This window comes from Toxotes jaculatrix, chromosome 2 (assembly GCF_017976425.1).
Source record: "Toxotes jaculatrix isolate fToxJac2 chromosome 2, fToxJac2.pri, whole genome shotgun sequence".
In the NCBI taxonomy this organism is placed as follows: domain Eukaryota; kingdom Metazoa; phylum Chordata; class Actinopteri; family Toxotidae; genus Toxotes; species Toxotes jaculatrix.
In genome coordinates this window covers 14,897,522-15,041,700 of record NC_054395.1, presented here as the reverse complement: position 1 = coordinate 15,041,700, position 144,179 = coordinate 14,897,522, and the positions used below count along the sequence as shown (strand labels likewise).

General features: G+C 41.2%; 1 protein-coding gene across 5 annotated transcripts; it reads left to right on the top strand.

The window, feature by feature from the left end:
- Positions 1-65,510: 65,510 nt before the first annotated feature.
- Positions 65,511-142,871, top strand: casz1 (castor zinc finger 1). Of its 5 annotated transcripts, none has more exons than XM_041063858.1 (19): positions 65,511-65,972; positions 109,232-109,792; positions 115,663-116,554; positions 118,281-118,346; positions 121,023-121,119; positions 123,658-123,822; positions 125,464-125,636; positions 126,121-126,986; positions 130,371-130,503; positions 130,932-130,995; positions 131,997-132,160; positions 132,465-132,587; positions 132,696-133,016; positions 133,131-133,329; positions 134,147-134,318; positions 135,897-136,045; positions 137,870-138,107; positions 138,944-139,291; positions 140,077-142,871. In XM_041063858.1, exons 1-19 carry the CDS (start codon positions 65,924-65,926, stop codon positions 141,348-141,350), a joined length of 6,054 nt encoding a protein of 2,017 aa, XP_040919792.1. In that variant the 5' UTR covers positions 65,511-65,923; the 3' UTR covers positions 141,351-142,871. The 5 variants fall into 5 exon arrangements, with proteins under 5 accessions (XP_040919792.1, XP_040919783.1, XP_040919774.1 ...); XM_041063849.1 differs by lacking the exon at positions 65,511-65,972 and adding an exon at positions 94,792-94,909 and having other exon boundaries at positions 121,023-121,113; XM_041063840.1 differs by lacking the exon at positions 65,511-65,972 and adding an exon at positions 94,792-94,909.
- Positions 142,872-144,179: the final 1,308 nt, after the last annotated feature.

Here is a 144,179-nt window from a genome sequence, read left to right as displayed (position 1 = left end):
TTGGCACTTTGGGGGAAGAATCAGTTGGCTGGATGCCCATCATTGCCTCTATGGCCTGGACATGATAAACACACACGCACAAATGCCTGTAAAAGGCCCCCAAAGTGTGCGTCAACATTTTAATGGAGGATGTGTCTTGGCTCTGCATGACTTTGATTCAAGACAGGATCAGAAACTTCACTGTCTTTTCACACTGTCACAGGGCAGTTTTTAATAAAAACTGAGACCATTCTGTGCTATTATCTCTTCAGATTTTTAACCATAATAATATTGTGCTCTCATGATAGGTGAACCTGGAAGAGTTATTTGTAAAAACAGGCCATCATGTAGGTAAATGCAAAAGTTGTAGCCAGAGAAACCAGATGTGAGACACAATTGCGGATGAGCTCCTTACACAGATAATGTCAAAGGATGTTCTGACCTAAACCCTTTGGATCAAATATCTTTTCAAGTAGTGTACCTGATTTTACAGTTAGATTGCCTGGTTTTAAATGGAAGTAGTGAAAAAAGTAAATGATGAAGTCTGAGGACACCTTATGAAAGGCAGAGTCAGGGCTTTAGACCTTGCCTGTGCATGTGCTTAATGTGCGAAGAATCATGCGAGAGGTTTGATGTGGTCCGAACAGTTTTTCTATCACACATGCCATGAAAGAGAACTTAGGGCTGTACTGTATGCTCTGACAGCTGCCGCTCATGGTAGGAACTGCAGAATAGAGAGCAGCGATTCCTCCTTATTACATGTGGAATTTCCTCCCAGCTGATTGAAGTATCAGCATATTGATGCCACATTCCCTCCCACAAGAGCCCAGAGTTTTAATAATTTGCAGAATGAAGGGGGCAGATGAGAGGCTGTAAGTCACTTACATTTATTTGGTCTCTGAAGCACTGCCATTCAAGTTTTCTAAAACAAGAAAGCAGTGAAGCAGTGTTGAAAGCAGACAACTGAAGCCATATTAGACAGTTGGCATTAATGTACACTGTGTATATGTACGGTACAGTAATCAATACATGCCAAGAAATACTATATGTACTACGTTTACAGTATGATCATGTGGAGGAAAAATAACAATAAGTAATCTCATGTCATTTAGTTGTTCTATGCAAAGTTAATGTAATCCTCTAATGTTTAGTGTAACGCATCAATCATGCAAAAATCTATTGTTGCATTAGCCTTGAAAGAACAATAATAATAAAAATGCTATAATGGTTTTAGCTTCCTTTCCATAAATCACACTCCGAGGCTGGGGAGGGGGCATCGTAACTTGCCATTTCAGCTCATCTGAGCAGTCGAGGGGATGCTGAATACTGATATGATATTGAACAGTAACTGGAGCTGCAGTTGGTCACTTTTAACCTGAGGTGGTTTGAAATACTGCACGACACAGTCAGTCGCTGCTACTAACCGAAGTTGACCCAACACCTTCTACAATGACATAAAGCTGTTTTCCGTTCTATAGCCACTCAACAAGGGACTGTAAATCAACTGTAAATGCATAAAAACAGTGCATAGTGGAAGATTTACGGCAACACTGCAAATCCTTTTAAACAAATATTAAAATAAGACCCAAATCAGCCAGAACGTCGTCTAACAGGTCATGCTCACTTCAGTTTTGAGCTGGACCGCAGTATCTGACAGGCTGTCTGAATTATGATCGATAATAACATTTGATTAATAACTCAGCTTTCACTCTCAAGACTGTTCTAAGTGTATAAGTCTGTGATGTATGAACAAAATGCAAAGAATATCAACACGCGATCGGAGCATATTGTTCTTTCCAGTGGTTAAACAGCAGATTAGGACACATATATGAATGTTAACGTAGAGCGGTTAAGCAGATCTCCTGTTCAATAAGGTATTATTATACAAACAGTCATGTAGCCAATCACATGCGTATAGAGAGAATTGCTGAAGAGCGCAGCTTTCAGATTTGATAAGTGGAAGTGCATTTCTACCATGTGGTTTCAACCTGGGACCTTCACAAGTGCTTGTCAGAGTAGCGCTCAGAGTACTGCCTGAAGAGGCTTTTCGATTTCACAGAGAATACACTCTTACCAGAAAGTGGGTGGAGAAGATAATTCTCCAAAAGAGGAGGAAAAAAAAAAAGAAAACTAGAGCATTAATAAACCTTTTTAGTCGGCATAATCATTCATTTTGAACTTAAACTGAACAGAGCAACAAAACAAATCATTTTTGGGGAAAGAATACATGTATTTTAATGCCCTCAAGCAAAACTAATTAAAGACGACACCTCATTTGCATAAATAAGCATTATAATTTGCATGCATGCACAAGGGAATAGAGTCAGAAAAGAAAGCAATATTTTGCAGTCTGCTAATTTCATTTTATTCAGGATTTAAGCTTAATAAAGATTCATTTTGGAGGGGAAAGGAAAATAATCAAAGGGGAAATTTGAACTATCTCCAAAGATGCAGCAGCCTTCTATTCAAAGGGCTCTTTCCGAGTCACCAGATGACTCCTAATCTGGAGTGGCACTTCCTGGCCCAGCTCCAACACCAACTCCTTGAAAGGTAAAAAAATTTTAGAGCCCAATTTATTAGTATGCAGTTCTGGCATCGGGTAGAGAATTAATGGCGGTGACTGATAATGACTGTAATCGTGGCACAAATGGGGTGTTGAAATAGCAAACAACGGGCACAAGGCATGTAATGGGGATTTTATTAATTACCCGAGGTCCCTAGCATGAGCAGTCTCCAGGATTTACTGTGGCCGTGCCAGCCGGTCGAGGAGGGGCTGGCCAGTCTAATCTGACAATGAAAGGGTCACTGTGAGACTGCAGTGTGGGCAAAAGGGAGTAACACGGCATGCTACTGCACTTTCTTTAGAACTGCTTTATGATATCATGACAGTTACCAGTATTGAAGGGATGAGAGGGGTTGTATTCATTTGGCTGTATTTATCAGGGGGTGGGGGGTTGAGGGGGGGTGGGGGGGGGGCATTAGATCATACTGAACATCTGAATCATTGAGTACTTTTCAATGGATAGTTACAGACAGCTGAACTTTAGCAAAAACATTTAGCATAAATTTGCTCATTCGGCAAGTATTTAGTCACATAAGAAAACTGATCAAAAGATCAAAGACAATTCAGATAAATGACCCTCCTACTTCTTCAGAGTATCTGAATAAAGTTAAAATGTAAAAAATGTAGTCGCCTACATTGAAATAATCTCCCACTGTCTCTTTGTTGGCTATTAGAAAAAGAAATCAACATATGGTGGCAGTGCCAGGTAGGATAGCCCATTCACACATCAACTCATCAACAAGAGAGGATTGATTAAAAGTCCTTTTTATTACTCACTGCATCCTTAATGGACGCTAGACTTTCAAAATGGAAGAAACAATTAGAGTTTTACTGCTTTGTGGGCACTACTGATTTATATAAATCACTGCACGGGTGTAAATTTTCCAATAAAAGACTGAACCACTCCTAGCATACATAATCAACATGTCCACACTTAGTACACACTCTAGGCTCACACAATCTCTTTAAATTGGTAACACTCGCACCAATTCAACCTCACTCAATCAACAGATTGGGTGTGCTTGATGGAAACTCTTTCTATGTGCTTTACCACTACTAATCATAGCCAGTGCTCTAGGCCCAAAACGATATGTCCCCAAGGCAAACAAACATGGCTATGACTACTTGTTCTGTATGAAGATAAAATGGCACTTTGCTCTAATTCATTTAGAGCAGTTCATATGAATCCAGGCATGTGAGATCACTGTCATTGCATCGGACGTGGAAAGCGAGTGAGATCTGTTTGAGAAGGAGGTTCATCTGGAGTCATTCTAACGCCAAATGGAATGACTGCTGACATATGATTTTGATGACAAGGATGCTTGAAATGTTGCCTCGTAAAGGCAAACGGCCAAGTCTAAGTCTGGTAAAGGGAAAATAGTTGTCCTGGCTAATGTGGCCACCGCGATACCCTCTGTTAGAACATGGAACAGGTGGAGCTGTGCTGTGCAGTGTAAAATGCCACTCCTTGTATTATGGTCAATACCCTGAGTTTAAAATAGCATTTTAAAATTGCCTCAGTTTTTAGATGCAGTTTAAGTGATACTCCACCCAAAATGAAAACTAATGCTGCAGCATGGACTACTTTTGTGGTGTCCATGCATATTCTCTGTGATGTTGAGAGCCAGTGATCTACCTAAATACGATGAAATGCATTATTTTCTTTTCTTCACATTAAAACAATAAAGATAATGAAAAGTGTTCAGGTGGAAGAAGAACACTTTCACTTTAAAGACTTGTCTCTATTAGAATCCATTGTAATTAACATGGATTCAAGTTTTGTTGCCTATATTGATTCTTTTTTAAAAACAGAAATGAAAACGTTGGCTCTAAATTTGGCGATTGTGACTTAAACAGCCAAAAGTCAACAGGTGACGCCACAGACGGCGCAGTCTGAGAGAAATTTAAACAAACTAATATGTAAATCGAATCAAGTAACATTTTGTCCTGATTTGCAGAAAATGCCCTGAGAGTATAGAAAGCAAAGACTTGTCTGGATTCTGCTTTTACTCTTTCATCTCTCACAGATACATATGAGCACACACAGACACACACACCCTGAAACCAGACAGCTGGATTTTATTTCAGGAAGGTAAACCAACAGTGTTTGGTAGACTCTGAAATCATTAATAAGAGCATGAATGAAAGTGTGAGACCTGGTGTAATTGTACAATCACTGTGGTATCGGCATAGAATATGTCCATACCCACAATGTAATAACCCCGAAAAAAAAAGGCTCTGTGTTTAAATCTAGTGTTCATGAAAGAAACTTACCTGTACATAATATTCTGCTGATGTGAATAGTGATAAATAAGACTCTTTAAAGCTGGTTATTTTTCTGTCAGCAAAGACTGAAGTAAAAAAAAACAAAAAACATAAAAAGTAAGGTGAGGCAGCCGCACAATACATTTAGGGGAAGTGTAATGATGAACCTAAATGCCTTGTTGCTCAAGTCACATTGCGTGACAAAGGTGTGTGTATATTGTACAGTATATTTATCTAATACTTATGCCCAAGGGCAAATGTTGGTAACATAACCTCAGAAAATCTCACCATTCAGGTTCATATTTTCTGTTTTTGTCATGCACTTGCTTTATGGTATGAACAGTTTCACATAGTGCTCAAAACAAAAGTGCTTTTTTTCTTTTCTTTCTTTTGGGCCAGACTTAAGTTTAATTTTCATAAATTATTTTAACCATAACTTGAGAGCCCCTCTTTATAGTCAGAGACCTTCTTTGAAATCATAAATTCCAATCTGCAGACCACCATAAAAGCCGGTGACTGTCGAGGTTATGTATCAAAGAAAAACACGTTGATACTCTTCCTCTCAGCTTATAACATTTGATTTGTAACAAAATAAGCGCCAATTAACAAGGACAGAAAACTTTCAACACTTTTGTAAACGCCTTATGTTGAAGTAAAGTTTCCCTGTGAAAGGAATCCATGTTAATGACACAATTACACCATATAGTGAATGTTTATGAAACATCACCTGATTAAACATCTTCACATGGGCTCAACATCCACAGTCACTGAACAGTTAACACGTTTGAGCTCCCGTGATTACTGTTTTATCACCAAAATCAAAATATGCACTTTTTCAGAACCATCCCTCATTCACATGTTCTGACAAGGTTTTCACTCTGGGTTGTGTTTATAGTATTACTGTATACTTTAGTGTACCTTGTTTTTACTTCAACATTGTTTTCTAAGGGGCTTGCAGAAAAATTTCACCATATGAAAACAACTGTTAAACACACAGGAAAACCGAATGCAATGCAAACGGCTTTCCTTCCACTTCCCTCCTTCCACTACACGATTAGGGCTTGTAAATATTAATGTTGTGCACACATTTAATCACAGTAAGAGGTTTATATATGTATAGAACCAAATTTGTTTCTTTCAGAAATATTGCCATAGTCTTTACATGTAATTTACCCGAACATCCTGACAAAATGTATCCTGTTAAATGATTTGTAGCATTGCCTACTCATTTGGTTTTTACTGTCCCAGAAAGAGGCATCACTGTAATGGAAAATACCAGTTTGAGGCAAATACCAGAAAGTACATACCCCATTTAGTTGTGAAATACCCGTCTTCCTGAAGCTTTTTGTCTGTGTTTTTACCTCAAGTACCTGTTCCATGGGTGTGTACATTTTTTTTTTCAGCTTGTGAGATCATGTGTGAAAAATGTATTGAAAAACAGTCATGCCATAACGTATCAAAACCTGTTTTTACGTAATGAGGGAGATATTTCAAAAATCAGCCCCATCTTAAAACGCACAATGAATGTTCCTTTCTGTTTGTTTTTGTTCCTCCTCTTGTCCTGCCTCTGAGGTGAGAGGGAGAGACTTTGAAACTAAAGTTGGCAGCATTCCTTGGCAGTGACACACACAGAAGTATCACCTTATTGCTCACTTTTTGAACACATGAAAAACACAAAGAGCTGAACCAGATGTTCAAGTTTTGATCTGAAAACAGATTGCACGTATAGAAAAGTGCGAGCACACAGTATATTGCTTAAATATATGTTTAAAATGTTTTTGACTCTGTGCCAAGTAGTCATTTCTCAATGTATGCTTTAACTTAAACATCGGATTTTGTATATTCTGCCTGTCTGTCTTTAGTGTTGAGTCATTGCAGCTATCATTACACACGGTAAACACCCAGCTCTGCTGTTATTACAGATTTCTAAACTTGTTGCTCCTTCTCGTGCTGTAAAACCAATTTTCCTGTCAGAGATTTTTTTTTTTCTGGAGTGATCTTCCCAACAACAGAACACCAAGTGTAATAAAAGCTTTTGTAAAGAATACAGTTATATGAAGCAGAAGCAACATCTCAGAAAACAGACATATCCCACTTACTACTGGAACCCACTGTGAACAAGTTCTTTGCTAGTCGGAAGTATTAAGTCCCGTGGGTGTTGAGGAGGAGATCCCTCTGTGTTCCAGAGGTGCCTCAGACAGGCGTGTTGCCTCACCTGGTTCTGTGTTTACCTCAGATGGTAGGATTAGGAAGCAGCCATGTGGAAGATATGACTCTAATCCACTGTGCCTTTACTTGGCATTCAGACACCGGCTGACGGTGCTCTGCAACACTTCCGCTCTCCTAAAGGTAGAGCAACACCCTTAAGGAATGTGAGAAAAATCAGCATTTTGAGACTCACAGAGTGTGATACAGCAATATTTTGACAGCCACATAGTGCGCAGTGTGCCTTGTGGAGGAGGGTCGCAGGTGGCCTGTTTGGGGATCAGTAAGAAAGTGTGTTATGATGGGGTCTCATAGTGTTTTCTCGTAGTCATCAACCAGTTGATAGATTCAGCTTTGAGATAGATCAGCAGGGAATAGCTGAGCTCTAGATTTATTCATATGGCTTTTTCACTTTAAAGTATAGTGAATATTAAACTCTGTACCAAATGAGGCTAACAGAAAAGTCTATTTTGAATATGTTTCAGATCAGGTAGACCTTTGGGAATTGTGAACATTTTGTGCAGAATGAACTGTCTTGCAAGGCTGTTTCACAGTAGTTATATTAAGTCTCTAGTAATGAAAAGTATATCAGTTAAAATTTCTGGCATTTTCAGCTGAAACCTGTTACCTTTTTAACTGGGCCAAAATTCACTAACCACTGAAATGAATTAAGACTCCAAACTTGTCACATGGAAGACTTTCCTTGGTAACGTTCCTTGTCTTTTTCTCTTTGATTTTGTAAAGTTAAAAGTTAAAAGATTTCAAATAAATTTAATTTTTTTTTTAATGTTGAGAAGGCAGCAAGTAAAAACTGTTATATAAAACAGAGATATTTCATAAAGCAGCTCATTTGTTGAAAAATTACATCACAACTACGACATACTGAATAATAAAGTCAATTCTTTGGCCAAACTACTGTCCTGTGATAACTTTGATAACAGTGTGACACAGAGCTAGGGTCAAATCTATAAATGATTATACATATAATTAACATGATCATTATTTTCTCACCGTTCAGGAGACATCATTTGCTACTGTGAGAGTTTACAGCTCTATTTTGTGTTATTTTTTGGTCTGAGGACTCACCCTTCATGTCGTAACCACATCACCACCTCCATCACAAACAGTAGAAAGCAAAACTCTTATTTATCCAATGTGCTGATAATTAAGCCGTTCTCATTAGTGACATAATTGGAAATGTAATTAGCAATAGTAATAATTATTGCATTTAATACCTTTTCTCTTTTGTTATCAGGCTCATTCAAACTGGTAATTAGCAGTCATGAGAATTTCATACTTTTGTCCTAATTCATTTTGGTCACCAGTTATTTGCGTTGTATTTTACATCAATAAATCATTACCCCATTCATTTAGATTTTTCAATAAACATACAAACACTGTGCCTGCCCACTTTTTAGAGTAGGAAAACTACCACAGTTTCATTTATTTATTTATTTATTAAATAACAGAAGCACTATACTGTCTGCACTGTTTCAGCTTTTCCTTAAATTCACTCCAGCAACAGGAAAAAATGGGGTTTATGGGAGATGTCTTAATTTTGAGAAACACAAATCGTTAGTTATGGCACCTTTAAAGCTGACATGTTTCATTAGCTTGACCTTCATAGAACAAGGTTCTTCTTCTGCATTAACCAGCTGCGGCCAGAATGTGAAATTCTCTCTTGGTTACCCCTGGATGAAAGACAGTGTCAGGATTCTTGGTTTTCCCCTGTCAGACTTTAACCTTCTACATCAATCTGTTTGCACAGAGAAGTTGCTTTTCCACAAAGAAAAATTGTTCTTACAGGATCAAACGTTAGATTGTAAGAGTGATGTTGTCATTATGTAGGTCCAAAAACCCCCCAAATGTATATCACCTTGTAACACTGCCTTTTCAGCATGAAAATAAAACATAGTATTTGTATCATCATTTGAGGGGGTTCAGAGGTTGTGTCTGGATTTGAAGTTTGTGTGACTTTGTGTGACTGCTTTGAAGACTCACACATTTATATCCAAAATATTATTGGTTACATTAACGGAGGCATCTTTGGTGCAATCTGATCAAATACTTGGTGCTTTAAATCTCTCATTTCAAAGAAAATACCTGTGATGGTAAACAGCTGTTTTATGTTTATCTACAGAAATCAGATGGCAGTAGAGTGAGTATCGGCCAGAGGCGATAACTCCGCAGCGGATTCAGCTCCAGCTCAGATTGTTCAACAGGAAGGTGAGTCTTAAACTTCTATTTGTGCCTCATTCTACATGGTACACCAGTATTTGCTGTAAATTTAATAACAAATATGTTGAATAAGTAAGAAAAAAACGGTTCATGTATAAATCTGGGCTGGATTGCTTTGCCATCACTGAGAGATCAAACTAAGTGATTTGTCATTCACCTGCATGAAACAGTATTTCACACAGCTGTCATTAAAATGCTTTTTTTTTTAGTCAGTGGGAAACAAATGATTGAATCATTGACTTTACTTTCAGAAAACACAAAATGTGGCCTGTAATGTGCAATATTGGTGTCTGTGCTCCATGTTGAAGTTGCACCTCTGTTTCGTGGAACAACTTAATTGTCTCAAACATGCGCGCAAGCAGCACGCACGAGTCATGATACCCCAAGGCCTAGATTAATTAAGCTATGAAAACCCATGAGCAGAGAGCATTCAGCAGGTGCCTGTTTGCCTTGGTATGGGACTTGTTTTTGGCAGTGGTGCAGTGGCTCATTATAAATCTATAATTAAGTTACAATTTTATTTGCTTTTTTTTAACATACTGTCATAGGGGATCAACATGGCTTAAACTCTGATTCTGTTAAGTGCACTCTTGGCTATATTGTTATTGTATCCTCTATTCTTCCGCTGGAATTATACTTTGACAAATATATGAATGAGAGGTTGAGAGTGATACTGCGTGTGTCACTCACTGGTTGTTATCCTGTGCCTCCTACAGGTGTTCTTGTTTTCAACCTGCTGTTGAGACACATCTCGTAATTCTTAAAATCTCTTGATTTGTTCTTAATCCAAAACAAGCTGATTTGCACCCCACCCCACCCCTTCCGCCTTCCTCCCGCCCTCTGTAGCTCACAAAAACAAACATGGCGCCCTCCTGCTGGCTGAAGGGATGGACCTCAGAACCCCCACAGTTCAGCTCATCCCGTGTTAGGGTGTGTTGGCAACGCTAAGTGAATGCGATGAAGCGGCTCTCTCAGGGCAACGTCTGTTATTTTGAGTCACCTGCCAGCAAAAATGGAGGGTGAGATGCACAGCAAGGGCCTGAAGGAGGAATGAGCAGGGCTCTGGGAGAGAATCCCCCTGCCTACAGGGTGGTCAGACTGAATGAGAGTCACCACCACGGCGGTAGCGTTTGCCAAGAGCTCACAATGTGGCCTGTGGAGGGGCAGACTGGGCAGGAAATTGAGGTTAACAACATTGTTACATATTAAACAGGGCTCGGCTGTGTGCATAGGATGAGGAATGGTAAATCCTTGGACCGTCAAGCATGTTATTATTAGTAATGAAATCTGTAAAAAGAAATTGTATTGAATCACAATATTTGTGGTTCTTTCTGGATACGCTGTTTTAAGAAACTAAAGATCAAAAAGACATTTAAATTATAATGGGGTTATACTCCATTTGATGTGGAAAACAGATTATGTTGAGTTTGTGGTTTTAATATCTTGGGCTTATTTAATTCTAAGAACTGTTTCTTTAAAACAATCTGCATTTCTTAAAACTAATAAAATTTCAGAATAGTCTAAAACAAACGCTCATATTGAAAGTACAGTTACCTCTCAGTGTTCCCAGTAGAACACTGTTAAAGGTGTTTTATTTAAAACATAGTATAGTTAAATCAGAATCTAACAATACATCCCCCAAAGTCTCTTCAGGTGGAACAACTGGCCAGAAACTGTGAATTTTATGGTCGTTTTCACAGGTGCTAATTGTACATTACAGTACAGGTCTTAGCTCCAGTTTTCACAGCTCAGGACTTACTAGTGAATCTCACCGCTTTCCTTTACTCTTTCCCCCACTGTGCTTTGCCCAGGGGAGAGACGCCTTCTACGTGTTGTAATAAGGGTAGCTGATATAATGAAGGTCATTGTAATCAGAGCTAATGTGCCAAGGAGTCAAGACACTGTAGCTTTATTTGCCAGCAAGGCCCGGCATTTGGTACCCATGGGGATCAGGCTGATAGTGTTATCTTTGCTAACCTGACTCTAATACAGGCCTTGCTCTGCTGTTTGTGTCAGTGTCAGAGCTGAACTTTTCCCAGTGATCCCCTCCATGTGTGGATGGGCATGGATTGGGCTCCACTCCGCTCCATCCTGGTTAAATCCCATCCCTAGGTGTTTGGCTTCTCTCAGTTCACATACTGTATTTAGAGAGCAGTGCTCCCTCTCTCTGACTGCCTGACTCAGAAAACAGACTGGGATCACATAGGCTTCAATTGAATGTACTTGACATAGAAACATTACATTGGCGTCTGCTGAGGACTGGCTCGTAAGAGATGACCTCTAAATCTAATCCTGTCCCTCAGGATATGCAAATGTCCTCAGCTCAAATTTGATTTGTTTTTGTCAGTTCAGGACACAGCAGTTTGTTTACAACTGTTATCCAACACTGTGTAAAAAAAAAAAACGAGTGGTGCACATACACAATTCTACTTTACAAGACATTTTACAGCCTCACTCACCAGACTGTTTTGATATTCAGGCCTTGTGTAAATTTGACTCACATTTTTGCATTAAAATTCTTTTTTTTTTCTTAGCTAATCATCATGCGTGACAAGATAAATTATATAGCAAGGCTTAGCTATCAAACTGAAACAAGTCTGATGACAGTAGCAAATAATTTACTGTAATTACTGTATTTAGCCATTGTTGAGGTTATTTGTTAAACTGGTTAATAAAATAATGAATTACGTGTTAGGTTGTGAACAGAGAACTGTTTCAAAACTTGAAATGTTCCTTCTGCAAGTACAGTTTCACAGCGATCGGTCGTCATTTTTGATTCATGAGAAGTTACATCAGATGTCTGATGACCCAAATGTGACTGGATATTTATCAGGAACCCCAAAGTCCATAAAATCAGAAACAAAACCTAACTCTAGTGGGGATCCTCAGCAGAACTTGAAGGTTGATTACCATTCTCTTATTTTTTTTATACTTGCCTTTTTAATATGCCGCTTTCTGTAAGAAACATCAAAGGCCTTTTTTTCCTATTCATCTGAGCACCTCCAGGAAAAAAAGGGCTACCCATATCTAACCCCATGCAAGTCCCCTGGTCCCATCATTCAAACTTCTTTGTGGCTTCCTAGAGGACCACGGTGAAATGATCTCTTTTGTTTCGCATCATTAGTTCCATCTGTTGTGCGAGCAGGCCTGTCTGTTCCGGAGCATGGCAACGTGATGGTCGCCAGGGGCGATTGGAGACGCTACCGTCCCGGTGGCTTGTGGCTCGACCTCCGCCACCATCATTGCCTCGTCCGTGATCCCCATGACACTCTCGCACTCGCTTGACTGTTTTTACTTATTTATTCATACATCTGGGGAAAATAGAAGCACACATGTGGTTCATATGCATGAAAGGCAGTTCATTTAGTTGCTTTTTGAAGGAAAGAATTTAGCGGAGTGATGTTATTTTTAACCTTATAAATATCATTGATACTCAGATCACAGTTTATAAAGTTGTGATAATGAAGCAATATATATACTTTGTAAATAATTTTCAGTCTCTCTGAACCGGTTGTATGTAATTAAATACAGAATCATCCAACTTGTCGCCGTTTCGCGTCACATGTCCACTCTGTGTCGAAAAAAGGCTTTAATAGGTCAGATTTGTGTACTTATTTTCTTGCAGTTGGGAGTAAATGATGCGCCAAACAGATGTAGCATTTTCTCTCAACAAGGAAATATTTTATTCATGATTTACATGAATGATAAATCTTCAGAAAGTCTTAGCGCTGATGGGCATACACAATTTAACATCTGTCTTCCTCAGAATAATTAATCGTATACCAGAACACTTGGGACTCAGTGTTGGATTTTTCCTCTTACTTTGCTTGATCTAATTACTTCTTTAAAAGCAAAGCATTCTTTGAAGAAGACTGGAATGATAAACATAGCTCCGCTATAGAAAAATCTGGAAAAGATGCAGGAAAATCTTGTTTTTGTTAAGATTTCCCTTTAGCCTTATCACTGTGAAACCATGCAAACCCCACCATACCTAAGACGGGGAAATGTGGCCTTATGTTCTAATTAGAATTCGTAATTCCCAAATGAATATTTCCATAATGTCTCCTGAGAGAATTGCTCTGGCCTTATCACCATAGTGTGAATGTACAGCACAAGGGCATCTGTGTGCATGTCAATGCGGAGATCACCAGATCATTTTCATTGAAGATGGAGCCATCAAAGGTCATAGTCATCCAAATGACCTAACCTTGCAATGTAACACCTGGGTGTAAAAGTGGACTCATCCTATCTACTGGGATGGGTGTAATGTACCTCTAATGTATAAAGTGCGGAAATAAAATAAGAGTTATAGGTTGGTGGAGGAGGTTCAGTGTGGGCTAGAGAATACTGTAACTCTATAGGGTGAAATAGCTGTGTTGGTATCACCCGAGGTGACAGGCTATTGCCAGAGTGCTGTATTTGTTGGAACCATTATGAAATAAAGTCTGTGAAAAAGGCCAATATTCAGTTTGAATTGATTCCTGGAAAACACCAGAAGTGAATATGCTTTCATTTTGATAGTATTACTATGGACAAAGTGTGTTGTGTCAGTTTCACCTCACCATTACTTTGCTCCATTAAGGCAAAACTGACTGATTTTATTTTTGCCCAGTCTATTTTCTGTGATAAAATGAAAATCTGAGAGCTTTATTAAGTCTGAGTGACACCTAAAGCTGAGAGCCAACAGGAAAATAAGTCATGTGGGATCTAGTTTCAGTTCATTTTTGCTCAATTCCCATCTCCTGATCAAATACTGCACTTTCCAGTAGGGGCCTAATGGGAGTGTCAAGTTCACAGAGGCCCTCTCTCTTCCTCTGACTCCATTACCTGATAACAGCGCTGGTTTTGGCACTTATTTGCACAGTGCAGTTGAGCTAGGCTTGTACTGTGCACATTTGTAGCAGGTTGTAATTGAAGCTATATTGAGGCCGTTTTATTAATTTTTACAAATCTTCCCTGCGCGCGTTTCCAAGTTGCTATGGACACTAACCCATCTGATTTTCTTTACTATCTGAACTGCTCTCTTTAGTGAAGCTTTTGAATGCTGCCCCTCTTTAAGCCAAACAAACATGACCACTGATTTCTTGGGTTCAGGGCCTTTCAAACAACCTTTCAATAAAACAAGCTCAGCTGTGAGACATACAGGATCTCTCATGCTGGGCAGCCCCGCTGAAAATACCCTCCCTCCTGTTTCAAAGCCATCAGCTTTTGGTTCCCCCAGGAGAGCCAGCATTATCCTGCAGGGTTTATTTAAACTTGTTGGGAAGGTCTTGCCTTTTTTCATACAGTAGGTTATGTGACATTTAGGAGAACCTCACCACATATGAAACTGATTTTATTTGGCTTATCGATCCAAATATCACGACTATAGGTGTCAATTTCCTGTGACAGGTAAGTGGTGACAGGTTTTTTGATATGGTCGGCGTGGTGCTGGGCAGGCAACACCTGCAGCTCAACTGCCAGTGGCGTAAGTGTATGATGATGGATGCTGAGATGCCCAGAAGGCATGCTGTGTTTGCCAGACTTTTGGCACTTTGCGAGTGACAGTAACCTGAAAGGTGAGAGGAGGAGCAAGAGAGGGAAGGAAGGAGAAAGACAAATGAGGAAAGATGACAAAGGCATCCTTTACAGCTTGATACTGAGGTCCCTGACTTGTTTTTATTGACCTTTTCTCTTTTCTTTCCCATATCAATCTACAGTATAAGATATGCCACTTAAATAAATGTCATTTGACCATCTCTAGTTTCAGTGTCACACATTGACATGTGGTATTTTGATAGAATTCATTCATTTGTGTGGATAGTGTATCCATTCTGGCTGCTATATTGCATCACCTTATATAGAGATGTATTTTACCGAATGTAGGAACTTGCAGCGCATCCTTTTTTTTTTTTTTTTTTTTTTAATCACTCCTCCTTAACTGCCTCTTAAATCGTCCAACTGGTCAGTCTGAGTGTGTTACTTTTTTGTACCATCTTGGGAGGACAACTATGCTTTGCCTGAGACATTATTGGACCATTAAACCGCAGCCCCTCCCACTCTCAAGCACTTTCGGTTCTGTGTAAATGCATCGGAATTACTTCCAGAGGGGGGGTGGTGCAAAAAGACCACTGGAAAGGCTACTTATTCTCTTAATGATGTCTTGTCCTTTTAAAAGTCGTCATCTTCATTCACAAATGGATGAGTAGAGCAGCGGAGCACCCCAGGGACTGAGGTCATCCCAACCTTCTCGTTCCAGAACGGGAAGTTACTTTCTATGAAATAAAGCAGGACAGTTTGTGTTAAAATTTGTTGACAAGGGGGTGGTGGGAGTGCAATGCCACATACCACATAGTAATTATTATGGGGGTGGATCAGTTGGCAGGTATTTATGATTAGTTTGCTGCCCACTAATAACTGTGGCAGGAGAAACACTGTAAACATAATATTTATGCTTTTGAATAAGTGCGTTACATGCGAAAGCTTCTGTCATCTTTAACTGACAGAAGCCAGAGATCCTCTTTATGAATGGCTATCTTGATTGTTTTCATATATCAAAACTTGGCGCTGTTAGCTTCATCAAGTTGTCTTTGAATTTCAGCATGCATTGTGAAAGAAGTTAGGAATTTTTCTCATGGGAGTGTACAAAAAACATAATCCGTCCATTGGCAAGCAAGGGCATTAAACTATCAACACCCATCTATTATGGTTAGTGTCATGGTTGCATGAGTAAATTTGTGTCAAACTGAAAATTTGGACAAACAGTGGAATTTATGAAGTCAAGATTTGAACAGCTAAAGCTGAGGGAGTTACTCAATAGTGAAAAACTCATTGCAGGCAGCTTTTTTTTTTTTGCTTTTGTTTTTGTAAAACAACACAAAAGCTCATTCTGATGAAAAGTCACATTATTGTCCCCAACAACTGCAACAATCTTGTTATCCTTTGTGTTTATCCCAACACCAAGATGTGAAGAAGATGAAATGACTATTCTGTCATGTTTTGTAAATGATACAGTTTCAGACTTTTACAAAAACTCTGTCCTATTGATCAAATGAATATCTGAATTAATTTTATTTTTTTTTTATTTTGCTTTTTGTCTGTATTGAGGAGAAAGTCACATAACACTGGTGTGTATTTGCAGTGACAGAAAATATAAAAGAAATAATAGAAACGTAAGTGGATTCAGTGACTTTTCCACATTACCTTAAGACACTGGAAAGGATCATGTGAGGTTTGAAAGTGTTTGAGGAGTTGAGCTGGCACAGTGGTACAAAATACCGCTGTAGATTTACAATATAACAATATCATTTTTTCTTTCAAACCCAGCACCTTTGGGCTGCACATCAAGCGGGTGAGGTGTAGTCAGTGATATACATAACATGCGTCTCTAAGGACCCTTTGATTTGTATAATATCCTTCAGACAAGGTCATAGCAGTGCCTACGTCTTTGAAGATAGAGGAAAGAGAACATGTTCCCCCTTCATTGTGCCTGTGGAATAGAACAAACGTGAGATCACGGTGTCGAGGGGCTTCCACTCTTCAAAGTTGATATGAATCAGACATGAAACGATTTAGATAAAGTGTTAGTTATCTTGATTCTTGGCGCCGTCCGTTGAATAGACATTGTAACGCGTGGGGAAGCTGAATAGCTGTGTTTTAGTGTGAAATCCTGGGGAAACGTATCCATCTGGTGTATGAATAATTTAGATGGCTCAAGTTGGTTCCTGTTGCTGTTGTGTTTGCGCTCAGCTTTCTCTCTCGGCTCAGCACCCCCACCACCACCTGCCCTCCCTCCTTGACATCACTCCTGAGGCTTGTTTGTGATGCTTTAAGGGAAGTTGGGCCACATGAGGAATCGTGGGGAGGAGAGACTCACTTTCTCTCTCTGCTGTGCGTTCTGTCTCCCTTCTTCTTTCTTTCCTAGACCTACACAAACCTCAGATAAACAGTTTAACACCCACTGAGACACATACTCCATCAGACACACACACACACACCGGCATACTTCATGTGGAGACACTGTAGATGTAGAAAAACTGTAGATGTGCTCTGTTCGAAACATACAGTACACCTTGCACACCTTTGAAGTTTGAAAGCTTGGATTTCAATAATTAAAATCTGATCATTAGTGTGCACTGAGCATTGTGTTAATAAGACTGGGTGTGACTGGTAATAGATTTTTGCACGGCACTTATAAATGCATTATGCAGCACTTAACAGAGATGCATCAGAGTTGGTGAAAGTTCTTCTTACGTAGAACATAAGTGTAGGGAGTTTTAAAATGGATTCAAAATGCTGAACTGCCTTACTTCCATCCCACTTATACTCAGTATACACACAAACAGTTGTATGCCAAATGTGTACATGTGCCTGCAAAAAAACATGTTCTGACAAAAGAATGCAGAAGTGTTTGTGGACACATACATGACGCACAAACATGCAAATCCACTAATGTGCCAAGCCAGCTATACTTGCCCTGCATTGATTAATTTATTGTAAAAATGCAAACATGCTCAGGTTGAGTTGTGTCCCCTGGTGTAATCCAGTCCCTGTCTTTAAAGGAACCAGTCAGGATGAGGGGTGGGGGGGTGGCATTGAGGAATAGGAGGAGGGAAAGATGGAGAGAGAGAGAAAGAATGAGAGAGAGAGAGAGAGAGAGAGAGAGAGAGAGAGAGAGAGAGAGAGAGAGAGAGAGAGCGGGAGGGAGGGAGGGAGGAGGGAGGAGGGGGATGTGACAGGCCCTTGGAATCTCAACCTCTCTCTCCTGGCGCCCGCACTAATCAACCCCTGTAATTTATGCAGAAAATATGATTTATATTTAATTTCACTACACTTGCATTGTTAATTTGAGATGTAATTAACGCGTCGCCACGGCAACTAATTTCTCAATGCCGTAAATTATCACCGCCTTTTCATCAAAATTCAGTTACTTTGGCTCCTGTGTGCAGTGTTGTGATGCAATTAGGTTACCAGGGCAACCCCAAAGTGTTAATTTTCTTTTGTTATATTGCAGCGAGGCAGAAGTTTTTATACCACAAGTCATATTCACTTTTTTGGTGAACAAAGAACTTGGATTTTTTTTTTCTTACTTGAGTTAAAAAAAAAAAAAAAAAGGGAGGATGGGGGGGTGAGCAGGGGTGTTAAACGGTGCCTGTGGAACATGCTGCTGATGAACACAAGTATACAACGCTGCATGCTGCTCTTCCCAACGCTTGTTATACTGTTGTGAAGTGAACTGATTTATTGTTGAGAATTCTCTGCTATTGCAAGTAGAGGTGTTTCAAAGTTGTCCTTTGGGAAAAGGGCATATTTGTCAAAGGGAATCTATATAAATGAGAAATGTGTTCATTGTTCAAATTTAAGAGAGCTCTGTCTTTCTCCTTCTCACAGCCCCCCTTTCCCCCCCTCTCACCCTCTGTCTCATACATACAAACACACACACACACACACAGACACACCACAGCACATTTTCAGTACTCGTACTCCTTTTATTCCCCCAACAGTGACTGTGAAATGACTCGATATTTTAATCAACTGTATCTAATTTGCACTCCAGCAGAAGATAGGACCACATGTGTGCTGTTGTTGCCCTGGCTGGCACTGAGTATGCCCACCGGATGGCTCTGAGCCGCCCTGGATTGCCACGCTTGCCAGTCTCTGCGGCCCACTCGGCCCGTCCGTCTCCAATCCATCCCCCCTTAGCTAGTCTTCAGTGGAAATATCAGGTCATTGGCTGCTAAGCTCTGGTTAACTGCAAAGGTAATTAAATTTGTAAGCAGGCTTTTTGAATCTTTTTAGCCTCTTCGGTAATACCGGCAGGGATTACAGTGTTTTTGAAGCACAGCTCTATTTTGACGCCCTGGCAGAAAGGGGCCAAGTCCCAGTGACCAGACAGGGTTCACAACAGCCAGAGCGGTAACTGCCTGACATATCCATAGCCATGACGTCTTCTTTACTGTGGCGATACACAAGGAGGATTCTCAGGAAAATTGTTGGTTATTACAAAGCCCCGTCAGCCAGATGGAGTAATGCACCGCTACGCTAACATGTATGTGTGTGCACATGTTGGAATTTTTTTTTCTAAAATAACAGAACAAGTTTAGTTATCATTCAGTGCCCACCGGCTTCCTCAAAAATATGTTGCCTAACGTGAACAATACATTTATTTTACTTCTGTCTTTTAGATTTTCATTGGTGCTACAATGGCACAATTTGTCTCATTTGTGATACTGAAGAGAAAGGAGTCTACTGTGCAGTGGAGAATCCCTTTTTCATATCACGATATTGTCCCCGCTGACTTTAAACAACAGTTTGACGTTATTTGCAAAGACAGCATAATATAAGAGGATTCAGCGTACGCTCTCTGTAGAGGGGGGCCATGGGGACAGCCCCACCAGAGGCACTTTTTAAAAAGCCTGTTTCTCACAACAACTCATTTTATTTAAAAAAAACATCTCTCTGATATCATTTTGCCTGTTTTAAAGCATTACCTTGTACAAAAGGAGTGATACTGGTTCCTGTTACATTACATGGCAGTCATTTGATTGTAACTGGAACCTCCATTCCTTTGATCCCTGCCTGTCTGATCTTTTAACTATAGATTAACCCCACCTCAGACTTTAAAACAAGCATGCACTTGTCTTAGTCATCACACCTATGTTAAGTACCAGGCATTATGTAGAAAAAGTTAACAGCTCAAATGTCTTTCTTGGAAAGAAAGCAGCTAACAAAGTCATTTGTCCACTGATGTCAAACTTTGTCTAAATAACAATTAGAAGTCACAATGAGGCTGAACCGCCTAATCAAAAGAAATGTAATAGGACATCTAACCTGTCTGGTATGTCTGGCAAGTCTTGCTTGATTAGAACAACATAGTCAAAATATTCTTGCTATCGTCCTGGTGGATGAAAAGTACAAGTGTGAGGAAAGGTCATCAAGGAAGTTTTTATGTAACTCGCTCTGTAAAAACACTAAGTTGATTAGACTTGTTTATTTATTCAGGTCCAAAAGAGTATTTGCTTTTGTCGCATTTATTCCCATTTTGCCAGCACAAGGGGCCTTGGAAGACGAGTTACCAAGGAACACAAAATTTTAATTAGTGTATTTTAATCATTCAGGCTTTTCAAGCTAATCCACAGACCCCTGAGAATTCCCAAGATGCAGCTCTGTGCTGCTTTACCATTTATTGTTGAGTCTTTTATAATTACTGTTAGCAGGTGGGGGCAGGGAGACGTTTATTATGTTTTTCCATCTTTATTATAATTACTTGAAAAAATGAAAGGATGCTGTTTCATTAAGTTTAGAGATGATGCCATTTTCCCCCTGTTTTTCCCCTCAATCTCCTTCCTGCCTTTGTTCCATAATGCTATTGTACTGGCTTTCATTCCAGGGCTTTCATACGTTGCACAGCTTTATGAGAAAAAAACAACAAAAAGAAACAGATCTCTTATTAAGAACAGAAGAGGGGAAAGATGGTCTTAAAGAACTTAATTTCTGAGACAGTTTTCCTCTTTCTTTTTTTTTTTTTTTCCCAAATCCAAGCAGTGCTCTGAGAATGAAGTTGATGCATCATCTGAAACACAATTGTTTAATAGAGTTGGACTGGGATCAGAACAGAAATGCAGAAAGTAGAATATATGTTTGCCTCTCTTCCACACTCGTCAGTAATGAAAGATAAGAGGACTGTAGTAAATCTTTAAGCCGCATGCTTTTGGTGCTCTGCAGGGATTTTAGCATCTTCCAGAAATATTTTATGTTTGTCTTTTTGTTTAAATACTATTTTGCCACTCCCTCTTCCTCTCGAGTCCCAAATGTGTGGCACTTGTGTGTCTGAAACAATCAGGCCGCTGAAGTTTTAACCAAATAAATGAGTGTTCTCTCCATTAGTTTCCTTCTTTGTATCCTTCTTTGGGATACTGCTTTAAAGTTAGAATATATGGACAGCCAACTTTAAGCACAATAATCCTGCTTTTTAAAAGAAGAGAGACTGCATTTAAAACTGTATGCGTCTTTGTCTTTGTGCATGACAGAGAAAAAGATGGCCGCGGAGTCTGTGGATGCCATATGGGTTGACTAGTTGATCGGAGCTTGTAGCATGGTTATGTTGGAGTCAACTACATCACATAAAACTTAACGCTTGCCATCTTTTCAGTGTCTGTCAAGGGCACAATTTTGGCAATGGATCTCATCAATTTCCTTAAGTGAGCAGATCTGAAACTGTCACTTGGCTAGAAGGCAGTATAGTAGAGAACTTTATTTCAGAATGATGTCATTAGATTTCCAGTTATGCTAATTGATGCTATGCTGTAAGTCTTTTTTCACAAACACCTGAAGGGTAAAATTCATCTGAAAAGAGAATTTGCATTTTGCTGTTGATGGATACAAATATATATGGAAACTACAGATTCTAACGGGTCACGAAGATCACTCAACACATACGTTTTGCAAACCCTCAAACAATAATATTTCAGTTTTTAATTTATTACCCAGCAGCGATGATGTGACATTTCTGTGTTCTTGTCACAAGTCATGGCGTGAGAGCCCATACCGTGAAGAGGCAAACAGACAGATTCACTCTGGAGATAAAAACTTACTTTGTAGTTATGACTGGCAGACTGTGTTTGCATGTGTGCTGTTCCATTTTATGGTTGATTGGTTGTATTTGATCTGATGACTTAAAGAGGATTCACACCTGTTGCACCTGCTTCAGTTAAACAAAATTAACTTTTTATGTGACGCCTCAAACGTTCTTTGCGAGGGTTCTCTGGAATCTACCTTGTTGATCCGGTTCTTTCTGTTTAAAAGAGATAACTGAAAATCAATAATATATGATAAAAAAATAACTGAAACGTGCTACGATATCAAACTATGTAATGCTAAAGTCTCAGAATGAACATCCAGTCTGTACTGGTGGCTGACTACGTAATAAACTGAAACCGCTCTGTTGCTTTTCATATAGAAACTGAAATCAGCATTCTCCTTGAAAGAGAAGCTGTTTTACAAGTCCTATTTGCCTCCTGAAAACAAAAGTTTAGGTTTTCCTGAGAAATAGTCACACAGCCTCTGCCTTGCGTTTTCTAAATGGTGCACTCTGACTGATACTCACCCCCTTGACCTTGACAATATGTAAGAAATCATGAAGTAATCCACAGTGTCCACTGCGCACATGAGCTTTCTGAAATGCAGTTCTGATCAGTAGTGATGCTCCGAGGTGGTGAGAGGACATTTTTGGCCAAGAAAGCCTACATGTATCTGAGCCAATCCCACCATTCATTGGCCAGAATACCTTAGACTACCACAGCTGGCCAGAGTGATACAGAGGTCTTTGGCAAGCACTGTGGGTGAATGTAGACCTGTCACCCTTTAAATAATATATTTTTAAAAGTATAGATTAACATTAAGGACTGTTATCAACGACGGGTGCCCAGTTTTCGTGCCCAGCAAATTTGTTTTCATTTCTACTCATGAGGTTTCATACTACAGTTGAAAGATTTTGTTTTGACCTTTGCTCCCCTTAAATCTGCCTCTTGGACTTAAAACTGTCCTCTCTCAATCCATTTCTGAAATTCTTTGAGCTTCACTGTGTATTTAGCACCACATCATTGCTCTATTCTGGGATGTTTTTGCGGGCAGAAAGGAGAGGAGAGTAAGCAGTGATCTCAAGTGGATATTTTTCATGTTTTCATGAAAAATTCCACATCTTCTCATGAGGTGGCTTTCAGAAAAAAAAGAGAGATATATTTCAGGACAGGTCCTTGGAAAAAATAATTAATAGACCTTTGAAGTGTGAAAGGCCATCCTAATGCAATTATAGAGTCTTTGTGAAGTGTCAGGATTTTGGAATTATAAAATCACTCTGGATTGGCAGCAGTAATTATGGTAGGTGAAAGAGACATTCTCTCATACCTTTGCTGATACAACTGCCCAGTCTTTCCTCTCTGTTTCAGCTTTCCCAGTTTTCTTTGCTGGTACTGAGGGTTTTGTAGTTTAGAACGATTAAAAGTTATGTAATGTCTGTCTTATAAATGTATTAAATGATGTAGCATAATAGAGAGGTACTTAACTCCTCATTATGTAATGGAAATCAGCTTGTTCATACTGTATTTGAAATGATCCAGAACTTATTTTTATGTTTTTTCTTTGCGTTCTGTGTTTATCTTTTATATTTATTCTTCTCTGCAAATTCAGAACTTTTGGGGCTGTGATCTGTAGATTTTAAAATATGTGTAGAGCTGATTTGTTGATTAGGCAGGCAAACAAATTGGTTGGTGGTTGAGCTGCATAGGGTGTAAACTGTTGGTGGTTGAGTTGCATAGGGTGTAATGAAGGCATCACGTTTAAGGAATAAGGATGCATGGAATAAAAAAAGAAAGCCTCTCTGGTTCTGCTGCATCAGTTTTAATGCTATCTATTGAGAGCCCAACAGTGTTACAGGAGAAATACTAAATTGGTGGAGCAGGAGTTTACAGACAAATTCTAATAATTTTACCAAATGCCTAATTCCCTAAGAGGTGTGATGGACAGTGTTGGAGCAGGAAAATTCTTATTTCATTGAGAGCACAGAAAATTGGAAAGGGAAATGCTCAATGGAATCTTAATGCAGTGTCCTTTCTAATAAGCCGCTGTGAAAAGGTGGAATCTAACTGTATCAGAGGTCATGATTAAGTTGCACAGCTCTTATCCAGTTTCATAAAGACAATACTAAGAATAAACATCACAGCGGAGAATAAAATGCTATGTCTGTGGTACAGTAACAGGACAGTTTTTATTGGACCTCTCGGTAGCATGGCCTTGATAAGCTTTGTGGAATAATAATGAGTGCATCTGTTCTTCACACACAGGCAGCCAGGTGATGTTTAGGTTTTTGTATAATAGTAGGGCAAGTGATTCCATTAGCATCCATGATGGGTCTCCTGGGGTTGTTGAGGACAGAAAACCTGTATACTGGTTCTGCCTTTTTCCCTTCTTTTTTTTTTTTTTTTAATGAGCTTGATGTCTGTTTCCCCATGATGCAATACAGAGACTGTTTTCTCTGTCTGATCCAAAGGTCCGTGTGCTTAGTTTGAGTGAGGTAGGCTAGCCAGACCTGATAAAAGTGGCATTAAACCATCAGACTTCTCCCCTCACACTGCACCCACGTCCACATCGTACAAATTACTGCTCAATTTGGCTGCAATCATGCTCTTAACATGGAGCTGGTTTGGAGAGGAGCTTTTCTAATTATGGGCAATCTGTAAAAGATTGTTGTTGTGATTACAGCACAGACATATGCCCTAGTGCAGAGCACATACAAAATCGACACCAGCAGGCTAAAAGCCCCAAAACGACCCTGGTTACTGCTTTAACTCTGAAGGTTTGTTGTTAATATCATGTTGGTGTATAATATTTAATGAAAATGTAAAAAGAGCTAGAATTTATCAGTGAGATTTATATGTCTGGGTTTGGTGTTTTGACATTCAATTTCAACAGAAAAACATAACAACTGTCAAACACTTTTACTGTTTACTGTTTACTAAAATATATATAGATATATAGAATTAGCTTCTCAACACATCATACTAAAAGGTACAGTATAAAGCTATGATGCATTATTTGGGGCTGCAGAGCTTTAACTTGGACACATATCAAGAAGAACATAAAGACAAGATCAAGAAATCCTAATTACAAAATTACACAGGGTACAACATGGGCCTCCAGTCTGATAGTGATAATTACAGACATAAAGGGCAAACAAGGAATATGGCATTGTGAGAAACTTGCTTTTGTCACCCCACAACTTTTCTTTGGACGACTGCTGGCGTGTCTGTTTTCATCTGTGTGTCCATCTGTCTGTCTGTGAATAAGTGTTTTGTTGATCCTTCAGTTTCAGTTTCAGTGCCCTGATCAAGAGAGGTTGAGTGAGCCTCCACTACAGCTTACAAAAAAGACTCCTCATCCACCCAAACCGCCACACGTGCCCTTTTCCTGTCTCCGTTTATTACACAGCCATGATCCTCTTACGAAGGCTTCCTCTCCAGTGGAATACCATATGTTTCTAGTTAAGCCCAATTTCTTTTTCTCATCATTCAAGACAAGCATTTGCCAAGCCAAAAGCATTGAGAAAGCCTCACTTCTGCCATTCTTTTTATTTTTTCTCCCCCTGACATGTCTCAGAATATTTCAAATCGCTGAGGTTTTAAATTAATTTACAGCCACAACAAAAGAGCTCAGCATTTTATTAGCATTGTAAGTAATTTTAAGTTAATTCAGTAACCTTTGAAATAGAGTTCAGGCAGCCACTAAATTGTGGTTGCTGTTGACGAACACAGAGGTCATACAGAGGGTTCCAGCTTATTCATCAAAGGATTAGTGGGATATCATTTTGGAATTGCCATTTTTTATCCAATGGCATTTGAAATGTGTCACTGATACAGTGCGGAGGACTTTAAAAAAAAAACAATTACTAATTTGGTTTAGATTATTTTTATGGCCTCAACTTCTTCGCATTCACTTACGCCATTTCTGAGCAGCAACTCTTGTGATCAGAATCAAGCAAAAAGTATTTTCTATTCTAATTACCAAAGGCGTCTTATTAAAAGTTTTCAGAGGTACATAATGCAGGTATTACTAGTGCACAGTGTTGTGAATTGAAATGCGAATCAACCACAGCAGCAACACAAAAAATATTACAGAAATCCTCTAGCATGTTACATATAATTTTTTTATAGGGAGAACTAACACAGACACACCATTGAGCATTTAAAACAGGAACATAGCTGTCATGAGTAAGTGAGTGAGTAAGTGAGCATTATTTGAATTAAGCTTTTTAACTCAAACAACACCAGCCAGTTCATCTCAGGAAATTTTTATCCCTGTTACTGCTTCATAACCAGAAACAAGAAATGAGTGGTTTTCTTCATAATGTATTCAACAATATGAGAGTATGGCTGAGTGTCACCTCCTTTTTAGTGTGAACCCCCCCCACCACATTAAATGTAAGCTGTTATAGGGCCCAAAGGAGCTCAGTAGTCTATTTTCCAATGATGTTGTCAGCCATGTGGCTTACACCCCTGAGAGGTGAAGGTAATCAGCCTTTTCATCTCCAGAGGAGGGGCAATGTCGAGGTCCTGGCTGACTCCATATTTTCCTCTGCCATCCTCACTGTGTCTGAGCAAAGCTTCACACTTTGTGTGCTGAATCTTTCATACTTATGTGGAGCCACCTCTCCTGTCACGCTTTAGTACATCAGGATGCTTTTTTATGATTTTCCTTTAAATGTGTTGTGATGTAAGTGTGTGTGTGTTAGGACGCTCTCTGAAGTGTGTGTGTGTATTAGGATGCTTACCACTCTGAGACAATATGGTGGACTGTTGTCCCAAGATTAATGGCACAACCAGAGCTGAATAAAAAGAAAAAGCCTCAAGAAGGGTCTTTGAAGTTTGTTATTAAACAAATGTTTGTCTTCTCTTTTTGGATAATGAGCTTGAACTAAATTCAGGGATACACTAAATTCAGTATGACTCCATGGGTCTCTGGGGGCAGTTCTCCTTTTTTACCTTTACAGTCTCATTACATCCTGGGATCTCTGTTAAACATCAGTGGGTTTCAGATGTACCAAACTATTCAAGAATGGAGACTCTAATTTTTATTGCAAATGCTGTGCATGCATGTATTTATGTTGTTGTGAATGAACAGGAATCAGCACTTAGGCAAAAGATCAAAACCTAATTTTGAGAAAAAGATCAAAACCCTAAATTCCCTCATTAAAGAACAAATTTCCTATAAGGCTTTGAATTCACTTCTCTACTGAGAGCACATGCACATCTGCATTTCTTTTGTGTAGGTGTTGAAACAATTGCTCTCCTCTGTGCACCTCCCTAAAATAGCAGACGTACAGGGCTTGTAAGAAAATTAGTCAATTTAATTTCCTTGAGTAATGAAAATGTCATGCACCATTTAATAAAACTGCAAGAAAAAAGTCTGCGTTTCACACGAAGGAGATAGCTAGGCCCACATGGATTTGAAAGTTTGACAGTTGCCCCTTTTGATGTTTTCTCTGAGTTTTGTTTCTTTTTTTTCTTGATGTGATTTCAAATTAATCTCAACAGCTTGGATGTAAATATGAAAATGAGACTTGTTTGGTCTCCCCCTGACAACCCAGAGCACTGCTGGCTGAGGTAACCGATATCTCTTTCCCCTTTAAACTGCAAATTATTTTACGTTTATGAGTTTGTCTCATCTTCAAGGTCAAAAATGTAATTTTTGCTCTTTCAAAGGGTTATAACCTTAAAAGAGAGCCTCCATCCTTGCTGATTAATGAGAGACTCTTGCATTTGATGTTTCAACGGTGACATTTTAAACTTTAAATATTTTATATGCATACCTATGAAAAAAATGAAGATATGCATTCATGTGGAATAAACGGTATTGCAGAGAAGAAAGGCTGGGCTGGGTATCATTTTAATAGAACAGTTAGAGTGCAATGGTTTTTCTTGGTGATTTTTATTTGAGGTTTTTATGTGTGCGCAAGCTGATTTAAAGGCACACTAAATCATTGGGGATGGGGAGTAGTGGATTATGCATTTAATCAAGGAGTAGGCCTTGGGAGAGTGGCTGGCCGAGTCACCAGGACATCAGTGAGGGGTTAGCTCTAACATGGGGCCTATCCTCTTTGTTCCTCGCCATAATGGGGCCATTTTCACATCATTTGCAAGGAAAAAATGAAAGAGCATGTGCTGCTGTCCCAGCTGTGTTCTTGCTGAACACTGGAATTGTGCGACTACTGTACATGTTAAATACAACTACCTCTATCATTAGGTGTCAGTCCTTAAAGTCACCCGGACATGATCTGCGTGAACAAGCTCTTACACCAACATTTTTGCTTTTAGCCCATTATTGTTTATGATTTATTGTGCAGATGTTCCACCTTGGGTATTCACACTTACTTCGACGATGACTTGTATCACAGAAGGATCTAATATACCACAAAAAGGATGGGATTGCAAACATGCATGCAGTTCTGTTTATATTATATTCTGTCTGCACAGGTGAACGAATGGAAATAATGGAAGATTTGGCTGAATTATTAATTACTGCAGCTGATGAACAAAAAAACGTACTTAACATTAACCTAACCAGTTTCTTGGATCTAAAGACTTGTTTATTTATTTATTTTTAAATAAATTTAACCCTTTTGTGTTACTAACCGTTGTATTCTAGCACACGTTAGCATATATGTTAGCATAAATTTTTGTTGTTGAGGATGTTGATCCAACTAATCAAGCAATTGTTTTAGTTTCACTGAGTAAATAATTGGCTTAATCAAATAACTGACAAAAATGAGTAGATTTTTCTGTTAATTGTTAGTTATTGCATTAGTTGCAAAGATTTTAACATTATACATGTGTTATTATGCCTTCTAGCTGTCAGGTCCTCCTCACTGAGAGAACCACTAGTTTGTTAAGGTAACAGTGAATATGATAATGTGACCAAGAGGCTGCTTTGCCTTTTGTAAAGATTTACTCTTTTAATTGCTGAAATATAATTATGAAATTGGAAACAATCCAAATAGCATCAAATAGTTTAGTATCAAAGGGGAAAAATATTAGTGTGTAATTCTAATTTTCTATATTAAAATTTTCTTTTTCTACTTTTCTCTTGTCAAATTGACTATGGAAACTGACTTGCACCGTTGAGTTGCCACAGATCTGCAGTGTTTGTCTTGGTTGTGTCATCGGCCTTATCACAGTTCCCACATTTCTCCCCATGAAATTGAAATACTCTGTCATTAGTTTTGTCTTTAGACATGGATTGGCTCATGACGCTATGTCAAATATTTTCATGCAGAGTTACTGTACATTTTGTATAAAAGGTGTAAGCATGTTTAAAAAATATGTCTAGAACGCAGGATTTTTGGTTTACACAGTTAAAGTGTTGTATTTAAGATGGGTGCCCTGTCAGCTTCAGGCAAGTTAGCATCACTGTCTCCAAGATGTTCCCATTACCACCGGCTCTTTGAAAATTAATATGTGTGTTAAATGCTTGATGACTTGCTTTCTACTGGCCAGCAAAAGCTTAATGTTTAATTTAAAAGTCACAGTGTGCTTTGTATGTCAGAGCTGTCCAACAGTCTTAGGTCTTAATCAGGATGACAGCGCACAAATCAAGGATGGATTCTGAAAGCAAATGGAAAAGCAATGGAAACACTAACATTTAAGCTGTCAACCTTATGATTATTTCAGGTAGAAACCACACATAGGCTTGTATATCCTTCCCAGCTCTGCTTGGGTTGGTATGTATATGAGGGAATTAGGCATTATGTCATAGATTCGCTTGTCATTTAAGCCAAGACTGCAATTGTGTGTATTTTAAACATTAATTTGGTCAATTATGCAGCTTAATTTCTGAATAACCTCCAGTGTTCTTAGCTGTGCAGTTAGATAGGTGAAATATTTACCCAAAGTAGGATTTAAACGGGGATGTGTTTTCTATAAAGGCATGGTTTGTTTTCTCCTCCTATTTGCTCCTGTGGGGGATTAATACTGTCAATCACATTGACTGGCACCTCTCAAATCACACCCTTGCAGCAAAGTGGCTGATTTTGTCAGGGAGAGAATGGCGTTATCGGTAGAACCTTGTTTGGAGACTCACAAAACCGCTAAACCCGCAATTCATGGGAGATCTGTTTACAATCTGCACCGGCCATTGACTGCTAAACAGCCCGCGCAGATCCATCCTGGGCCACTCCGAGGAGGAGAGGAGCAGAGCAATTACATCCTCAAACAGCAATCTGAAGCTAGGTCGGCATGCAAACAGACATCAAGTACACACACAAACACTGACAGATTCAGACACAAGCAATACGTTTGCTCAAGACTTTGCAGAGTCTTGTTAAGCTTTGGGTATGAATATGTTTGGCCTATCTAGTGTTGCATGTGTACTGTGCAGTACAGTCATTTTGCTGACATGTAGGTCTGAGTATCTAATTTTACTTTCCCTGATTCAGAAGCTGCATAAGAAACCTGAATCCTGATACTTAGACACTACTTTATAGTTGAAACTCAACAAAACTTGTCACCAAATTTTTTCATGTTAAGTGCACAAATGTTTTGGGTCATCACGGATTAAAGCACAAAAAACAAGATTTTGCTTAAAAAACAGACTCCATAAATAAGCTTTGTCATTTGATACTAAAGCGCTGGCAACATGACAAGCTTCCCTCTACATTTGACCAGATGTGAGTCAAAGGTTTCATGCTCAAGTTAAATTTGGACATGTCCAAATTTTACTGTAAGGTCACATTAGTCTGTTACATTGATGAACTGTCACATTACAGAACATAATAAAAGAAAAAAAAAGGTCAAATGGGGTCGACCTCCAACATTAGCTGCTTTGAGATCGCCTGTTATCCTCGGCTTTCTGGCTTTTACACTGCAGTAGTTCACAATATTATGAATCTGAAACAGACATAATTACTTCTTTGAAAATTGTTACACACAGTGACATAATATTATCTACATTCAATTTTTCTTTATTTGTATGTGAATTAGATGATTTTCACACCATAACTGGTTTTGAAAGTGAAAGCAAAACATACGTCTTAATATGATTCTGTGGGGAAACTATAACCGCGACTAAAGAAGTAAGATATATCAAATATGCTTTGTTCCTGTTCAAACAAATTGTTAATTGTTAATCAGATCTGTGTACTGAAACAAAACTTTGAATTGAATTTTGGTTAAAAAATTTCCCCTTACACAACAAGATATAGTAAACATATGCAGATGATAACATGAATACTTGGCAAATGTTCTATAGACATTGTATGAATGACTATTGTGAGCCATCATAGCAGAAACGCCAATTACGAACCCCACTGTTTGTTTTACAGTTTTGAGCAAAACAACTTTCTGTTGAGCCAGTGTATCTCAGAAGAACTCTAGATTCATAAAAAATCCATGCCTCAGGGCTGAACTGGCATCGATAAAGATATTGCAGTTACACTTTATTTTATCAGGACCTTGACAGATTCAGATCTATGGCGAAACAGCTTCTCAGGCACTTCCAAATCTGGATCCAAATGCTGTTCTTTGAACTAACATTGAGCCAAGCAGAGAGGTTTTTCTGCTTTACAAAGCAAGGTTAAAAGCTATAAAGATATCACAAGAAGATTAAAAGCATTAGAGGCGATGTCAGTGGATCATTTTATTTTGCCCACCCTACTGCTAGTCAGCATCTTTTTTCTTTTCTTTTTTTTTTTGGTTGTTGTTAAAGGACATATGGCCTTTTAATCCAAAGAGGCTGATTGTTGTTTTTACAGCCCCGGAAGTGTTTCTCAATTGGGGTGCACTAAATCATTGCTATATAAAACAGCTAAAGGTTGTCCAACGGGGAACATGTAGTGTATGTGCTTTCTTGTGCAGACAAAGCAGCTTCTCGAGCCCGGTGGTGTTTACCGACTTTTATGTTCATAGAGGGTTAAAAACAAACATACCTTAAATGTATAGTGTGCGTATTACAAATTATGAAGTGCTGGATCAAGAAACATTATTTTTAAATCTGGCTTAAGACAAATAAGTCAGTTAAAAACCTTCAGTAGCTGTGTGTTAAAGCGATATGTCACAATAGGTGTCAGTCACGCTTTACGGTTCTTGAAATGTAAACACCATCCTGTATAGTGCCTTGGGCATTAAAGCTTGAGGATGATGCAAACAGCTAAGTATATTGCTTCATCCATTAAAGGATTTTAATAGTTGAGTTACATTATTGATTTTATTTTACAGTGATAAATACATCACTGATTGAAGGTTTTTCACGTCAAAGATGAATTGCATTAGTCTGGCTTTTTGAGGAGTTAGAACTGAGACAGGACACGTGAAAGCCATAAAATCTCTATGTGACACTTAATGTGGGCATTACAACTGTGCTAGCGCAGCCTTTCTCACAGTATTATTTTAAAAAGCCATAATGAGTAATCAGAAGAAGGAACTATATGTAGCCTGAGTCTTAACGCATTGTACTATTTTATAGAATGTACAGCAAAGTAAAGCACACCAAAAATATACGATAGACCACTTAAACATACTGTACAAGTTCAGAACTCTTATGTATGTGTACAGTGATGTGACTTACATTATGTTAAACTGAGCTACAGTTAAAGATTTGTTTTGTGTTGATTTTATTTATCCACCTTTTAGACAAACTGTAGGATGAGACTGGTTAAGCATCCTGCCAAAACAAGACGTGATGCATTGTACAGCGACAAAACAGACAAAAATAAATACGTCTAACCGCGTGCGTGTGAGAATTTTTATCTGAATTTGGTATTTAGAAGATTCAGAGTGAATGATGATATGTGACAATCAGTCACAGCAATTAGTGTTACTGTTAAGAAGCCTTTTTGTTTTCTCTCACCCATACAGAATGTCACAAATAAATCCTCACTTGCATTTGCATATTAATTGGATCTGAGACGTCAAGCATCTTTCATTAAGCAAAATGATCTGCATATTTGGAGACATAAAATAGTTTATTTCAATGTGGGAAAAGAAGTCATTGAAAATTGACCGCATATGGGATGTAAACTTTGGCTGATCCATTAACCCTTTACCCCCCTGGTAGCAGATTGAACACAAAGCAACAACAGGCTGATTAACAATGGGATGATGTTTCTCAGGCTAAACAACGCTAAGCCAGATGCAGAAAATAGAGCAGCAAAGAGATCAGATTCTTATTATATGGTATTATTTGTGTTTTAGGCATTTGTCTGTGTAAATCTGTGAAATTCTGTAAAAACAACTCCAGACAACTTAACAATTCAGTCAGTTGCACATCGGCTGTTTCGAATGATCTAACTGTGAATTAAGCTTTTATTTATGGAATGAAATAGGCATTGTGAGCATGCAGCAAGATGGTACTTGTATGAATATACCACAGATTCTTCATTTTACTGATCAGCATTTGCACAATGTAAAAAAACATGCCATATTTTCAAGCTTGGAAATGCTGTTATTGAATAAATCATACTTGTATTTGAATCAGCAGTTTTGTTTATCTTCTTTTCGGATTAGGCCTTGAGGGAACCCAACCCCATGATTATCGAAATCCCTTGTGTCATCTGCAGTTGTCTTTCAAAGTTATTCTCAATAGCTCCAACTCTGCTCTGCTAATTACTACAACAACCAACTTCCCTTGAAAGCATCATTTGAACATAATGTCCTATTGTCTTAAGATTGTGTACTTCCAGTGATAAAATTCTCTTTCTCTTAGTGTGCTCTGTTCTTCAAAAGTAAATAAAATCCCAGGACAATAAGAAATGCCAAACAAAGTGGACAAGGGGGGGAAAGATGTTGTTTGTCTGAAATCTTTGTGCGTCAGACACAACCACGCTTTGTTTGCTGTGTCTGTTGGCCATTCTAAAGGGAAAAGTGACATTGGTTGGTTCGATACGATTAAGGCTCACAGGCTGGTAATGGAAAGGCTGTGTATCGCGGGGTCTACATAGTTAGGGGCTAGACTTGTGAATAATTTGATTAGGTTGCAGGGGAATATATCTGGAGGATTATGTAAATGGCGGTGCCCCCGTGCAGAATTCTTTTGAACTCTTCAGAACTCACATCTGCCGGGGTCGACAGCTAGACAGGACGGCTGCCTTCTTGTAGCCTGATTCCTCTGTGTTGGAGGAAGGTGTTTAAAGGTCATTTTCAGTACAAACAGACTTGTCCTGAAAGACCTCTCTATTCTAAAGAACTTCAATTTATTTTTTGTTGATGCCCATGCAATTATCATTTTCTTTGAGTCAACAATAGCTGAGCTTAGGACAATTATTGTTGTATACTAATTAGCCAGACTGTGTGCGTGTGTGTCGCCAGTAACCTCTTGCAAGCACTGGATATGTACACACTGGAATAGCTTTGACCTGTTTACAATATATTTAAGGTTATATCTGCCTCTCCCTCTGTGCCGTCTGATTATGAGATTTTTCCCCCAAGCCTTATTTGGTGTATTTCTGGGTGGGGATATGTTTGTGTTGAGCACTATGGCAACCAAAGTCAAGGTGACCAAGAGCATGTTGCACACATTAGATTACCAGAATAGAGGCAGTAGACAATGAAGTCAGCACAAAATACCATTTATCTACAGCCTGATTGTAGGGATTTCAGAGACCATCCCTGGGTTGGCTGTGGATATATTGTCTCGGTGAGTCTGACCACTGCACTCTTAGCTGTATGAAAGCAAATGTACCCCTGCTTGTACAGTGGCTTCTGTACTGTGTGCTTAGTCACAAACACCTTAACAGCAGTGGACAAGCATTTTGTCTTTATATGGACAGCAGTTGTTTTAATGTTTTAATACCCTGTGGACTGGTAAATGTTTCTGTGAAGTGCCTTTTTGAACCATATACGTAGCATTTGAGCAGCCTTTTCGAATTTCCTCATGACAAATGTTATCCATATTTGTTTTGTTGAAAGACCAATGGAGTGTAACAATCTTATCACTTCATTTGTACCATAATTCATATCTTATGTGAAAGGTGTTTGAATTCCACTCAATAACTCCATTACTCTGTGCTGGGGGTGTTCCGGGTTTATTTGATCAATCTCCAGAAAAGCTAAAATGCTCTAATATTAGCAGCTGGTTGAAAATCTGGCAGGCTCATAGCAGCACATGTTAAGTAACTCTGGCTGGCAACTTATGCTCACTCGTGCATTGTGGCTGCAAGTGTATGTTCGGGCCTTCAGAGATGAAGTGTTTGGGACTGCTCTGCAGAAACTGAGGCAGTAGTGCCAACACAGTAAAAACTTAATCACTTTGGCAGGCTGTGTAGTTGTGGGATTCAGCCTCATTCAACAAAACATGTAAAAGAAAACAAGCAGATTTTTACAGGACTTAACCTCTTGGTTTATTGAAACTTCCTTCCACATGTGAACCCCCATACTGGGCTGGATATGTGAAATATAGGGGATGTCTGACTTGGTGCTTATGTGCTCTCTCAGTCAGTTTCCTCTCTCAGAAAAGCTGAAGTCCTGAAATATTGACTGAAAATAAGCCTGACAAAACCTCCCACTTCCCCTCTTTGAGAATGTTTTTTTTTTATTATTCTCAGGAATGTATGCAGGGCAGTAAGCGGTTACTTCACCAACAGGAAGGATGATACAAGGACATACTGTAATTATGTTCAAAGATACAGATTCAACCCAGTTTTTACTTGTAAAACTTGAGCAATCAGTTTTGGAATCTGAAAGAATCCTCTTTTGTGGTTGTCATGTGCTATTGAAAGAGTCTGCTTTGCCCTGGCTTGTGACCACTTGTTGAAGGGGTTGGGAGTGATTTAGGGAGGGCAGCTGGATAACAGAGATTTTATTTATCTATTCTGAGAGCCCTTTATTTTTGCAAGCAGTTCTCAGCTTGCAGTTGCTGCTTTCATGACTTTGTGGCAGATTTTATGAATTGTGTGAAATGAGTATGACTAAAGGGAGAAACAGCTGAGAGGGTGAATGTGTGGAAATAAGTGAAGAAAGTGGAAAATGCCTGAGATGTTAACCAGAGGGCAATCTGGATCTCTGGAAGTGCTGCTTGAAGTGCTAAATGCTGATTTCCTGCAGCTCTGGAGGAGGGCAAAACATTATACAAAGGTCAGGGACTGGGACATGGGAAATGTATGAATTTTTTTTTTACCTCATGCATGTTGGATTCAGCATGCTCATATTTTGATGCTATAAGTGAAGTACTTTTTATAAAGTAAACATGTTGAATCACACTTAATAAGGGTCACTAGAAATTGAAACTTTTTCTATCATGCCTTGGTTATTCGACCGCGTTTCGCACGGCTTTGTGAAACCTCTCCAGGCATCTGAATATGTGATTGTTCTCTGCTGCTACGTGTGTGAGGATAGATATGGAGGCATTATTACCCAGGAGAGGTCAAGGGTCAAGCATTAAGCAAGCTGCCAGCTTGGATCCCTGCATCAGAGATTTCACTCTGTTGGCCCAGGAAATACTCCTGTGTCTTGTCTAAATAATCAAGGAGTCCTTCAGCGTACAAATTTGAAAACTGATAAATAAACACAGGAGACTGATATTAAGAGGAAGTATCACTGCAAGGAGTCCACAGTGCCAAAGTGAAGATTTTCCAACTTAATTATAGATCAACAGAGTGGTGTTTACAGGGCCATGCTCAGGAACAGGAATACCCTATTGGTCTCAAGCTGTTACCTTTAGTCTCATTTTCGTAGTTTCATAACAATGTTGTTTGACCTTCTACATAGGAACAGTTTGTTTTAACCTCATTCCTCCAAAAATGCAGGAAAACAATGGAACAGGCTGGGGTAGGAAGTCACATCTCACCATATCAAAAACAGATTAGAAACCAAAGAAAAGGCCAAAAGACATGAATGCACAAAAACAAAAGCAGTGGCAAAGAAAAAATAAGCACTCAATATTTTTTTTCAGTACATGTTCGACAGAAATTGTATTGCTTATACTTGTACAACACATTTATATATTTTTTTTGTTAAATACATTGGACACCAACTGCACTGTCATTTTGCAGTGTGCATTATGATATGTATTTACATCTCATACCATGAGCATTATTATTATTATTTAAGTAGTAGTGGTAATGGTAGTGGCAGTATATCAGTGCTTAAGCACTTGCTTTTATCTGATCAAACAGCCATTCTCTAAATGTTCCTTGCTTGCCTCCTGTTAGAATCTCTAAAGAGGGACAAAGTTAGAGTGAGCATTATCACACAAACTCAAAATAACTCCAGAATTCAGACAGTACCTTATTAGGTCATGAATCCACAATGGGAAGGAAGTGAACAAAAAATTTATTGACAAGCCAGTGTTCCTTTGAGTCCAGGCACAGGACAACATAACCTAAGATAGAGTTTTTGGCCAAGTGCTTTACTTTGAGAATAATTAAAAAAAAAAGGTTTTTGTAGTTTTGTTTACTTACACATAACCTGGGTTTAGTTTTGGTAGTTTAGGTCGAGTTGTACGGAACTTACAATGTACTTGGCACACATCGAGACATGTTGTTGCCTCAGGTTTATCGAAGCACATCATCTGCTTGAGTAATTGAATATATTTCCATGTAATTAGTAGTGAAACACAGTATTAAAGTTTTTCCTCCACACATATCTCATATATTAGGATATTATGGTTTCAAATTGCACCCTGCACGTGCGATAGTCTTCCTGCAGACAGCAAAGTCTTAGTTGAAAACATGACAAATTAGTTAAACAAGTTTAAATTGTGTATGAAAAACCACACAGGGTGTCTATTTATGGATCCACTTGGCAAAAAAAAAGGGGGCTGTCTGTTACACTGCATGCCTCACTTGTGTTTTGTTCTATTTCTGACCTGATTCTGTCCTTGAAAAGGACAAGAAAACTGACATTCTGTGGGTGTGTGCATGTGTGCATGTATGTGTTTGTGTGGCAGGCGGATAGGGTGGGGTATATGGCGTCACAAGTGCTCCAGTTTAGGAAAAGTGACACTTTGCCTTGAAAGACTCTTCGGGGCAGTTAGATAAGGAATTTAGTGGCTTTATCACAAATGCCACTATTTAATTTAAAAGGGTGAGGCACTTAGGATCTGGCACCGGTCTTTCAGTCTAGTGATAAATTTGCAAGAAAGTGGAAAAGATTGGAGCCTGAGAGCAGATTAGCAGGATACAAATATAGAAGTGACATTATAGTGGGTATTAGTCAGGTGCTCCTCTGAACAAGTGGCTGGTTCCTGATAGGCCTGAGAACGGGGGCTGACTGCAGGCTGTGTGGTCAGGTTTGTGGACACACTGCCTGATTCAGACTGATTCTTTGTAGAGAAAGTTTTATCTCTTTGTAAAGAAAAGTCTTAAAGCTAAGTCATGCAGAATATTTACAGCGCCTCGTTATATCAGTCTCAGATTAACTTTGGTAGCAGCACCATGTCAAACAAAAATAAGGCTGTTGCATTGTAAATTGGTTAATTCTTTGTTTTGCTTTCTGTGTCATTATTCTATTTGTTCCTGGGTACGATACGGCAGAAATATGCAGAAGCCTCAGCCAAATCACAAACAGGACTCGCACTGAATTGCTCTATTTGTTCGCACAGAAACAAGCACACAGACAACAGAAGTGCAGTAATCCATGTTACCACAGCCCTAGAATAACCAGGATAATTTATTAATGTACTAATGGTTATTTTGATTTATGATTAATCTGCTGATTGTTTTCTCAGTTATTTGGTTTTGACTATAAAATGTCCCACAGTTGTGAAAAATGGCAATTATAATTTCCAAAGTATTATAATAGCTTTTCTTCATTTCATCTTTAGAGCACAATCTTAAGACATTACTATCACAGAACACAAAGGAACCAAATCTTATCATAGTTTGAAAAAGAAAAAAAAGTTCTGCTGTACTTTGTACAGTGATCCCAGCACATGCACTTGTTTGTGGCCAATATTCTTCCGAGTCCATATTGTCTTGTTAATCTGTTGAGCAGGACTCTTCAGAGGTGTTCTTCAGCCTAAAACATGCCAACACTGTACTTGCTACTTTTTAGATGTGAGAGGGAAAAGCAGCTGCAATCATGAACAGTTTTTAACCCCACGATGCACATCATCTTTTTTGTGGAGCTTTGCATTAAAGACTTTAATTATGTTCCTATAAGCCGTCTGCTCATACACCTTTTTTTTTTTTTTTTTTTTTTTAACTTAAAGCAGCATGCTCATACCTGTTCTTAGGGAGCTGTTAAAAATATTCTGGCAAACAGTGGAAAATTAAGTAGGAGCTTACGTACAGTTTTCCCTATTTCTCTTTTCTCTCATTCTCTGTAAGTAAGCCAAAATCTCCCTGAATCTCTATCTTTTATTTTTCCTCTGATCCTCTAACATACATTTCTTGTTACTAAACCTTCCTTTTTTCCATTTGTCTCCCCTCCCTCTCTTCCTTTCTCCTCTCCTTTTTTGCAACAGTTGGTGTGTGTTCATCTTGGCAGCGCTCCATAGTCTGTTTGATGTGGTTTCCAGAAGTCCTGAACTGCAGTCCCTGGCTACTCTTTCTGTCATCGGTAGACCTGCTGTCTCTTTAGCCTCCATTGACTCCTTTTAACCTCCTCCTACCTTCCTCACATTGAAGCAGCTGCTTTCCTTCCCGGTGCACATTTCTGCATGGAAATGATCTGATTCCCATTATTTGGTAGTAAACTGGATTTAGCTGTGGGCTGCATACACAAACGTACTCTTGCAAATACAGTTTGCTCTCTAGTCGAGAATACACTACATCTTCCAGGCTCTCTTCCAGGCAATGAAGAAAAATTAAAGAAGGCTACTATTTCCCTGTTGTAAATATAAATTAAGGAGGCTTAAGTTTATGATTTGCTTTTTAAGTCATGAGCCACCCATGACTTGTACTTTTTCCATCCCAATCATATGTAAAACTAGATCAAAGTTAATCAGCTCCGTTGAACCCATTTCTACCAGCGACCTCTACAAACTGTAATTTGAGTGATAGAAGAAGGGGGAAGGTAGAGCCAGCAAGATAGTAGCTTCAAAGAGGGCTTTGTAGAGGACAGTCAGTGACCCTATATGGGCGCCTTTCCTGCATATACCAGCACGTTTAAAGGGAAACTGATAGGCAGGTGAAATATCTGCCACTTACAGAAAAGAGGCAGGGACTAGGGAGGGCAGACAGGACAGAATGGATATGGATTGGGTCACAAGGCTGACGAGGCCTTCCTAAGGAAATGAATATTCCTTGCAAAGTACACTTGGTGACACTTAGGTCTAAGGACAAAACACAAGAGGAAAGGAAATCCATTGCTCACTTTTATTTGGCATACAAAAGCACTGGATCATAGTTTTTTTTCATCACATAACACCTTACATGCTATATAGGGCGCTTTATGGTGACATTACTACAAAGTATGCTGAGTTTTTTTGACACCACTTATTGTGTTATGATTTGTAACACCAGGCCACCAGTGTAGAAAATTCATTCTTCAGTCTCTTTAATCCTCGGTGTATGTTTGAAACTGAAAAGAATAGGGATTAATCAATCCACTTTTTTCATGCTCTTGAAGTGTATATGTATCCACTTTCACCCCCACAAGCGGAGATACGTATTATTATCGAGTGGACTTCCACTTTGTATCAGATGAAGGCGATGCGGTGGAGGCAGAGCTAAACATGCCCAGGGGGGCTGGAGTGAAACCGGTGTCTCATTTTCAGGGGCAAACAAACACATACAGGGAGCAGACATGGCTGTCACATCTCCCTTAGCTCCCCCTGTCACCCCCGAGGGCAGTGGACAGGGGCAACCTCTGTGCTGTGTGGATGCCACGAAAATCTACATATACTCATGCAGGGACAGAAATACATGACCAGGCACACACACACATTTACAGTACATAGACAGAAATACACAGGGATATGCTGTGGCTGCTGTACCGACTTTCTCCAATACAGCAGAAATGCTCTCTGTTGTAAAACTTAAACGTCCCTCTCGAGATCACAGGTTTGACCTTCCAAGCTGAAAAGCAGCAGATTTAGTCCACTAACCTGGCTCCATTTTTAACTTTCCCAGATTGATCAGTGATTGTGCTGGCGCCGAGCAGCTGTATAGCTTTACATCAGCGAGGAGGAGGTTTAGCGGTTTTCAATAGTATTTCAGGATATCCTTGCTGCTGCTGCTGCAGTTTTTGGCAGACTAACAGCTGCCACCAGCATTAGTGTACAAGCAGACACTTCTTAATGTTCCCCAGCCCTGGCCTCATGTGTCACATGGACTCCATCCAGCCTAACCCAGTTGCCATTCACATTGGCTGGATTGGTTGAAAGCTGTGTGAGACCAGCAATTTACAATATGCTTGAGACTGTCCTTTCATTTTGGTTTAAGGTTAGCAACAATAATGTGACCGGTTCTGACGTTTTAGTGGCCTCTGTTTGCCCACAGAAGGCAAACAGAGTGGAGAGACCTTACTAATTATATGCGATTTATTATCACAGATGAAAAGTGATTTATTACTCTTTTTTTTTTTAACAGTCTCTGGACCAAGGGAAATTAGTTACATAGCCCTGTTGCTTATAATTTGACAACACTGCCTTGAATTCACTGAGATGTAAAATTAATTCTTGCAGTTGTTTTCAATGGGACTTTCATGTTTGCCTTGCTCACTGTTAAAAATCTGAGAAAAATACAAATGATTGGGCTTGGCTCAGTAACTTCATTGTGCAGGGAAAAGAAAGCCAAACTGGACGAGGTTCAGTGGTTTTAGGCCTTTTGAGGGTTTGTGTGTCAGGATTTATGTATTTAATTACACACTCATTCTACTAATGTAAGTGGAGAAAAAAGGAAAACGGATAAAAAGCCCCATCAAGCCTATAAGCTTGTAGTTTCCCTCTTACTGAAAGTTGGCCACCGCTGCTGTTTAGCTCCCCTTGAACTGGGCTAATACTTGTCTATTCCGATTAGGATTAGTATGTGTAGCATGGGCTCAGGGACCCGGGACTGGTAATCTAATAAATCAAGATAAAAAACTCTGAGATTGGTTTACAGAGGGCTTGGATTTACTATTGGCCATCTCAGAGAAACAGGGATTAACACAGCATTTGGTGCTGTAGCCACACACCCCCAAATCTATGCGTAGGGTGAGAGAGAGAGAGAGAGAGAGGGAACAAGGCGGTGAAGGAAGGAAGAAGACTTAAAGGGAGGGAGTGGAGGGGAAGGGCTGGCTAGGGCTTTATATTGCCTAACAGACAGCAAGTTAAACTCACAGTGACAAGGTCAGGTTAGTCCTTGTACAAAAGGCTTTGTTCCATAGGCAGATTAAAGGTCTCTTTGACAGTTTTTACACTTTTGGATCATGTTGAACATGTTAGGAGTTAATCCTGTCTGTGAGGGGAAGAAGCCCTGTTGCCACACAAAGTAGAGATAGGTGCAGACAATGGTGAGCACACTAAGTTCAATAAATAGAGCTGCTCATGAAATAACCAAATAATTTTTGCAAAACTGGCAATGATTACATTTCTTTTTGAGTTTATATTATAGACAAACAAGTTGTTGTTTTTGATAAATCTATGAAAAAAAGAAGGCACCAGCAAATGCCATATCACATCACATGTTTTAAGCGTTTCTCACAAAGTACAGTGGGTGCAAGTGAGTGTTTCTGAGGGGAAAATGAGCTTCAAACATTAAGACATTTCAAAACTGAAAAAAAAATCAGCTGTGAAATATGGTTATTGTGTATCCTCTGCTATATTTGGACTGCATTAAAAAACAGCCACTATTCTCTCTCACAGCCAGATGCAACACATGATTACACCACCGTGTGATGTGATGACAGTCCCACTGGCTTTTTACAGTTAAAGATACATTTTCCCACGCAGAATCTCCAGATGAGAAACGCTACTGATAATTTAAGGGCACTCGGTGTAAAAATTGGCCTGATGTGTCTTACCCGCTGATAGTGAAGCAGCTCCGAGCTGTTTGCAGGGAGGATTTTCTGGTTTCATGGCAAGTTGTTCAGGTTCATAAACACTGATTCATAAACATTTCATGCAAGAAAACCAACAAGATGGATGATTGTCTGGAAGGATGATTACGTAGTTTGTCTGTTTGAATAAAAGTCTTTCTTTCTTTTCTTTTACCTGATCTGAGGACAGTTAACACTTCACAACCAGCTAATGGCCAGTAGCTAGTCCCTGTTTATCAGTAATATATTACAACACTATCGTGTTTAGCATTTGTCAGTATATATATATATATATATATACACACACACACACACACATACACACACACATTAGGCTTATCAACATGTGGACATGTTGATGAGTAGTGTGCAAACTGATAACTTGTTTTCCCCCTCAGTCCTGTCATATGATATTTTTAGTTTTAGTGTCCTTCACATTTAGAGAGACCATGTCAGTAATACTAAGATGTATCAATAGCAATATTATGTGCAGGTACATTATGTCACCTTCAGCTGAGTTAGCTGATGCAATGTGACATGTTTCTCTTTGAAACAATGAAGTGGTTATGATGTCCAAAATCTTGTTTTTATATAAATACGTTTGTTCAGATGAGTTATATTTTGTTTTAGCAAATTTTGTGTTAGTAATAAATGTTGCCACAAGTAAATGTACACAGTTACAGTGTAGGGCAGTCTTTGTTCTCTTGTCTGATAAAACATCCGGACTTGACTTAGATTTGAGGAATTATGTATCTGTGACAGTTATCTACCCAGTGCAGCTCTTTTTCTGCTAAGCTTTTTTCTGAGGACTAAAATATCTCCACCTGAAATTTGAGCTCTTTCTATTTTCTCTCTGATGCCGGGGTTTCACATAAAGTTTTACATATCAAAAGTGGAATGTTCTTTCATCTGCTTGCATGTCTTGTTAGGCAATATCAAACACAGGAAATTCTTTCTACATCCACATATAAAGGTTGAAAAATCCTAGCAACACATCCCAGCTTGTGCAAAAGAGGCCTTTTCTTTCTTTCTGAGTGAACTGTTAGCAATATCACTGGGCAATTAGCAAGGAAACGAGAGAGAAATGGAGAAGCCAATTACTTCTGCGAGTTAGCTAAAGGCCATTTTAAACTGTGTGCCCATGACATAATAATGTTTATGGTAAATATTATAGTTGGAGACAGTGAGTGCATGGCGTGAGAGGCAAGGAAAAAAAGGCATCAATCTCAGATCGAGAATAATTTATTAAGATCTGAGATGCAGCAATTACGTGGAAAGGACCAAAAAGAAAAAAAAAAAGAAGAAGCCAACTCTCCAGGAACCCCATACATGATTGCAATCTTGATTAAATCCCCCTGGATCTAATGAGTTGATTTTCTGCTGTTAATATTGCATTGGCTGATGATGGATTCGTTAAGATAATGGAACGAAGCTAAAATATAAATGACTCCCTGTCAAGGAGCAGATTTTCGTCATTTTCCGTCTGACACCTCCGCCGTGGGGATTTGGTGAGGCCTTTTTGTGTTTAGAACCATCAGGATCTGGAATACTAATTGCTCGTGTGTGGACGCTTCTAATGCCTCTCCTCCTCCCTACACCCCCCTCCACCCCCACCCTTCTCTATCGTCTTGGTAAATATCTCCTCCACATCTCTACACAGAAACAAAGAGACAGAAGCAGAATTCTTTCTTCAACGCTGGCCAAAGTCTCTGTTTTAACACAGTCAAAGCTATACCATGGTACAACAACATTCTTAACATTACACAGCGAATTTATATCCTGCGTGACACTACCCATTTCAACTATCAAGTCACAGAAGGAGGGCAGGTATTTAAAGCTACTGTGTATGACACAAAAACTGCCAACAAAAAAGAAAACATGTAAGCAATAGGCTTCTCATATCGACCTGTGCTTTTGAGATAAATTAATAATGTGGTCTCCCTTTGGTGCCGTGCACAGCAACTGAGCCAGTCTCTCTCAGTTTTAAATGGTCTGTCACTTAGGTCAACTGGTGGAGTAAAATGTCCAATGCATAGAATATTGATCCCATATCACACGTGAACCACAGCACTACATGTATAATTTTTCTGCGCGTGGCAGGAACCTAATGCAAAAAGCATTTGTAATAATCCAGTATTACGCTACAGTGTGAATATGCTGAGATAATATGCTGTCATTTGTAGCGGCTGGCCGGAGTGTTGTTAATGGAAAAAGGAACTCAGTATGTTCAGCTTCACACATTTTTTAACGGCGATAAAATATCCAGAAGCACAATAGAGAAGTTTTTAGTTGTTTTATTACAAAAGTTTTAACAATGATATGTAAAAAAAAAAAAAAAGACCCGGCTGTTTGTGGGAATCAGGGAAATATCACACACTTCATGTAAATACAGTTATGCTATTTGTAATTTGTTGTAACCTACCTACCAAATCCCAAACTTCTTCTATCATTATCGTAATCGCCATTTTTGTCAAGTTTCATGCTTGGCCTGACCTTTCCTTTGTGGCGATTATGATATTGTTCCTTTTTCTGTGAGGTATTACCAGGGAACCCGTCTGATTGGGCCAACTCCAAGGGCCTTTTCTTCTGTGTGTCACTTTTTGTGTCCTTTAACATGGTTTTACTAAAAAGTCTTTTTTAATCAATCAAAAAGCAGGCAGAAAATAGGCTTTGTCATGGCTGGGCCTGGGGTCGTGTGATGCCTGCTCTGCCCGGTGACAGGTCTTCAAAAGGGATAAAAAGGAATATTTTGGGGGGAAAACGGGGGTTTCCATGGCACCGGCACTTGTTGCACATGGATCACCATTCTTTGGTTCTTCATGAGATTGAGGTTTCAAAGGGCTGGACAACAAAAATTAGGCGAGGAGGGGACAGCGGGACTGTGGAGGTAGCTGCCCTCAAGCCCCCGACTCTGTCCTCTCCTAGGGGAAAAGGAGAATAGGAGCCAGAAGTGACAGCACAAAAAGGGGCCTACTAGGTGCTGTCAAATATGCATGAGTAAATGGTCAGTTTCTCACTCGTGCAGTGTGTTCAGAACGTCAGAACGAAACACAGACTAGAAGACACAAAGTACAGACCTATTCAGTGAGAAGTGTATTCTTGTTGCGGCTTCCACTTCATGTAATTAGAGGTTGTTTCATGTTGAATGAGGTCACGTAAACTTGTAAGTTTCTGAGTTTATGTGTGGGAAATGAAACCAGGAAACTAAGACAATAGATTGGCAGTCATTACAGCAAAGAGGGTTATTATTTTAAACCGTTCTGTTCAGTTGAGTGCCTGTGTGTTCCTGTTATTTAAATTTGTAATAATTGAGAGAGTGGTGTATCAACTAAACTTGTTTACTAACTTTAAATCTTAAAGTATTTTACTGTATGTGGGTCTGATTTGCCATGTTAACCGTGTTAATGAAATTAAAACATGCATGCATGGATGTGGTCATATATTTAACACATGAATGGCTTTGGGGTATTTTCATTTACGTAAAAATGTTGTTCATAGTGATTACCTTTGTGCTCCACCTTGAATTCCTCTAACAATCACGTATTCTTCTGTCTTTGGGAAGTGGCATCGCGAGGTCAAGGTTTTTGCGTGTCAGGAGTCCTTTAAGCAATTTGCAATAATTTCCATAGCATCATCACTGCCACCTTCAATAACAAACAAGGTTACACACATGTGTTGCTCCTTACACTCAGGCAGTCAGAGCTGAACGTGTTTCAGTGGCGGAGGGCTTTAGCCTGTTCACACTTGGATTGAAGAGGTCAGAAGCTCCAGAAGCACATTTAGCTGCAGGGACTGATCAATATTTAAGAATTTAAGTATTGTGTAGGGAAAGGGTTTCATATCCCAGTGATTCTATAATGACAGCTGCTAATATTGAATTTTTTTTTTCAAAATATAGGTGTGGGCGTCACTGCGTGTTGTTTTAACTTCAGTGTATTTATTTATTTATTTCTTTATTTAGTTCTTTGAGGTTCTCAACAATGTGCTGCCAGTCTGTTTAAAAGGTTAAGGCAGTCGGGATATGTTCCTTGATGGGATTTTATCATGCTAGGCATGCTCTGTTTCCTGATGAATATATTAAAATTATTACTGTGCAAACAGAGTTTCTAATTACTGACCTGCTTGCCATTGTACTGTGCGTTCTGTATGCCCCCCTTCTTCTCCATGCCTTGTTTATTTATCTGCACCAGTGAATACAGAATAGTCTATGCAATGTCATTTCCATCCACATGAAAATGATTTTGAAAATGCCAATCTTGCCTATTATACAGTGTAATTACTTGTCTGCTTTTTGATTTTATCATATCTTCAGCCAGTGGGAAGATACTTGGAGAGGCTAAACATCTTAGCGGAGCTTGTCAGCTGATGAATTGCAGTGGAAAAAAAAAAAAATCCCAGTTTGCAAACGAAAGTGCTATCTGCCACATGTACAAAGTCTGTCATTGTAGTTTATTGTAGGGTTTACCTTCTGTGCGCAGGGCCTCTCTTGAAAGTCAGGTTTTATATCAAGTGACAGTATAGAATGCTATCATGTCGTACCCGAGTTTACAAGTAAGGGAGAAGACAGTACTGAACTTTTTGGGTACAACTAATTATAAGCCTCCAGACATAAAACGCAGCATAAGCTCTGTAGATAACAATAAATCTTTGAGATTCTCATGGAATAGATTTTTCACATGCATACTCAACACAAACATTGTGAAAAAGGTATGTAAAATATGAAACCACCTAGATGCATTCTTTCCTCGTGAATAAGCTTTTACCTGTTACCTCTTTTTCACTCATCAGGTTTTTCAACTTACAAGGCCAAAAAACATTATTATTATTTTTTTTATCTTTTTGATTGTCACTGCCAGACTTCTGTCATGTCATGCAACTATTCCTTTTGAGTAGGTGTCTATACATATATATATATGTATGTGCAGTGGGAAAGTGTCACCCATTTTACTGGAGCATCTGCACTACATCATGGAAAAGGGCAACCCTGTTGTTTACTTGTCTGCCTGCAATGTTGCACAGGGGGTTGATCAGGGGAGTTGATAGGAGCTGCAATTTAAAAAGAGGACACTGCAGCTCTGAACAAAAACAATTAAAGGAAAATGAAAGACGGCCCCCAAGGGTTAAAAATAGAAAATTATCAACATGCATGCTGGAATCCACTACCCCCCCCCCCCCCCCCCACCCCCCCACCCCCACCCCCCACACCACCTCCCGCACCCCCACACCCCCCTCAAACTTACTGGGCCTGCATTGTTATGTATGATCAGATCTGCCAGTTCTTCCTCTAAGCTCCTTGTCACATTTTGACTTAATGAAGTGCAACTTAGAAGGGAATTGGGTTCATCATGCTAGTCGCACGATGCTCCCTTGTTGTAGCAAACAGGAGTGGCATGGGACTGAAGCGCTACAGCGCGAGTCGTTATCATTCCGGTCAGTCTGTTTAACACAAAATTAAACAAAGAACTAATTAGTGCCTCATGAATTAATAACTGCACTGTTGCCGAGAAGAAGTTAGGTTGCTGAGGGGAGATATAAAATAAGTAGGAAGATCAGGTTAGAATTATTATTACTTTTTCGGGGATGCATGGGCTCTCAAGGTTAGGAAACTTTTGAGAGGATTTAAGAGTGACTCAACTGGTTCTGCCAAAGTCAGTTTCTGTCCTAATGTAACACTGTGTCTGGGTTAATGGATGTCATATAAGACACTGCACTTTTCTGTATATAAGAGAAAGGCACATAGCTGTCATCATCAACTTTTATATTTTAGCCATGTATATAATTTTAGCACATTATTAACAGGGAACCAGCACTGTTTTTCTCTCGCCCATTACCTTCTTTGACCCTTCAGCTATGTTCTTTGTCGAACAGTTTGATCCAGAAAAATACTCGTATTGCTGCCGTGTAAGTTTTTCTGCTGAGGTTTCATAGGGAAGTCATTTATTTTATTCTTTATTCCGCAAGACTGTATCGAGTCACCCTCAGTTAAGCAGTAGAAAGCTGCTATTAACATATCCACCTAAGTCTGATTTTAAGATTACCTCCTCTAAGTAAATTATTGCTGGCAAACTGCTGAAAAACGCACAGACATACTTAACTGTACTCTACAACTGCTCGCCATGCTTCAGTGGGCTTTACAAACTATAGTCTCCTCCCTCAATCACCAGCCCCCTTTCCCCCAGCTGTGATATGGAGTTTGGGTATCTGTGCTTATTCTATAGTGTAAAATCAAACGGATGGGACTGAACGAAAGTACACGTTTTCTTTCTGTATCATCTGGCGGCTTGCTGCATCATGTCAAACACTGAGTGGGTTTTATGTATGTATTCCTCGCGAACATGTATGTGCATGCAAACACATCGGAATAATCAGTGTCTGGGTTTTTAATGTTTCTCCTTTGCTCTCCTTCTCAGATGAAGTGAGCCCCTGTATGGAGTGACTCCCCAGGAAGAGAAAACGAGGTAGGACAAATCCCCAACATGACTGATTACTGTCCCCACCATCTCCCCTGTTCATATCTACAACAATATCAGGCATCTTCATTAATCCCCATGGATCAATGTGTCTGGGGGTTGTAAAAATTGACAAATGACTTATTAGAATCCCACCGTTTTATTTTCCAACTGATTAACTCACAGCAATGTCGTACACTATACAGGCACACTGATGTATCTGTTTTCCAAAGAGGGCCTCTCTCTGTCTCTCTCCCATTCTGTCTCTCTCTTTCTCTCTCTCTCTCATGCTATGAAAGATCTATACAGTGCAAAAAGCCACCCCTAACACTGTGTATTAGAAACCCTACCAGGCTGCAACGATTGAAAACTACAAGAACAATAAGGTGCTTTTAACATATAAAAACTCTGCCATTTTATCGGTTTCCTGACACTTGAAATACAAAAATACATGAATGAACAAGTAATCTACTAGAATACGAAAAGCTTTACACAGGCAGTAATAAAAATATATATTTAATCACCATGATGTCTTGTAATTTTGCCTGCATGTAATCCGTATTTTTGTTATCTAGGTTACGTTCTGTTAATTATAAATTAATGTTCTTTTATGCCTGCTTTATGTCTAGACGTTGTTGTGGCAACATCCCACATTGTCATCTTGACAAAATAATATAATTTTTTCCACAATATGGCATTTATTACTGTAACAGACATTAGACACAGACATCTAAGTACAGATGACATCCACCAAATTAACAAGAGTATAAAACCTTTTGTTGCTGATAAAAAATCTGCCTCTGTACAATTTGACTCTCGAGAGGACACTAATGACTTGTGACTTGAAGAAACTGGGTTGCTTTTTTTTCTCTCCCTGAGATGAAACCTTCTGCGCTAATGATGTTAGCTGGTATGAGCACAATGCTGATGTGGGAGTCTGTCAGGAGGATGCATACAACAGCCCTTGCCCCTGGCCTCCTAGTCAAGAGGGATCTAAACATTCAGAAGTGACACCGTGGGCTGTCTCATGTCAAATCAGAGACCCTCGCTATCACCGGGGGGTGGCATGGCCGTGAATTGAGTCGGAGGGCTACATCACACTCCTTTGTTTCTGGTGGTGTCACTCACACACCAGAGAGAAGACACACTCCTTGCATCAATCAGAGCCCCAGATACATGCCCAGTGTACCTCCCTACAACATGATGATGACACTATCCACAGATTTCCACATAGGTACAATAACTATCCACGGACCACAATCTGTGCAGCTGCATTTCCCCCAAGTTCCCCTCGCAGCTGAATGTATGGGTCGACATACGCACAAAGACATCTTTAAACAGGTTGCTTTGGAAATACTATGAAGCAAAGTTAAGTATGAGTCAACTGTAGTGCAGACTACATATCTAAACTTAAGACTTCCCTTGTCTAACCACATAACAACAACTAACTGAGAACAGTTAGTTTAATTGGCTTTTGATATATGTTAATGCAGCTAATCATAAAGGCCAGCTGGCTCTAACACAGGGCTGGCATGACATCCCCCCCTCTCCTCTTGGCTCCCACAGACTTAGGCTAGGGAACACTCCTAGCGCGGAGTCCCTCTCTTAGACAGTGGGAGGAAAATTAAACTGCCAAATTTGTTTTCATTGGTTCCAGGGACAATCTCATGGGACTTCAAGGCTTTTAATTGAGCTCACTGAGCAGAAATTTGTAGGGCTGCTTACCAACAAGAGTGGTGTCTCCCTTTTACTTCTTTTTGGTCTCAGTGAAGGATCAGGCAAATTGGGAATGATTGTTAAGTAAAATGATGCTTTGTTAAAAATTTGTGTATAATATGTGTTTTGTAATTGAGGGCTCTGTTAAGGTTCTTTTCTACTTGTAGTTCTTTGCGGAAAACAAGGAAATTGGTTTGATAATGATTAATAATTGAAATTCAGACTCACTTTGTTTAGTGTTTCGGTGCCTTTTCAGGGCTTGTGTGTAGGAGGCAATAATTCTCTAATAAACAGGAGTTCACTCAGTCATGGATAAAGGTAAATAAAGCCCACAGTTCGCCCTAGGAAAGATAATTTGTCTCACTGAGAAAAAAAGAGCAACAACTCCTGAAACTCAATTTAGTGTTATTGTATCACTCAGTATAGTATAATGACAAAAATGAGATGCTGCCTTCTCATTTTCCGCACTTTTTCTCTCTCCTATACTCTTTATCCTTTTAAATTTTTCCAGTGTGTCAAAACAAGCAATGGCTACATGGAAACGGCAGCCCTGTGTAAATATTTATGATGTAACATCTCCATGTGAATAGACTTTCCTCCCAATCCATCCATCATTACGGGCATATCGTGAAAGCCCACCTCCCGGTGGTGGCTCAGGGCCTTAGGAAGCTCAGACAGGAGCGGCGTGTCCCCCTCTCATTCAAAGTATTTGTTTTTCTTTTGACTGGGGGCAGCCCAGCTGTGAGGGCATTTCATGTGTCAGCCCCTCCGTTTTCATTCAGAGCTGACTTCAAAGCCCATTTTGGTCCATTGTTTCTGTGACGTGGCTGCTGGACCCGAAAATGCCCAAACAGAAAAATGTGATGTAGGTCAAATTACAGCAGTTGTGGCCCTGAAAAAAAAGTGGAATTCTTATGGTCAAAACATAAAGCCCTGGTTACCGCCTAACCCCAGCTTTTGTGCTTGTTGTCCACATACCTCTTTATTTGTTCATAGTAGAGCTGAATGGATGTTGGGAAATGTAGAATAAAAAGGCTGTAGTTCAGAGAGCTTGGCAGAAAATCAATGTTTTAAGTCTAATCCTTTCTTTGTTGCCTTTTTTTTTATTTACTCTCCACTCCAGAACAAAATGTCATTTAGCTTACTTGCTGAAGATGTGTTATAAATTGTATTAGGTAAAAGGCTGTAGTGAGTTCCTGTATTTTGAGGTTATGTGCTGCTTCAAGTGTGAATGAGACTGTAGGACAGATACAGGGTATCTCTTTGGGCCTGCACATGCAGAGTTCTTTGACTTGTGCAATGGTTTGAAATGAGAAACATGTCTTCATTTGGTACAAACAAAGTGGGATGAAGGCTCTGTTGTATTTTTTTAGCCTCGGCAGTCTTTAAGAATGTGAAGGTGCAGCAGATTTATGAGGTTGTGTGTTTGCAGAAGTAGGTAAGTCTACTGCCTTACCTAAGTGGATTACAAGGTTTTAGGCTTTTCTCCTTGCACAACTTATCGGCAGAAAATAGGCGTTGCAGACGTTAGCGAAATATTGCCACCCAGACTCTCATAACATTATCATTAGCCACGGAGGATTGCTGAAATGTGATTAATACATCACCATTTTGACAGACTGAGCCTGAAAAGGTAATATGGGTTATTACAATGGTTGTAGAGCTCAATACCGCCATCCAAGTTTATCCATTTATCTGCAATGATGAGACTCCTTTGTGTTGTATAGCATTGTAACATCTATCTAAATAACAAAAGATATCTCTCCCATACACAATTGTCATGCTGTTAATATTCAGCCCATGCAACAATGCACATGGGAATGGAGTGCCGAGACAAAACTTGACTCAGAACAGGGGAAAAGTCCATAGAACATTATGAGCATTATGAATCGATGTGCAAGCCTGTAGTGCTGGGCACTTTTTCCTTGGCTTAGGTATCTTATTACCTTCAAACAAAAATATTGCTACTGTATTGTTCAATTACAACTGGTTGAGTGCTGAATGATGCAATTCACTAAGAGCTATTTTTTCTTTCTTTGTGTATACACTTTGTGTGTGTTTCGTTTAGTTGGCCTTGGATGATACACGTTGTATAAATGCCATTTTTCTGTCGTTTCAAGTGCCTCTTTTCTCTCTGTGGATCCATTCAAGCTTTCAATACCTTTTCTCCCCCTCTCCTCTCCTGTCTCTTTTTTCCACGAGCAGGAGGGTTTTACTTTACTCCTTTGTCATCCTAATTGATTGCATTAACCTTTTGAGTATTGAATTTCCTGTGCATCACGCCGAGCACAATGTGGAATATTATCATAATCCTTCCAAGTAATGGACACAGGGCAATCAACAATGCTTTAGGAAAAGTACATCTTTGAAAGATGGAGCATCATATTATTTTCAGTCCAAAGACCTGGATAGGGTGAGACTGTTGAGCTTTAAGAAACTTTGTCAGTAAGTGAAGTTTTTTTTTTTTTTTGTCATCTGTTTAACAAGTCAGGTCTGCTGCTTTTCCTGTGTGCTATGCTGGAAAACAATATGAAAGTTTCTGTGATTGTCTCGCCTTGATGAAAATGACTGACCTGAAAAGACTGTCATACAAGCACATACACACACATCATGTTTTTCTTGATATTTGGTATAATAAAAATGATTCAATGATAATAGACCAGTAACAGGCACCTGTACATCTGGAGAAAATTGTATTATTTCTGTTATTATTTCTGAGCCATTTTGAATGTCATTATAATTTCAAAGCCTCAGCCTTATTTAATTCGACTTTTAAACATTACAACAGTCGATTGCAAAACACCTCAAAGAATGCCATAAACTGCATCATAATATCTCAGAAAAGTTGTATAATTTCAATTGTCACTGATAAATATATAATTATAAGAGGATGTGGATATCAGCTCTGACTTAGACACTTTCAGTGAGTTGAAAGTTATCCAGCACGCACATTATAATATAATCACTTGTATTTCCCTACAGCCTTGGTGTTATTGCTGTACAGATCCACCATGGTCTTTGGAAATGGTTTGTCACCACTCTGGTGGGGCAATAGCCAGGGCAGGCAGTTGTGCCTAGGTATAGTTGGCCTCATCTTTATGCATGGCGCTGACTCTCGAACCACTGGCTGGACTATGTTCTTTTATGGAGTGTGAGACTTCACGTAGAGGTACCAGGCAGGATTGTGATAGGCACAAGATCCTGGCTGTGCATTTGTGTGTTGGAGTTTCCCAGGAGAATGAGAAGGTCAACTGTGTGTTTTTGACTGTTGTTTGTCCCCATGATCCAGCAGGACAGTATTGTGAGCCTGGACAACTGCAGCCTCTGTGGTTGTAGAAGCAAAAAACAGAGGTGCTTGAGGAGTCTTTGAGGATCCTAGAGAAGAACTTTCACTTGGCTTCAAAAAGGTTCTGGAAAATGGTCAGACAGGAAAGGGAGGCAAGGTCTTGCCCCGGCTGTTCACATCAAAAATGCTGATCTCAACTAGGCGTATTGTTGAAAGCTGGAAAGAACACTTTGAGGAACTCCGGATTGTGACCGACACCCACTGTTTACGATGCAGAGTAATGGGGGAAGCCTTGCCTATCTCTCTGTTAGTGGCCACTTAGATAGTCATAGTTCTCAGCAGTGGCAAGACAAGAGTGGTGGATTAGATTTGTCCTGAGATGCTGTGATGGTTCACATTTAATAAATAATGAATCTGAAAAGTGTGTTTTAATTATTGGAGAAACACACTGCTTTGCCTTCCTGAGAAAGCAAATGCCAGTGTGCTGGAAAAGGGTCTCTTGCCCATCAGGTTCACAAATAGTTCATGGAATTGGAGGAGGCCAATGAAGATATCTCTCAGGGTGTCATGTGATGTCAGCTTTGGGAATAAGGAGCCATACCATTCTACATGCTATCCGGCTCTTGTACAGGCAAGGTGTGATCTGTGTCTATATTCTTGTTTTTCACCAAGAACATTTTCTTAGTGACGTTTGTTGGGTTTGATGATGACAGGATTCCATCTCTGCTTTTTGCTGATGATGTTGTTCTGTTGGCCTGATCAAACTGTGACCCCACACTACGCACTGCAGTGGTGGTTTGCCCTCTCCGGGCCGGGAGTATCTGTGAGATTTGTTGACTTGTTCATGAGTGTGTAAAATGGAGCATGAACTTGACTGACAGAAGGTGCAGTGCTGGAAGTGATGTGGGCGTTGTGGTGAAAAGGGGTGCTGAGCTCTCTTTATTTACCGGTTCCATGTTCCAGTCATTACCTATGCTCATGAGTTCTGGGTAAAGACGGAAAGAATGAGATTGCAAACACAAACATCTGAAATGAGTTTCCTTTACAGGGTGTCTTTGCAACCTTAGAGACAGCATTAGGAACATTTGGGAGAACCAAAACCATCCTTAGAACCATGCTACTAGTCTGGTTCAAAATATCGCACTCTGACCAGCTAATTAGAATCAAGGATTCAGCATAGCCATGGTGTAAAGTTATTTTTTCCACCTCATAATATACAATGTTCCAGTTTATTAATATTATTTTTTATTTTACAACTTCTGTTGCTTGCTTGCTTAGTCTGCAACAGAGTTTGACTGTTTGTTACACTATATGTTTCTCATGTACTCTGTCTTTTTTTACACTGCAACAATCACTGATTAGTATATCTCCTTGTCATAATGTTTTTATTGTTACTCTTATTCTTTTATTGTTTATAACTGTAAGATTGTGAATGCATTGTCATGTTTTTTTACAAAGTAATTTCAACATTACTACGCAGTTTTGGAGCATGAGTAGGGAATGAATATTTGAGTTGCAGTGCATAATGATTATTTATTCAGGAGGTTTGTGAGGATAAAGTGACAGGGCAGTAACATGAGAATGCAATCAGTCAAATACAACTTTAAAGGTAATTTTATTTCTTAACTGCAGATAGTTAAAAAAGCTGAGGGGTCAGAATAGACAAGCTTTAGTGACAAGGTAAGCCCTCGATTTACCATGGCACGTACTTTAATCTCTTTACGCGCTTTACCATTGCCTGTTTTGGTTTGGGGGGGCGTGAGTTGATTTTCCCTGTGGCAAGCCCACTTATATTAGTTATTCATTTTACTGGCCCAGAATGATATGAATGGAGATTTGGACAGTGAAATAAATTTAAACAGGCATTACTAGTATATTCCTTTGTAACACTGCACCTCAGCTACATCAATAATATTAAGGCCCCGAGCCTAAAACCTACAGAAGACACTCCAAGGATAACAGTACAATAATAGCCTGTTAACAAGGCAGGATGTAGTCTATTGGCCTATTGAGTTTAATCTGTTGCTGTGGCTATTTTATTTAAACATGATGGTAAAGGAATAAAAAGTAGTTTATGTTGCAAGACCAGAGTAATACCCATAACTGTCTTATAAAGGCTTAACGTCAGAAGGCTTTAGGGGAAGTGTCACTAGAATAACAGTGATCAGCCTTGAGCTTGGGAGTTAGAGACAGCAAATCTTTGAATATAACGTGACAACTGGAATAGTTTGGAGGGACACAATTGGGCAGCAACTTATTATAGGGTTGGAACAGTGTTGCAATGGTTAGCGTTGCCTCACAGCAAACAGGTTCTAGGTTCGTACCTGCTGGAGTTGGTTCTCTTGGTGCCTGCGAGGGTTTCCTCCAGGTACTCCAGCTTCCTCCCACAGTCCAAAGACATGAAACGTCCAAAGCAAAGATATAGTTTGTTTGTGATGGAATGAAACGTTGATCACCTACCACCCACACAGAACTCCATGTTCTGTATGTTTCTGCTGTAAACCACCTAGTTACAGTACTGGTGACTTCTACAGATCGTGCTGTGTTTTTCTGTAAACACTAGCATAAGTGCATTAAAGTAATTGATTGTTGAAAAACAGACAAAAGCTGTTATCATGTTTCCCTGGCAACAGCAAGCATTATCTGGGCTCTGTTGATGAATTGAAGCAAAACACCCTGTAATTCATATCAACTCTATTATATTTTTCAGCTCAAAGAGGAAAAATCAATTGAAACAAGCTCTTATGCATGGATAGATGCTAGTTTTGATCAATACTATTTTCACAGGGATAGTGCCTTTGAGTTTGATTGAGGCCAGGTTATACAAAGCTAGCCAGTGGTGCTCAGGACTAATACAAAAAATGTAGATATTCAGAAGGGGTGCAGTCACTATTTGGGCGCATCTTTTAGCACATTCACCTGAGTTTTTATTGATCAAAATAGAATGATGTGATTGAGTGAGAATGCAGGTCAAAAAATAGGTCAAGGTCAGTCAACAGCACAAAGCCTAATCCTGTCCATCTTTTGTATTCCATCAAGCGTCACTGGTATTCCACTGGGAACTTCTGTGCCCTCAGCATATGGAAACTAAGGGCCCTTAGTTCAATTATACAAGCCCACTGAGCTTCAGAATATTGACATATCTCGGTATTCTGAAAATGTCATGGATAATGATCAACCAGTTTGCTAGAAAATGCTTTCATAGAAATCTGGAGGCAAGATGTGGAGCGCATTGGATTTGTGGACTGTAGCTGTAAGGTCAGGATTTACCTCCTTAAACGTAGGTTTGATATGCATGAAAGCTGCCACACGTGGTATTCACAAAAATAATGCTTATAAAATTGTGAATCAGGTGTTAGGTTTGCAAAGATTTACATAACTGATCTAGTTATGCTCAGCAATCATCCAGTAATTTCCATTATCACTGGCTGGTTGCACAGACGCAGACTTTGCATATATATCAAACAAATTGTAAATCTTCAGAAATATATTTCAGTTCCTTGGTCACACAGAACTGTCTAATTATTGACTGTCGTAAGGAGGAGAAAGTTGCTATATATTCTGAGTTAATTGAGACTTTTCAAACTCAAAAAATATGGCTGACCACAAAACAGCTTCAAGCAGCTCAACTGCTCTGACAGAAAATTTGTGCCCACTGGAGGAATCTAACAGTTAGACTTATATCTGCTTAACTATGCTGTCAAACATGGTGTTAGATGTGTAGTTAGGGGATCCACAAAGCACATAGCCATACTAGAACTGTAGGTAGAGATTTTTTACCCAGTTATGTCTTTGATGCAAAGAGCCTGCGGCTGAGTTTGTTTGTTTGTTTTTGTTTTTTTTCCTGTTACCGTAAGTGCCATTTGTCCCATGTCCTGACTTTGGGCTTTCCATGTTGCATCCTTTCTCTAATATCGAATGATTATTAACATGCTGCAAGGGTCTGAGGAGAAGTAAAAAACACAATAGATGGAAAGCAATATGTGTAAAGAAAATTTCCAGAACTTTCAAACTTCACATCTAACAAAAAATGGCATATGTTTTTCTTCTGCTTTGTATGTTGATAGCTGTCTCTCTGTCTTTATGTTTGAATTCTGCCTTGCTCTATTCAGCAACAGCTTCACTCAGAATCTTAATTGATCTAATCTGGTTACTGCTTGCTATTTTCAACAGTTCCATTAGAAAACTCTCATCCTCCCCCACCCTCTCTCCCTTCACCTCCCACACTCTCTACCCCCCATCTGCCCTGACCTACATGGTAGTCACATGGCCCCGGCTCCCTGGCTTGGCATTTTATGGAAAATCTGCAGGAGATAAAGCCACAGGGTTTAAAGTGTTATCCCTGCCTGTCCTTTGAGAAGGGCTAAACACTGAATGAGGTGTTATTGCATCAATGCTGTTGGACACACACAGGCAGCAAAGAGGATATCTTGCTTCTGTCTCCTCTCTCTCCCTCTGTCTTTCTCCCTCTCCCTCCTCAGTTTGATTGGATTTAGTAGAGTGTCACCACTGTGACTTTGGGGGATTTCTCTTTCCCTGTCACTGTCTTCTGCATGCTTGCTTGGGTTATTTACTTAACTTGTCCAGAAAATGGACTGTGATCTGCAGCTTACTGCCAAAGCGAGGGAGAGACAAGTGCCTCATGCTAGTTAAGATATGCCAGACAGGCACCTAGACGCTTGCTTGCCTGCTCTGGATTGCTTACTCCCTTGCTGGTGCTGAGGGCTTAGTTTTGCACTGTGACCGAGTCCCCTTCACACTGTTGTCTGCCTGTAAATTTTCTGCTGCCCTTGCTATTCAGCCAATTACAGCAAAAGAGCTTTAGCGATTTTTTTTTCTTCCTGGTGTATATTTATATATTTATTTAACAAGCGAATGACAAGCATTGCTGAAGGTTAAAAAAATGCTGAATTTCATAGTGCATATAATGTCAATTTTTTTCTATAGCAGGACTAATCAATAGAAGTCAGCTTTATCTTGAGCAGAACAAATACAAATAGACACACACTAGAAGCCGATACAGCTTCCTCGCCTGTTGCATTTCTATTCAATGACAGAAACAACCTTTGTGCTTAACATTAACATGTCTGTAAGAGATACTGTTAGGGTAAGAAAGTAAGTAATGAACGCCAAAAGAAAACAAGTCACCACCCTGAGCCCACCCTTAAAGTCATTGAATGTTATAGAAAGACCGTCCTAAAAAAGTGGTTTTTTCAATGTTGTTTAAAACAGTCAAAGGTCTCAGCTGATCAAATGGGAAGGGGAAGATTGTTGCAAAGTCTGGGTGCCGGGGAAGCAAAAGCGCAGTCGTCTTTTGTGTAAGTAGAGGCACATAAGTTCAGTGTGTTTTGCAGGTCTTACGCTTTGTCCCTCTGCACCTATTGTAGGTTTTATGCTGTCAGCGTCTTCCCTGTCCTTTTGACATTAATCTGCTTCGCCCCATACTGTCAACCTTAGTACTCGTAGCTATATATTCAAGAAATGGTTTAGAAGTACACAGCCTTAAACCCATCTACACAATAATGAGGTTTACTGTATTTCAGTGCATGTGCCATATGGTCTTCTGAGGCACTTTTTCTGAGTTGTCTTTTTGTACGATGTGGTACAAAATGTGTTTCACCTGATGTCAGTGAAAGAGCAAAGAATGACTGTCAATACAATGTCAAATGTAAAGCAGAGCCACAAAGCAGTTTAGGAATGCATCCAAAGTGCTCTGCCATGTTGCATTCTGGTGCTAAAATGACCAGAGCAAATATCTTCCCAAAACACTGGATAAGATAAGGCAGGCCTGATAGCTTTGCATCACTGTGGCAATTGGTTGTAGTCACACTGAAACTATACTTGACAGGGCGAAGTGCAGGCTTACAACAGTCCCACTGCAACCAAAAAAAGAACATCACATAGGTTTTATTGTTCTATCTCTCATAAAAACAAAACCAGAAGTTACACAAGTGATAATTGTGCATAAAAGAAGTGACACCACAAAATGCACAGTGTTCCAAAACAAGAGAGCAGAAGAATAAAGGGCTCTTTCCACCAGTGTAAAATCAGCCACGCCTAGCAGTGGGAACGGAAAGAAAAACTGCTTAATGTGACAAAATAAAGACAGAAACACTCCAAGGGAAAGTTAGAATTAGGATCCTGAAAGATTTATGCCTCCATTTTATTTATAATTTGTTTTCTTTTCCTTATTGGAATTGAGTTGGAACTGAATATTTGATGAACACAGCCTAGAAGTAAGGATGTTATGTCAGCAAGGAAACAAAAAGTAAAGAGAAACAACCAAGAAATGTATTTTGCAAAGTTTGCGCTTTGGAATAAACTAATATGCCTCTGCTTTCACAAGTGGCTTGTTAATTGAATGTGGGGGGGGAGTTTGCTATCTGCAGGTTGTGTTGAGCCCTAGCGAGGCTAGCGTGCGCCTTTCCGTATGCACTGCGCTGAGTGCTGGGTACTCTCCGTGCACAGAACACCATCTGCATTTTGCTGTTAACGCGCCTTCACATCCAAGGGAGGATTAGGAGAAAATCCCCAGGTTTTTTTCAACCAGTTGACAAATATCAGATTTGTCTCTAAAAAATTAGCTCCATCTATATCTCCCACCATATGACACACAAAAAAGATTATCTTTAATACCCAGCCAGCTTGGGTGTGGAAAAAGCAGATTAAAGTTTCAGTTTGGTCATATTTACCCAGCCACTTCAAGTACGAGACTGCCTGCATTACACAGTAGACAGACCTCTTCACAAAGAGTCCTCCCCCCACATGTACACCCACACCCACCCCCAAGCCTTTACCTTCCAGAAACAAGATGTCTGCCTTGAAACAATTAGACATCATACTTAAATAATTCATCATTTCCCAGTCAGTCTTTCTCTTCTACGTGTCCTTTAAACAGACAGAGTGAGCTGCCAAAGGGGCTAAAGTGAATAACAGCAGCAGGTGCCTTTTCAGATGGAGCTTTGTAGTCTGCAGAGGGTGCTGAGCTGTTATTTTAGTGGCCCACTGGTGAGGAGCAGGGGGTGGCTGGGAAATGGACCTGGTGGCTGACCTGAGACCCCAGAGCTGTCCTATTAGCAGCGCGCTCTCAACTAAACGTTACCAGCTGTAATTCCTGGCTTCAACTGTTCACCCACACCTCAGCTGAAACAGAGCCGCAGTACAACAATACAAAATGCACCCACAGTCACCTGTGAAGTTAAAGAAGCCAAAAACATTGCCTGGATCCCTGTTTAACAGTTTAAAAACCTTTCTTCCTGTGAATAAACTCCTTTGACCCTGATGGAGGTCATTTGTGTCGGCAGTGACAGATTGTAAGACTGGACATGCATGATTATTACACATCAGCATGCATCAGAGGGATTTAAGCATACGTGTAAGATGCTCCTTAAGCCTCTGCTAAGTCAGTATGTTCTTCCTGACCATTTCATTATCAAATGCATAATCATCATCTGCCGTGGACAGAACTGAAGGCCTAAGGCTCTACCTGGTGTCCTGGATGTTGACTTCCTTGCTTCCGCTCAAGACCACTGCCCCACCCAGAGGTTGCTTTATGAACACAGGAGCCCCATAAATGAAATTAAGGTGTCAATTAGTCAATTACAGCATAATAACTCTGAGGGCAGACATTTAGAGACAGAGAGAACCTCAGCTAAGTTCATTTCCTCCGGCCCAGGAGCCTAGCGCTTGGCACACGTCACTCCCCACCCAGACTCGCTGAATAAGGGCCCCAGTGCTCTCCCTAATGTTATTTTCCCCTGGATATCTTTTTTGATCAACAATTTCCTTTCATGGGTTTGTTTTTCAGATGCAGGGGATGCACTTTTTCTCTCCCCAATTTGGCTAGGGAGAATTTTATAATTTAGTAATTAAAATCTTTGTTAGGCTTTAGAAATTGCAGCTAATTGAATTTAATGGGAAGATGAATTTCAATTTTATTTGATTAGCAGGACCCCTGGCATAGGTATTTATGGAAAAAACTCTACAAAAATATGCTGTGTGGGCTAAGATGGCATAATAGAATTACAGGTAATCGGATTTCACTGTCATGAATTTCACTCTAATTTCACTATAATTTTCCATTAGATAGCTGGTTTACAAATATTTGCTCATCTGCGATGGGAAAGGCTATCTGTCTAAAATGATTACAGAGCGAGCCTTCAGAAATATGTCCCTTTTTTCCCCTCCCTTTTAAAAACCAGATTGCGAGGGATCAAAATTAGGAAGATTGCATTATGGATGTCTGCATCCGGGAGAGCAATGGGGGAGATATGATGATTACGGCCGGGGGATGAAAGCAGTGTCAAGAAAAATGTATGACTCAAAAACATAGGCCTATTCTATCTACAAAATCTCTGCTCTCAGCACACTGCCGCCAAGCAACATGCTATATCGTAATTCATGTAATATCATAAACAGTGCACGAATAAAAAAAAAAAAAAAAAAAAAAAGACACCGCAGCATTTTGGCATACAAATATACCTTATACCTCATACAAACTCCATGTTAATTGCTTTCAAGTGTGTACCTATAATGAGATTTTGACGTGTGATTTTCATAGCGCATGTATGTAGCTGCATATACAGCTCTACAACAATTATGAAAATCAAATGAGATTCTGAAGAATCATTGTCATGAGCAATGCAAATGATGATCATCAAGAAGTGGTGTATTGCCATCATCATTGCTCTGGCTATATTTGTGTGTAAGTTTAATATTCAGCTCCTTCTCTGCTTAAAAATAAATATATAATGCAATATAAACAGACGTGAGAGGGAATAATATCCCACATCACAGCCAACCTCGAATAACACTAGGGTGAACTCTTGTTGAATCCCACTTTAAAAGCCTCTGCTTCAGAATTAAGCATTTACACATTCAATTTCCTGCCAATTTAACAACAACATGACAGTGAATATCAAGAATAAACTTGATCCATTGTGTGCTGGAAAACACAAACTATTTTAATTTGTTGTGTTTTAAAGTTAGATGCAGTAGAAGTGCCTCATGCCGCTCCTCCTGTGTAACCCCCCTCCCAGCCCCACCACCACCTGTACACTCCACCAGTTAGGACAGACCTCCACCCCACGCCAACTATCACCCACTCCATCTCCTCCCATTCGCTCACTCACTCTTTGCCCCGAACTGCCAGAGACAGCAAGAGGGGTTCAAAAACACAATCTGAATCTCGGCAAAGGTCAGATTTCTCACTCGGCATGTCTCTGGGCTTTGGGCACAAAAGCCACTGAATTCACATCTTTCAACTGGGCCCTAGCTTTTGTCCTGGGGAATGGAGGACTCGGAGTGGGCCCTGCACCAGACCAGCCCCTCCTGGAGTGCACTGTCAGGGGCAGCCAAACGTCTGGCCCGGCGGCCCTTTGACTGATGTACCCCTGCCATGTCACACGCACAGCAGCGTGCACTCACACTCACACGCATACACACTCCACCTTGCCCTCAACATTCTCCCGCATGCACCATACAATACCCTCAGACCACATCAAACGAAAAGCCCCACAGCTCCTTTTGAAAAGTAATGGTTTCGCCCCCAAAGATGGCAGCTCGAGGGCCAGAGGGCTGTAATGCATGGACGACAAACCCTCCCTCCTGTGGACGTTGTTACATGAATAAAATTCACCCTGCAAACCAAAATGTTCCTCAGTACAAGTTTAGTAGTGTAGAAGTCTTTATTGGTATGTTGTAGATATATGGAACAATACATTACTCTGTTACAGACAGACAGAGGTTTTTATACTGTTTTTATTTTCAAGCACAATTAATTAAAATGTTTTTCTTTTATAAAGATTTGCTGTGTCTTATGACAGTGGTTGGTATTGAGCACTTTAAAAATGTATACATTTTTTAAATTCAGTGATGTCAGTGGTCATTAGTGATCTGTATCTCTTGTAGTGATTATATATAGTACTTAAATTCATGCTCTTGCACAATACCACAGTAAAACATTTGAGATTTAAAAGCATGTTACCACTGTGGACTGTGGAGTTTTTAACCTAAAGTTTGTTCAGCAATGATCCACATGGGTGTCAGACCTTACCAGGCCTCTCTAATCCACCAAACAAAATATGTTTGTTTGCATAGTACGTGATTGATGGTGAACGGGACTGACATTTGACAAAAGAGTTTAATCCAACACCTTTGCAACAGAAAAAAAAATGTCCAGTTGCCAAGTCAGGTCATGTACAGCAAAAACAATTAGATTTTTATCATGGCTAACAAAAACTGAAGTAGTATTTACAGTACAATGTTAGATCAAGGGTGGAACCTTTTGATAGAAACTCTTTTAAGGACATTTTCCTTTATGTGGGTTAGGAAGGAGGAGACAAAGCTGTTTTTTTTTCCATTATTAACCAGGATGAGTCATCATAATTTCAAAATCCACCAAAACCTGTTTTATGTACATACTTTGGACTTTGCTGACAGCACTCAGGAACTGAAGCCAGGACTATGTATCATTGCATTATGGTTCACAGCCATAAAGTTGTTCATTTCCTCTTTTCTATAAAACTGCTGTGGAAAACAGGAATATCCAGTGACCTTTCAAAGTTTAGACCTTTTTGTTATTTTGCGTCACATTGTAAATTCCACATTCTTGACACAGAGCCATGTTTACAGTATATGGGCAATATGTACAAATGGTCCAGAGGCACTTTGCATGCCACTGCGGAAGAAACTGCCAGGCAAATAAGGGGTTTGTCTTATAAAGTATTCATTGTCACCTGGTAACGGCTGTCGTTTATCATTTCACCCGAAATTACAATGAAAACTGATAGCTTATCAGAGGGAGGGAAGGAGAAAGAGTGTGCTCTGAGGGAGAGAGGCAAAGAAAGTATATTACAAGGCACTGAAATAGAGAAGATCCCTGTTTTGTGAGAGAAGTGAAAGAGGTATTTGCTTCAAGCTAAAGTGTCAAATATTTTAAAAACACTTGATTGAGGACAAACATGTCTATTGTATCGAGTTTGAAATGTCCTTAATATAATTGCGTCCCTTTAATGTATGACATTCACTGATGAATTAATAGTTGGGCTGTCTCCTTAAATATCCTTTCACTCACTGTAGTTGTACTTTATATAAAACAATAATAAAATGTCTGTTTTAAAAGCAGCTTTTACAGGCAGTCACACTGTTTGACTTAAATAATTCGTCTAAAAGCTTCAAATACTTGCCCAATAAAAGTATATCTTTTAATAAACGTGTAATCTTTTCCTCCCCAAAACCTTTTTTTTTCAAAGGGATGTGCTACCCTCATTTGAATAGAGGCAGTGGAGGCTCCACCCCAAGAGAGTTGAAAGGCTAGAAGACCACAAAGATGGAAAAGGCCAGCCCACTGAGGGAGGGAGAAAAAAAACTGCTCCGGTTCCTCTGCCATAATTTCCTATCAGCCTATTCAGACAACATCACCAACAGCTTGGTCTGTGCATGTGTGTGTGTGTATGGGAGCAAAGCAGAGAGTGAGAGAGAGGCAGCGCACGAGAGGCAGAGGGAGAGAGAGAGCGACACAGACAGAGAGAGAGAGAGCGAGCGGGGAAGGGGGAGGCTACATTTTCTTTCACCTACCCCCCGTCAAACCACAGGAAGGAGGGGCCAGACCCTAAGCTGCCAATCAAATCCACTCGTGGCAGCCGGCATTATCTCAGCAACAAACTATTGACAGATTACATGTCAAGGAGTTTAGTGCATGATTGAAGGAAGCCTTTTTTTTTTAATCTAGTTACTTTTCCGCTTTATTTTCCCCTCCACCAACCAACATTCGAATGACTTTCTAACAGAGTTGAGTAATATTATGAAAGTTACATGTCTGAGAGGATTTAACTTCGACTTCCCTGAATATGGTGAGTACTCTTCTTCTTTTTCTGTCTTTGCTAGGTATGTTTTATTAGCTGACAGTTTAAGGTGTGCCTTTATCTCTGACTAAATATACAGAGAGGGGAAGTTGTTCATGATTAAACTATGTGCCAGTGCGTATGTATACCCAAGTGTTGCGACACCCTTATTTATAGCTCTTTGACAGTGCCCAAAGGTGACTGCAATATCAAATATGATTGCCCATTTCTCTAGCACACGACTCATGACGCTGTGTTACACGCAGCACACATGTGAAGAAAGTTCACAAAGCCAGTTTCATTTTCTCTTGTCAGAGTGTATTTCTCTTCTAGGACATGAGACCAACACAACTCCCTGTCAGGCTTTTTTTTTTTTTTTTTTTTTTTCACCCGTGTATTCCTGCTTGTTTAGTGCCTTCATTTAATTACATGTTTTTGAAAAAGCCAGCATTTCGTACTGTAGAAATACAGGTATCGGTTTTACCCACAGAGGCAATGGCAATGCCATTAGGGTACAGTGAATGGCCTAAGGGTTTGTTGCCAAGGGGACAAAGCAAACAAACTGTTGTGTTGCTTATGTTGTCACACACATGTAAAGGGGAACAGGAGCAGTGCTAACACCTTTCCAGGTACTCCTAATTACTGTACATACATTGTCGGTGTGTGTGTTACATTAACATATAAACATGCTCAGAAATCAAATGCATTACATGTTAGGAGAAATTCTAGCAAAAAAAAAAAAAAAAAAAGGCAATACTTCTTTAAAATGTTTATTTAAAATTGTCAGTGATCAGCATTTTTCCGCAAATGCGGATATGGGGCTGATTGTTTTAAATTTTATTTGACCTGTAACTGTCAGGTTAACAACAGTCATTCTGTGCGTACTTTTGGGAGGATAAACTTGTCCCGTTGTAACTGGATTACACCTCATACTTATGAGCGTCACTCTCCTCAGCACTTTTCTTATAAGAAGGGTTTTGTGTGTGTTTCAAATGAACTCATTTTTTTACGGTCACATTTAGTTCTTTCTGTTTCGTGTGTGCTCTCTGTATGCGTGTGTTTTGTGTTTGCATGCACTGAGTGGTGTCTTCCCTTTATACGTGTGTATGTATCACTAGTCCCTGTGTATTTCATTATTTGCTCCATGCATAAATATAACTACTCAATAACTAAACTGTAACTTTTTAGATACATTATGGGTTCCCTTTGACTATGATAAATGTTGTTTGCCCTATTTTTGAAACTCTTTATTTTGTACTCCTGTAGTGTATAAATATTTAGTAAACATTGTGGGTATATTTGAGTAGGCTGTTATTTGTAATATGGTGTCAGAGTGTTTTAATTTGCAGAAAGGATGCTCAAAAAATATTTATTTACAGTATTATTCTATATTATTGAATTTTCATATTTTTATTAAAAATAAATCTGTAATTTAAGCCTCATTCAAGAGCAGGGTTTTCTATAGGCTCTTATTTTTAATACGCATATTTATCAGTTACATACTGTCTCTGTACCTTATTTCAATCCCCTTAACAATTATTTGTTTTCTCTAGATGTCTAATCTTGGCGTTCAGCACTCCTGACACTACGTAGGCTTTTCTGCTCTTTAACTTGCAAATGGCAATATTAATGAGAAATTTACAAAAAAAAAATCTAATCTAGAGAAGATGTTTCTTTTTAAACAAAACTCTGAGAGACTGTGTAGCAGATCACTATGACCACAGGGTTTCACAAACACGACAGACAGACATGAGGGCTCAGTCATTTTGTCTGGTTATTTAAGGTGTCCTGTATTACGGTTTAAAATAACAACAAACAAGTACAACTGTTATCGTGACACACCCTAATTTCAAACTTTTCGTCAGCTTGGAAAATGTTTTTCTACCCTCTTATGAGTCATAATGTTGATTGCCTTCTCCCTCACTGAGTTGTCTCATTAACCCTTTGTGGCCCTCTCCATCTTTTACGGCCTTCCACAAAACCAGAATGAAATGAGGGAGAAAAACAAGCCCAGGTCTGAAGGCCCTCAATAACCTTTTATCACAATTTAGCAATAACCTGAATCAATTTGATGTCTTAAGCAATAAAATATGCTGTTGCACTCCTATTTCTGCTGCTCCTTGGATGACAGTAAATTTACATTTTTTAATTAAACTAGCCGGAATTTTTATTAGGGGGCTGGGCTATGCTAATGGGAATGTTGTGTACAGCAGATTAACAGAGTTTTGAAATAAATTTAACAGGGAGACATTTGGAAGGAAAAAAAAATGCGAGTCATTGTCTTTAACCTCTTTCATGCCGATTTCTCCTGGGGGATCCTTGTATTCTAAGGAGCCTTGTCAGGGAAGAGTGCTTCTTAGCAACGAGGTGATTAGTATCGCCTTGTCAACCGAGGAAAAACACTCACCTTCTCAAGATTTTTTTTTTTTTTTAAATACTCTGTTCAAACGATACCAAAATAGATGATTTTTTGTTATCACTTACATATGCATTCAAATACACTGGCACAGTTTACATCACTCTCTTTGAGTTAGATTGAATTAAGTGTTGAAAAAAATGTCTCTATTCATGTTTTATTTGACTTTTTTTAAAATGTTAAAAAGTGGGAAATTCTATTTCAAAATTTTAATTTCTACTTAAAACCCAGCTCCACAGTGGATTCTGTCTTTTAATTTTCCTGCCTTAATTCATTTCCTTTTTGTCTTTAAATGTAGTTTTCCATACCGGAGCAGAACAATTTAAAAAAGTGTCAAATACAGTAGTAAATGGCAGTGTATATGTTTGTGCAGTTTTATGGTCCGCTCTCAGTATTTGATTGATGTTACGCGAGGCTGTGTGTGTTATGCCTGGTTTTAGCAGAGTGGCAGGGGGAGAGAAGGGGGAACACAGACAGCAGACAAGGGGAGGGAGGTGCGTGTGTGTGCGTGTGGGTGTGTGCGTGTGTGTGTGCGTGTGTGTCTGTTGAGGGGGGGTAGACAGAAAGAGAGGGACAGCTGAGTCCTGATTGAGCATGTGCCCAGTCATCAGACACAAGCCACCCAACACCATAATTACCTTAACCCCCGTCTTTTAATACCCAAATCACACCAACTGCCCTTTTTTTTTTTTAACGGCAGAAAGAGGAAACATCAGAGATCAAACGATCAAATAAACTCCAGATGCACGTGGGCTGCCATGCATCTTGCCGCAGTAGCCAAAGTGTTCAGGGCTACTTGATATGGGCCAGGAGCAAGGCAAGTGGCATCACCACCCCCTTTCTTCACTCTTGTGCACTCATGCAGTGGCCAGCACCTAATTAAAACCTCAAAGCTCCCCGTCACCAATCTGGAGTAATGGCCTAATTAATACTCGGTGAAGAAATATTCCAGAATGATAAACAGGTTGCACCTTGGGTCTTCATTGCCTTTATTATCTAAAATATAACAGGCGAAGTTTTTACTATCACAGATAATACATGTTTGTTAAACTGCTGTGCTAAAAGTAAAGGAAATGAATATGGTAAAATGTCCTTTTTAATTATACTATCTTAAAAGGGATGGTGATGAATTATGAATTATATCAGTAATTAGAAAAAAGAAGTTTCATCATTTCATATATTTCTGGAAAAAAAATGTTTTTTTTTCCATCTTACTTTCTCATTTGTGTTAGCGTAACCAGCCGAAAAGAAATCCTGCTTTTAATCTCACAGCTGAATATGCCGTGTCATGTATTCTTGTGTGCAGAGTCCAGAGAGAAGCTTCCAGTAACTTTTTTTTCCCTGACTCTATTTCTTAATCTTACATATGAAATTATAATTTCATGCAAAGTAAGGGAGAAGAATAATCTCTAGTCGTTGATATGCCATATAAGAGGGGAAAGGGGGAAAATGAAGAGGTAATTAGCAGAGTGGAAAACTTTGGCGCGTTTGTCTGAAAGCATGGTCTCCACTGGCCATGAATGAATTTGCATGCTTTGCTTATCGAAGCGCACTTATTAGGCCAGCTGAAAGAGAGATTAAGCCGGCACAAAATGTGGTGACTAATCCTTTTAAATGTGGCAGGGGGTCTTTAAGGTGTGAAGCAGCCCGTACTTAGGTTAGTGGGTATGGAATGTGACAGACCGCAACTTTCTTACACTGGCATGTGTATATAAGGAAGCAGCATATGCGGGGTTAACTATTTAATGACAAGGACAGTGATTGACATGGGTAATAAATTGATAGTTTATCTCCTGACCCTCTTATCTCTGGAACAAATACAGCAGGTGGGGTCAGACTGGGTTGAGATAATGACGGAAACACTTTGTGTGGTCTAACATCTGGCCCTTCATGGCTCTTCCTTCCTTCCTTTTTTTTTTTTTTGAATTAATCAATAATTCTTAGTGAGTTTAGTTAATCATAGATGTGAGGTAAAAAAACTTAAAAGATGAGAAGAGGAGGTGTTGAAACAAATCTGTCCTCTCACTTTACCACGGTTTTTTAGTGTTGAGCACATCTCTCAGTTTCATTTCTCTGTCACCTTTTCTTTGACAGGAATTCGGTGCCTGATTTACTGTCTCTGGCTTTGTTCTTGATATGAGGAAAGTTAAAAAAAAAAAAGAAAAACGAAAAGAAAACACAAACAAACAGGGAACCTCTTTTTTTGTCACCTTCACTGCGAGCGAGGAAATGTTTGCTCTGCCGAGTTACAGAGCCAATACCCCTGTCCTCGTTCCGTAATTGACTGCAAACAGGAACGTAGTGACGTTTAAACACTGCCCTCCTCTCTCTTCTGTGTCACACACACACACACACACACACACACACACACACACACACACACACACACACACACACACACACACACACACACACACACATCTTCCACACAGCCTACAACCCATCACCCCTCAACTTCAGAGCCCCCTTCTGCTGTGTGTTTTTTTTTTTTCATGTGACTTTCTATTCGCTTGGGTCAGTAGCAGGCAGCACCAGCAATAATTACTGTCTGTACATGATAAATCTGAAGACCAGCTGTTCGTTTCTGTCACTGCCAACAGAGACAGAAAGAGACGGAGAAAGATAGAGAAGAGAAGACAGAGAGAGGGAGAGAGGGGAAGAGCGCAGGAGTTTGCAGTTTGCCGGATTTCTTTTTCTTTTTTTTTTAACTTGGTAACTTGATAGGATTACATGGTTCTAGAGCCCACACCTGTTAAGAGGCTGTTAGCAGAACAGTTGGCAGTCCCATAGCCACAGCTTAGCCTTTTTCTTCTCCCTCTCTGCTGTCCATTCTGTATCCCCTTTTGGGGATTTCACCCTGCGTGTATGACTACAGTTTGTTTCTCCGGGCTCCTGCCTCAGTCAAGGGTGAGGAGGGGAGATTGCTCCTTGTGACACGCGAGCGGTGTGTTTGATGTTAGAGCGCGGATCTTACGTTTGTGTGTGTGTGTGTGTGTGTGTGTGTGTGTGTGTGTGTGTGTGTGTGTGTGTGTGTGTGTGTGTGTGAGGCTGGGTCGCCTGACATCTCTTTTTTCCCTCCCTCTCCTGAGACACGTTGTCTGCCATCGGTTGTGCTTCCCTCTCCGACCTCAGTCACTCCGGAGCCACCCCCGGAACAACGTATAGACAAGTAACAGGACAGAAAACAAATAAAGAATTCAGTTTGGTTTGTTTTTTACAAGGGTGGGGGACAGGTGTTGGCAGAGTCATAAAATGCCCAGATACAGGTTAAACCAGACGATTTAAATGATTAAGGGTTAGGTTGAGAACGTTTGTGCATATTTTAGGAGTGCCAAAGCCCTGCTGTCAATTAGAAATACTTTTGGAAGGAGTGGAGAAATGAGTAATGCATAAAATTTGTTGCTTGTTTTTTCTTGTTCGGTTATTATTAAAGTGGAAAACACTCCTAAATATTGTCTTAACGTAGCTTGTAGGGGAACCAGTGACAGTCGTCAGACCTAGAAAATCGCATTACAGTAGGTTGTTTTGTGCCTTGGTACAACGTGTCTCACTGCCTTATTTGGCATTGAGCAGCAACCCAGCTCTTCGGCTTCGTCACTTTCTATGGGCCCTCAGCACCTGTTCCCCCTATTGTGCCGGAATTTTCTATATTTGGCAAGAAGTTCGACTCTCTCAATCGGCGTGCAGGTCGCTGTTTCTAACAGTGTGAGAGATAAATTCTGTATGCTCCAAGGTTCATTTTCTTTTTCTTCTGCTGTTGCTCAGTTGTCCAGAAGACAACATTAGAAAACATGATTCAACTTTGGAAGACTACGAAACATTTCTCACTAGGGCATCTAAATGTCATCTTGTCCCTGCCCTGTTAATGACACGTTGCATTGCCAGGAGTCCATATTATTTTCCATCTGAAACACAGGAGAAATAAAAAAAGAGCAAAGTTAATAGATATCGCAGGATAACTTTTAATTGTTCTGATATGTAATCGCTAAATGACAATAAAAAAGGAGCAGGGCCACTTTAAAAGCTTTATCTCTCCTGCTCTGTGCCCAAAGTGTCATGTCCATAACAGCACCACCTGATCTACAGAGTAAAATAACCGCTAAGGCTTATTGTTTGGACAATATTGGAGCCCCCCCACACCCCACCCTCTTGCTCCCCCCGCTGCTTCTCTCCCCTCTCCCTTGATTCATTTCACCCACTGTCCTCGGCTGCTGGAAAATGGCGTTAATTTTTTTATTACCTGTTTGACTCTCCAGCCTTATTACTGTAGCCCCTTAATGTTCTCTGTAACCGTGGAAACCAGATGAATAAATGTCCGCCAAAGAAAATGAGATGATTAAACAGGTCACCCTTGCAAAACAAATTCGCTTGGTCGAGCGCAATTTGTGTACCAAGCGGCTGTCTTAACAGTTTGCTAACAAGGGGATTGTTTGCCAGACTAACTGACAGAGAAGGGAGGGGGAAAATGAAGATATCTGGGGAAAAGGATATGATTGAAGAGATAATATTTTAGATCACCGTGCTATTTGTCTCATCTCTTTATTCATCATGATAATGTGGTGTTTGGATAATATTTAAAGTTCCACCTTTCTTTATTTTGTATTCCTTGAATAAAATAGAGAGATACAGTGGATGCTTTAGAAATGTTCTTTTCCTGTGTGCTGTGTATTTTAACCAGCATTTACAAGTAACATTCAAGTTTAAAGCAGCCATCCATATTATTGTCAGAGGCATTTGGTGTGTGATCATCAGCAAGTGCAGTAGCAAATAGAATTTCCCTCATTTATGTGGCAACCAATCATTACTGCTAATTGTCCTTGAGGCCATCTGTATAGGATGGCTCGTCCTCTATTGGTGTTGGAACGGTACTGGTCATGGATTTACAAGTCCAATATTAATGCTTAACTCCTCCATAGTCAGCGCTAAACAGTTCATATTCACAACTGCAGTAATAAATATGAAGAAGGTTTTTTTTTTTTTTTTTCAAATTAAACAGTAGCCTGAACAGCATCCTGGTTTCAAACTGTCACTAAGTTTCGTTCCCATGATGCCCCCGCCCTTCCCTTCCTTTTCCAAGTGTGATGTTCTCATATGACTTGTTTTAGGCAAAGCACAACTGACAACCATATGAAACGTCTGGTGTTTTCATCTGGGAAAATAAGAGACTAGGTCGGGCAGATTTAGCCATGTAACGATAGGGCAAACATGCAGACTTGGATTAGAATCAGGCCTGTGTTGCCATTCTGACCACAAATCATAAATGTCGGGGACACGGCGGTGGTGTTGTTTATGGAAGGATGCCACGCTGCGCCACTCAAGGGTGTTGCCTGTTTGCATTGATGCACCACCACCACTTACCGCCTCTTGCTTTAAAACAACTTCCGCATCCCACTCAGCCCAGCCATTTTGTCCTGTTACCAAAGCAGATCCCAAATGTTCACCACAGCTTTAGCCTCAGCTTTAAAAGAAGGGGGGTTGTTGCTCACAGCAGGGCCGTGGCTTCTTTTAGTCGTTTGTGGGACAGAAGATGGCGAGCTCGAGTTCTTCCACTGGTAGAGGGGGTATTTCATCCCAATACAGGGACACTATAGCTCAAAACTGAAAAGCACTTATGCATTATTGATGTTTTAATTTGTGCAAATGCCCAAGTCTTTGTTAAGTGATTATAGTGCTAGGGAGATAACAGGGGAGGTACTTCTCTATGAAACAAGAGCTTGCTTGCTGGCCGCACTGGGAAGCCATTGGACTAAATCTAACAAGTCCACGCTTCTACTCAGCTCCGTCAAGAGAGAGGGAGAAAGGTGGGGGTTGTGTGGGAAGGGAGTGAAGAGAGTTGACTCAAAAATATCAACGTGTCTAAGATAAGAAAAAATTCAGCCGTTGATCTTTTGTCCTTATTTAAGCTACACCTCTCCCGTTTATGATGTTGGGTTTATAGGTCTTTTACATCCCTTATCAAAAATTATTTGATGTAAATACAATGGAACTGACCTGAAAAGCCCCATGTGTAAATACTCCTCGTGGCACACTAACAACTGACCTTGGGAGAAGAATGCAAAGTTATAATGCTTGCAAAACAAGCCAATAAAATAATACCCTGTTGAACGGAAGGAGTTTGGGTAAATATAAAAGAGAGGAGAAGAGAAGCAGTTTTTTTTCCATGCAATGATTAACTCAGAACAAAGGTTATCAAGGATGACATTTTTTTTAAACTTTGTAATTTGTGTAATTGCCCGCCACAGCTACCTAGCCAGATAAACAATGTCGGAAAGGTTAAAACCCTCCCCTAGTAAACAAACATGTATGTATATGCAGAGTATGAGCTGAGCTAAAAAGATTTTGTTTCATATCCTAGTTGATCCAGTCTCCAGCTACAGCTCAGATCATTGCCACCAGTGCGTAGAAACCTATGTTTCCTCTATTGAGCCGTTTGGTGACTGTGATGGTTGTTCAAGCTCGGCCTCAGGCTCTGTGCTCCCACACCTGCAGCTGTTCACACAGCCTGCCTTCCACCAGCACCTAATGCATGTATAACCTGTAAATTATGCTGTATTCATTTAGCTCAGACTGCATTAATATGGGCTCTATCAATGTCAACCTGTGAGATAAGTGTCTTAGTTTTGGCTTTGGTTCGGGTATTAGTCATTCTCTTTTGTTCATTGGCTTTATTCTTGCTTTATTCTTTGGGAAAATCTGCTTGAGTGTGGAACCAGGCTTTGCCTTCTGCTTTGAGGTCCCTGGTGGAGGTAAAACACGAGAGCATGCGTGTGCACGTAGGCACAGACGTGCCTGCACGCACACACACACGCGCACACACACACACACACACACATACACACACAGACACACACACACACATACACACACATAGTAGGCTCTCAGGCTTCCCCAAGCATTTACTGCTTTATTAAGCTGTCTCATGAACCCACTAGCAGAACATGAGAATACAGGAAAAAAAGAAAAGCCCATATTACTTAGATGATTTGATGTCATTTGTGGACTACAAAACGCTAGGCTTTATTGTGTGTGCAGGGAGAAAGAGTGGGAGCAGGGAAAAAAAAAGAAGTTGGCTTAGAAATTCAGAATTTCAATTAGCGTACGTAATCTGAACCTGCCGGCTTTGATAGAGGCTTTTTTTTTTTTTTTTTTGACTAAGAATACAGCAGCACTTGTAAAACATTAATTAAGCAGACTTGTTTTTTTTTTTTAAAGGATGGAGTAAAGTGTGCTTTATGCAGTCCTTTTCACTGAACAAAAGGCAGTTACCTCACATAGAGGACCGCTTCACCCAAACCATTTGTAGGGAAAAAAAAGGGCAATTTGAATTGGAGAAAAATACAAAAGACAAAAAAGACAAGCCATTGAGAGTAATGTTCTAAAGGAGATGATATCATATGAGAGCACAGCCTTTTGCTGAAGAATAGAAATGTATCCCTGCCTCAGTGAAACCTAAGCTTGGCGCAGGAAAACGAGCCCCTATTTTAATGACTTTCTACCTGACAGATGACTTTAGACCGCCTTTTGGATCACATTGCTCTGACTTTGTCTCTTACATCATCAAACCATTGATTATTAATAGTTTATATTAATTGTTAATTGATGGGTAATATGAGTTATTATGGCAACCTAGTCCTAAATGGAAAAAGATTACTTTTAGATCTGTTTCGAAAAAAATGAGGTCTTGAAAGAGTCTTGAACTTATCTGCTCTTTTTTTTTTTTTTTTCCACGGTGATGGTTTGTGTCAAAGCAATGGTATGTCTCATTGTGCTGCATGGTGGCCTGAGCCCTTTTGAAATTTCTACTCTTTTCTGGTTAGTGTGGCTACATGATACTGCAAGCTGAAAAAACATGCTCTAAACAGCACTGGCAAGCATTAAAGGGGATTATAGTTCATTCACATGCTTTGGTTTTATTTTCCATGAATGTATCAAGATAAAAAACAATGCTCAATAGATCATTTACCAAGTTCAGAAGCAGATAATGGCTAAGTTATAAAAAAAAAAAAAAAAAAAAAAAAAACATGTTAAAGGTGATTTTTTTTTCTCACCTATTATAAAACATAAGAGGTTTTATGGCGTCTGCTTCTTGGAATATGTAATAGAAAAAGAAGCGAAAAGGAAAAAGTCCCTGTCCCACATTTGCACATGGTGTTGTACGTGCATTTTCCACAGACTAATGTAAATCCGCTTGCAGTGGGTGATGAGTACACATACAGATGATACATTAAAACTGCCATAACTCGCACACCCAGCAAAGCTAAAAATCAATTGGAATGGATAGTTAAGCTGGCCCCTAAAAATCAATGAGCAATTCATGTCCTTGATCACAGTGTGTCATTCCTCTCAATGTTAGAGGCTGATGAGGGCTGAACATACACACATATACTCACATTCAGCACAAATATACAGGAAACTTGCAGACACATTGGCTGAGCTGATACAGTGAGTTTGGAGTAAATGTAACATGCACTTCAAGGACATATATATTTTAATAGACTTGGATTTTAAGCAGCTTGTCTTGACATCTCTAAAACAGGTTTCCAGTGTTATTTAATGTAACACAGTGTTGTCCATTTTACTTGAAGAAGTTTTAGTTTTTAATACTGAATGGATGTACATGAGATTTTTGTCTAAATTTATTGTGACAGTGTTAAATGAGGTTAGGATATTTTAGTAGGGCCAGCTGGTGAATACAACATTGTAGTCAATCTATCAAAAATAGCAGGGAGTCAAATTTCAAAGCTCATGTTGTTGTTTTTAAACCGTGCAAAATGTTGCAATCCGACAACATTGTACACCAAGCCTGGCAAATAGAGATGACCTTATAGCCATTACATGGTGGGGGCACAGACGCACTCGAATACACCCACTCACATACACACACACACACACACACACACACACACACACACACACACACACACACACACACACACACACACAGTGGGCTTTCATGTAGGAAGAGGAGAAAGGCAATAAGGTTAGCCAAATGAAGAGGATGAAAATTCTGTGTTTCAAAATAGCAATTTTGCCCTTATTAATGCCATTAGTGTAACAGTCATAATGGATCAAATCAACGGATGACCGAAGCAACTCCTCTGTCTCTGCGCTATGACGGGATCATGTCGGGAACAATTTGGGCATTTTGTGTTGATGAGTGAAGTTTCGAGTGCTGTGGTATCCTGCAATCCACCTCTAAATTGTGCCCATAGTTCCTTTCTTTATCCATTTCTTTCTTTACTTCTTTTTTCTGTTTCTCTCTCCTGCTTTCCCCACCTCTTAGTACACATTTTATTTCTTTTCTTTTTTTTTTGAGTTCCTTTGAACATTCATTTGCTGTTGTCACCCCCTTCATTTAGGCCAGCTATCAGCAGAAGTGATTGGCGGCAACTACTGTATTTTTAACCCAGATTTAGATAATGGCACTGTGACAGTCATTTTAGCTCCTGGGCTATGCGCTGCTTTGAGGCCGTTCTTGTCACTCACACTTTGTATCCCCTGTTACCAATTATAGCCACACTGACCAATTCAGAGCAATGCTACAATAGAAATTATGTCCATGAAATCTTCATCTATGTATCTTCAACTTCAGATCTTCATTTCTTTTCTCTGAACCTTTTCCACAATGTTTTCCTTATTTGTCCATAGAGTCTGTGGGATACGACTTAGCAGTTGCTTGGCCTTAACAGGTGGTCATCTTTTACGGTCTATTACTCTGGTAACATTTGAAAGGGTCATTCAGCTCACTAGCTAAATACTTCAGATTTGGGGAGCAGAGAGGGCCTTCGAAACAGTTGTCGCCTGTCAGGAGGAGCAGAGAGTCAGAAGGACCGGTGGAACAGTTGCTCTTCCCTTCGTCGAGGTGAGAAATTTTCCGGCAGCTGTCACTCGGCCTCTGTACCTCGTGTTTTTTTTTTTTTTCCTCTTTTCTTTTCGGAGGGGTGTTTTTTTCCCCTCATTTCCAATAAAGCTGAAATGAATGTTTGTGGCAACTGGAGGGGGAGGGCAAACTACAGTGCTGTGCCCTGTCACTCACAATCTCACCCGTGTGTGTCCTCCTCTAGAAGGGTTACATGTCTCATCAGCCGCCAATCATGAGACGCACGTGAGACGAGGCTAAAGACAGAGTCTTCTTTTTCTTTCTTGTGATCCGACTGCTTTAAAGGCTCCGGTGGTTTTCTTTTAATGCCTGGCGTCACAAAACCCTTTCTGTTTGGCCATGTATAGTAGCGAAATGGTACGTTTTATGCCTCTGTTCTGCCTCTCCACGACTCCACTACTCCACTACCCTCCTCTCGCCATATCCTCTTCCTTTCCCTGTCTCCCTCACTCCCCCTTTCTCTCCCCCTCAATCCATCTGCATCATGTCGATCTGTCAGACTGCCAGTGTCTGTTCCAATTAGATTCCACTTAATACACGTAACCTCGATTAACACGCAATCAAGCCCAGATAAATCACGTCCTTTAAGTCCCCCCCTCTGCCTCTCCTGTGTTGCTTTGCATCACTCAGTTTTCCCCAACAAGCTTTCTTCACCACAGTCATTGGTCACAATGTATAAAATCACACGCTGACTGCACAAACAGGTAAACTCCGCAAACGTCCTCACTGGTGGCATTTTGCTGCTGAGACAGGTGCTTTTCACCTCTATTTAAATGCTCTATCTGAGTGTGCATCTCACTTCTGTTATCAGCAATGTGAAGTTTCTCTTGTGTTTCCAGCAGACTCTTGTTGGTGCCCTTCTCACCCCTGAAGATGAAGGTGTCTTAATTACATCTTTGGTTAAAAAGCTACAAAAGACACCCTGGGCTTTCCCTACATTGCAGGAGCCTGTGTAGTCTATTGTCTCTGTGACCTTTTTAGCTAGCGGACAATTGGTTTGACTAGATTACAAATTAAGACACAGCACCAGGCACTTAGAAAGCAAGTCTGTTAGAGAGCAGTTCTATTACTACCAGTCTGTGAAAGCCACTGGGCCATACATTTTAAGCATCACATAAATGGCCACAAAGTCAGGCATCACGTGCTCATTGTTCCGTATCTATAAAATATAGTTACATTTGCTTTAATGATATCTGCAATGCCATAGTGAGTCTTTGCCAGTGGCGGAAAGGGAAAAACACACAAAGCTGCTACAGAGCTTAGGATTCAGGGCCGATTATAATTCTTTTAACAAAGTTAATAATTTACAATGTTTATGCTAATAGCATAAAAGAGGACTCTTGAATTACCAAACAGCGAAAACCACTAAAAATACAAACTAAATGAAAACAACCTGGGGCACTGAAAAAGCACACGCAGCACTCTTGGGGTCTTCTTTTATTAATCGCAGCTAAAAGTGCTAACATTGACATGTTGAACAGATTAGCCTCTTTAATAATGGGGCGGGTCAACATGGCTGCCGCTGCTGATCCATGAGGATATCCTGTCGGGAGGCGCATAGCCTGTGTGTTTCATATCCTGACCCCTGCCTCTATGGGGCTAGCCCCTTCACTAAAGATATACTGAGTCTGGCCTTTGCGTTCACTAGATGAGGAATACATTGTAGCACGCTTTGTTCTATTGATAGTAGTTTTTTTTTTTAAACTTTTTTTTCTCACATTTAGAAAGGTCTGGTAGTTGTCATTTGCTGTATTTATCACAGTGTCTGACTGCATGGTTTCTTTTTTTTTTTTTTTTGACTGTGCTGTGTTCAAAAGTGGAAGCTGTGGCAGTTAGAGATCTGGCTTTGTTTCACACAGCGACAGCTTGTGTCATACACTCACAGGCTGCCGCTGTACAGCATTAATGGTTTTAAATATCTCAGTGCTAGTTGGAGCTGACAAGGCCTGCCGGTGTGCAGTGTGTAAATAGGGCTTGGATTTAAAATAAATTAAGCTATGAGAAAAGCTCAGGTTGATCCATTTCTTATCTCCTCTGCTGCCTTGTCAGCCCCAAGCCCTTTCAAATTGTGTGGACAAGTTAAGGGACAAGCAATACTCATTCACAGTTTCTAGGCTGTAAGAACAGCCTATTGTTAGCACTTGTTAATGAGGAATGTACAGTAAATGTGTAACCACAGCAGACACTATTCTTGTTCAAATTCCTCGAAACTGTTGATCTCTGTAAAACCAATAAAAAAGTTGTGCGTGTTTTATTTAATTAGTATTGGGTGTAAACAAAATGAGTATTGAATAGACACCCAATATCCCTCTGCCCTGTCTTTTTCCATTTATAAACTCTATCCACAGCCACAGCAACGTTGCTCTGTCTCTTTAAAAGGGGTGACAGTTGTGACTATAAGTTGAGCTAATTTTTTTTTTTCTCTGGGAAAGAGAAAAAAAAGTGGGAATAACGCTGATGAGTTTTAACAGCTTCAGCCAGGCGATGGGCAAATATAATAAGTGTTTTCGTAGACGTCACCAATGATTATCTCATCTGGGCATTTTGGGTGAATGTAGTGGATTTAGAGGCTCGTCTCCTATTGTGCTGACATCACCCTTTAACAAACCAAATTAAATCATGGCTAAAATCATTTGAAACTCTCCCAGTGTCTGTCTCAAATGGCTAAACAATGAAAGTCTGGGAAAAATTTAAAGGGAACGCTGTGTGCGTTTGGGTGTGCATGTGTAGATTTGAGTGTGTTTAGTTGTGGGGGATGGGAGGGGGGTGTACTGTGGAAATGGGGGCAAATTTACCCTCACACTGAATAATGGGATAAGGGGAGCTAATACTTAAACATATTCTTCAGAGACTTTAACGGACAGCTTTGTGACACAGTGCTGTGCACTCATGGCTTTTTTTTTCCCATTTAATGTTTGTAAGCATTTGGAAATAAGTTTTCACATTGGGTATTTCATTTTTGTGCTGTGATTTATAATTGTTTTTGAACTTACAGAAATGTCTCACTGGCCTCATCATGGAAAGTTCTCTGTAAGGAAATTCTTAGAAGGCATATAAAACACCGCCGAAGTCAGTCTTGATATAGCTGTAATTATATAGATAGAAAGTCAGATTAAAGGGCATGAGTGTCCAGTTTCCATAGTCTGGCAATGTTTCATGGAAAATGTGTTTTAATACTGATACCACTATGACACACTAAAGGCAGGAAAAGACAAAATGACACCTGTATATTTTATAAACACATTCTGATGACGTACAGTCATAGCGGGTGACTTAAATGCCAGTCTCTTCAAGTAAAACCTAATCATTAAAATGGCATCTGAAAGATTTTGGTACATTTTAGAATCATTTGAAATGGATGAAATGTCATATCTTTTATATGATCACACAACAAAATTTATTGCAAGTTTGAAAAAAAGTTACAAAGTTACCATAAAAGTATTAATAATTTTCCATATCACAGCATTTTCTTATGTTGTGCGTTTGCCATAAGATAAGTACCGCTAGTACGACTGGGACACAGGGATTCGTCAGCTGTCCCGATTCACCACTCGCGTGCCGTAGTCAGCCACCCATGACCTTGTGAAATGAACAAGCGGGTGAGAGAGAGGAAGTGAATGAATGAGTGAGAGGAGTCAGTGAAGGAGTGGTGGCAAAGTGTGGAGGTGCATAGAGGTGGTGATTGTGGTGGGGTGGGGGGGTTTCTGCTAAAGGCCTCAACTCAGCCAACGTGGCCTGATGTGACAGGATTAGCAAAGCCCCAGTGAGCATGGCTGGTACTCTGAGCTTGTGTGTGTGTGTGAGTGAGTGTGCGGCAAGCAGTGTGCACAGCAGACTGGGAACCCTGAACTGCTGCTTGCCACCAGCCGAGCCAAGACAAGACATTGGGAGATCAACAGTGTGTCGGCCCATCGCTGCCATCAAGCCCCAGCCCTCATCACCTTCCCCTTCCACCAATGGGAGAGAGCCAGACCATAGAAGACACAGCCAAGGGAGTCCAGATACAGTGGGGGGAGACACGGTGGGGGACTAGTGGGCGGGCAGCTGGGGCTAAAGTGAACGTGAGTTGGAAAATGATCCTATTAAATTGAATTAAAGAGGCAGTCTTCATTTACCCCAAGAATGATGGATTTGGATAATTAACAGTGTTAATGGGGACTGGTTAAAGAGGGCAAGGGAAACCGGTGATTGCAGACACAGAGTAAAGGGGCCAGGTCAGACCTGCATTGTAGTCAGCGTGGCGGCCCATAGGAGATGGCTTTTGCTTTTTTTTTTTTTTCTTTTTTCCTCTTGCACCAACCCTTGGTCACTTGTTGGGGATTATTTGATAAGCATTTCCAGACTGTGGCACACTGTTTGGAAATACTACCAATCCCCCATACCTTTTACCTTTTCAAGGTGTTCTCCCCCCCCCCCCCCCACATCTCTACCTTTATAAAAGAGCAGCGGATGTAAGATGATCTGAACACAGAAGATCAAAGGCTGTTGTGTTGTGTGGTTTTGCGCTGGGCCTGCTGAGTCGCATGCATGTGAGTAGGAAATTAAAAGCAATAGGAGAGTGTCACTGATGATTATGTAGGTTTAGTGTCGATATATTTTGTGGTAGTGTGCTGCAGCAGTGAGTGCATTATACCAGTTTAATGCCCTCATCTCCGAACCTAATTATGGCACTACTGTGTGTGCAAAGTGTGTGTGTCAGTGTTTGTGTGTGTGCACATGTGTGTGTGTATGTGTGTGCTCTTGTGTGCCTGGGTTTTCACTTTGGTCAGTGCACAAACCCTATCTGCATGTCCTTAATTCTTGATGATGTGCAGGCCTGAGGCAGTGTGTGTGATGGAGAGGATGCCTGTGTGCCAAGTTGAAGTGATCGGGCGGCAGGGCATGGGCCCTCACCCCTCTGAAAAATCCCGTTGCCTTGCTCACAGCAGCCAACCGCCGATAGTGCGCCACTAGTTTCCACAGTCGAGTCAGGACTAGTGACACCCTGCCACAAAGGAGTCAGATTTATAGGGCACCGTGTGTCACCGGGTAATCTGCAGCTCATCTATTGCTTTGGATATAATAGCTAATCCCAAAGAAGAACTAGTTAGTGCCATTTACATGATCTAAGCTACTATACTATATACTAATTCTGTTTATCCCTTATATGCGGTGCATATTTAGTGATGCGTTGTTTAAGGCCGAGCAGTTTTCTTTTGACACGAGCTTGTGGATGTGATCAATTTCGACAGTTGTCAACGCACACGCAACTCTCCATTACCTTGGATGATGTGTACCACAGCTCACCTGAACCCTGATTAGGCGGAGAATGTCTTAAGTAAGGGGATCAAATAATTTTATGCTACTTTTCTCCTTTCAAAAAAATTAACACCACAGCCGCATGCATGTGTGCAAGGGAGAGAGTGATAGAGTGTGTGGAAAAAAACAATCTCATCAAGCAGGAGGCCGTTTGCTTAGCAAGAGCTGACAGTCTTTGTGTATGTAAATGAAGAATTTAGACTAATGGAGTTGAACCATTTCTAATTTTGTGATGGCAAGAGGATTTTGATTGAAAGTAATTAAGCAAGCTAGCTGTAAAATTAATTAAAGCAAAAGGAGGGGGGGACTTTTATTGGATTGGATAGCGATATAGCTGCTGTCAGGCAGGGGGACAAATGGGGGTGACCTGGATTCTCTGCCCTCCCTCCTCCCACTCGGGACTTTTATGTCACTTTAATCTCCTTAGAGCGGCTGGTGTGCATTTGTTCGAAATAATCAAGGAAATATGGTCAGAAATTGTCAGCTTTCAGATCTAATTTACCTGACAGCCTCGCAAGTGTGTGTGCACGCGCAAGTATGCATGTGACAGTGGCAGGTCCTTTTTTTTCCCCTTGCCCTCTCCTCAGCTTTGTGGAAAATGCTTTTGACAGTCTTGAAGCATCTTGGTTGTCGGAGGGAGGGGGAGATGAGGAACTTGGGTGGCTTTAAGATGGACATTTCAATGAGCTGTGTTTGGCCCGGCTTGGCACCTCTGACTCTGTTGTGTGCATGCACACACACCAACATGCTTAATTGCCTCTGTAACATATTCAGACTCCGTTTGGCCACTGTACCAGCACTTCTCAGCTCCTGTTGTCTGCAGGTAGCCTAAACGAGCAGAAGCTGATTACAGCCTTGACAAAGCTTGTTACAGCTACTTAACCACTGACAAATAAGATTGGCCAATCCCGCACAAATAGGAATGGAACTTATTGTCCTTTTAGTTTTGTGAAATACTAACATCTCAGTCATATTTAAAGCAAATGGTGATTTCAGAATATTTCCCCTTTTGTGTTTCATTTTAAGATTATAATTGGATGGCTGTGATGTTGTTAAAAATATCAAGCCCTTGTACAATTTGTGCTAAACTAATAACCAGTCATAAAATAGCCCCACTAATGTCCTGCGACATCTATATGGCTTTGCGCTGTATGGGGTCCATATTAAAGGTCCACAGGGTTTCCCACGATTCCACAGTGGGTGAGATGCCACTTCCTCTTAAAGCGTCTCAGTGCTTGCTGGTGGTGACATAGGGTCTCAGTGTGGCCCTCAGTACCCCCTGAAGAGACAGTTAATTAAGGCCTGGGCCCAGACAACGCTGCCGGGACTCTCACCCACCACACCATCGTCTGCCCCTGCCTGCCACCACTCCCCTCCTCAAATCTGCAGCCACCGGGGCCTCTGGGAAAGCAGAGCGCTGGGGCTGCTCCACCATCGGGGGCCCCTAACGGGATTAGGAGTCCTCTGAAAATAGGACCTCAGCTCCAAAAGCCTCTCGCCCACCTTCATCTGCCCAAAGCATCCCCGTCAGTTCACCCCCAGCCCTGTCCCCTCCTCCTCCCCCCTATAAGACGGCTCCACCCGAGCTCCATTTTATCAATTAATGTAATAAAAGGTGGAACAAAGAGCTTTCTTTCCCCAGCTCTGTAATTAGAGGGGGAGCTCTCCTGAGGACTGGCATTCCTTGGGCCCGAAAAACATGATTCTCACTCCCCCCCTCTACTCTGCTGCCACCACTCAAGCGGAACATGGCTCCTCGATGTATAAGGGTGATAATGTAAATGTAGTGTAGTCTGCCAGGCAAACCCGACACAACCTATTTTGCGGTAGCTTTATCTAAGTGTGAACAAATGAATGTAACATTTGGAAGAGTGATACATTATTAACTCTAATTGTTTCCTTTATAACACACACACACATTCACTGTCACCTTCGCTTTGGCTCGCGCGAGTACATGCACTCTGAATCACTCCTGTCGCTGTCCCTATTCTAACACGCTACGTGTCACCACACACTGTTAACAAATGTGATAAAACTACCTGAATCGAGAATATCAGGTATGGCGTCTGCCTATGTGTGTTTTTGTCTGTTAAGGTGAGATACAGTAGACTTTGCTGTGTGTATGTGTGTGTGTGTATTTGTGTATGTGTGTCTTACTCTCTCTCTCGTGCTTAACTGTGTCTACACAGGTGTGAAAGTAAAGGAGTAAGACAGAGCGCCCGTTTTCACAGCCACTGGAGCTTTCGATAGGAATTAGTTTTACAACATATGCAAATGTTCCCCCATGAAAAAAAAAAAGGGGGTCTTTAAGTGACAGGTTGATATGTGATTAAACGACAATTAGAGTGCTGAAAATAAGTGTCGGCAGTAGGTCAAGCACTGGGCGGCTCAGCTAAAAGGTAGCAGACTATTGAGGAGAAAACATTCCCAGGCAGAGGCCAGGAACAGGACCCAAAACAAATTAGAGAGGTGAAGGGGGAACAAGGTTGGCACTGTGTTCCAGTAAACCCACAACAAAAACAAGTTCTGTGCTTTGCCTGGATGACAAAAGACAGACTATTCACGGTAAGAACAGGATCCTGTTTTCATTAAGCCAGCGCTGAACATCGATACAGTCCCTGTGTTTTAAGTCTGTTTTGTGTAGAACCTGCCCTGAATCGTAACATTGGCACTGATTGCATACACTCAGAGTGTTGCACTGTCATACTTGAATGGCCTGCCTAACCTTTAAGGGGACTCCGCCATGTGATAGTGATGTGCCCGTTTGCCCTGATTGTAACCTTTAGTGCCCCCAGGCAAGATGAAAACCAGTTGTCTGCCCTAGTGTAGGCTGCACCCCACACCTCTGCTGCCCTTTAAGTTAAAAGTACATAGACATGAGGGATCCTCTCTGTCTTTCTCTCTCGCTGTCTTTCTCTAACAAACACAGACACACTCACAAAAACACACACGCAGGCACACAAACATACAAGCAGAGACATAAAAGGGCTCACGCTTATTCTGGCAACAGATGGCCCTGTCCCTATAATCCCCTTTGATGCTGCGGTGGGCAGTGGCTCCTGAACATCTCTGAAGCCAAAGCCTCAACAAAACTTGAGCTACTTTTCCTTTAACTGACCCCAATTGCCAAGGAGCTGTCAGCTGTCAGACCTGGTTAAGAGTGTCTTTACTGGGAGAGACTGAAGGGCACAGGTTTCTCTCTCTCTCTCTCTCTCTCTCTCTCTCTCTCTCTCTCTCTCTCTCCTCTTTCAGCTTCCTGTTTGTTTTCTGTCACAGACGGTTCATTCCACCTCCATGACACGACTGTGAAAGCAGGTTGACCGTGGTTCTCTGACTCGTAGTTTAGACAGCACTTATTTCTTCTCTGCTCATTCCACAAGGCGAAAGAGTGAAGCTCCCCGAGCTCTAATATTGGAGCCACAGATGGCAGGAGGTCGGCTAAGAGGCTTAGATTTCATCGAAGAGCTCACCTTAATTATTGTCAATTGTAAGAAAAGAGGGTCTCTTTGTGGCTTGTGTAACCTGAATGCTATATGTACACATAGGAAATACAATTAAAAACACTGCACTGCATCACTTACTTTCTAGAAACAGACAGATTTAAATATGTTTTTCACCATTTTTTTGGTTGTCCTCTCACACATCTATGAAAGTAGATGCTTCAGTTCAGAGAGCCAGCCAACTGATGCTGATGAAATAACTGATACATATAAAAAAATATAAAATAAGTGGTTCATTCTCTGATAAAATAAAATCCCTGTGATAGTAATTAGCTCACTTGGAGTTTTTAAAAATAATTCAACAAGTATTCTTAACCCCTCTTTCAAAGCACTAGTAAAAAAGTGACTGTAGTTTAAGCCTTAACTCTAACGTTATAGCTGGTGTTTTACAAATTTTGCAGAAGAACAGGTATTTTTCAATACCCTTGTATTCCAATAGTCTGTGGTTATGAAAGCACAGGGCTGTGTTTTAACACCCGTGATTAAAGTGAAGATCACTCTTCCAAATGTTTGAGCAAACCCGCACCACGAAGCACTTTGCTTTCTTATTAATTTTGCACTGTAAATAGAATCAAATGTGAACTCGTGTCTTAACCTTTGTCTTAAATAATTTCCTTCTCCTAATGTAGGGAGCTGCGTTCTCGGGTCTCTAATTGGAGGACAGCCGTTAAATGTCTCCTTGGGTGCAGAGGCGACTGATTGCGGTAGTCTCTTCTGTTTCGTCTGGAAAGCACCAGATTCTAACACAAACGGGGAAACCCAAATTAGTGCTCGCTGGCTGTGTGATTTCAAAGAAATCCTCTGTACAGTTCGATTATGTATTATCATTTGAGAGCTTTGGGGGATAATCATCGCTGAGATTTGCTCACGTTTCCAGCAGGTCTGCTGAGATGCATGTACGTAGCTAATGGGATTGGGCTTTTTTTCTATCCCTCTCCTGTGGCGTTATGGAGCTGGCAGCTGAACTTGAACGGATGCGCATGGTGCTGAGTCGTGCACAGGACTATTTCAAGACTGAAATGCGATTGTTTTAATACTTTAATCCACCTGTCCTTGGCATTCAGGATGTTACAGAAGTTGCCTAATTATTTCAGTGCCCTCTATCCTTCCTGGTTGAAATACAGCAGAGACAGTGGTGCTCTTGCGTTGATAAATAAGTCCATCCTAAAGGATTTTTTTTTTTTTTTTAATTGTTCTTACAACAATTCAAAGGAGAAATTTTTGGTCATTTATCTCAGGAAAAAAGCAAAAATCTTCTGTTTTTCTGTGAACAACTCCTAAAACTTACTTAAAAAATGTATAGCCTAATTGAAATTTTAAAAATGCATGTATGCAAAGAGCATTGGAAATGCCCCAAATCACTTTAAAGAGCGAGACATTAAACAACCAGAATTCTCTGAACTGTCCCAGGTTCCATCCACGATAGTATGCAAACACAAATATTTTCTTTTAATTAAAAAGGCCTCATCTCGCTGTATCCTCCCCCAAGCCTGCTGCCAGCTCTCAACGACCCCCCAGTGCACACACACACACACACACACATGCACACACTAGTGATCCTTTATTCAAATCCAGTCACATATATACAGCCAAATTTGAGAAAAGTGATTGAACGTGTCCTGGGCCATGGATTCCTCTTGACTAGCTGCTAATCTGTCAGAGCCTGGTTGTCAATTGAGAACCAGGGACACCAGCAGTGACGGCTGCCCAGTTCACTGATAGCCCCCTGAGGGACAGTTAACCCTCAAACACCCCCCACCTCCAAAAAAAAAAACCCACCCTCTTGTGCACTCTCCCTACTTCCACCCTTCCCCCCCGTCTGGTCCAGCCTACCAGAACCCATGGTGGCACTAAAAGGTGGGGAAAATGGGGGGTGATGGTGGTTTATGTATACGTGTGTATGCTGTTTTGGGACAATGCCGGTGGTGATGTGTGTTTGTGTATATACGTGCGGTTTGGTAGGGGGGGTGGCGGCTTGATAGTAATGCATGTTGATGGTTTCAGAGATACTTCATTTCAGAAACAGGGGCCTCATTAACTGTAGTCTTCATCAGGCCAGCGAACAGCGGGCACATTAGGGGTCCACAGGAAGTTAGAGTACAGCAGGAGAGTGCATTAGGGAGGCCTGGGGAGACACACTCCCTCTCTTCCCCTCAGTTCCACTTCCACCTCCAGCGCTTTTCTATATCTTAATGTACCTTTCAGAGGAATTCGGATAGAGGTCAATAATTATGCTCTTTAAATTATTCAGTCGAGGTCCTCTGTAATTGTGCTTTTTAGAGCTCGGACATTGACAGCATGGTTTACTGCACCGCGTTTGGGCCACGGCCTGACCGGATGAATCGGGATAGAGAAAGAGAAAGAGCGCGTGAGAGCGTTTCACTGCTTTCAACACTAACTGATGTAGGAGTGAGCTACTGAAATGTCAATATGCATCGTCACCAGATGAACAAATTAACTCATTTGCTGAGTGAATTTGTCAGCACATCAAGTTTGGATCTTCTTTTAAACAAGCGTCAGGACTGGGTTGTCTGTGGTGGGCATGTTGGTGTCAGAGATCTAGCCAGACTACCAGCCGCTGTGTGGGAATGTTTAGTTTGGGACACAACCGTGTTGTTTTTGTTACATCGAGGAGAGGAAAGCACAAACTGCAAGGGTAGCAGAAAAAAAAAATCACCAAACTTTCTCTACAAAGCCAGCCCCGGCAACGTTTGACTGCACATGATAACATCGTCCGTCCACACAACAAGTCCTCTTTCAGCTGCAGATTATTAACACATCGCTGAAAACGACAGAGAGCGTTTCACTGTTGTCACAGGGTCTAATATTTATATTTATCTAGTTGGGTGAGGCATTGACAAACATGTCACACACCTGCAGTTTTGTCGCATGTGTGCTACTACAGTTTGGTGTCAAAGAAAGAGCCTGTACAGTAGAGTTTTGTTTAGGCGAGAGGAAGACTGTAATTACTGTCTGGCGATTCATCTAGTCACTGCATAAAATAGTGTTTATCCAGTCGCCCGTGTTTCTGTCGTGGCTGAGGGAGGGGAGGGTCATGTTTTGCACAACTGAGACAGCTAGGGCAATCAGGAGAAGAATCGTGACTCCAAAACATTCAGCCTTTCTTTCTGTTCTCTCTCTTCCTCTCTTTGTTTTTTCTTTCTTTTCTCTCTCTCTCACTCCGTCTCTCGGTTTGAGAACTGGTGCCTTAGAAAATGAGATCTCCCTTTCTGACACACCCACACACACAAATAAACATAAAAAGCTAATTTGTTAGCGCCCTCATTTCAGAGGCCTGAGCAGGAGAATATTGTTGGAGGCAAAAGTAATGCTTTGTCAAATGTTGACATGTGTTGCAAACACGAGGCCTTCAGCGGCAGCAACAGCAGCAGCTTTTCGTAGAGCGGCTCAGGCACATTGTCGGCACATGAAGAGAGGATGCTTTGAAACAAGATTAGCCTCCAAATGGCCCTGCCTGCCCAACCACCCCCCCCACCATCCGTACTCCTGTACATAATGTGTGTATGTGTGTAGGTGTATGTGTGTGCGCGCGCCTGCTCTAAGATGCTAAATGATCAGATCCACTGAAATATTTGTGGGCCTGTTTTCTCACAGAATGAGTCTGGGTGTCATGTGCTGTATATCACTGTAGAGCTGAAGGTGTGTGTACACATTTGTCCCACTGCAAGGCCCCACTGTCTGGCACATGGTTTGGCTTAGTTTTGTGGGCCAGAAAGCACACGACCCTGTCACTGAAGCTACCTCACCTCCCCTTGGCTTTAGGTCAGGGTGACACTGGGCAGGGGGGAGGAACAAAAAAAAAAAATCCATCACCCCCACGCCCTCCCCCCACAAAAATGAATAAAAATTGGAAAACAACATGCAAGGTCCACCTAATATAGGAACACTTGCAATATGCTGATGTTTTCTTTTGCACACTGTGTTTGCTAAATTGCCTTTGACTGCGTGCATCAGTAATGAAACTTTATGTCCTTGTGGAGAGGGCAGCAAGTCCGTTCCAGTTAGGACCGGGACGATCTCTCCTGTCTGGCTTTTGTAAGACTTTTTTTTTTTTTCTAATACACGTCCTTATGAATAAATGAAGCCCATGAAGTCATTTTTTCCATATTTGTGTAAATTGCTTTAAAAGCATTTTATCATGTCATAAAAAAGCGCAATTGATCTGCTGGGCTTAGCCCATTGGACAGCTGTGTGTTTTGTTAATGGCCACTTTGCTCCAAGCAGCTTATTAAAAAATTTATATAGAAATGCTAAAATTGCATAAATTATTTAGATACAGTAAGCATTTTTTTTTTGTTTTGGTCAGGCAGGGAGGGGCTGTTATCAGTATGGAAATTTACCATAGTATATTATCTGCTGAAATATAGTAATATATCTGCCCAGACACATATGTGTCCTCCTCACTGCACCCCCACACATGCAGAGGCGCAGGAAAAAAAGTATATATTTTTTGATGACTTCGTTTCAGCAACCACGGAATGTCACCCATATCCTGGTTGATTGTACTTTCGAGTTTTATGATGTTTTTCCATTGATTTGTTTCCCCGGCGCAGCTGCCGACCTCTATTGAGGGACGAACGTAATCAGCGCTGACGCAAATTAGATGGTTATTCGTTTCGAAAATTGACAGAAAAACAATAAAAAAGATGAAATGCTCCCAAATCAATAGATATAATGAAATTCAAATAATCCGAGAGATGAGGTCTCCATGGCAACTGATAATGTGGAAAAGAAAACAATTTAATAAAGGACAGACACGCTTTGAAAACAGATTGGGGAGGGGGGTGGCTGTAAAGCGGGGAGAGGAGAGCAGAGCAGAGGAGAGAGGAGGTGGGGAGATGGAGGGATAGAGGGAGGGAGTGACGGTGGTGGAGGGGTGTTTGTGGCTGTAGTGGTTGCTCTATAGCTTGTTTCCCCCGGCGTGTGAAGGATCTGTGTCTGTCCCAAGGACACCGGAATAATTAGAAAAGCTTTCAGGCCAGAAAGTGCAGATTCAGGTTTTAATACACAAAATTATTTCAGGGGCAGTGAATCGGAAAACCATTTGTTGGTGACCTTCCTGAGAGGCCTCCCCCTCCCCGGTACAGGGCAAGATGGAGGCTATGTGGCAGCACTGCCTGAGTTATGGCATATTTGTGTTTTTATAGAGGCAGGGGGAATGGAGTTGGGGAAGTTGGGAGGGGGATGTGGGGGTAAATGTGTGTGTGTGTGGTTGTATTTCGGTGTGTGTGTGCGTGTGCGCATGAGTTTGTTGGGGGGTGTGGGTCATAGGGAGACCTTCATGGTGTGTGTGTGTGTGTCTCTGGCAGGAGTTTGGGCAGAGGGAGGGAGAGCAAAGACGAGAAGGGAGAAAGTGAGGCAGCAAGAGAAAGGGGGAAGTTGCAGATCCGGCTGTATTTACAGATCAGTTGTCAAAAGGAGCCATTTAAGGGGAATGCGCCCGTTCCTGCACTGTGACAGGCGAGGTGCCTGTTTAAAAAGCAAAAGACAACTATGAACCTGAGAGGGAGATAGTCAAACACAGGCTTTTTCTGTTGAAGACAGACAGAGCAGGGGGTGGCGAGGGAAGCGAGTGGGTGTTAAGTGACTTCATTTGTAGTCTATTTAAGGTATGTTTTACTTGTCCTTGTGCTGCTCCTCCAACATCTAATACAGGGGCTTCGTTCTAGTTAGCACAGCAAGGGAATAATGATTGAGTGCATCGTTCTTATTTCCTGTAAATACAAATGACTTTCCTTCATCTGTCTAAAAACCTGTATTTGATTTCAGTCTTGCTGTCAAGGGAGATTTGCTACCGATGCAAACAGTGATAAGTCAACCAAAAGCACAGCTCTGTTTCCCTCATTAGCTTATCAGGACTTTAAGTATGTACACTTTCTGGCTTTATTCAATATCCGTGTCCTGCTCTTTTAACGTCCTATTTTCTTTATTACTCTTTGTCAACATTTTGACGACAGTCTGGCTGGGCGTTGGAGCCATGTCTGTCAAGTAGTGACTACCATTTTGTGTCATTATAAGGCTTTGTTTGACTCAAATAAAGGTGATCCACCCTCTGTTCAAATGATACCAACAACAGGTCCGGGATAACACGTCTTGAATGCAGATACCCTTATCCTGTTCCAGGCAGCAATAAATGGAAAAACAAGTCCTCACACAAAGCTTGGCCTGATAATTAATTGTTCTCATATTTTAATAGCATGGGATCCTGATCGGGGTCAGTGCTTTGCTGCAATATAAACCATCATAAAAATTGGGCAATATTTGATAAAAATGTCAGATCAAGTTCCATGTAGTGTTAATCTTAGTCCTTTTCTTATGGCAGGATGGCAGAATTTGTTTGTTGCTTAAGTCATAATTAAGGTGTACAAACTCTGTTTGCATGGAGTCATCACGCTCTTCTGTCTACTTTGAAACAGCAGTTGTTTTATTCTATTCTTACTTAATTTTAAGGTTTTTTTTTTCCTGAACTTAATTCACTTGTTAACATGTTGCACACAGAAAGGTAATTACAGGCTTTTTCAGACTCTGATAGTTAAGACTTCTTTTCTTTTACTCAGGGGAATCGGCCCTTATTCAAAGGCAAAAAGAGATCTGACATTCTTCAGCGGGACAGCTAATATTCTCCAGTATTGATATTGCAATGTGAAAAGCGCCCCACAAGTAGGAGAGAAACTAGAAATTCCCCACTGTACACTAGCTGAGAGCCTTCAAATCTAACATGCCAGTGTCAATGAAGACTGTTTTCTTTTTTTAAATGAAAAAAAAAAAAAAAAAAACTCGGATAGAACAGAGACCTGAAATACGAGAGCCGATAGGCATCCACTGTGTGTTTGCGGGTGCATGCACATACACACTGACACTCACACACACACACACTGACACACACACACACATAGGGCACAAAGCACATGTTATCACTGTCAACAGCAGCAGTAGCAAACAGCAGCAGTTGTTCTGTGTGGGTATCTGTGTTGTATACGAGTGAAAGTGTGTGTGTGTGTGCTTGTGCATGCCCACAGTCTCTCATTCTCTCTCTCTCTCTCTCTCTCTCTCTCTGGCTTCTGGCTCTGAGGGACCCACTGTAAGTCAATCCGTGTGTTCATATGCCTGTGAGTGTGTTTGTGCGTATGAGCCACTACTCTACTACACTTCAGGGGCCAGGAGCCAGGACCGAGCCGAGCCGAACAGGGCTGAACAGGGCTGGAAAGGGCCGAGGGCCAGCTCCCTGTGCACACCCCCCACTTCACACCTGTCTCTCTTCTCTCTCTCTCTCTCTCTCTCTCTCTCTCTCTCTCTCACACACACACACACAAACACATGCACACAGCTTATACAGCCGTGCTGTTCGGCACAGGGCTCTCATTGTAGCAGTGACAGGAGGGCGCCCGTTAAGTGGCTCTCTCTTCCTGGGGCCTGTGTCTGTGTGTGTGTGTGTGTTTTGTTCCCCCATGTGGCTTTGGGGTGGATAAGGGCGATGAAGGACCCCTACTGGTAAAGTGGGTAAACTCGCACAGCCTCGACATCTGTGCTCAGAGAGGGAGGGAGGGGGGAGGGAGTGGAGAGAGAAGGAGAGAGGGGGAGGGTAAGGAGGGAGGAGAGATAGACAGCGAGAGAGGAGGACAGAGTGGGAACAAGGAAAGGAGTAAGAAGGAGAGAGGGAGAGAGAGAGAGACACACACACAGAGGGAGTGGGGGAGAGAGGGGAGAGGGAGAGAGAGAGCAGAGCCTTGGCAGAGAGCAGTTGAGGAGAAAATGCCTTGCTTTGTTGAGAGAATTCTTCCAGGGCAGGAGGGAGAGGTGAGACAGAGCGCAGAGGGCGGTCTGCTGCCAGGTAAGCCTCACACACACCTACCTCTCCCTCTCTCCCTCTCTCTCTCTCTCCCTCTCTCTCTCTCTCTCTCTCTCTTTCTCTCTCTCTCTCCCCCCTCACACACACACACACACACAGGAGTTGAGTGCTACCTCGAGGTGAACGGGTCTGCTACTAGTTGCAGTTGGCATGAGTCAGGCACGCATGTGTAGTGATGTGGTGGGTGGTGTCAAAGTATATGTGTGTATGTATGAGAAAGAGAGAGTGAGAGAGAGGAAACAGAGCAGGTGTAATGTTTGCTTTTTGGAAAATTTTTGTAGCTTTTAATTACAGATGCACATTTGCACCTATAGTGCACTGGATGTCAGTGATGTGTTTAATTAGTTTCAATGGTGTGTTGCTTCCTCAAAAGTTTTGTTGTTGACTTTTTGTGCAGTGCCTTCTAGCACACACAAGTCGACTTTTTATTATTTTACAGTTACGTTTGCTACTTTATACTTTTACTCGTCTACATTTCAGAGAGAAATATTGTGGTTTTTACTCCACTACATTTATTTGACATTTAGTGACTAGTTACTGAACAAAATAATATCTTACAAATAAATGATATGGTGAGCTTATAAAACACAGTGAATTGCTAAAGAACAAACTACAGAGCAGTAACTAAAGTAGTTTCAAATGAGCTCGACTTCAACCAGCAACCACACAAAAGTATTTCTCGCATGTTAGAGTTTAACACCATTTGACATTATATGTAGGTGCTTTTTACTTTCGATGCTTTCAGTTTATTTTTCTGATAACACTTGCACTATTAAAGTACAGATTTCTTTTTTGTTTTTAATTTTGAGCGCTGGACTTGTACTTTTATTTGAGTATTTTTACACAGTGGTGTTTCTACTTTTACTTAAGTTAAGGATCTGAATACTTTATCCACCACTAATTGACTTAATTTTATAGCAACACATTTTATTTATCGTGAAGCCCTTTTCAGGCCGTTAAAGGCTACACAAATAGAAATTGTATTTGTGTATTTGACTTTGAAAAAGAAAGAAAAAGAAAACATCTAAACGCATCGTTCCAAAGGCTAAAAATAGAAATTATTAAAAAGCACCTAAAATCCCTCTGCTCTAATGTCAAGTGCAGATGTTTTCAGATCTGACATGACGTAATTTGTGGTGTTGGTCGTGATCGATTTGGCTGTTTAGATACAGATGTTGTGATGGAGAGGTTTGTCATCGCAGGGATTTTCCACTCTGCTGATGTAAACAGTGTCTGTTGAGGAAAGGCTGAAGAGTCCTTTTCTCCCTTCTGGAGACACGGTTCTGAGAGGAATAATCCTCCTCATGTACAATTAGATTTTCTCCTTTTGGTTAAATAAATACTGCGTCTGTGAACATAAACACAGATTTACACGAGGCCCTGTGGGTGTCTGTCTCTCAAACAGTGTACTTCTGCAGCCTGGGCCTGATATTTCTTGTTGAGGCCCACAGGGAAAAAAAGAAAAAGACAAGAAAGACGAGGCGGAAGTTGGCCAGCTCTAACTTCACGCTTGCTGTTTATTTGTTTTTATAATAAATGGAACCAGCTTCCCGAGTGAAAGGTGAAGTCAGAATTGAATTTGGCTTGCGTTACCGTGGCGATCTGGCAACCGCTCCTGTGTCCCATAGGACTGCTCTGGTTGCTGTGTGCCGGGCGCGTGTGTTTGTTATTTAACTGGTGTGTGTGTGTGTGTGTGTGTGTACGCTACCGCACTGTGTGCGTGTGTGTGTGTGTGTGTGTTTGAGTAGTGGGTGGGTAGCAGCATTCACGAGAGAGACATTTTACTAAGCAGACATTTCCCCCTCTGTTTTCACTCTGACCTGGTAGGAGATTGATGACTGAATTGTGGAGTACATGTTAACAGTAACTGGTGATTTATGAAGATACTTAGGGTAAGTGAGGCCGCACAGGCTGGAGGGGAAGAAAAAGATATAGCCTTTTAAGTTAATGCAAAAATATAGCCTTTTTAAGTAATAATTGTTATTACTACTGCAGGGGTTGGGAGAGAGGTCTGAGTTAGAGTTGGATGTGCACAAAGTGCAATGTGAAGCTTTTCCTTTTCCGTTGGCCATGTGCCTTCCTTTGTTCCTGGCTTTTTAACTTTGACTCCATTCAACACTGAAAGTTTTTTTGTAAGGAAAAAAAAATGTAAATAAAATATATGTACATCTAGATATATAGATGACTATATATGTTGATGGAGTCATTTAGATAGCGATATTCAAATATTTGAATTGAAAAAAAAAAAAAAAATCAAAACTCCTTTTCCTGGGTAAGCCACAATGGAAAACTTTTCTTGGATGAACCCTTGCACTGCAACAAGTGCACTGTGTGTTTTGGCAGCCCCCCTTAGCCAAAGATCCCTCAGAAAATCCGCATGCAATTTTAGAAGAATCAGATTCTTTCCTTTTGCTTGGCTCCTGAACTCCCTTGATATCATGCACACGGAGAATCCTCCTCTCTATTCAAATATGAGATTCAATCCACTTGGATGTGATCTATAGCATTTTTAAGGAATAAAGCAATTTTAGGGAATACGGAAGAGTGCTTCCCCTGGAAGAGGGATGGTTTTCATTTTTTTTCAAGGCACCTCTTAGACTGAGTGAAATGTTTCCCCTGTTCGCTCAAGGACGACTTTATTTCTTACCAGGGATTTAACACTCACTCAGTCCCCTCATAAATACAGCGTCCCTCAGCCCTTCGCTAGCCATAACTCATGCACTAACTCTCTAGCTAACTAAACTCATATAGCAGAGCCAACACTTGTTTGTCTTTTACCTCAGCCCCTCTCTCTCTCTCTCTTCCTCTCTGTCTCTTTTCCTCCTCTCGGCTGATTTATACGTGACAGAATCTTCTCTGACTACCGTCTCACCAGGCTCCTGTGCTGATCTGCTTGGCCCACTCATGGAGTGGGTTTTAGAAGAAATGTGCATTTGAATATGAGCCAGGCTAATCTCCTTGAGGCTATTTAGAGTGAGCCTAATGCTCCAAGAATGAGCGAGAACAACACCGGAGAAAATGCGGACGTCCCTCTCGGCGTGTCACAACACAACTCAGGTCTCCACACAACGAGGCAAAGTCTTTGATTTGCTGATGAAAATCTCTCTGTAAGGGAAAAGACATAAAAATTCCTACTTTCAAGGCACCTGTTGAGGCCCTCAGTCTTCTTAGAAGAGTCTTTGTGTGTGGCTTGTGTTTTTTGTGTTTCTTCTTTTATGGCACTTACCTGTGGAATTTTTTTACTTTTTAGCGTGTTATCTCAATGGAACAATAAAAAGTTGACATGCAGCAGCTGATAAACTTTCAAGCCGTTTCACTTTCAGCAGATGAAAGTGCTCAGGTGTGATATTACAGCATGGTGGAAGCCTTTACTGATCTGGTGCCGACTGGCATTTTGGGAGGAGACGGTCTTTCTGGCGTGGTTCCCGTATTGGTTGTTAACAGCCTGCTGGTACCTTCTGTTCTCTCTGTTCAGTCCCACTGGCCCAACACTGACAACTCCTCAAGCATCTGAAGACCCTCTGAAGTCAAAATCGCCCATTTTGATGTCTCATGGCAGCACCCGGCGTTTTGTTGTATTTGCGTCTGAAAACACAGGCCGTGCTTGGAGGAATTACCCTCAGCGCTCGTTGGTGTCGGATGGGGGAGGAGGGTACCATTCCCCTTTTTCCCCCTATCTCCCTGCTCTCCTTGCTGTCCTTCCTTTCTTTTTGATCTTACCATCAAATCTTCCCCGGTTTTTATGAGTGACGTTTACCCGAGAGCAGCTTGGGAAATGGCTGGCTGAAGAAGACGTTTGAGAAAATGCGCCTGAGCAAGCTATCACCTTTGATAAAACCATAGCTCCAGTGGGAGAGGAAGAAGAAAGCCAAAGAGTAAGAGCATTGTTGGTAATGAAAAATGCCATGCAAGAGGGAGCATCTCTCTGATCCCAGCCTGTTAAACCAACAATGTATAGTACATTGTTGGTTTAACAGATACTCCACTGGTACATCAAGCATTTCTCTGTTGTTGTACCACAATGAGTGTTTGACCCAGAGGACTGATCTGAATCTGGGGTACCACACTGTGCCTTTATTGCACATCAGCTGGGCACCAAATAATCTCATAATGCAGCACTCACACAAACACTGTGAGTCACACTGGTGCTGCCATCAACATTGGCATACCTTCAGCTGTGCCACCAGTTGGCAAAAGGCTGGCAAGGCGCTTGAGAACGCTGCAAAAAGAGAAAGAAAGAAATAATGGGGAAGTGGAAGGTGGTTGGAGGAACAGAGAGCAAGAAATGTTAGCTTTAGTAATTACTACCTCTATAGAGGAGCAGTGGAGAGGACAGTGAGGCAAGCAAGTGCACGAAGGAGGCCCCGTGTGCAGATAATGAAGGGGTATCATTGTAGCTCTGACAGCGTTAATCTTAGAGTGCTCCACAATATGTGTGTGTGTGTGTGTGTGTGTGTGTGTGTGTGTGTGTGTGTGTGTGTGTGTGTGTGTGTGTGTGTGTGTGTGTGTGTGTGTGTGTGTGTGTGTGTGTGTCTCTATCTGGTTGCGTGTATGCTCTGTGCAGCATATGTATATGCTGCTGGGGTGTATGGGGTCGTGGCACTCGCCCTGCCAGTGAGACCACCTGACAGCACAGTTTATCCAACCATGCTGACAGTTGCCGCCTCACACAGCTTCTTGAAGATAGTCCTGAAACTCCACAGCCTCTTGCTCATCCTCTCAAAAGCACCGGGCTCACCCATCAGCGCCCCAACTTGTCTCTGCAGAAGAGAGAGGAAGAAAAGGGGAAAGCAGAAAAGGGGAAGAGCGGTCCAACTTTCTTTGTGCCCCGGCTTTTTCTTTTCTTTTTTTCCTCTTCCCATTTGAAGTTGTGAGACACTCGTTTAAGCCTCATTGCGCACCGACACTCAACACATGAGAAAGTGTTATGAATATGTATCAACACAGCATATGGCAGCAGTAGCGCTGGGACTAGGTGTGTCCAGAAGGTAGAATGCTGCCGATGCATTATTCTCCATTCAAATTACCACAGTAAGAATGCAGCGGGAAGCTGAGAGGTGTTCATCACCTCTTTAGACGGGGCAGGAGAAGAACCTGGATCATGCGAAACAGCGGGAACGGAAGAGCTGTGATGAGCACAGTAGTAGGCTGGCTGAGTTTCCTTGATTTGGTAGATTTTTTCGGCAGGTTCAAACCCAGCACTCGCTGACACCAGCGTGATTAAAAGTGATATTTCTGACACATTAGGATGCGCACGGGAAGTAACCTCCTCTAAAGCGTTCATTATTAGATGCATGACAGACCTGAATATTTATAAAATAGGTTTTAATAATTAATAGCAGCAATCTGCTCCCGTAATTCATCAGATTTGCACTTCAACAGAGTATCCGTTTTCACTTTAAAATAATAATAAGAGGAATATTAATGCTGCAGAAATGTAAAACGGGCAGCTGGATACAGCGCAAATAGGCAAGCGCTCCATGTTCACTTGTGAGGCTTTCCCTTAACGTGTCACTTTTCAAATAAAATTACATTTTAAGCTGTCAACATTGCACCGTTTGAAAACCTTCAGCTGTTTGTGCTTGACAATTTAGTGAGTAGCTTCTCACAAATGTGGCAAGTCATGAAGATAAAGATGCAGGAAACAAAGTGGGTTTGGTGTAGAATGCAAAAGTAGTTGCTGTGGTTTTATCAAAAGCAAATTTATTTGTTTGAGTCAACTTAGCTGCACTTCCTTTTGTATACTGAGACCCAAAATAGACAGCATTCTTTTTTCCTGTACAGCGGCTTTGCTTGTTTCATCGTTTCACAGTCATTTTTTTTCTCCCTTATTGTGAGTGTTGTTTTATCACACCTTCAAATTCAGTCACGGCACATTCCTCTCTCTACTGAACTCCCAGAAACAAGAATGTTCCTGTTTTAGGTGAAAACTGCCACGTTTAGTTCCGCCTCCAGTTCACATTGAACTTTTCGGTAAAGCACGCTGTTTTAGTGCTGTCACTGACACAGTGGTGTGTTTATCCTCAGTGTGGATCGGTTTTTCCTGAGTGTGTAGAAATGTCAGTGTGCACATTTGACTGTGTGTGTCTCAGAGCAAATGACATGACCTGCAGCCACTAGACACTAGAGAGGAGCAGAAGGAGTGCACAGAGCACAATGCCCTGCTGTCTACAACCCTGCAAGCAGGGGTGCATTACACAAGTACACCAACACACATACTTAATATTTGTTCCAGCAACTTAACATATGTGTGTACAGTGGACTGTGCTGTGCACATGCCCTCACTTCCCCAGCAACACACAGACACACATACTATTTAAAATGTCAAATACCATCACACCCCTGTTGTCACATTCTGCTTATCAGAAAAGTAAAAGATAACAAACTAAAGTTCTGGCAGGGGAGTTGTAGCCACGGGGTCTAAAAAATGCAAATCTCACAGGCAGGAAGGCTCATTCTCATCACTTCCTCCCTTAGCCCTACAAAGAATGTATTTTGATCAAAATTTAATTGTGCTTCATAAGAAGAATGCACTGAATGTCGAAAGTGTAGAATGTGCTAAAAAAAAAAAAAAGTGTTTGAAAACGCCTCAGATTGTTACAGAGCCATGGGTCAATTTTTAGACAGGTAGACAACCTGCCCAGAGTGACATTTTAACGGGCACCTGTGATTCATTCTACCGCATGTAAAGTCCAGAAGAGGAAAAGTCTGTCAGGCAGAGCAAATGTTTTAATGGTAGCCAGGGATCGATGTTGTGTCAGTGCAGGTATCCCGTCTGGAAATACGGGCTTTTTTTGGGTTAATGTCACCTCCTGCTTTCTTTTCAAGGAGAAGGTGGGACAGGGAAGGAGGTCAGCGATATCTGATGCAAACGTTCCAAACTAGGCAGAATTTAGGGAAATTGCTTGAAAAACATTGACTCACACGCTCGTTCACAAGACCCCCATATCTGAAAAACAAATTTGAAACATAACCTTGGAAATCAATTAAGAAGTCCCCAGGAGCTTGAGAAAAAAAAAGAAGGGAGAGGTCCACCCTTCTTTTTTCCTTTTCCCCCCTCCCTACACGTCTTTTTCTCTCCTGCACTTAACAGGAACTTGGATGTGCCCATCAGAACACTGCCTCATGCGCGGAGGCTTTGTCAGCGGGGGCTTTATTTAATTTTTTTTAACGGCAGAGTGCCTTATATGCTGTCAAAATGTCTTAAGAGTCTTATTAAAGAAATGCCACAGCTCATTTCCTTGTAATGCAATTCATATGCTGGTGAAAGGGGGCATGTCTAAAGATCTAAACAGCTTTGCTTTTTAGGCTTCACATTAGGGGTTATCTGTGAGGGCTTGTCATTGATTGACATTATCTGGCCTGACAGGGCCTCATATCAAGGTTAACCTCATGGACAAAAGTGCCACCCGCACGGACACACAAACACACTCGGATCACCCACACTCGTAGTCAAATAAGACACGCTCCTCAACTTCCTGTTAGAGGGGTGCTACGTATGTGCGCCCGCTTCATCTGTCTGTGTGTAAGCCAGGTGGAGATTTCCAGACTTAATTGATAACTAATGGAGCGGCGTGTGCTGAGTTTACCCTGGAGGATTGACACAGTGTGTGTGTGTGTGTGTGTCCTGTGGAGAGATAGACGGGGTAGGTGATGGTAAGAGGATGGGGATGACTTACTCAGCAGTGTAGCTCCGGATTCTGGTAAATTAAATATGGCCCCAAAGATAATGACATGGAATGACACACACCAGTCCAGGGGGCTCCTGGCCTCGCAGACAAGCAGGTCGTTCGCTTTGCCACAAAAAGAAGAGTGTAACTAACGCTCATCTGAAACCATACACACACACACACACACACACATACACACATCTCCCCTTCTCTCTCCCAACAAGCCACAAAGGCGAAGAGAGATCCCCGTGACCAAAATACAACTGAAGCAGTTAATCTGTACAGATATTAGCTCAAGGGCCCTTGAGAGGTGCACCGCTGAGCCCCTTCTCCACTGTACTACCCACACTGCCTTGCTGCCGCGCCAAGCACAGCAACCATGAGGGAGGGACACAGGGGTCCTCTGCTCATTTACCATGGCGGTTGGCTTATCAAATTGCACTCTCAGTGTCTTAAAACTGAACATGGGAGCTGAGCTTCAAAACAAAGCTGCAGGAATAAATTTTCCTTGTTTCAGTCTGCGGAAGCAGGGGACTGTGTGCGATTGTGTATTTTTTAAAGAAGAGTTTTTGCCTCCTGCAACACAAACACTTACAAATTAAGTCTTCATCTGGCGCCAGCTGTGAGTCCAGATTTGATGTACAATTTTAACAAGTTAGCCGCGTGTCCCATGAATTACCCTAAGCAGCAAACTGAATAAAAGTTGGCTGTTTTGGTACGTGGCTGTCAGAATGGTTCTTGTCACTCATGTCAGATTGTTTTTTTTTTTCTGCCTTAGACCATTTTAGGTTGCTTGTCCTCTGCTCTGGAAAATACCATAATTACCCTGTTTGTGATGAAGGCGGAGGGCGTATTTGTCCTTAGATTTCAACTTTCCTGCCTGATTGCCCTCAAGTTCAACGTCTTTCCTCATCCGTCTGCGCTTGAAACATACATTGTTTTCTTCAGCCATTGTCCTGTGCAGTCAGTGTGTGTGTTACTGGGGGCGGTTTGTGTCTGCCTTTGTCCTGCAGCGTCTTGTTTGTGTTTTGCGGCAGTGTGACGGGAGCGTGTCACTTGGCTGAGGGCTTGTGTTTGATAACAGCCCGTGGACGGCGCTGAAGTGAAATAGTCCAAACGGGTCCTTCAAGGTCGGCACCCCCAGAAAGACAGCGCACAATGTGCAAGGTCACATTCTAGACTAAAAGCAATAAGTGCTTTATTGATAGAAAAAAAAAAAACAACAAGCAGGCAGATGTGCAACCAACTGATTAATAATAAAATAGATTTGTGAGAGAGGGACAAGGGGAGGGTAGGGGGCAGGGGAGAGAAGACAGCTACCTCCTGACTGTATGTTCATGTGTCTGTGTATTGCATGTGTGTGCACTGCATGCATGCATGCATGTACAGTATGCTCCACAGTAAAACATTGATCATGTAGTGGAACCTAAAAAAAATCCATTTGAAATCCAGTGGTTAAAAAAAGAACAAAATGTGACAGATTGGTGCTGGTGGCAGTTTCCTGGGTGCACAGTCTCTCGTCATGCCTGAATCATTTCCTATCATCACCGCAGTTTGTGTGATCTATAAAGTACAGTGTGAAACTAGTGTTTAAAAGAGGATCACAATCAACTCACTTCTCCTGTTTTGACAGTAATCTGTGTATCGTATATATCTCATCAGTATCATGTTTTATGACAAGAGACAACTGTCACTGTAGGTTCCTTTTTTCCAGTCAGTCACTTTATGAACAATGTGCCTTTTGTACTGCACCTACTGTGCTATTATCTTTTTATGAAAATAAGCAGAGGGCATTGGCCTGTCGTCCTCTTTTATGTTCCTTTATCATTCTTTCTCTCGTGCTCTCTTTTTCCTTCTTGTCCCCAACCTGGCAAACCTGCCAAGTGAGTAGAGCTCCAAAGTGGATCAGTCGGTGGCAGATTTAGAATTGAGGTGGGGAAAGCTAAGTCCCAGTCTCAGCCAAACCTGTCTCGTCAGGAAGACTCTGAGGGACAGGAGGGCTGGGAGATTTCCATATGCTCCTCAACCCCCCCTTCCCTGCGGTGATCGCCTACAGTAGTCTCCCCCCACCTTTCTTGGTCCTTGGTAGTGTATAACCGCCTTTACAGCCCCCTTTCTAAATCCCTTCTCTAAAAAAAACTTCTCCTCAGATGTGCCCACCCCCAAACCCCCATCTATCAACTAGTTGGCAATGGCATTGTTTTTAATCATCAGAACCTCAAAATTATTATTATCGCTTCTGATGCGGCAATTAAAACTTCAGGTCAGAGGCACAACGAGCGGTGATCAGCAGCCGAGCTGAGAAGTTTTAATTAGACGATCAGAACCATTAATGCACAAAAAAAAGGTGTGCGCTGGGAAATTAACGGGAACGTCTTAATCAGGGTTAGCGACTCCGAAGAGGAGTCAAGTGAACAGAGAGCAAAAAACAAATCATTTCCGCACCACTGGGACAAAACTCAATTAAATATGCATGCGGAAAAATGGAAATTTCTCAGCATCGGCTGCACCGACTGTTGGAAAACTGTGGCAAAATCTCACGGCGGGGTCGGCGACCTGCTTATTGTTATTCTTGTGTAATAAAAATGAGAGAGGGGCCAGATGCTGGGGTCTGGGTGTCGTGGCGTAGTTGTCCATCAGTGGCTTTCCGCTTGACTTCCTTGCGGCTGCCGCAACCCCTCTACCAAGCAGGGGGAGAGAGGGAAAGAGAGAGAAGAGGAAAACATTCTCTTCCTGCGAGCCCTAAATTTTTCACAAATAAAAACATGGTAATTTTCAAGTGTGTCTGTACATGTTTGCCTGTGTGGCTCAGTGATTTCCCTGAAACACACATGCACATTTACTCTCTCACACATACATCTCCCTTGAGAGCCAGAGACACAAAAGGTTCAGTGAGCTACACGCAGGGAGCTGCAGCCTTGTCGATTAATCTGCCAAAGGTTCATAAAGTTATAACTACGCTTTTTTAAAGAGCTAGAGCGACTCTCGGTTGCATATTGTAAAATAATCCTGAGCTGAGCAGACATCTCCCAGACCCTGTTTGTATTAATTAACTCCTGATATTGCGGGGGGTTTGTCCCTGTGTCAGTCATGTTGAAACTCAGCAGGAATCTACAACAAGCCCTGTACCTGTGTTTGATTAGGTGAAGAGATAAGCTTCAGTTTAAACAAGTAATATCTACCTCTCTTATATACGGACCCTCCTGTGTGCTCGCTCCATACAAACTGAAAACACTGCAGGGAGTCGGTGTGTTTGTGGTGCAGCGCTGCACTTTGAATGAACAATAAAGTCAGGTTATTTAATTTTCTATATGTTGTAAATGGGATTTTCCATTTTCCATAAGATGATTACATGAGGGTTTTGGACACAAGCTTCCTCATCTTTTATGTCAGAAAGAGGTAAAGCTGTGGCCCTGCCAGTCACAACTGTTGTCAACTCCCACATCCCTTACCCGTACCTGCCTTGATTATAGTCTGTGCACGTTCACACAAATAATGCACTTCCAACAGCGTTATTAGGATTTGAAACACCACTTGATTGGGCATGATATCATTCTGGCACACAAACAGAGACACTGCATCAAAAACCAACAAGACCTGTGGGGCTTAGAGCTGTGGAAGAGTAAGTTTGTCAGTGCAGCAGGCTAGACTTGAACACAAGCTGTGTCATCCAGCACTGACAAGAAACAGGACCCAAAAGAACTTGATGATGCACTTATTTTTGACTGAAGATGAAAAAGCACCTGACCTAGTCCAAATGTATTCAAAATACTTTCTTGACTTTTTCCTCAGGTTTTGGCCTTATACAGACAGTATATGGCGCTCCTTTGTGGCCCTGCACTGTTTCCAGTAAAAATAGTGTCACAGTTAACATAAGCAGTTGGAAAAATTAGTTTCAGCTGTTGTGCTCAAATTCAAACCTGCCTATTTTTTTCCAACTCCCAGTGCTTACTGAGGTGTCTCCTCCTTGACAATTAGCACACCACGCTAAAACAGAACTGTAAATAATGTCCAATGCATGTGACAGTGTTGTTTTTCTTTCTGATATTCATTAATAAGGCAGAATGCTTACTGGACTCTCAGGGAGGTGGGGGAGTTGGTCCCAGAGGGAAAAGTTGTTCTTTCATGTAGGTCCCCACAGATTTTATCTCATTGTACGCTATCATGCACACAAACGACTTGAGGTAAACAGCTTAGTGTTACCATAGCAATCCCTATTGTAAGCAATGGCAAAAATCTGCTGTGGACAGAAACCCTCAGCATAAATAATAGTTTAGACAGCTTCCATAAACCATCGAACCATAGCATGTTCCTCCTCAGGGGGAGCTCACAATATTAGATTTGTTTTAAAGCATGCCTTAACTTTAAAAAGAAAACACTGAATATGTGCTTAAGATGTCTGTTAATTCAGTTAGAGGCCTCAACCAGTAGCACTGGGTCATCTACTCACGCTCCTCATTGTTAACAGAAAATCCTACATAAATAGGCACTAATGGAAAGAAACAACTGTGTAGGGTTCATTTCCTACAAGGAGCTTGAGATTGCAATGGAAAGGAAATCAGTAGTTAAAGTATGAAATACTGAACACAGTAAACAGAAAAAAAATACCTCCACTGCAACACCCAAATGACCTCAATCTTCCTTTGGAGAGCATTTCTAAAAGAAAAAAAAAAACTTGAAAATTTATGTCTTCTACTTCCTAATAGTTTTTCCAGCTGATTTTTTTTTTTTTTCAAAATTGCAGTCTTCTAAAAAGTGACCCGTTCACCCCCGCCTGCAATTGTCTAGCACTAAATTGTACAGTAATGTGCTGCTGATATATGGCCCCCTCAAAACTACATAATTCCTGAAGTCATTGTTTCAGAGAGGAAGCCTGCAATGTAAATACAGTAACTGAGAAAGCATGTGTGGGGAGCAGGGGGTGCATTGTCTGGCATTAGGGTGATCTGTAAACTCCTTCAAATTGTATATCCTCTAATGATTCCACAGCTTTGCAAAAGAAAATGAAAACAGGATTTTATGTTGCACCGATGTGATTTACATAATGCCGGCAATGGCTCACACATGATTGTGCTTGGCTTTATGGCTGAGGGAAAATGAAGAGGCTCGTACTCATTGTTGTAGAAAGTGAATTGAGTCTTTAAGAGAGAACTTTGTTACCTCTGATATCGTACATTTTTCTCTACTGAAATGGTGTGTTCGTTGCTCAGTATAGTCTATTATCTTACTCACAGTGCAGCTGAGTTAAGATTCAATACAACTTCACAGAAGAAGAAATATCTCTGCTGTTGGATGGTGTGGAGCAGTTTTCACACAGACTCAACTGACAAAGCTTTACATGGTATTCAATAAAAAAAAAAAAAAAAAAAAAACACAATACATGTTAACATGGTTGTCTGATCCCTGGTTATTATACAACTTTTTTTTTATATCATAAATACTGTCTTACTGTTAGCACCACTTCCTCCTCCTCCTTTTTTTGAAAGTTATTTACAGCTTGATAAAGATCTGGCCTTGATTTTGAGTCTGGAAAATGCTGTTGGAAGGTGAACTTTGGTGGCTCTGGAAATCAAGTGAAAGGTAACAGAGTGCAGTTTCTGCCCTAAAAAGGCAGCTCTGGATATGGAATGCCACAAGCAGCTGTTCCTGCCTCATCAGAGGACATGTTATAAAGATAGCCCCACTTGGGTTGAAATAATGCCACCCATTCCTGCCCCAAAGCACACTCTATCATGCTCTATTGTTCAGGGAGGCCGCACTGGGAAAAAAATGTTGAGCCTGTGCAGTATGTCTTGCTCAGTAAAGATATGTAAAACACAGGAACTACAACATTTTTTTTGCATGACGCACCCATGTTGTTCTCTTGGTCAGATCACCAGTAAAAAACTAGACTAGAAGACAGAAAGAGCTTATATACATGACGTATTATTTTCCTGTTAATAAAGTGAAACCAGCAGCCTCCACAGAAACAGTTACTGAGCCTAATCCCACTGAATAGCCACCATGAGAACACGGCTCCAAAAAGCCCAAAAGTGCTCAGCATTTTCGCTCGACATTCTGACAGCTTTAATGCTGAGCAGCCCCCCACTCAGTGGCAAGACCACAGCCTCTTGAGGTGAGAGTGAAGATAACATTTCACAGTGTCTCTATAGCGCTGTCATGTGAAGGATTATGTAGCCGTGTATTTGCTGCTTGTAGTACCGTAGGGGGTCTGATACCTATCTGCCTGTGGTTTCAGCTGCCTGCGCTTTTTTTCTCCTTTTTTTCCACCTCTGTTCTAAACTCTGAGCTGACCAAAGAGGTGTGACATAGAAAGATATGTACAGTATCTCGGTGTGTCCTTCTAGTCTTGTGCTGTTATTGTTAAGTGCTTTTGGATGTTATTAATAGCAGCAGTCACTGTTGTTCTGTGTCAGTTTGTTTTTCCATTGTGATGTTTAAAATCAGTACAAGTTAGTGACATGGAAAAGCTGGTTCAAATTTCTTGCTCGTGATACTGAAAGCATTTCTGGCCCTCATTTGGAGGAAGTTATATTTCTTAAACTGTTTGTTAAACTGTAACTGAGAGTCTAATTGGGATTTTTGAAAACTAATTTTATATGTTTTTCTTTGTTGTGTTTCTTGTTTCCATCAGCTGAAAGGAGTTTATGCACTGAAACGACCTCAGGAAAATCCAAGATGGCCGCCAAAAGGAAAGGTGGCCTAAAACTCAATGCTATCTGTGCCAAGCTGAGCCGCCAGGTGGTGTTCGACAGCAGCTCCCAGAATGCAGAGGGAGACCAGAGTGTAGCAGAAAACAGTGAGCGTGGCAGTTCCCACTACGATGACAATGAGACCAACTTCCCCGAAAGCCTGAGCCTAAGTCAGAGCCTCGAGGAGGACCAGAAGAGACGTGAGGCCATCGAGAAGTGGGTCAACGGCGAGTACGGCGATGAGCCGCCAGCTCCTGAGGATGAGCAGGAGCATGAACTCAAAGTCAGCAATGACGAAGATGGCCCTCCCGAGGGCGTGTACATGGTACAGCCCAAAGGCTGCAGCGACGAGGAAGACAACGCAGAGGAGGAGGAGCCTGCGGCAGGGTCTCACGATGGCAGTTACCATGACGACAAAGAAGCTGAAGACAGGCCCTCAAAAGACAACACCTACATGCCACAAAGCGAGGCCCAGAGTCGCCAAGCACCTTTCTCCTCTCCAGGTACGTTTTTGACACTCTGTCCTCCCTGTGTCGTCCCTGCCGTACTCTCATTTATACTTGACCCTGTTTATACATCTTAAACCAACACCACCTTTGCCCTTCAAAACATTCCACTCCATAGCATTAAGGGGCAAAGGCTTAGATAAAGGGCGGGTGACATTGCCACATCCACATAAGCTTAAGTGTGCCCATTATTGGAAGGACACCCTCTAGAGTTACATTATGAATAGCCAGTGACATTATTACCCCCAAAGACAGATTCAACTGGCAGGCCAGGGGGGGGGAAACAGTAACTTGTCAGTGTGTGGTTAACTGTACGAAGAAATTCATAAATGGAGTAGGCTTACAACGTAAGGCCGTTTATGCACTCTCCCAGCAGCTGTGGGCCAACAGCGCATGGCAGGGCCAGGCTAAGCTTCATATTACACCCAGGATTACATATTGAGTCTTTGATTTTTTCCCTAAGCTCACTAAACTTAGCCACTGCTTCAAGCTCCTCTATTACATGGAGTTGTAGTCTGCCTTGCAGGAGTTTGTTTTTTGGTTTTTTTTTTTCACAGTTGTCTCTCAGTTGAGATCAGTTGTCAAATAAAGCCATAAATAGGGAAGTTCTATTGCAGTACCATATCACATATGAGTATCTATTGTCTTCACAAAAACAATAGTGGCTCCATGTATTTATTGTTAGCAGACATGAACATATTTTAATAAATTCTTTACTACTATGTGCTTTTGTAAATGACTCCTAATAACCTCTGTTTAATTGTGACATGATGTTCCCTCGGTATAATTCACTGATTATCAAATAGATAAAGCTGGTAGAGACTTCCAACAGTCACGCTGAAGTAGCAAGAGTATGTGTTAACAGCACAAACAATCTTTTAAGAAAGTGCCCTTTACAGTCATGCACTTTGTGACCCTTGAAACGAGACACATACGTGCTATAGGAGAGATTGGCCTTTGCAGCTAAAACACAGAGCTGTAAAAAAGAGAAAAAACATAGCTCGGTTATATGAATAGATAAAGCCTGTTTTCACAGACAACCAGAGAGGGGAAAAAAAAAAAAAAAAAACAGCAATTTGCAGGCGAGACCGGTTGTTGTGGTACAAAAACAAGTTTTGTTTTGTGTTTGCTCACCTCAGTTTAACAGTTTTCTGGTCTTTCATCTAGGTTTAGGTATCTACCTCACAGTCATGTACACATGCTCCTTTTTTGTCTTCATTTCTTTTTGTTTTCACCAACTGTACAGCAGTAACTCTGGCCACACAGAACTGGGGGCAGGGTATTCTCAGAAAATGAAGCAGGTTTCATTTCAGAGGCAAATGAAAAAGGCTTTGTGGTTTTAATTAGTCATTTTGTGTGTATTTCACGGCCATAAAAAAAGCCTGTCTGTAAATATGTATTACTGTTGTGTAGCAGGCCTACACCTTTCCCTTCACTGCCTCCTTTACTACTTTACATCTCACAACAAAGCCAGAGTGTTTGAAGACTGCAGGGAGAGCATACTGCATCAGTTGCAAATCTTGTCTTTAGTGTTTTTTTTCAGAGTTGCTCTTTGTTGATTGTAACTAGGGCATCTATATTGCCATGTTTCTGCTCAGCTCACAATTAAAACATTTTTTTCCCTCTCTCTCTCTCTCTCTCTCTAGCCGCTGTCTTTCAAAGGCTGATGCGGAGTGCACATAATTATGCATATAAACATAGTGGCTTAATTATCTCTCACAACATCAGTGACAATGTAATTAACAAACATTGCAAGATCAATGAGAGAAACTGCGACCTTCAAAACATTTAACTCTTCACATTGAGGCATCGTGCGGATTTCCTATCAGTGCAAAACCCCAGAATACTTTTCCTAGATAATTTAGATGTCGCATTAGAGCCCTCATAAGCCAGTCAATGGAAAAACCAATGAATAAAAACTATGAAAGCAATGACAGAGATGCTCATAGCGATGGATCAAACAGACTTGACCATGACTTCCATTTGCAATTCTGGGTTCACTGTAAAAGGTTATTGTTCATTTCAAGCTATTTCAAAGCCCTCCCTATTTACTGCCTGTTAATTAACTAACCAAACAGCGAGGAAGTTTGAAGCGTCCGTACATTTTTGTGTGTGTGCGTGTGTGTCAGATTAGTCCAAACAAATGCACATAATGTCATTTATTCAAACCAACTCTTTATTAGGATACCACTGTCCATTTAAACAAAACACACTTAAACTAATTCACAAACATGAACACAAATTGCTTTTTAAATCTCTATTTAAATTATTGCACCATAGAAAAGAATCCCACTAATCAAAACTTTCCCAGACTGAACTCTGAAAAACATTGAAAACACTGCAGATTATTAAAATGTTTTTTTTCTTTAACCAAATGGTTTACATTGTGCATGTGTGTTTTAAAACCGACACCCTTCAGAGGGTATTCAAACTCTAGATTAGTCCATATATAGTCACTAGCATGCACCTTTATCATCAGCGACACCTCTGCCTCTCAGTCCTCTGAGTAGTGAAGCTATGCCACACTGATGGCCATGTTTGGTCAGCCAAAAGGAGATATAATGCCCATCTGTTATCATATCTGGGAGGGAAAATGTGGCCTAATTGCCTCAAATATAGACAAGGCAGGTCTGTGTCGTGTGTTGGATTTTGCTTGCCTGAAGTGTCAAGATTAGGAACCACTTCTTTGTAGATTTTCCAGTGGCACCAGAGAGAGTGCAGAGGGAAATGTCACATGTGTTAGCATACAGGAGGGAAAATGATTAGCGTAAGTAAGGTTTATGTATTTATTTATTTTTGGGGATGGTTTGTAGGAATTGCGGTGGTGGCCAATCTCTCCTTAAACTATATACCACACATAGTTTCCCGCTTGGTGTCACATGATATCATTTAGAGGCAGCCAGATAGGGATTGAGTAGAAAACTCATTTACATGGTGTTTTAGAAAGGTTATCTCCTGTCGGTCCCAGTCATAATCCCTTCAAGTCCAATCATTTGCCTTTCATTGATAACATGTCACATGAAGGAATAAAGAGACTCAGCTAAATTTTTTTTGGAGGAGGTGATGATAATACCCTAAGCAAATAGAATATGAAAAAGGGGACGTTGATTCTCCCATGACAGAAACCACTACTCTCTCTGAAAGAATTAGCAGTTGACTCTGCAACTAAAATTATAGGTGGTTTTCTTTAATTTGGTTACCCACCCCAAACCAACAGCCAACAAACCTGAAACTATTCACAGTCAATACAGAATCAACTGTGACTTTTTTTTATGTTGCCGATGAGAACATATATATATGTTTTTTTGCATTTGGAAATTTTTAAAATATGCTTCTCATCCCCTGATGTTTGTCATACATTGCTGAATTAAAATTTCATCCCTCGCTCAGAAAAGTGCAGTTCCACTTTCTGACTCATACTGGGGTGGGTGGGTTGGCCCTAACTTTAGAGCTATATGATATACTGTGGCCTGAGATGCCCTTATAAATACAGTTGCAGTAAAATCCTACCACGCACTAAGGCTACCAACACCTAAATCAAGTGAGAAGAATGTTTAGCCAAATGACATGGACATGTTCAGATGTATCTCTAACAATCTTTCACACCATGTGCTCTTATCAGATTATGAACTTAAGGAAAAACTAAAATCTAACTATAGAATAAGATAAATTGTAATGGACCGCACAGTAAATACTTCTATTTGTATATACATTATGTCACTCTGTGGTCTCAGTACATGTGAAAACTTGGTAGATGTGATAAACTGATCTGTGGCAAACATACAGGTATTTCCTCTCAAATACCTGATCCATTTCTCTTAAATTTTTCATGCCCTTTCGATCCACCAGATACTCTTTCATACTGATCCACCGCGCAGAGGAGCAACCCCAGTGCAGTGAATGGAAATTTGGGGATTATTTTACATGCTACGCAGGAGATGTGAAAAGCAGGGCACAGCGACTGATTTAGCAATAACTGAGAAATCTGAGACAAGAGCAGAAATATTTGTGTATTAATTACCCGGGTGGTAGGTGACATTACACATCTCGCCAGCTCATGTGTGCTTTGGTCATGAAAAAAGCAATAAAACAGTTTTTAAAAAAAGGATTTGGACCCTGGTCCTGTGACTGTGCCAAAGATGAGTTAAGCTTGCCAAAGGTTTTAAATGACCCAGGTTAAATTATCATCTGAAGCATTATTAGCATGTCTGTCTTCTGGTATCATGCAAACTGACACAACATGCAAACAGATTTTTGGAATGAAGTTGAATCAGGAAACAGAACTATTTGAGGAGAAGCTGCCTCATGAATTCTCCCTGTCCTTGTTTTTTCTTTGTTTCTCTCTCATATACCCTTTCTCATGTTACCCCATGAATTTTACACCACACTCTTCTTCTTTATGCAGAGCTTTGTCCCCCCACTGCTTTCAGGCCAAATCATTTTTCCCTTTTCCCCACTCTCTGACCCTTTGCACTAACCTGGATGAAAGTTAATGGGCCAGAATTAATCTCCACATAATGCAATTAAACTATACATTGACTACATTTCGCTATGTCCTTGGGGAAGTTGTCCAATTTAATGGACTCTTAAAATGAAAGTGATGTTTCAGTTCACAAATGTGTAAAAAGAGGAAAGGACTCATTCTGTTCAGTTTTGAAGGTGACACATTTACCATGTTATTTTAAAATACCTCACACCAAGCTTCATAGGGGATTTTATGAATTGCACTTAACATGCTATAATTTCTCTGCAGATAGTAGTGATAGTTCTGTCATTTTAATAACGTGCAGCATCAGTCATCTAGCAGAAATTTACAGTTGAATGTGCTGACAGTGTAACTTCATTTCTGTGAAGCTGTATAAACAGATTTTTTTTTCTAAATTTTCTTTTGTATATTTTCCTCTCAAATGTGGTCTATTAATCTGGTTACTGAGATGCTCTTAGATGTAGAGCATTTGTTTGAAATATTACCCTCAACAGTAATTTTCTCATCAAATTTGGTGGCATAACACGATGATCACAGAAAATCAGAAAAGGTTTGTTTATTCGGTGTGTCCTTTGGTACAGACACCTGCAAATTCTGCAAAACTGACTTATAGTGCAACCAAAACAGGAAGAGCAATGTCTCGGGCTGCTTGTTTGTAGGCACATAAATACACAGCATGTACAGATGTTGGTGTTGCTTGCAGTGGAGAATCACTTTTCCTGTGGTTAAATTTACTCCAGTTCTGAAGTAACAAGGATAACGGCATCGCGTCAGTCATAAACATTCATTCTTCAGAAATGCACTATAATGTAGTAGATGTAGTTCTTCCATTAATCTCAATGTTGTAGCCTGTTTGCCAAAATGCTGAGGTGAGATATAATTGTTTCATTAATTGGTGAAACAAAATATATTCTACACTTTTTACACAACGCTACTCTGCCAGATTAATCCATTTGCAACCAACATATTTGATGCTAAACAAAAAAATAAATGATCAGACACAGACTATGCACTTCAGCTACAAAGCACAGCAAGAGTATCACAGTCATCGAGCAAGCATCAGTCAATACGAAGTGAGAGGGAACCGACTGGTAGACTGATTTAGTGACCTGAATTTGGCTACTGACATCTTAAGTGATGGGTTAAGTTGGGTGTAGTTTCGCTACTCAAATGAAAAAGCAATCACACTGATACTTGTATATATAACTTGTATATTTTGTTTTAGCAAGTAAAGACTTTGTTACAATAATGCCAGACAACACTAATGAGGGAGTCTGAGGTTCATTTAACTTTAACTAACTGGTAGCAGCTTTAAGGGAAAAAATATGAATGCAGTTGAATTACATCTTACAAAGGGGCTCTTTTCTGTTTTTCTCTGCAGGAGAAGCATCTGCCCTGCGAGACTATGCAGCCAATACCATGAATGAGTTTTTGGGAATGTTCGGTTATGATGACCAGCAGGTAAGGGATGAGCTGACCAAGAAGATCAGCTTTGAGAAGCTCAAAGCCGCTACCTCAGACCCCTCATCCCTCAGCAGTGAGGAGGCCTCACGGCGTGCCCGCTTCTCCAAGTACGAAGAGTACATTCGCAAGCTAAAAGCCGGCGAGACCCTACCTTGGCCCATGCATGCTTCCCCACCCAAACCAGACGACCTCAACTCAAAACTGGCCCAAGACAAGAGTGCTACCATGCTCCAGACCTCCGGGTGCCTCCCAGGGGCCGAGGCACAGATCTACTCCTCCAGCCTGGACCATAAACAGCCAGGAGGACCTCAGCTGGGCACATCTCAGCCACCCAATCCCTCTCACATGCAGAACATGGCGTCCCGTGCCTCCAAGTATGACTTCTTTATCCAGAAACTGAAGATGGGTGAGAGTCTGCAGCAGCAGAACGGTAATGCTTACAAGCGACCCTCAAAGTATGACCTGGAGAACGTCAAGTTTCTGCACCTCTTCAAGCCTGGCGAGGGCAACCCTGACATGGGTGGTGCCATCGCCTTTAAGACTGGCAAAGTTGGCCGCCCTTCGAAGTATGACATCAGAACAATCCAGAAGCTGATCCCAGGAAATCCTGAGGCCTCACTGATGCCTAACGTCCTCGCTACAGCACCAGGGAACCCAGGAGCTCCTGGTGTCCCTGCCGTCGGTGCAGCTGGGGCCAGCATCACTCCAGGGCTCACAATGGACCAGACAGCACACATAAGCTTCGACTACCTGAAGTCCAGCTTTTCCAAGACTGACTCCATCACCACAGGCACTGTGTCCTCCGTTAAGTAAGTCTTCTAAAACATCATCCTATGAATCTAGGAAGTGCAGACAATGCTTCTAATTTGTTTTAATACATTTTTAATCAGCATCAAGAACAAGTATAGCTCCACAAATTGTAATATGGTGGCGCTATTCGCACCAAATACAAATCAATTACTCCCTGGCCCATGACTGAATTTCACACTAAATGTAAATGAAATCTATTCTGTAAATTTTGATCCAAGTAAAAAATAAGGTGAGTACAGAGAGCATATATATATGCACCTGAAATCTGATAATAAATCACATAACCTGTCATTAAAATTCCAATTTAAAGTTTATCGGCGGATTGAAAAGATTCCAAGCTCAGAGGTCTGTCTTCCTCACACTGATAGTCTCTCAGTGGAACACCTTGGAGCTAATGTGAAGCTCACATACACTTAACTGCTACTGTGAGTCAGTTAGCCTAACGCAAAGGTAATTGCTACCTTTACTGCAGCCAACAGGAATGTAGTGTGAAATAGCGCATAGCGCCCAATAGATCCACGACATGATGAGTTGCGAAGGCACATGAAGTGTTTACTCGCTGTAGCACTCCGTGGAGACTGATTTAGCACAGTCATCGCAAAGTGACTGACTTCTTTCGTTTGGCTAGGGTGTAACAACTCTCCCTTTAATTACTTTGGAGCCATGACTAACCTCCCGGCGAGTCACAGGGGCCGACTCAACACTGCCTGACGAGTGCACTTTAAAGGAAGCAAACGAGGGGTTTGGGGAGCTAGCCTACAGTCGTATGCACTACCAGTAGGAAACAGCTCCCAGAGTCTGTTTGATTGGTTTTGACCTTGTCTCTAGTTAGTCAAGACCTATCAAGACACTGTTCAAGAGCCCTCAGGCACCTCTCCCTCAGGCTCTGGCCTTTGTCAGGTTGGGGCTCAGTGGAGCTGCAAACCTGGCTAACTGACCCAGTCTGGTGCTTGTATACAGGGAGGAGAGGGGGTACTAGGGAGAATGTCTGGCAGCACATCCTCCCCTCTGGGCCAGATTAACCTTAGGTCATCCCCCGTGTGGAGCTGCTCACATGGAGCTAAATGCCATTCCTGTGAGGGAGCAAGCAGAACCAATAACTGTATTATGACATCTACAGACAGTACTGCTACCAGCTTTGTGAAGGGAGTCACATCACAGGTGACAAAAAGCACAAAACATTCCTCAGCACACCTTTGTAATGCAATACATTTCTCCTTGTGTTCCTGTTTTGAACCGAATGTGATTGAGCTGAAACTTGTACTAAGTCCGTTAGCTTGATCCATATGCATTTGAAGCTGCAGTGTTGTCTTACATCTCTGTTTGAACCGAGTCCAGACTGATTGGAGACAACTTGACATCAGCATTAGAGCACAGGCCCTTAGAGATTATCAGAAAAGACCTTTTCAGAGCTTTTCTTCCACATCCCCATTATCCAGTTTTGCATATGAGCACTCACCAAAATACCCCCATAAAAGATTAATGTCCCTTTGCTCCTGCATTTTGCCTTTCATTGGTTGGGAGACCATGCATCAAAGTGTGCACCTTACATCCCTGATTCATACGGCGCATGAAAACGCTGTTATGCCACAAGAAAATGTATATTGATAGTCCAAAGTTTGGGAGCGGCTTGTAAGTAAATATTGTGTCAGTTTGTTTTTATTAACAACAGGCAGCCCAACCTCACCATTAATCCTGTCTCTTTTGTGTTTGCTGTTGCATTAGGAATGGCCTGCCACCAGATAAACCCGCCAGCGACGACGTCAACCTCTACCAGAAATATATTGCCAGGTATGCAAATCCCTCAATGCGCTACACCAATGAAAAAATATACCCAAAACAGAGATGGACCTTTTTTTTTATGTACTGATGGCGTGTTTTATTAAGTGATGTAACTAGATAGTAGACTGGTATGAAAATGTTCTGTGCGCAGTAAATTAATTAAGAAAAGACTCCAGTTTATGTGCTGAGAGGAAGTAGAAGGATGGGGGGGTAATGAAAGAGAAATGGTGTGATGGCAGCTTACTGTAGCTGGTTGGATGAATGCTCACTGTGTGTATAGCACTAAAACATTGAGGAGAACATATTTCTGTGCAACTCTGTACTGTTAGCTGTGACTGACACAGAGAGGATATGAGTTTAGGCCCCGGCTTCTTCTTTAGTTCTGCCATTTATTGTTGAACACACGAGGAACTGACTGATCTAAAAAGTCAGTCATTCACACCAACAGAGACAAAAAAAAAACATCAGGGGAGGGGTGGTATCTTTCGTTTCAGTGGACACAGAACAATGTCGCCCATTCTGGATTAATTTTGAGCCGACACTAGAAAGGTGATTATCACTTGTTTGTTTATTCCGTTTAAAAAGAAAGAAAAACAGCATTTGAAAAGCCAAAGTGGCTTTGGCATTAATGATTACTTCTCCAAGCCATAACATGAAGGGCACAAATCAAAGCCTTGGCACTGACAGACACACATCCTCTTCTCCACACACATACACACACACAAAACCCCTTCCTTGGACTGATTACATTTTGCAAGAAGATTTAATTAAGGAATTTTTAATGAGGCTTCTGCTGGCACTGCCAAGAACTGTTTTGATATTTGCGCTGCATAATGCATAAAATTTGTCTAAACATCTCGGCAGTTGATGCACGGGGAGGCTGCAGATAAGCCCAGATACAGTTTCAATTTCCGTGTTGGGGTTGGGAAAAAAAAGAGAAAGGAAAGAAGAGGAGGGAGGAAAAAAATGGAAAAGGAGGGCTCATAAAAAGGGCAAATGTAGCACGGAGAGGGGAGGTAGAAGAGGGGGATGGTCCTCCTTGGAGCTCAGGCTAATGAGTGCACACTAATACTAAAAACCTGCTTTGTAAACGTGTTCGCACCCAATCCTTGTGAAAAGGGAAAAAAAAAAGTTCTTCATCTCCTCACCATACTACAGTTTGATGTTTTAAAGAGCTTCCCTGGTAGTGTTTAGTTGCAGTTTTCACTCTTTAAATGCTTTCATGCACCCACTATTGCCTCGGCACTTTGATCTGTGTATCTCTATTGTAACTGGAGATGCGCTGCAATCTCTGTATCGTGGCGATATTAATATTTAATCTGCTGCTGAATAGCAGCGGCCCATTAGGCCCCCTGACGCGGCAAGTGGGAATTGTCCAGAGGCAAAGTGATACAGCTGGGCAATGAGCAGAGGGGTGGGCCACAGTCTCAGGAGGATGGGGGGGCTTTGTGTGCTCATAAATGTAAATGTGTGTGTGTGTGTGTGCGTGTAAATGTATGTGAAAGAAGAGTATAGAAAACACTAATGCATGGGGCATATGTTGGTTTTATTGCGTACACGTAATTCGACTTGTTTTGACTGGTTTGGGCTTTTCTAAAAAAGAAAAAAAAAATCCATCAAACCTTTCCAGAGCCGCCCCCTCCCTCTACTTCCATCACCATTTTCCAGACTCACACATACACTCACACAGCCAACTTAAAAAGTGTAGTGGATATACCGTTCAATTAGCTTAATGAACTCAGCAAAGTGATCTGTAAATGCAGCTCTGGGATAATCCTAACAAGGAAAAACAGAAAGAGAGAGATGGAAAAAATATTACTTAGCCCCCTTTTCCCCCTCTCCACTGCTCTTGCAGATGGAGCTCTTGGCAGCAGCAGTGCAAATGTTTATTTGTGTGTTTTCACTGGTAATTGGAGGATTTTAACAGTCATCATCGTCAGGCTTATAATCACCACCGTAAAAGTGGTTGTACTGTAGCAAGCAGCAGCCTTTTTTTTTTTTTTTTTTTAAACTAGTGCCAGACTAAAATCTGGTTTTTGGACTCCAGATGAGAGAGTGAGACGGTTTTCAGTGAAACGTGGACATAGATGTTCGTACATCTCAGGATACCTGACCCTTTTCCTCACAGAGTAAAACTGTGGTTAACCTGAAGGAACTGAGCATTGATTTGACAAGGGTTTTCACAGCGTTGAGAAATAAAGTAGTTATGGGGCGTGTGAATGTGTGTCAAGGGAGAGGGTTTCAGTGTAATAAGTGTCTCTTACGGCTGCTTTGGAAATAAATGGAGCTAATTTGGCTGAAATTGGTGTGACAGACGGGTAAATTGTTGCAGCAGTGTGGAAAGCAGAAGCCAGTTTCAAGGTGCGAGCTGTGTTACTTTGAAGGTGAGACGAGCATAATGCCTTTGAAAACTCCTTCACCTGTTATATTTAGTGCCGTCCTTGGAATTTCAAATGATTTCTTCACTAATCTTTTTTTATTTGCTGTTAATTATTTTTGAATCACACCGACATCTTTCTGAGCTGCTTTATCATTCAGCTTTTTCATCCCCGTGACTGTTCTCTGTGTGATAAGCTCGCACGTGTTCCCAGGTTTTCAACCAGTCTTGATGTCATTTCATTCATTTCTCCGTGTGGCTGTTAAAATATGTAACTGTTGAAATGTTTTCTGTAACGTGGTTTTCAGGTTCTCTGGAAGTCAACACTGTGGGCACGTGCACTGTGCCTACCAGTACAGAGAGCATTACCACTGCATGGACCCTGAGTGTAACTACCAGGTGAGCGTGAGTACTTTATCACTTTTTTGAGCATCACCCAAAATACGATTGAGCATTTTCTTGTGTATGCTGCAAACTGTGCCTCAGAGTTCAGATTCTCACACTATGAGAAAAATAAGACAAATGTTATTTTGTTTTTCAGGCCTCACCCTCACTGGTTAAAACCAGCTAGTTTAGTTGCGTCATTTATTCCTAACAAGGTTGGGTTAGGTGACTGTTCTGTTTCTTCAGGACATAACAAAGGGGATGTGGTGATCTGAGAACAGACAAACAGCACAATGTGTCATCTTTTCATCACTGGTCACACCTAGCTGTAGTTTACAAAGATGAAAAGTTTATTGGCCTTTGGTCTGCTGCTCAGGCTATGGGTGTTTACGCTCGTTTGGTTCGCAGGCGTCTTCCGAGCGCAGTTGGTCTTTGACAGTTGTCCTTTTATCACAAGGGTTAATTGTAAATATGCTTGAAATATGGCTCTTTTTCATCTATTTTTTGGAAAGACATCTGCCAATGACTGGGGGCCTGCCTTTAATCCCCTTTCACGTTATTAATCTAGTCCTGGTCCCTGGAGTTGTCATGTATGGCACAGGAAGGAGAAAAAACACAAAGCAGATCATATTACAGGCCTTGTGTTTGCCGTAGCATATGGCCTGAGAGAGTTAGACAAACACGGGTAGATTTGTCAAAGATGTCAAAAATCCATGCACAGCTAGTGCCATGTGTGTTTTCCTTCCTTTCCTAACAATTTTCTGAATTAAGCCATCTTCAGCTGTCATCTCCTTTGTCTGCTGCCGATCTAGAGAGATTACCGCTTGATAAATATTGTTTATGTGGTGAAAAGCATTACATATCTAAGCTTTCATTTTCTGCATGAATCCCACTTCACAGTCTGATGAGACACATTCTTGGAGGAATACAAAGGAAAATCATTTCATGTCATTATTTAGAGCGTTAGTTCAGGTTATCATGGCAATTTCCACGGTCAGGTCCACATTTCTCTGTTGCTTTCGCGTTGCGTGGAAACACTGATATGCTTTGGAAGCCAGCTCTCGGGATGTCAATACCCTGAAAAAAACAGGCAGGCAGTGATGAGCAGCCCCTTTCGAAGCGATAACTCATGAAATGTTACATGACACACACTCCTGGAATATTATCCCACTGCCAGCCTCCGGGCGATTGGCTGAGTCTTAACATTCTCCTTTCATGGGCTTGTACATGAGGGAGAGTGTGCATCTTGCCACACTAGTGGGAATCCTAAAATAAATGTAGCAAGTGGCTCCCAACCTTCATCACCACTCAACTGAAAATGAGATCTTTTTCCCAGTCAGCTCTCTCCATGGCCTATTTTGGACAGCTTGATGGATCGAATGTACCATGACCGCAGTTCAACTTCTCTTCCGGTCATCATCAACCATTAGACACCAGAAATCCCAAAGCCCAGAACTGAGATTAGGGTTTTTCAGGAAAATTATTCAAAAACTGTTGAATCTAAAGCATTCATCAATTAGATTAAAAAATCCTAATGATGTGTTTGCTCCTACAGGAGTCAAACATCTCAGAAATATGCAGTGGGAAATGGGCCAAGAGCAAGGGAACAGCTGTGTGAGATCTTAGCTTTTTACTTGTGCACGAGTGAAACACATGACACAAAGCAATTACCCTACTTTGTACAGCAATTAGTTGCCTTTTAGAATAGTTCTTTCTGATGTTTTTCCCTCAACTGGAGATAAATATGGATTGAAGAACTGTCTCATTGATTTGCGCTTCTCCTGTTACAGTTTCTGTAACATCAGCTTAAGTCCAATTACAGCAGATTTGGTTGCTGCAGGTCTCTGTGGAGTGACTTTTCTGTTTTCCCCTCTTGATTCCTGGGTGTGGGAGGGATTTTTTGTTTATTTATTTATTTATGTTGTAATTTTAGAAGGCGGGCCTCTTAGCATATTCACTCATCACTACAGGCGAAGCCTGCACCAAAAGCGACTGTTAATGCTTTAATTAAAAATGGAATCATATCTCGGCGAATTGAAAGGGAAAATGTTTTTTGGTTGGCTTGTTTGTTTGTTTGTTTCTGTTGTCTTCTGTTTTCCCCTGTGCACGTCTGAGAAACCAGCTGCATGGAACATAATTTTTCCAGAGTCAGAAACATCAGAACTGTGATCTTGCATGTCAATTGACTCATCTTAATTAAAAAAAAATGATTTTGGTGGAAGGGAAAAAATAATGTAAAGACAGGGGGTGTATGGGGAGCATAGTTCATGTTTCATGTTTCATTTCAAGCTTCTCTTGTACTGAGAAAGTCCCTGGGCCTTTGGATAGGACACAGCTTGGAGATATGCAAAGTAAATCAATAACCACAGAACACGTCATATTTAAAGACATCATGGCCCTCTCCATTGCAGAGCGTGCAGCCCCCCCCAACTGCCAATTGGCTCCTAAATGTTGCAGCTGCTGCTTCCACAGAGATAAAGTGACTTGTTGCTGATTCTGTGACTGGTTTAAATAAACACCAACCTGTTGCTGTACATTTTTCCCCCTCCCCTTTTGCAGAGGTTTACCAGTAAGCAAGATGTAATCAGGCACTACAACATGCACAAGAAGAGGGACAACTCCCTGCAGCATGGATTCATGCGCTTCAGCCCTCTGGACGACTGCAGTGTTTACTACCATGGCTGCCACCTCAATGGAAAAAGCACCCATTACCACTGCATGCAGGTACACTACGCATACTTACACCTCCTCTTCCACCTACACGCATACCCACAATAAACCCACAAACACGTACAGTAGACATGCATGCAAGCACATGTGCATATACACGGAAATAGACTAATACCTGTCTACAAACATGGCCACAAGTGCTTAAGCACAAAAAACGCACAACTCATGCTGGTTGAAAATGTTTAAATATAATGTTACAAACAAACATATGATTCATCATTTAACTTACACTGCAGAGCCACACAACAAACATGGTAATCGGTAGATTACACTCAGTCTGAGCCTTTTTTGTAGCAATGACATGTCAGTGCAGTGTAGAACCAGTTAAGGCAGGTAAAAATGAGTTGCAGCGCATCACGATATAAATTAATGCCCAGATCTGGGAAATGAGGCCACTCGTAAGACACACACAACTTCAGGATGTTTGAGAGTCACACAGTTGACTTGCATCTGTGAAATGGAATTACAGTTCCACTCTTTTTCCATTTACACCAAAGTGTCTTTAAAGAGCAGTTTGGCAAAACGTGCCCTTAAGTAAATAAAAGAAAATCAAAAAAGGGTGAATACACGTGAGGCTGCTTGTGCTTTCCCCACCTCTTCACTCTCTCGCTCCTTAATTGGCATGGATAAAATTCAGTAAGGTGTTTATATAAACTACACATTTTTCATCTTTTAGTACCAAGCAGGCAGTTGAAGATTGTTCCCCCTTCTGGATTTGTTTAATTTTTTACATCTGCTTATTTTCAATGTGTCATTGTGCCGAGAGCTTTCTCACCGGCAGGGCAGCAGTGCAGCGGAGGATGGCTTGAGATATATTCTTTTTTAAACCCCTCTAACGGCGTAATTGTTATTAGGACATTTCAGCCCTTGTTTTAACAGTCCCTGAGAACCTGCAGATGTTGGCATCGGCTCTCTTGATTTAGGGGGGAAAAAAACAGAGTGGCATTTTTTTCATTGTTTGACTCAATATGGAGAAGTTGCCCGGTTTGTACGGATGAAAAGTGCCAGGGATGATATACAATTGCTGCTTTTAATTCAAACATTACCTGTTTTTTTCCCCCTCTGTTGGCTCTGAGGGCTCCTGAGTACCAGAACATTTTAAACTAAAGACCAAGACAGTCATCTTACTCCTGTCTGCTTTCCTCTCCCCCCCTTCCACCTCTGAAATTTGTTCTCAGAGTTACAGTAAGTTTGTGGTGACTGCACTGTGGCACTCCAAATATGAATTTCATTTTGTAAAAGGCAGCTTTGCCAGGAAGGTACTGTAGTTTCAGCTGCCTGCTGTGACCACTGCCTCTTTCAGTCACTTTTTTCTTTTTTTCCAGTTGTCACAATGACAAGATTGTTTCCAATTCACAAAGGTTTCAGTTGAAACAAAATGCTCTGGTGTGTCTTACAACACCTTAAATTGTGAACGTGAGAAAACAACGTTCTTCTACCCATTTCTAGGCCACTAGCATCTTCTTAACCACACTGCGCTCCTTTCTCTATGACTTGTAAAGTATATCAGATCTCTTTAAAGCAATGCGTTTTAGAAGTTGGCTTTTTTCAAGCCATTCTTGCAAACTGAAACTCTCATGTCTGCTGTGGGCCCAGATCATGTTGTTGATTACCATGCTTTGCCTCCGTTTGTAGGTGGGCTGCAGCAAGGTGTACACCAGCACCTCAGATGTTATGACCCATGAAAACTTCCATAAAAAGAATGCCCAGCTGATCAACGATGGCTTCCAGAGATTTCGTGCCACTGAGGACTGTGGCACAGTTGGGTGTCAGTTCTATGGGCAGAAGACTACACACTTCCACTGCAGGTGAATGTGGTGGATGTTTCTCCACAGGATTCTTTTTTTCTTTACATAAAAATAAAAGCCAAAAAATCACAGTAGACGAATATAGGCACATTCCTTATGTAAAAGTAAACAAATGAGAGACAGCACACACAGTTTAACATGAGGTGAAATCAGGACTAATGGCTTCCTGTTAGTATATATGAACATTACAAAAACAGAATGATGAAGGAAAAAAAATCTGTACACCAAAAAAATAAAAAATAAATAATAATGGATATAGATAATCACTCGGTTGATTCATCAAACTCACCCCCTGGAATATTTCCCTCTGGTAAAGGTTGCAGGTGGTGACGTGTCTATGAAGCTGTGTCACTAAACTGCTTCAGTTATCATCCCTCCATTGTGAAATATTTGAATCATGTGGACCCTCTTCATGACTCCCAACTGAGATACTGAGGAGGCTTAGAGCTTCATGTTTTCCCTTTATTTTCCATTCTTTTCTCAGGCGCCCAGGCTGCACATTCACCTTCAAGAACAAGTGTGACATTGAGAAGCACAAGAGCTACCACATCAAGGATGATGCCTATGCCAAAGATGGCTTCAAGAAGTTCTACAAGTATGAGGAGTGCAAGTACGAAGGCTGCGTGTACAGCAAAGCCACCAACCACTTCCACTGCATCCGTTCCGGCTGCGGCTTCACCTTTACCTCCACCAGCCAGATGACCTCCCACAAGCGCAAACATGAGCGACGGCACATCCGCTCCTCAGGCGTCATGAGCCTCTCTTCCACCTTCCTGCCACAGAAGGACGAGCCAGAGGAATCGAGCAACGATGACCTGATGGATTTCTCAGCCATCAGCAGCAAGAACTCAAGCCTGAGTGCCTCGCCCACGACCCAGCAGTCCACCACTGTACCGCACCTGTTGGCCACGCCTACAACTGCTGTCTCCTCCTCCTCTACAACAGGCCACACCCTCAAGCCTACACCCTCATTGTCCAGTGCGGGCCAGCGTATGTCCAATTTGCTGTCCCAGGCCCTGCCCAGCAACATGCCGGTGGCCCTTGCTCTTTCCAACAGCGCCCTGGCCGCCAACCCATTCTTCCCCCTCATGCCCAGGCTGCCTCTTCAGCCACCTCCACCAGCTGCTAGCCTGATATCAGCTGCATCCTCTGGGGCCCACTCCATGCCCACCGACTCACTGACCCAAGGTTGCTCCACAGGGGGGGCAGACGGAGTCATGGCGTCTACCCCGACCTCCTTTGCCACCTCGTCCATCATGGAGAAGATCTCAGCAAGCAAAGGCCTGATATCACCCATGATGGCCAGACTGGCGGCTGCTGCCCTGAAGCCCGCCAACAACCCAGATACAGGTAAGTCACTTTGCAAATAGTCATCATTGTGCAAAACGTGTGTGGATCTTCTACCAAATGCACAATAGAAAATAATAGTTTGTGCACAAACAATGAGCCAAAATAATAATCAAATATTTGTTTGCATCATATATTACAGCAAAAGCTGTGTGGTTTTTCTTCTTTTTTGTTTTATATTATTCTAAATGTAGTTGGTGGTCAAATTCTAAACGCATGAATAAATCTGTAGTTAGCTGGTACGTTCAGCTAGTCAGTCTATATTCTAGAGAGTATACTGCATGCATAATAAAAGCCACATCCTTTTTTTCTGTGTGTGGACTCCACTCCACTGCAGCCTGAACAGACAGAGTGCACTCAGAGGTCATTTCTATCACTATCCCACGTTGGAGAGAAAGGCAGAAAAACTACCGCTTTCAGGCTTAAAGGGACATACCGGAGGCATGGTCCTCTGCTCTGGGCTTGTTATTGTGTTGATCGTTTGTTAGATACCCACAATCCATTTGGAGATAAATGCGCTGACAGGGGAGAGTAGAGCCTGTAAAAGTCTCTTATGATGTTCAGAGTGGGGGCTCCTGGGGCTTGTGTCGAACATGTTTCCTCATCATTGGTCTCTTATCTATGTCTGCGCCTGTTCCAAGCAAATGGAGGTGGAATGAAATTAAGTTCAGAAATTGCGAGAACAAAAAAATGATTTTTTTTTTGTATCCGCTATGCAAACTGATAAAAAAAAAACTGAAATCGCTCAGGCAGAAATGACTCAATGCACCAGAGCTGAGAAGGAGGTTTTTTTTTTCACTGATACAAGAACTCAGACACACTTGCATGCATCAGCAAAGATACACTTTTTGAATTTCTAGAAACCTTCTGTTCCCAGAAAAACATGTCAGTATCTATTTAGCATAAACACAATTCACATAATTTTTTGAAGGTAATTGCCTTGTCTCTGTTTAACATATTGCTCTAAACAAAGCTTCTGAAAATGAAGTTAAAGTATTAAATTGATAATGCACTGCAGAGCACAGTTTTGCATTCAAGAGGCAGTGGGGCCTCCTGTGTTGAGCCTGAGCAGGTGGGGTGCGGATTGTAAATAGGGCTGCAAGGGGGAGCATCTCCGGATGTTGGGACTGGGAAGGATTACAATTCCTGGTGGTGTTCCTAGAGCAGGACAGGCCCTAGGAGAGAGCTGGGGCAGCTGCTCCGGGGAGCCGAGATGAGCCCAGGCTGTCAGGCTGAGCTCCACCTCCACCTCCTGCTTCCAGCAGGTAGTATGAACACTGGGAAGGCCCCCACTAAGGGTGGAGCCTCCACAGATGGTGCATTCGCCACCCCTCTCGTTGGCTCACTGAACGGCTGCAGCTCAGATCTTGCTGCTTGATAACAAAGCTGGTTTAAAAGAAGCACCCCTACCTCTGTCACAAAATTTGATGATAAAACTTCAGTGCAGATATAAGATGTAGGATAGCTGCGGTTTTGTTTCTCATATTTGCTTCAGAAAATGTGTGAACAGGACATTTGGGGCTAAAATGAGGAGGAAGTGGTTTGTGCTTGTCAAAAAGGTGTGAGAAAAGTCAATGTTCGTGGCTATTTTTCTCTGTGTTTATTTTTTTAATGCTGTTGTGAAACTTCACCTCGAATGTGAATTGTGCATTTTTTCCTTTCTGCTTTCAATATTTTCTCAGTATTTTTTTTTTTTTTTTTTTTTTTTTTTTTATTAATGTTCCTCTCTAATTTACCCCTAAGTGTTTTTACCCAGAGATTCAAGCATCTGAAGGGTTTACTAATTAGACACACAGTACAAATGATCTTTCACAAGCTCTGTATCTTATCCGGAGTAATTACATGGTGGTACATTATTCCTGGATAATTTCCAGAAAGAAGCTGCTTTGAGTCAAACTCATTTGTTCTCTTTGGGAAGTGGATAGAAAATAAAATAACTTCATGATGTGCAACAGAGTAAGAGACTTTTGCACTGTAATCTGCCTGAAACAGTCAGCTCATCCTCTGATACAGTGAAGGAGTGCTTGTCTCAGCCTGATGATCATGTGTAGATCATATAGTGAGTGGCTGCTCTTGATATAATGCGCTCTCATTTGGTCTGAGAGTTGATGTAATTGTCAATGACAAGGCAGGATCTGTCTGGCTTGTTAATTTTGGGTGTACTCTTATCAAGTTGGGGGGGGGGGGGTGGGGGGGTGGAGCACTGTATGGAGACTTGGTAAGCATTCAGTGACCTCAAACCAGATGCAAAATTGTTTGACTGCTGTTTTCCTTTAGCCCCACCCAGGCCCCACCCCCAGTCCCTCCAACCTCAGCCATTGTCAAACTGAAGTGACACTGACACTGATACTTCCCCATCTCTCTAGCTTTCAGCTGACAAGGCCCAAGACTGGCTTTTCCACTCCTATTCTGACTGATATGTCTCTGGGTCATCTTGTAGCAGGGGGGAACTCTGGTCGGTTTCCCCCTTACGTAGGCTGGTCTTGTTTTCTCCCCAGCAAGAAAAAGGAGAGGGGCCTCACCAGGCTGAGGGCCAAGGGCACACACTTGGTTGCCCATGACCTTGCCTGTCACAATCCCTCAGCTCTAGCCCCAATTCCTAAACAACAGATTCCTCACCAAACCAATCACAGCCGCCGGTGGTCTTACAGTGTCTGAGAGGCTACACCAGGGCCCTCATCCCTCCTGCTTTTAAAAAAATAAAAATAAAACACCACTTATTGTCAGCCAAAAGCCCAGCTTTCTCTGTATGGCCCCAGGACAAATTAATATTTCAATCCCTTGTGGCTCTGGGGGGGGGGCAGAATTCAACTTCCTCTCAGCATTTTTACCCCACCCCGTTCCCTGGTCTTTATTTATTTCATTTCAGTGTTCCTGTCCTCAGTCACAGCATCCACTGAATACCTATTTGGAGGAGAATGTGAGCGAGGGGTCACGCTATTTGAACCAATCTGATTGGCTGTCAGCTCCAATCTGACCGACATAGCACCCCTGTTCCTTGTGGGTACGCTCAGTGGCATTGGCTGCCGTCCGTTGTCAGGCCAACGAGGAGCCTGGGAAGGTGGGAAGGGAGGGGGGTGGCCAATCTGAGACTGCCACTTTCCCTCAGCATTAGCATCTCACTTAATGACCAGTTAAGAGGCAGCCTGGCAAATGAGTTGTGACAAGTGCTGCAGAAAAAGGAGTCTTTTTCCCTCATATCTCCCGCCTCTCAATCACCATTTAAAAGGCTTGACGGCCTGACATAATTTCGCAATAATTATCACTCGGAGTATTCTTTTCGGGCCAGGACAGAAGTCAGATTGAATCTCGTCATAGGGTAATAATGCTGACCAACAATAACTTTGTTGTCTCTTCTCTCCTCTGCGTCTCTGGCTTGATCCTCAGGGAATGGGCAGCCGGCTTCAGCCAGCCAGTTCAATCTGGTTCAAGTGAAGCAGGAGCCAGTGGACGGCAACTCTGGGGCCTCCCAAGACTCTACGCAGGAGCACAGCCTGGACCTGAGCAAGAAAGACCACAGGTAAGCAGCTGTATGGTATATAAAGGGTTAATGAAATATGGAGAATGTTCATTCTTGTTGTAAATTCAACTAATATATTCACCAAATAAATCAACAATAAAATGAGGTTTCTGTGATTGATTGATGATTTCTACATTCTTGGCAGGCCAAGCCAGGGTTGTATTCACAATTATTTATCAAAAATATCTCATTTATATACATGTGCATACAATTATAAAATCCTCAACATATTTCTCCATTTTTGTGTGAGAAGGATGTTTGCATAAACCTTCAACTCCAATCTTCCCTACAACTCACAGTAGATCTTATTTCTTAAGAAGACAGCATTTTTCTTCTTCATTATACAGGCACACCTTGTGTGATAAATAGTAATATTTACTGTTCTCATGCAAATCTTGACTAAACATTGTTCATTTTCCTTGTTCCAGTAATGAATCAAACGGACACCCTGTACCAGGGAATACATCTCTTTTATCCTCGCTTATGAATAAGGTAAGATCCATCCATCAAACGCCTTTCATCCCAAGACAAATTAGCGGGACACGGAGGGGCCTGTTTGTTTTTTAATGTTTCACCGCTAATAAGATGAGTTTGTATCATTTAAATTTTCCAGCCATTTTTCATACAGTGTAATTTTCACTGCACCTCTCACAAATTAATATAATGAAGCAGTAGCTGTGTGCCATGCCAGATATATAGAGATGTTTGTTTTTTGATGAGCTGTTTTGAACTCGCCGTCCATTTTTTCTCCTCCTTTATACTTTTTCTTCCCCTGCCTCGCTCCACATTTATTTATAGAGTTTGTAAATTATTTGATTAAAAAGTCAGCGGAGAGAAAAAAACCCTGCCCTCATTTTTTACCAAGTCTAAATGTTGGCGTATGGAAATTTAAATGTGAATTTTTTTTTTTTTTTTTGGAGAAGATTAAAGTGGACATAGTCTTAATCATATATCTTATCTGACTGATACAAATGTACCAGGTGGTTTCCATTAAATTAATGATGTAATGACAGATCAGCCGCCATTATTTTACTCGCATCAACTGGTCAAGACCTACTCCCCGCCCCCCCCTCGGGCTTCCCCTCCACACAAAGACACGTGTCGTCTTTTCTAACCTCTCCTCGGGAGAGGTTAAATTCAGAGTTGCTCTCCTCACAGCACTCATTGAACCCAGACAGTGGAGGAGCTTGAAGACCTGTTGTCCAACAGCTCCTTGTGTCATGTCAGCTTTTAGGGGTTTGATTCAAGCCACCACATCACATAAAAGGCTTGACAGTTGCTCCCAGAGGACGCTTGGCAAACACATTTGGCCTGCACTCAAGCAAAAGCCTGGATGTTTGTAAATCTGGCTGTGCTTTTTTGCTTCGCCAAATCATTTGTGTGCGTGTGTGTGTGTGTTAACTCTCACACTCTCACTGACATATGCAAGTGCCGTGCTTACGTATGTTTAGCTCACCCGGTGGCTGTTGCTGTATGTGCTGTGTGTTTTGTAGATGACACAGGTGAACCCTGCCCTCTTCAACGCCATGAACCTGAAGACAGAGCTGGAGCAGGGACAGGGAAGCGACATCTCAGAGGCAACACAGTATCTGAACAGAGTGCTGAAAAGGCCCCTGCTAGAAAAACCCACTGAGATCTGGAGGACATACCTCCGCAGGTATAAAACATTTAGGAAGGGCATAGTCACCATAGCTGGGTTCACTTAGCAAGACTTAACTCTTTCATTTTGATAGTGAGAACTATGTTTAAAAATACTTTACCCAGAAGACCTTTTTTGTAATTACTGTTCCTCACACACATACCACTGGAAAACCCCTGAAACTTAAAGAATCCGGTTTTGCAGGAGTGTGAAATGATTTAAGCATTTACAGTCAGATGAGGAGTTTAACCGTTTGTTCTCACAGTATTTGTTGTTTAATTGAGAATGCAGTAAATTTACAGTCTTTTTTTAATCTGTCTAGGTTTGACACAGATGACTTCTGTGAGGCTCAGTGTGACTTCCTTCAGAAAGTGCACTTTCATTGCCTGGTCGAAGACTGTGGTGCACTCTTCAGCACAGTGGATGGGGCCATAAAACATGCTAAGTGAGTGTCACACTGATTCATGATCAGACGATATACCCTTACTTTCTACATTTTAGTTTTCAGTATTATTGATCAACATAAAAATGGAGCTTCCATCTTGTTGTTTAGCTTTCACCTCCGAGCCACCTTGAAAGTGAAGTCAGAGCCTCAGTTCAGTGAGGGCAAGGACTCCGGTGAGGGAGCCCCTCTGCAGCCTGCTGCCCCGGTCTCTATGGCCAACAATCCCTCCATGGATGTGGCGCATCTCACCTCCTCTGGGGGCTACAACTCTCCTTCTTCCTCCCTGCTTGCCTGGAAGCAGCTGACTGGCAGTATCCCTCAGATGCCGGCCTCGATGCCCAACCTGCCAGCCAACTCCCCTCTGGCCACCACCTCTCTGGAGAATGCTAAGCCACAAGTCAAACCAGGTTTCCTGCAGTTCCAGGAAAAGTAAGCAAAACCTTTGTGTCTTAAAATTGCTTGACACTTTACAGTACAATATTCAGCTTTTCCTCTTTTTGCCAAGTTGTGATTAAACTGTATTTTCCATTTTCATTCATCCAGTGATCCCTGTTTGGCTACTGACTGTAAGTACTCAAACAAGTTCCACTTCCACTGCTTGTTCGGGAATTGCAAGTATGTGTGCAAGACCTCTGGCAAGGCCGAGTCCCACTGTTTGGACCACATCAACCCCAGCAACAACCTGGTCAACATCCGTGATCAGTTTTCCTACTACTCTCTCCAGTGTCTCTGTCCCAACCAGGTGAGTGGGACTTGATAACTCAGCCAGGAGCTGAATCACCAACTGTCATCTCCCAGAGATTTCTAAGCATGAAGTATGCTATCTATTAGACCAGTATTTGAGGTTATTTGACTCAAGGCTTTCACAACCGCTGCTCCCCGTCTTCCATCTCTGCTGAAAAAGACAGTCGACTCACCCCAGTAATGCCTGTTTATATGTCAATGATGTCATTTTGACTGCCGCATTCTCCTCTCAGAAAAGGCCAATTTAGCTGATATTACCCAATAAATCATTGTCACTTGCACAGTAAACAAGGCTGTCTGGAATAGGGCAAAAATCAGGGGAATGCTTCGCAAATGAAACCTAAATGGCAGCCCCTGCCTGCTCTCATGAGCCCGTATTTGGAAAACCGTTTAAATGAATTCATTAATGTGTCGAAAATCACCCCTCTCACAAAAAGTCCCCCCAGCCCCCCTCCCTCCCGCCGTTGCCCCCCCCCCCCCCATCCTCCTCCCCTTAGTCTCCATCTCGTGAACTGAGCAGATCTTATTTGGCCCAGTCCTTTGGGATCTGGGCCTCACAAACAGATGGTGGTGTACAGACATGTTAGAGTGGAGGGGTGTTAGAGAGAAGCATGGAAAAAAGAATGTAATCATACTTAGAAATTTGGATGTTCCACAATGACCAGAGAAAAAATGACTTTGAAAAAAACTGTGTGTAGTGTTGACTTTAACTTTACACACAAAGAAAAATGAAATAACATTAATCCTCTCTTTTGGCTTTCAAACATTCGTCACATTTGACTCATGAAATTGTAAATTGTTTGTCTCCACTGCAGCACTGTGAGTTCAGAATGAGGGGCCACTATCACTGTCTGCGGCCCGGCTGCTTCTTTGTCACTAACATCACCACCAAGCTCCCGTGGCACATCAAGAAGCACGAGAAGGCAGAGCGCCGTGCCGCCAATGGTTTCAAATATTTCACCAAAAGGGAGGAGTGTGGCAGGCTGGGTAAGAAAAAAAAGTTTTTTCTCTCTTCTTTACCTTTTTGTCTTTGCCTCTTGTTCCCTACATCACCCTACAAGCCCACCATGTCAGCATAAACACTCCAGCTTTTCTTAATATTTTGCCAGGAGAGATGTGTCGATTAAAGGTGTCGAATTGAGAAAGATGTGGATTGATTTTCGGTGGCTGTTGCAAGAGGATATTCTCTGTGTTTACGAAGGGAGAGAGACCAGTGTTGGCAAACACTGTCGCGCTATTTGAGTGGTTTAAGAGGCATGAAACAGGTCTGCCTCATAGGTTTTGTTGCTGTGTTTTGCATATTCACAATGGCACCTAAAGTCCCAAAGGTAGTCTTGCCTGTACTATATGAGCAATAACGTCAAAGGGGGCAATCACATCCAGGTTGTTTTCTTCTTCCTTTTGCCCCTGTCAGAAATGAGCAATTAGGTTTGTGTTTGTTAATTATCCGGCTTGTCTGGTTTAGCCTGTTTGTGTTCTGAAGCTGCGCCTCACAGCCACCGCTGCCATCGCACAGAAATGAATTAAAAGTGATCTGTTTTTTTCAGGCGGTTACACAAGCTTTTCAGAACGCAGAAACAAAGCAAACAAAAACAGGCCCTAAACAGCTGTTTTTTGTCCCCAGCCTGATCTGCCAACTGTATTGTTTGGGCTGGGGGAAAAACAGAAAGGATTACCATCGCTAGCACTCCAGTCATAAAGAATTGATGGGTTGCCAGTATCCATGGCAGCAACATTAAACTGAACACAGCTGATGATGTTACCTGGTTTCTGTCTCACAAAAGGCCCTTCATGTCATGGGGGTTACTGTTATTTGCTCAACTTTGCGTGTTTAAAACGTTGTGTGTGCAAAAGCTATTTGATGACATAGACATGTTGTGCTCTTAAACTGGGTGCCATGGTTACTGACATGCTAGCACCTGCCCAGCATGTTACTCTTTCAATTATTTCTGCCTGCTTTTATATAATGGTATTTGATTAACAGGCACAAAACAGAACATTCATTTAATTTGAAATCATAAAGCAATTACTGCTAGACCGGTTAAAACATGAGAAAAGAACAGAAGAATATGAAGCAGACAGCAGTACAATGGAGAACAAAAGGAAAAATGACAATGGAGATACTTTGAAAAATGAATTTAATATGGTAATAATTGTATATTTACTTTGGTTTGCAGGGGTGTGTGCATTATTGGCCCACAGAAAATGAGAATTTATTTATGTAAATTCCTAATTGAATAAAGCATGTCAGTGTAATAAAAGAGCTCCACAGGTTTAGTGCACAGAAGCCTTGACTTGCTCAGTGTGACACCGGAGTGATCTAATATTCCTCCTACATGTGCACTCTGAAACACTTTGAAACCCGATCCCTCTTTTGTCAGAGCTATATCATGAAATTAAAAAAACCTAAAAATATTTCACTTTGTGTTTGATCTAATCATAACACCGTCACACTGATAATATTGCATTTACCACCGTAGCAGTTCTCAGGCGCCTCGCAATGAGCCCAAGACAAATTAATCTGCAAATGGAGAGTTTACAACTGCTACTGTTTTCTTTCTGCAGGTTGTAAGTATAACCAAGTCAACAGCCATTTCCACTGCATCCGTGAGGGTTGCCAGTTCTCCTTCCTGCTCAAGCACCAGATGACCTCACACGCACGCAAACACATGAGGCGGATGCTGGGGAAGAACTTTGACAGAGTCCCATCCCAGGTACAAACACACAAACTGTGCCATATGAAACATGTCGTTCTGAGAAGGGTAATTATCAGAAAATATGGGCTGAGCACCTCACTGAACAAAAACAGGTGCTGAATAGTTATTTCGAAACATAATCCAACACAGCCACGTACCTCTCACACCCTTTAACTGACTTATTATAAAGGGAATGAACTTTTTGCATTTTGATTCACTGTACATAATATGTATTGTAGACATTTAGCTCTTTCTTCATATTAATAAAGTTTAGCAATCTTGTTTTTTTTACAAACAACACTCAGATGTTTTGAAAGGAACAGATGCATTTTTCATCCAAATTTTAAAACACAGTCATTGTGGTTTCTGTTGCAAAAAGATGATTTTAAAAAAAAGGTCTTCTTCCAACAAGCAAGGCTCAGACAATTTTAAGAACTGATTTTCTAATAGATTTTTGTATTACTGATTGGATGAGACATGACATGCAAAAACACTGTTTTTTTTTAATTCACTATTCAATTTTGAGATTTTGGGCTATTTTGCTTCTTATAACATGTCCTCTTTCAGACTAGTGGAAAGAAAATGTCCAAAATACAAATTTAGATGTTTATTTTACTACACTTTGTCTATTTGCATGTGAGGACTTCTCTTAAATTCACCAAAAGTTAGCACAGCATGCAGTACTGCGATCATTGTCTGCACTAGATCATTACAGGTATTGTTGCAAAGCGCTCTCTCTCCTGCTACAGTGTTATTGGATCCAAACATGGTCATTTCCTTTGTATCTGCAATCAATCGTGAAAGTGAAAGTGATATCTGTAAATGCAGTTTTCTTGAAATGAGTTTTTTTTCTCATACTCTGAGCCAGAAATCTCCACTTCAGTTGCACTTACAGGTTCATACACCAGACTTTAGAGTTTAATTCCTGCCTATATTCTGAAGGTTTTTTCTAAGGGCTTTGTTCATATATCATTCATAGCCTGATTTATATTAACATTTATTTCCTACAAACATGGCAAACAAATGGCTTTTTATGGTTGCTGACAGTAGTTTCTGATTTACGGAGTGATAAAAAGAAAGGTATCCAAAGTCCCATCTGTAAAAACCTTTGACTCTCATATGTCAGCAAAGAGCATTTTGAAACGAATTCCTCATTTACATATTTAAACATAAAATTTAAGAAAACATGTTATGCAAAAAGTAAGTAATCAAGTGTTTTATGGTGATTTCTATTAGTTCATTTTTTTTTTACCATATTTGCTTGTAGTGTCTTGCCTTAAAAAAAAAAAAAAAAAAATTCATTTTTGTAATTCAAGCTCAGAAATAATAAGTTCGATCTGGACCGAGATAAGCAGCAGATGATGAGATGAGATGAGATGAGATCTATTATTCTTTAGTATCCGAAGTCTTCGTGACTGTACCTAGTTTGGTTGGTTTTGTCATGTTTTTTTTATTGCGCTTCCTGTTCTATGAGTCAGATTCAGGGAAAAGGTATCGCTCATATCCTGTCATACCAGTCACTAACAAATCAATCATGGCTTCTTTTGATGAAATTTTTCACCCTGGAGTGTACTCAATTTCCTAACTTAACCTCTGCGGTACATCCTGTACCTTACATGAATTTAAATATGTGGATATTCCAGTTTTGTTTGTTGTTTTTTTTTTTATTTTGAAGTCTTCATATAATGGCAGAAGTGTGAGTTTCATTCTTTCAAAATACTTTTGATGGCTTGAGAAATGCTTGGTCGTAAGCCAAGAGCCAACACCTGCATTAGTGACATGTTAAATCCATAGATGTTTGTTTCACATGTCCCTTTACAATGAACATTATTTCCTTTCCAGGTGATGCCACTCAGTCAGAGGGCAGATGACATGCAGCATGCGTCTGGCATGGTGTCCGGGTCCATAGCGACCCAGCCCGGTATGAACCCCAATTTCTCCTCAGCCATCATGGATGAGACTGATGATTACATGGACTACATGGGAGGAGGAGGCAGCCCCTTGGGCCTCTCCTCCGAGTCCTCCAACCAGGATCGGAGCTGCACCAGCACACCAGTAGGCAACGATGGCTCTCCAGCAGGTGAGACTATCGAAAAAAAAAAAAAAGACCTGACGGGCATCTAAGTGGCAGCTTTAACATAGTTTAGTCTAAGAGGTGAATAGTGCAATACAAGTCTTCTTCTCATACATTCAGCATTGCACACGCTTTGCTCAGTCCACACTCATCTACCTTACCCAGAAAACCAGCAACTTCTCATTTCATGCATTCTTCAGCTTTTAGGTTTAGTTTTTCATAATTTAGAAGTTTGACTTAAATCAATAACATCAGTCACATTATGAGAGGTTGATGACAATGCTGTATTGTTATGATTCGTGGACAAAATATTTTGCAGTTTGCGTGGTCATCCTCATAAAACATCCATTTTGTACATCAGCGGTTTGAGTTATTGCACTGTATGTAGCTTATGGCATTTTCCTTTGGCCAGAGATCATCCTTGTGGCTTTATTTGTACTTTAACACTTTTAGCGGGTTGAATTGTGGGAGAAAGGAAAGGACGGGAGAAATGGCCTCTTTTTTTCCTCAAACTTACTGAATAAATGGTTTCTCCTCTGCTTTTTTCTAAGTCTGAGCCTGCCTGTGATTTTCACATTTCTCCATATGTTGCCAATTTTATCCACTACTCTCATCATTGTTGTTGTTTTGGCTGGTGTTTGGGTTACTTGTCTTGAATGGGCCTCATTTTGTATCATTCTCTTATCTTTTATCTTTCCCTTTTTACCTCCCATCCCTGTGTGTGTGTGTGTGTGCGCGTGTGTGTGTGCAATTTGGCCCTTGTTTTTGTGTGTGTACCCGTCTGTGTGTTTTTTCCCCCTCTTGTCTGTCCTTCACTCTCTCTGGTCAACCTGTCTCTCCAGGACAAGGCTGCCCCGCCACCACTTCTGCTCCTACCACCCCTGCTGACACTAGCGCTACCCAAAATGCACCTCCTTCTTCCCCTCCTCCACCACCACCACCTCCTCCCTCCGCTCCTCAGCCTGGTCTCCAGTCCCAGGCCCCATCCCTCTCTCCTGCTCTCCTCCGACCTCCTCTCCCCTCACTCCCATACCTTCTCTCTCCATCCTGTCTGTCATACTCTCTGCTCAGCGCCTCTCTGGGAGCCACTCGGAGTGTTGTCATGCCAACCAACACACCAGCTTTCAGCCCCATCATTGCCACTCCGTCTCCGGTTAAAAATGACGTCCCTATAGTGCAGGATGCTGCAGGTACTTATCCCCGGCGCAAACCAACACTGCAGCTGTCACTCTGAATTGAGTCCTGTGCAGCATTTAACTGTGTGATCCAGCCTTTCTTTGCAGAACTGTTGTGGAAAGACAAGAAAGTATAAGGGGCTTTCCAGCATGCAAAAAAAACGTTTATGTAGACCTGATAAGAAGTGCATGCTTACTGAGTTGGTACAATAACAGAACAAATGTGTATAATTACTTCATTCACACCTTTGTGTCTGCTTTCACTTTTACTATTACTGGGATTTAGACACAGAGCAGTAAATTTGGCACCTGTAGTATAAAGCCGGGGCCTTGCTTAGCTTCCATTAACAAGGCTGCATCAGCAGCATTTTAATCATGCTTTAAGTTTTATCGAGGCCCACTGCTTCCTGTCTTGCAGAACAGGGATCACATCATTAGCAGTGACCCCAGGGTGTTGCAAAAGGTGGGTGCCCCTCATAAAACAACACGAAGATAAGAGGGTTGGTTAAGACCCACAGCTCCGCCTCTGTTTGGAGGCCAGAGACACCCTGTAAAAGTGTCATGTTCCAAAGTCAATCTATCATTTTCTCTCTCCTTTAATCATTCTTGGAATTAGGAATAAAAAAAAAAAATGTGTCGCTCCCTGTGCTTACTCAGCTGTGAACCACTTCTGGCTGAGTAAGGTCGCATATTAGATTTTCAACCAGGAGGGTCTCGCAGGGTAATTTGCTTGTAGTTTGTGGGTTTTACTTTGCCAATCGACTGATTATTCTTTAATGTGCTTCCCTCCTTTCTTTCAGGCAACACCATCTCCATTCCCACGGCCACCGGTGCAAAAAAGCGCTTCTGGATCATTGAGGACATGTCACCATTTGGCAAGCGCCGCAAGACTGCATCGTCACGTAAGATGCTGGATGAGGGGATGATGCTGGAGGGCTTCCGGCGCTATGACCTCTATGAGAACTGCAAGGACTCAAGTTGCCAGTTTTCTCTGAAGGTGACCCACTACCACTGCACACGTGAAAACTGTGGCTACAAGTTCTGCGGCCGCACTCACATGTACAAGCATGCGCAGCACCACGACCGCGTGGACAACCTGGTCCTGGACGACTTCAAGCGCTTCAAATCCTCGCTCAGCTGCAACTTCCCTGACTGCCAGTTTTCAGGCAACAGCACCCACTTCCACTGTCTTCGCTGTGGCTTCCGCTGCACCGACAGCACCAAGGTGACGGCCCACCGCAAGCACCACGGCAAGCAAGATGTGATCAGTGCCGCTGGGTTCTGCCAGTTCAGCTCCAGCGCTGATTGTGAGGTTCCCGACTGCAAATATAAGCTCAAATGCTCACACTTCCACTGCACCTTCCCCGAGTGTAAGCACACAGTGGTGGGCATGTCCCAGATGGACTCCCACAAGAGAAAGCATGAGAAGCAGGAGAGGGGTGAGCTGCCGTCTGTGTCACCCAAACAGGAAGGAGTGCACCACCTGGGAGGAAGTTTGTCGGCGGTGCCTCCAGCCTCCATGGGTCTTTCTACTTCCTCCCCCGGTGGCCTCCATGGGTTGTCCCACAACATTAACAGCAGTGCTCCCTCCATGCTCTACCCAGCAGGTGGCATGGGGTCTGACTATAACCACCCATACCCGCCGTCCACCATCAGCCTGGACAGCTCCCTCAACCTGGGCACAGACACCAGCAGCTCCCTGTTCTTCCTGAAGAACGCAGCCGGTCTGGGTCTCAGTGACTCACTGGACCTCAGCAAGAAGATTCACCATGATGTAGCGAGATCTGGCCGCAACCCCACACCCCCGCTAAGTCTGCCGGCAGCTCAGGACGACACCACAGGAACATCTGGAGAAGCTGAAGACGACCTGTCGCCAGAAGAGGAGGCTCACGCAGAAGAGGAGGATGACGAAGAGGAGGAGGAAGAGGAGGAGGCAGAGGAGGATCTCAACACTGATTCGAATGATGATTCGATGGCGGAGCCTGATGGCGAAAAGGACAATGATGAGAGTTTTGATGCTTCCGTTAACCACACTGATACTTCCCAACTGGAAAAGCAAGATGCTGACCCATGAAAAATTAAATAAATAAATAAAAATAACATTGACTGTAGGAACTGAAGAAAAACCCTGTGTACTATGAACAAACAAAAATGAAAGTGGCCTCATTTATCATGTTTAGACACTTGAGATGTCAACAAAAAAACAACAGCGTGGAGAAAATGACGGCCCAAAATGATTTATTATGATGTTTACAAGATGACCAACATTATTAATTCAATTATGCATTAAAAAATATGAACGGAGACACACAGAATTAGGCCCTGTTTTACACATGGGGCAGCAATGTAAAGCATTTTACTACACATCAGTCTTTTTGTGTGCGTGCATGTTTGACTTTAATTTATTTTTATTTTTTTTCACTTTTTTGTGTGTGGAAAAAAAAACGTTAGAAAAACAAAAACAAATCTCTCTATATAACTATATATGTAAGTGTGTGTGTGAACGATGATATACAAAAGGAAATTGCTGGCACGGGCAACATGAACTGCAAGGCCGTGGATACATAGAAAAAGGGACGTGAATCACTAAGGGGAAACAGGACGCGTTCAAACATTTGATCTTTGATCTTTTTTTTCTGTATTAATATTATATTATTATTATTAATTATTATTATTATTAGACACAGAGAGAAAAGGGGGTTACATTTTGCTTGTTCCCATCTCTCTCAGGTGTTTTTCTTTGTTCTCAATGACATGTGGAATTGACCAGTAACTGTTTGGTCAGTCTCAGCTGCAGTTGGGCGTCCAGCAAGTCGCCAGTCTCAACAGTTCTCTCTGACATTCTGCTAGAAATGTTCTACTAGCACCAAAACCAAGCTCAGCCCTTGTAATTTTACACCCCCTGTGGAGGAATCAAGTTTGTGTGTGGGTAGTGCACTTTTATATTAGCTGACCATGATGATACCGATGATGATAGATAACTCATAAGCATATTTAAAAATATTTTTGTTACCATTTGCATCTTTGCATTACAATGTCGTTTTGTTGTGTTGTTAGTCAGAAGCATATCGATCTGTAAGCAGGCGAGGTCGTGATTTAACGCCTGACGAGTCGGGTTGGGGGGTGGGGGTGGGTGCGGCAAAGGGTGGGATTCAGAGTGACCAGAGGAAACAATGAGTCACTGAGATGCAGCGAGGGGGACAACGGAGGAAGCGTCAGGGAGTGTGTTTTATGTTGAAAATGTACAGACCGAAAATGTCTCAACGGCATTTTGTTTTCCATTCACTATGGCTGTGGTTGAGCTCCTGTTGTAACGGTTTTTATTTAATATTTATGTGACCTTCCAATGAGAAATTTTTAGGGTGTTATTGCACTTTTTAGGTTCATTTTTACCGTCTGAAAAAAAAAAATCTTTTAACAGGGAATTTGCTTTAAAGATGTTGTTTTAGTTCACTTTTGCTTTAATGCACAAATAGATGTTAGTGTGACAAAGAACTGTTGTTCTGTGATTTATTTAAAGACTGGGTTTTATTTTGCTTCTGTGATTGGACAGTTTGAAAAAAAAAAAAAAAAGGAAATGGGTGTGCAAGAAAAACAGTGCCCTGATAAGAAACACTAATACGGACTGTGATTTAAATTAATTCTTAAGAAGTTCATGGCAATGCTCACTTACTGTAGTGCTAAATTATAAATCTGTCAAAGCCACCCTCTGGTTTATGTTGAGCGAATATGTACGGCCGAGGAGTGGACACACTGATCATGAATTATCTCCTGAGCTTGGCATTGGAAATAAATGATCATTATATAGGGAATAACAATGTGTGTAGATGATATTCCTCCAGATATTGTTTTGAGAAGAAAAAAAGGTTGTACAGTATTTTCCTCTGTAAAAAATAACTATATATGAACAAAATGCTCTTTGATGAACAGATTCCTTTAAAAAGAAAACCGTAAAAAGGAGAAATGAATAATAAAAAGTTAAAAATTCAAATAGCCTCATTATAGTTTGCTTGTGTGCGTGACCTTTTTTAATTACCCCAGATTTTTTGGAAAAAGTTGTTGATACTATAACATTGGCAGATTCCGTTATGATATTTGCAGTATATTTTTTTCTCTTTCCAAACTATGTCAGAAGCTCAAACTCAAATACACTGATTTGAATTCATTCATTGATGTTTCTGTTTTATTTAACGACTCGTTCATTCATTGTCATTTTTCTGTGTGTTTTTGTTTTTTTGTTTTTTTCCTCAATTGAAATTCTTGGTTTATATTTGCTGTGGGCATGCCTCGTTCACAGACTGAACTGTCTCCTGGGACTCTGTTGCAAAGCAGAGGCGTTGCTACATTTGTTTTCTCATCATTTGCTGAGATAACTGTAGGGGATGGGAGATGCTGTGCACTTGAATTTAGTTTGTGTGCATGTGCGTACGTGTGTGTGTGATATGGTGTAAAGCAGCAGGATTTGTAAAAAGTTGAAAATGAATAAACTATAATTATTATAATAATACACATGCAGTGCTTGATAGTGGCTCAGCTTGAGGATATTTTTGGTTCACTTGTCGAGGGGTAAGGTGCTGCTGGACGACAGCAGGGCAAAAGGTCACAGCAGTAATCTCTGTCTCTTTTTCTATCTGTAGGTGACACTACTGAAGTGTGAGTGTGTGTGTATATGTGTCTCCCCCTAAGAGAGACAGATAGGCCGCGACTGTAAGAACACAGACCTGTGGCTCCGTCCCAGCTGCTTAGAGCTTCGATTCATATTTCATGACCTTGTTCGTCTTTTCCCTGCTTTGTTCCGCTATAAAATCAACTGGGACACTGTTTTTTTCTGTCGGAGATTTTAAAGAAAACAAAACAGCAACAACTAAATCTGCGTTCATGCAGGTAGAGGAATCAACAATAT

What these genes read in the sequence shown, in the direction of transcription:
- casz1 (XM_041063840.1), top strand. Translation starts at nt 94,831, where the DNA reads ATGCCTTGCTTTGTTGAGAGAATTCTTCCAGGGCAGGAGGGAGAGGTG. An exon ending in TACCAGAAATATATTGCCAG is followed by an intron (nt 118,347 to 121,022) that starts GTATGCAAATCC and finishes CGTGGTTTTCAG; the next exon opens with GTTCTCTGGAAGTCAACACT. An exon ending in AGTGTCTCTGTCCCAACCAG is followed by an intron (nt 133,330 to 134,146) that starts GTGAGTGGGACT and finishes TCTCCACTGCAG; the next exon opens with CACTGTGAGTTCAGAATGAG.